The sequence below is a fragment of the Panicum virgatum genome, chromosome 1N, assembly GCF_016808335.1.
Source record: "Panicum virgatum strain AP13 chromosome 1N, P.virgatum_v5, whole genome shotgun sequence".
Taxonomy (NCBI): domain Eukaryota; kingdom Viridiplantae; phylum Streptophyta; class Magnoliopsida; order Poales; family Poaceae; genus Panicum; species Panicum virgatum.
The window spans coordinates 53,383,353-53,521,889 of NC_053145.1; the positions used below are offsets into that span (position 1 = coordinate 53,383,353).

At 47.1% G+C, this 138,537-nt stretch overlaps 11 protein-coding genes, 1 long non-coding RNA gene, 8 other non-coding genes and 3 pseudogenes across 31 annotated transcripts; 13 read left to right on the plus strand and 10 right to left on the minus strand.

Annotated features, from left to right (window-relative positions):
• Positions 1-5,634: 5,634 nt before the first annotated feature.
• Positions 5,635-15,186, minus strand: LOC120656640 (annotated as a pseudogene).
• Positions 15,187-16,684: 1,498 nt separating this feature from the next.
• On the minus strand, positions 16,685-19,538 carry LOC120654175 (probable metal-nicotianamine transporter YSL16). Its single transcript, XM_039931719.1, has 6 exons — positions 18,815-19,538; positions 18,641-18,738; positions 18,384-18,518; positions 18,099-18,288; positions 17,857-17,986; positions 16,685-17,761 (listed from the first exon to the last, which is right to left on the minus strand). Exons 1-6 carry the CDS (start codon positions 19,478-19,480, stop codon positions 16,830-16,832), a joined length of 2,151 nt encoding a protein of 716 aa, XP_039787653.1. The 5' UTR covers positions 19,481-19,538; the 3' UTR covers positions 16,685-16,829.
• Positions 19,539-37,132: 17,594 nt separating this feature from the next.
• Positions 37,133-40,726, minus strand: LOC120656643 (iron-phytosiderophore transporter yellow stripe 1). 2 transcript variants are annotated; one of them, XR_005667963.1, is made up of 8 exons: positions 40,207-40,726; positions 39,945-40,114; positions 39,615-39,712; positions 39,361-39,495; positions 39,073-39,262; positions 38,569-38,686; positions 37,477-38,458; positions 37,133-37,398 (listed from the first exon to the last, which is right to left on the minus strand). XR_005667963.1 is itself a non-coding variant. In XM_039934803.1 (7 exons), exons 1-7 carry the CDS (start codon positions 40,586-40,588, stop codon positions 37,527-37,529), a joined length of 2,025 nt encoding a protein of 674 aa, XP_039790737.1. In that variant the 5' UTR covers positions 40,589-40,725; the 3' UTR covers positions 37,229-37,526. The 2 variants fall into 2 exon arrangements, 1 of the variants encoding a protein (XP_039790737.1); XM_039934803.1 differs by having other exon boundaries at positions 37,229-38,458; positions 40,207-40,725.
• A 4,417-nt stretch (positions 40,727-45,143) lies between these two features.
• On the plus strand, positions 45,144-51,035 carry LOC120656644 (poly(U)-specific endoribonuclease-B-like). Of its 10 annotated transcripts, none has more exons than XM_039934805.1 (7): positions 45,145-45,605; positions 45,698-45,808; positions 45,891-46,182; positions 46,976-47,586; positions 47,682-47,753; positions 47,827-48,089; positions 49,731-51,035. In XM_039934805.1, the coding sequence occupies exons 1-6, from the start codon at positions 45,465-45,467 to the stop codon at positions 48,061-48,063; spliced, it is 1,464 nt and encodes a 487-aa protein (XP_039790739.1). In that variant the 5' UTR covers positions 45,145-45,464; the 3' UTR covers positions 48,064-48,089; positions 49,731-51,035. The 10 variants fall into 10 exon arrangements, with proteins under 10 accessions (XP_039790745.1, XP_039790739.1, XP_039790741.1 ...); XM_039934809.1 differs by lacking the exon at positions 49,731-51,035 and having other exon boundaries at positions 45,148-45,605; positions 45,903-46,004; positions 46,111-46,182; positions 46,966-47,586; positions 47,827-48,347; XM_039934808.1 differs by lacking the exon at positions 49,731-51,035 and having other exon boundaries at positions 45,149-45,605; positions 45,891-46,004; positions 46,111-46,182; positions 46,966-47,586; positions 47,827-48,347.
• Positions 48,655-51,925, minus strand: LOC120656646 (probable serine/threonine-protein kinase PBL19). The gene is made up of 4 exons (XM_039934815.1): positions 51,049-51,925; positions 50,323-50,583; positions 49,585-49,707; positions 48,655-49,463 (listed from the first exon to the last, which is right to left on the minus strand). Exons 1-4 carry the CDS (start codon positions 51,469-51,471, stop codon positions 48,909-48,911), a joined length of 1,362 nt encoding a protein of 453 aa, XP_039790749.1. The 5' UTR covers positions 51,472-51,925; the 3' UTR covers positions 48,655-48,908.
• Positions 51,926-56,489: 4,564 nt separating this feature from the next.
• Positions 56,490-61,818, plus strand: LOC120656647 (SNF2 domain-containing protein CLASSY 4-like). The gene is made up of 4 exons (XM_039934816.1): positions 56,490-58,758; positions 58,978-59,118; positions 59,227-61,081; positions 61,390-61,818. Exons 1-4 carry the CDS (start codon positions 56,638-56,640, stop codon positions 61,428-61,430), a joined length of 4,158 nt encoding a protein of 1,385 aa, XP_039790750.1. The 5' UTR covers positions 56,490-56,637; the 3' UTR covers positions 61,431-61,818.
• A 716-nt stretch (positions 61,819-62,534) lies between these two features.
• On the minus strand, positions 62,535-65,127 carry LOC120656650 (U6 snRNA phosphodiesterase-like). The gene is made up of 7 exons (XM_039934819.1): positions 64,991-65,127; positions 64,502-64,799; positions 64,330-64,413; positions 63,706-63,955; positions 63,452-63,548; positions 63,238-63,303; positions 62,535-62,835 (listed from the first exon to the last, which is right to left on the minus strand). Exons 2-7 carry the CDS (start codon positions 64,650-64,652, stop codon positions 62,641-62,643), a joined length of 843 nt encoding a protein of 280 aa, XP_039790753.1. The 5' UTR covers positions 64,653-64,799; positions 64,991-65,127; the 3' UTR covers positions 62,535-62,640.
• Positions 65,128-65,157: 30 nt separating this feature from the next.
• On the minus strand, positions 65,158-68,262 carry LOC120656649 (protein ORANGE, chloroplastic-like). 2 transcript variants are annotated; one of them, XM_039934818.1, is made up of 8 exons: positions 67,761-68,262; positions 67,240-67,351; positions 66,636-66,752; positions 66,466-66,552; positions 66,286-66,362; positions 66,040-66,167; positions 65,597-65,733; positions 65,158-65,518 (listed from the first exon to the last, which is right to left on the minus strand). In XM_039934818.1, the coding sequence occupies exons 1-8, from the start codon at positions 67,982-67,984 to the stop codon at positions 65,441-65,443; spliced, it is 960 nt and encodes a 319-aa protein (XP_039790752.1). In that variant the 5' UTR covers positions 67,985-68,262; the 3' UTR covers positions 65,158-65,440. The 2 variants fall into 2 exon arrangements, with proteins under 2 accessions (XP_039790752.1, XP_039790751.1); XM_039934817.1 differs by having other exon boundaries at positions 67,237-67,351; positions 67,761-68,259.
• Positions 68,263-68,902: 640 nt separating this feature from the next.
• LOC120656651 lies at positions 68,903-69,514 on the minus strand (annotated as a pseudogene).
• On the plus strand, positions 69,042-69,150 carry LOC120657889. The gene has a single exon (XR_005668421.1). It is a non-coding gene; the product is annotated as a small nucleolar RNA Z107/R87 (small nucleolar RNA).
• On the plus strand, positions 69,244-69,341 carry LOC120657902. Its single transcript, XR_005668432.1, has one exon. It is a non-coding gene; the product is annotated as a small nucleolar RNA R30/Z108 (small nucleolar RNA).
• Positions 69,418-69,515, plus strand: LOC120657894. Its single transcript, XR_005668426.1, has one exon. It is a non-coding gene; the product is annotated as a small nucleolar RNA snoR31 (small nucleolar RNA).
• Positions 69,516-69,559: 44 nt separating this feature from the next.
• On the plus strand, positions 69,560-69,661 carry LOC120657888. The gene has a single exon (XR_005668420.1). It is a non-coding gene; the product is annotated as a small nucleolar RNA snoR31/Z110/Z27 (small nucleolar RNA).
• Positions 69,662-69,790: 129 nt separating this feature from the next.
• On the plus strand, positions 69,791-69,873 carry LOC120657891. Its single transcript, XR_005668423.1, has one exon. It is a non-coding gene; the product is annotated as a small nucleolar RNA snoR77Y (small nucleolar RNA).
• Positions 69,874-69,936: 63 nt separating this feature from the next.
• Positions 69,937-70,125, plus strand: LOC120657878. Its single transcript, XR_005668411.1, has one exon. It is a non-coding gene; the product is annotated as a small nucleolar RNA Z112 (small nucleolar RNA).
• Positions 70,126-70,197: 72 nt separating this feature from the next.
• Positions 70,198-70,349, plus strand: LOC120657895. The gene has a single exon (XR_005668427.1). It is a non-coding gene; the product is annotated as a small nucleolar RNA snoR2/U65 (small nucleolar RNA).
• Positions 70,350-70,575: 226 nt separating this feature from the next.
• On the plus strand, positions 70,576-70,694 carry LOC120657869. Its single transcript, XR_005668402.1, has one exon. It is a non-coding gene; the product is annotated as a small nucleolar RNA SNORD14 (small nucleolar RNA).
• Positions 70,695-91,078: 20,384 nt separating this feature from the next.
• LOC120653667 lies at positions 91,079-92,413 on the plus strand (annotated as a pseudogene).
• A 9,577-nt stretch (positions 92,414-101,990) lies between these two features.
• Positions 101,991-103,775, plus strand: LOC120656653 (acanthoscurrin-1-like). The gene is made up of 2 exons (XM_039934821.1): positions 101,991-103,233; positions 103,596-103,775. The coding sequence occupies exon 1, from the start codon at positions 102,360-102,362 to the stop codon at positions 103,059-103,061; it is 702 nt and encodes a 233-aa protein (XP_039790755.1). The 5' UTR covers positions 101,991-102,359; the 3' UTR covers positions 103,062-103,233; positions 103,596-103,775.
• A 958-nt stretch (positions 103,776-104,733) lies between these two features.
• On the minus strand, positions 104,734-107,682 carry LOC120656652 (histone-lysine N-methyltransferase, H3 lysine-9 specific SUVH5-like). Its single transcript, XM_039934820.1, has 2 exons — positions 107,513-107,682; positions 104,734-107,409 (listed from the first exon to the last, which is right to left on the minus strand). The coding sequence occupies exon 2, from the start codon at positions 107,359-107,361 to the stop codon at positions 104,899-104,901; it is 2,463 nt and encodes an 820-aa protein (XP_039790754.1). The 5' UTR covers positions 107,362-107,409; positions 107,513-107,682; the 3' UTR covers positions 104,734-104,898.
• Positions 107,683-110,278: 2,596 nt separating this feature from the next.
• LOC120656654 (cyclin-P4-1-like) lies at positions 110,279-112,739 on the minus strand. The gene is made up of 2 exons (XM_039934822.1): positions 112,299-112,739; positions 110,279-110,762 (listed from the first exon to the last, which is right to left on the minus strand). The coding sequence occupies exons 1-2, from the start codon at positions 112,670-112,672 to the stop codon at positions 110,504-110,506; spliced, it is 633 nt and encodes a 210-aa protein (XP_039790756.1). The 5' UTR covers positions 112,673-112,739; the 3' UTR covers positions 110,279-110,503.
• An 8,901-nt stretch (positions 112,740-121,640) lies between these two features.
• Positions 121,641-123,252, plus strand: LOC120656655. The gene is made up of 2 exons (XR_005667964.1): positions 121,641-122,117; positions 122,347-123,252. It is a non-coding gene; the product is annotated as an uncharacterized LOC120656655 (long non-coding RNA).
• Positions 123,253-127,911: 4,659 nt separating this feature from the next.
• LOC120656656 (probable WRKY transcription factor 12) lies at positions 127,912-130,915 on the minus strand. The gene is made up of 4 exons (XM_039934823.1): positions 130,426-130,915; positions 130,286-130,335; positions 130,015-130,182; positions 127,912-128,292 (listed from the first exon to the last, which is right to left on the minus strand). Exons 1-4 carry the CDS (start codon positions 130,714-130,716, stop codon positions 128,124-128,126), a joined length of 678 nt encoding a protein of 225 aa, XP_039790757.1. The 5' UTR covers positions 130,717-130,915; the 3' UTR covers positions 127,912-128,123.
• Between the last annotated feature and the right edge of the window lie 7,622 nt (positions 130,916-138,537).

A 138,537-nucleotide genomic window follows, 5' to 3' on the forward strand; every position in this document is an offset into this window, starting at 1 on the left:
CATGGAGAAGCAATGTAGTGTGATATATACACATGAAGTCTTTAGTAAATTTCAGGAACAAATCGTAGTTGCAAGAGACCATTGCATTGTTCAAGGTATTGAAGAGTGTGAAGATATAAAATGTTTCACCATCAGTAGCCTATCTGGAAAAGAGCGAGTTGTTCAGATGAACAAGATAAACATGTTCGGTAGGTGCTCCTGTAAATTATATGAGGCCTATGGCATCCCGTGTCGGCATATCATACAAGTGCTTCGCGCCGAGAAGCAAAATGAGGTACCATCGAGTTATATTTTGAAGAGATGGGAGACAAGATGTAAAAGGTGTGTATTGTATTTTTTTTCCTTCTGTACAGTCCCTTTTATATTTTATACTATCAGTCTTAATGACCTCTTCAAGTTTACAGGGAACTATTCTATGATCATGAAGGTAACCTACTGGATGAAAAGCCAAAGGATCCTAGGGAGGTGGCAATGCGGAAAAAGATTTCAGAATCGCGCAACAAGTTTGAAGACCTTATCCAAATGGCCAAGAACTCTGAACAAGGGATGTACTTTTTATATTCGAGTTTATCGAACCTAGTAGAACCTCTCCAGAAGATCACGCCTGCTACGAGAGTTGATAAACAGGATGAATATGAATCTTTCCTGGGTAATAGAATTCCAACTGAAGTCGATATACATCCACCAAACGATATCAGGTCGAAATGGAGATCCAAAAGAATTAGGAAGAGCAAGGAGCCTAAGACCGGAAGTGGAAGTAAGGGTAAGAAGAAGCGCAAGTGTAGGAAATGTAAGCAAGTAGCTGATCATGATGCACGCAATTGCCCAAACAATGTGGTTGGCTGATTTTTCAGTTTCCTGTAACCGTATTGGTGCTAGGTGGATGGTTTGCCTTTCTTTTATGTGTTGCTAGGCTCTTTTTTTTTCTTCTGTTAAGCAATATACTGTTTGCCGAATGTTTTTAAACATTCATTATGACCCTTATCACTGTACTGTTGGACACCGATATACAGTTGTTCTTTTACTATTGTTCATATAGTTTGATTGGTACTGTGTCTTTTGACATGACAGGACAAAATACAAATTCATAGTTTGGTTGGTACTGTGTCTTTTGACATGACAGGACAAAATACAAATTCTGTTAGCCAATTAGCATTCTGTTATATTGTCTCCCCCCTCATGATGAGACTAATACAGAATGTTTTCACCTGTATAAAACTCTCACAACAAGCAAGAATCTGGTTTGCACTTGAGTCAATCTCATTATCAAATGACAGAACACAATTCCATTACATATTTTCAGATGATATAGTACAATTCAATCTAAATCATTTCAAATGACATAACACAATTCAATCTCATCAATTCTTTTTGGTACAAATGGACTGAACACAAAACTTGGACTTGAAATTCTTCCATGGGAACGTCTGGCTGGTAGGTTGAAGTCATCCCACTGCGGGTCGACGGTTTTGGAGAAATATTGTTCGACTGCCTCATCATGCACTTGTTCCATCCTTGGAGGCATCCACTGCAATATGAAATTATCTGAACCTTTGGACAAATTTCATTCATATTCACGAGATAGTACAAACTTCACTGTACAAATGGACTCCTAATAGCTCTGTTTTCCTTTTTGTACAAATGGACTGAATGTACAAACACCGGGACAATCATTTTAGTTCACAAGACAACTGATTCAGCAAGATTCAGTTTTTCTTCCCTCCTGCATTGCTGGACAGCAAAGCAAAAATGCTGACCATCTTCTGTTCATGGCCATGATCATGTGACAGTTCCAGCAGGCCAGTCACTGATTGAATGAGGCTGCTCAAGGTAGATACTATGATGGACTGAATGTTTCACGTGAAATTGTCATGTATTGTTTATCTTCCCACAATATCAGGCTTGTCGTGAAAATGTGATGAATTGAGAAGCCATGTTCAGTTCTTCAGTCGTTCAGTTCTTCAATTCTTCAGTCGTTCTCACTGGTAAAATGAGATTGGCAGCCTGCCTGATAGAAGAACTAGTAAACAGTTTGGAAAAACAAAGAATTCAGGGTAGTAAGACAATCTAGAGGATATGTATTTGAGATGATGTAAAGCTAAAACATGATCTGAAAAGGGAAGGAAACAGAGCAACTGAAGACTGACCCAAGTTACAGAGCCAATAATCAGTTCCATGTGGCGATGGGGGCCTTGGCACAGCGATGGGGCGAAATCCACAGCAGCAGCGGCAGCTTGGCGAAGGGGCGGCGGCGGCGCGGCGAGGGGGTGGCGGCGGCGAATCGAGACGAGGGCGCCCCATCACGACATAGGGCAGGCAGTCGCACCGGAACGGAGGCGAGGCCTGGGGGAGACGCGGTTGTGCTGGAGCTTGTACCCGAGGGAGGCGGCGTTGGAGGAGCCGCGAACGTGCTGGATGTCGTACGTGACGGCGGCGCGGCTGGAGCTCGAGGCCGGCGGCGCCTAGGGAAGGCCCTGCCTGGGGGAGACGGAACGGGTGCGGACGGAACGGCGGACGGCGCGTCGGATGGAGGGGGTGATTTGCAATAGTACCAGGCAATGGTGGCCGGTGGGGGAGAGGCGGGCGTCAAAATGCAAAATTTCCCCAACTCTTCCCATAGCCCTCAGATGGGGATCCTGTGGCCTTCGTTGGAGTTTTCATAGTTTGCACAAGAGCCTTGGTTTCCATAGGATACGGTGCCAATTATTAATTAATTAGATTTAATAGATTTGTCTCACAAACTAGTATAGGCGTTGTGCAATTAGTTTTATCATAAATTTACATTTAATACCTCTAATTAGTATCCAGATATCGGATATGATTGGGCTAAACTTTTGTACGGGAACCAAACGGCTTACTCCACCGTACCGTATAGTCAATGGAGCAACTCGGACCACACACCACCCTTTCTGTAGGTAATTGCGTTTGACGTACCCCGTTTTTTTTTTTAGATGATAAGACACCACACAGCGACCGGGGGGCAGCCGGCGCGAGGTGTTTCCACGGACGAGCGCGGCGTGGACGGCGACGGCCGCGAAGAGGGCGGCACTGTCCGCCGGCGGCGTGAGCCGCGAGCGGAGCCAGCGGCGCACGCCTGCCCCGGAACCTCCGTCCGATCGCCGGGCGCCGCCACCACGGTCACGGTCACGGCCTCGCCCTTTTTTTCCCCGAATTAAATAAAATAAGCTCTGTCACGGCCGGGAAACGCACAGGGGAAAATCTCGCGCAGCGCGAAAACCACGGGCGCAGGTTTCAACTGCACTAGTCTACTGCTTTGACGAGTCGAACCCATTCGTTGCGTGGCCAATCATGTATGTCGCGGCCACCTCCCCCGATGCTCTCACCGTAAGAAGCGTCTAATTTGAAACCATTTTAAACAAATCACCAGTCATCATCTCTAAGAAATCGTTTTAAACAAATTGCTTGACATCATCTCTAAGATGAGAGTTAGCACATGTTCGCTCAAGAGCGTGCCACGTGCTACTCCCTCTGTCCAAAGATATAAGGTGTGGTCAAACTTGACACAGTCTTCAATAATAATATTTGATTTTTAATATCTTCTATAATATAATATTTGTAGAAATAAAATCATAGTGATACAAAACTGCTTTTAAATATGAGTACAATGATATGATTGTTATAAGACAATTTTTATTATGCAAGATTAATTGTAGGGTAAATTTTTAAAGTTTGAATCTTAAATTATGTGCGCGCCTTGTATTATGGGACGGACAGACATACCTGCATACAGGAACTGTTTTGATATATGAGCTGTTTTGAAATAGCCCAGTATTGAACTAGCATGAAGAATTGTTTATGCTGCCTGTTTTTTTCCAAATACCTTGAGATCTTAAACAATAAACATGCGTCGTGAATCTCTTAAGTTCGAATCCATGTGAAAATACCAGTGACTGAGATTAAAATTGTCCACCCGAGAAAAAGGAACATCGGCTATTTTAGTTATAGAATTGAAGTGAAAGAGCTTCTACCTTGATCGCTTGCTGCAGGATTTGTAGTTGCATAGGGACATAAAAGTAGTGTTCTGCCTTTAGGGATCCCTAGAGGCATGGAAGGAGGAGATGTATTTTCTGGATGTGCTGCATAGTGCCATAGTACCGCTACTTGCACGAGAGTGCTTGTGTAGTTGTGTGTCTTGATTTGGAATAATATGCAAGTCCAAAATTACTTTTTTGCAGTGTCTGTTTCATGTGTTATGAATTTGCAGTTGCTTAAGAATTCTCGGATGAGTCTCTTCTGCAGTACTGCACCGAACGCACCAATCATCGTGTCCATCAGTTTTAAGTGATCAAATGAGCAGCCCCTTGCTGACAACAATGTGTGGCAATAGGTTGCATCAGGACTTCAGATTCAGACGTCTGAAATACGTACGGGGGCTTCTTGTGTCCATAACTCTGATTACGGTATGCATTTCCGATGATACGCCAACCTCGCGGCGTAGCCCAGCAGGCAGCAAGGAAAAAATGATCAACTAATGCGACTTAAAAAAAACTGTGGGAGACAAACGACTGCATTGCTAGCTCTGGAGACAGACGAAGACAAACAAGTGCAGAGCATCACTCGTTTTCAGGTGGTGCTCTGCTCCCTCACGATCGAAACCGAAGGCGACAAGGAACTGAAACCCCCGGGTTTCTGCATGCACGTTCCCGCGATCTGTTCGTGCAGTTATTTCCTGATGAAGCGAGGATGGGGTTCCGTTAGGGCTCTGATGAGTCCGGCCAGGTGGGATTGGATGAAAAGTCCGACACACCGATTCGGATTCCCCGAATTCCGCAATCTTAGTACCGGCAGCCGAAAATACTACGCACCGATCCGGTCTACAACGCCACTAGGGCTTCTTGTTGTGTCTCGGCAATCTTAGCACCGCACTCCGGCGCACCCACTCAGGAAAAAACCCAATCACCACAAAAGACTAGTCCGATAGATGAAAGGTGGCTCTCCCTTTTAAGGTGGTTTCCTCCTCCCAAGCTAAGCAAGATGAGATTATTTAGAGGCTCACACGGTCGCCGCGCGACTACAACTAGGCCACTTTTGACCCATTTTTTTACGTCTTTGCCAACGGGTAATAATGGATGATGTCCTCATCATTCCCACCCCTTAACATTCCCCGAATCCCGCAATCTTAGCACCAGCAGCCGAAAATACGACGCACCGATCCGGCCTACAACGCCACTAGGGCCTCTTGTTGTGCCTCGGCAATCTTAGCACCGCACTCTGGCGCATCCACTCAGGAAAAGGCCCAATCACCCCAAAAAACTAGTCCGATAGGGGAAATGTGACTCTCCCTTTTAAGGTGGCTTCCTCCTCCCAAACTAAGCAAGCTGAAATTATTTAGAGGCTCGTACGGTCGCCGCACGACTATAACTTGGCCACTTTTGACCCATTTTTGTTGCGTTTTTACCAGCGGGTAATAGTGGAGGATGTCCAGTCTCTTCGGCCGTTTTTGGACGGAGAGAATGAAAAAGACTGAATGCTACCAAATTAGCAGCGGCGGCATCGGCGCGAAATCTTCAGACGAAACGGTAGAAAGTGGAGGAGGAAGTGGACGGTTCACGAACAGCTTCAGCAGCATCGCGTTCACACTTGTATCTGGTGGTGACAGGGAAAAAACTTGCGAGCTCTAAGGTTTCTGATTCAGATGTGGTGGAATGAATTGCAAGATTGTACTACTGTGATCGAGCGTCAACCTGTAACTGCTGAAAACGGTCGGTGTCATCCAGAAAAATGAAAAAGATGCAGGCCACATTTCGTCCATCTCCAAGGTCTGCCATACTGCACAAATTGCATGCAGTGAGTGCCTCTCAAGGCCTGCCTCCGCTGAAAACACAACCATGAATCCAGCTTCATCATGCGACAAGGCCATCCATCCATCCATCCTATTTACTCATCGATTAATCCGTCCCGGGCGTGAACTTCATGCAGACCGGCGGCTTCACCTTGGCGAGGGAGAGCAGGGAGGACGGGAACGTCCACATCCCGTCTCCGCAGATGAAGCCCGACGCCACCGCCGGCACCAGCAGCGCCGCCTCCTCGCCGTCGACGCTGCGCCACGCGAACACCACCAGGCTCCCCACGCACATGTCGACGGCGAAGTTGGCGCCGACGAGGAACGGCACGGCCATCGCCGTCGGCAGGGGCACGCACGCCCCGTACCTCCGCGGCAGGAGGTCCCTCGCGATGTTGGCGAGCACCGCGAGCGCGAAGAGGCCGGCCGACAGCTCGAGGCAGTGCGCCGGCAGCGCCGAGACGCCCTCCAAGCCCAGGATGGCCATGTTCCGGAATATCAGCGCGTAGGGGGCCTTCCAGTACCCGTCCGGGTTCCCGACGTCGAACGCCCTGAAGAAGAGCGTGAAGGTGAGCGGCGAGACGACGCAGCCCATGGCCGTGCCGATCACCTGCCCCCACGAGCATGGATCGCGGCGACGTCAGCGTCAGGTGGCCCGTCTTGAAGTCGTGCATCAGCTCGGCGGAGACCTGCACCAGCTGCTTCACTATCCCGCAACCGACAAGCCCGGCGATGACGCCGTCGTCCTTGCCCCCCCAGGCTGCAAAGATGAAGAGAGCAACCTTGCCGTAGTTGTAGCTCATGTTCATGTCAGTGAGCCCGGTTCCGTAGGCGTTGGAAAATCCCAGCACTGGAGCAAGAACATAGGCTACGATCACGTAGTACCATTTCACCTGTCGGAACATTATTGGTATGGCAATTACTGCAATGATGCTTAGTAAGGCATATCCAGTATATGCAAGCCAGTTTGGGATGGAGTCCGTATTGAAGGCCTCATCGTGCTTCATCATGTCATCTGCTGCAATAGTATCATCATTTTTCACTGCAATACACCCACTCAGCATCAGATGAGGGTTTTTGCAATAAAAGGCGGAGAGATCAGGGAATGCTTGGTTTTCTCAATGCACATTTACCTTTCTTAGTATGTCCGTTCCAGGGCCGTTCGTGTAAACTATTAACAGTGATAACCATGACTTTGATGAGGTGGTAGAGACCATCTCCCATAATCAGAGCTATACACAAAAAGGACTGCACCAGGAACACAGTGAAAGTATTCTGTAAAACCTTTTTTCATTCCAAGTAGTCTGATTTGAAAGAACGGTAAATGCTCAAGCAGACCTTGTAACCAAACAAGCTTGTCATGCTGCTCTCTGGTACATTTGCTGGGTACCAATTTCCCTTTTGTTTACTGATGAGTGGCCACAATATCCCCCAAGAAAGTATAGCACCAAAAACGGTGAAACGAACATGGCACTATTTATACCATTTCGAGTGATTTTGGTGATCGAATGACAACACAACACTTGGACTAATATGATTGTTAAGATGACCATTCTCAGGCTTTTAGGTTCAAGTGATGACAAAGAGAAAGAGAAGATAGGCGTACCAAGGTCCGAAGGGCCGCCCCCACGGGGGTTCCGCTACCCGGTTAGCGGACGGGGGTCGAGGGGGAGCCGCCCCTCACGGGTCTCAGGGCAGCGCCCTGAAAGCTTTTCGGTCCAAAGGACAAGAATTGAAGAGACTGTGAAGAAATCCAAGTCAAAGAAATCAAGACAGAGATATTTCAGTAGCACCGGAAGAACCGATGCTATAGGCATCGGTGCATCCGATGGTTGTCGGATGATCCGATGGCTTGGCTTTTGATGCAAGTCTGTGAGCCACCGGTTGAACCGACGGATCCACGAAAGGCATCGGTGCATTGGGCATACCTTGTTCCAGAGACGATGTCATGCGCCCAGGAGAAGATCCTTCAGCACCGGTTGAACCGGTGATGCATCGGTGCATACCATCGGTGTAATGACGTCAGCAGAAGAGTTGAGTGCTGTGAGTGACCGGTTTAACCGACGGCTAAGCATCGGATGAACCGGTGGTCACTGTGTCAGCTGACAGAAGCTCAACGACTACTTCGGGTCTGAGAGTGACCAGATGAACCGACGCTACCCCAGGCAGAGGCATCGGTTCATCCGATGATACGCAGATTTTCTGCTAACCGTTGGAGCAACGGCTACAAGACTTGGTGGTCTATATATACGCCTCACCCCGGCCATTTGAAGATTGCTGGAGTTGCTGGACATCCCACACACACCCAAGAACATCTCCAAGCCATACAAAAAGCATCAAGATCATATCCTTAGCCCTTAGCACACTTTGAGAGTGTTGTGTAAAGATTAGCTCTTAGTGAGTGTAATTGCAAGGCCTTGAGCCTTTGTGCTGTGGTTCTCTAGTGAACCAAAACAAGAGCTTGGTGCGCCGGCACCTTGGAGCTTTGAAGCTCGCCGGCAACGTCATCGACCCTCCGACTTGGTGTGGAGCGGCGACGACACTTTGTGCGGGGGACGTGGAGACCCCCATCCTTTGTGGAGAAGCTCCTTAGTGGAACCCGGGGCCAAGGTGACCGTGATTGTGTTCACGGAAGAGACTTGGTGGCCGAGTAGCAATACTCTTAGTGAGTGCTACAACAATGTGGATGTAGGTGTGCCTTTGTGGCTAACCGAACCACGGGATAAACACCCGCGTCAAGAGTTTGCTATCTCCTATCCCGCTCATTAAGCTTCCGCATTTCTTACTAGCAATTTGTGTGCCTTTACTTTCATAGAATAGCTTCTTGATGGGAAAGGCTATAGGTTGCTAAACTCTTTTGGGATATGGGTTTCACACTAGAACAACCTAGTTGCACATCTAGAAAGTATGTTTTAGTTTAAGTTTTGTGCAAACTAGTTGGAGCCATAGGTCTAAGTTTTATTAGTGCCTAATTCACCCCCTCTCCCTCTTAGGCTAGAGCACCCGATCACTTTCAGAGGGTCGAAAGGTTCACAAGGTGTGAGCAGATCATTCCCGCACCAACGTAAGTGAGGCTGAAATCGAAGAAAAACCTGACAGCCAAAGAATTCAAAATTTAGGAGACTCTGACATGAATGATGGATTAGTATGGAGCAGCACTACAAGCAATAGAAATTAGAATAACCATTGATATACGTTTGTTTCCAAGCCTTTAGACCAAAAGTAGGGAATTGAAGAAATACACAACCCTCGCCACCTGTGTAAAACCACTGAAAGAAGCTCCATAGGAGGCTGATCCCGAAACACCACAGGAATCCACTGACTTGCTTCCTAACATGGAAGGTAAAAGAATAATACTGGTTGTGAATTCATCACTTTGTTTCAAAAAAAAAAAATTTGGCAGGAGCTCAGTCTATTCACTTAGGGAGTGAATCAACTGGTAGCTAGCACAAAGTGAGTTCTGTTCCATACTTTGCATTCTCTTCTCCTCTAGGTGTGTGGAATCCATTTATAAGAATAGCAGTTGCAGTCCCACTTGGATAAGTCAATTTGTAGTCTATGACCAGAGCCTGAAATGTTATGCAAATAATGAGATGCAACTTACAAATGAAAGAAGATAGAGGTTTATGATCATTTTGTTGAGCGAACACAGCCTGAAAGATGAGTGGGGGCTTTTTTTAATGACTCGGCCTTGGCATCTTTATGAAAAAAGGCCCAAGTTGTTTGAAAAACAGGAATTTAGGAGGGAGCATTTGCCGCCACTTGACCGTTACTCATCTGCACATGTAGGCAATGCAGCTGACAGTTGTATTCTAGGGCGCTACTTTTTTGCAAGGAAAATGCTAAGGGAGCTGCCGAACAGGCCAAAAATTAACAAACTATCAAATGAGGCTAAACAATGGTGTCGTGGGGATTCTAGGGGTACCCACAGCCGGGTGGCGGAACGCACCCGCCTATTCCCAGTGAGGGAGTACTCGGGGAAGTACTAGGCGATGGGGCTGGATCTACACTGAGAAAGGGGACTCAAGAACACACGATTTAGAGTGGTTCGGGCCGCCGGAGCGTAATACCCTACGTCCACTGGGAGATGTATTGTTCTTGGTGGTGTGTATCAACCTATCCTCTGCTGGCCTTAGTTCTTGCGCAGCCTGAGGTTTTCTAGGGGCGCTCCCTCCTTTTATAGATCAAGGGGGAGCGGATACATAGAACGTTGAAGCCCCGACAGGTGGGCCCAACGTGACTGTGGCTCAGTGGTAGCGAATCTTTCCTCTGAAAAAGCGTACTGCTGCTCCTCTGACACAGGGGGGTCTTCTCTTGTCCCGTCAGCTAGGTGCCCGTTGGAGTAGCGTAGCTTGCGGCGTGACCTGCTGAGGCTATTATGCAGCGTCATAAAGGGCGAAGCCGAGCCGTCGTATCCATCTGTTACGGCAGCCTGGCAGACGCGGCGTGGGCGGCGCCAGTGCCCCCACTACCTTGGTAATACGCGATCAATAGTGTCCCCTGGCTAGTCAAACGCCTCGGCTTCTGCTATATCAATGCGGACGTCCACCTACCGCAATGAATGCGAAGGTAGGTGGACCTCAATACGGAGACCAAGGGCCTCATACACGTGTCGGCCCCGGACCATCCTGAGGCGGGACGTCGAAACCTTCCCTTGGAGGGGGGTCCGATTGCTATGCTGGGGGTCCGGGACCCTATGAGGGGTCCGGGACCCCGCGGGGGTCCGGACTCCTCGGGGGGTCCGGAGTCCTGGCTGCTTGCGCTTGAGCGCCTGTCTCTCCCCGGACCTTCCCCGGCCGTGGAACGGGACCGGACCATTGTCGGGAGGACAGGACTTCGGACCGCAGGGGTCCGGCTGTCTAGTTGTAGTCAAGGATGACTACTAAGGCTCTTGCCTAGACACAGCAAGAGGGGGTACCCCAGTTCTGGGGTACCGACAGTGGCCCCCGGGCCCACCTCGGGAGAGGTACGAACCCGCGGGTGGGGCCACCACCGTGATGTGTTCCTACGCAACTTGATTGCGTTGGTGTGCTCTTGGAGAGTGCGGGCATCCCGGACCCCTGAGGCCGGTATGCCTGTTGCCAGGTTTAGGTACTAGAGCGCTCTCCATGGGGCGACGAAGGTGTAGGCTTAGGGTACGGAACCAAGCTAAGCGGCTACACTGACTTCGGATCGCTCAGGGAGCAAGCACCACTTCCCGGACCCGGCTTTTGTCGACCGTGGCGAGCGGTCTCCGCCGGAGCGGGCCACCGGAGTGGACTTGGAGCGACCGTGGCGAGCGGTCTCCGCCGGAGCGGGCCACCGGAGTGGACTTGGAGCGACCGTGGCGAGCGGTCTCCGCCGGAGCGGGCCACCGGAGTGGACTTGGAGCGACCGTGGCGAGCGGTCTCCGCCGGAGCGGGCCACCGGAGTGGACTTGGAGCGACCGTGGCGAGCGGTCTCCGCCGGAGCGGGCCACCGGAGTGGACTTGGAGCGACCGTTACTGACAATCCGATGAAGCATGTTACCGGACCTCATAGTAAGGTGCAAAGAAACCAAGCCTTATACTAGAAGAGAGCCCGGGACCTCTAAAGACAGCAGTCTTGGATACTAGAGTACTTGTAACAGGGTAGTGAAGTACGTAAACTTAGGGTACATTACCAGGCTAAGCCACGCGGAGCTTCTCTACCCCAGGATACAAATACCTCTTCTCTAGAGCAGGTCCTTAGGGGTCCGGACTGCCTTCCAGCTAGAAGGGGTGTCTTCACCTGACCACAAGCCAGCAACTTAACTTGGATTGTTAGCAACAAGGGAAACTCCGGTCAAGAGGAAAGAATAGTTAAACCAAGGCGAATAGATGTAATCAGGGTGGAGCCTAGGTAAAACTGAGAAAGAGAGTCTCCTTTATTATTGTGGTTGTCACGGTATACATCGGAGGTCGGGATTACGAGGTCGGACCTCCACCGCTCCGGACCGCTTTTGCCTGTTTGTGTGATAGGGCCAGAGGTCGGGTTTACAAGGTCGGACCTTGACCGCTCTGGACACACACGTAGACGCCACACTATTACAAAGGAGGAATTCTCTTAGTCTTTTCTTAGGAGTAACCTACGGCTGCATGCTATACAGCGTGTTCTTCGGAGGTGAAGGCGCCCTGGACGTGCCTGAACCGCATCATCCAGCATCACCTCGGGAGCTCGGGGGACCCCTTCTTGCCTAAGAGCTGTCACATGCTTACATGGCATGGGACTAATTCTTTGGCTTTGAATGGAAGAGGCCCCCTCCCCCTGCCGTCGCCGTTGCCGATGGAAACCAGAGCGCTTGCGCAGCAGATGGACCGGCGCGATGCGTGGAGAAGTGCGGTCGTTCGCCGGCTTGTCCTTGGTGCTAGCGCCAGGGGCCCCCGCACGAGGAGGCGGGGTCCTGTCTGCAGCAGCGCCGAGCAACGCTGAGGCGGATCTCCGGCGCTGGAGACGGCAGGACGACACGGTCCACTTCCTCCGGGATGGCCGTCGGCTCCGGGCTCCATGTTGAGAGGAAGCCTTGAGCCGACACCATGCCACCGCAGAGGAGGTGTGGCCGTTGCTTGAGAGAAAACCTTGAGTCGACGTAGGGGCAGCTGCGCCCAGCGGCGCCTCCGCTGTGCGCCGCTACGCCGGCTCCGAGGTGTCGCAGTGGCGACGCACAGCAGGCGTCGCTGTCGTGCGCCGCCGCACCGAGGGCGTTGCTGCGCCGGTGCCAAGACAGGTGGAGTGAGTGTGGCCCTGCCTTCCTTCATCTTCTCGCTCGTCGTTGCAGAGGATGAACACGGCCCAGAAGCCCGAAGATCCAGCCAACGCCTGTCCTCCCCACGGACGGCGCCAAAATGTCGTGGGGATTCTAGGGGTACCCATAGCCGGGTGGCGGAACGCACCCGCCTATTCCCAGTGAGGGAGTACTCGGGGAAGTACTAGGCGATGGGGCTGGATCTACACTGAGAAAGGGGACTCAAGAACACACGATTTAGAGTGGTTCGGGCCGCCGGAGCGTAATACCCTACGTCCACTGGGAGATGTATTGTTCTTGGTGGTGTGTATCAACCTATCCTCTGCTGGCCTTAGTTCTTGCGCAGCCTGAGGTTTTCTAGGGGCGCTCCCTCCTTTTATAGATCAAGGGGGAGCGGATACATAGAACGTTGAAGCCCCGACAGGTGGGCCCAACGTGACTGTGGCTCAGTGGTAGCGAATCTTTCCTCTGAAAAAGCGTACTGCTGCTCCTCTGACACAGGGGGGTCTTCTCTTGTCCCGTCAGCTAGGTGCCCGTTGGAGTAGCGTAGCTTGCGGCGTGACCTGCTGAGGCTATTATGCAGCGTCATAAAGGGCGAAGCCGAGCCGTCGTATCCATCTGTTACGGCAGCCTGGCAGACGCGGCGTGGGCGGCGCCAGTGCCCCCACTACCTTGGTAATACGCGATCAATAGTGTCCCCTGGCTAGTCAAACGCCTCGGCTTCTGCTATATCAATGCGGACGTCCACCTACCGCAATGAATGCGAAGGTAGGTGGACCTCAATACGGAGACCAAGGGCCTCATACACGTGTCGGCCCCGGACCATCCTGAGGCGGGACGTCGAAACCTTCCCTTGGAGGGGGGTCCGATTGCTATGCTGGGGGTCCGGGACCCTATGAGGGGTCCGGGACCCCGCGGGGGTCCGGACTCCTCGGGGGGTCCGGAGCCCTGGCTGCTTGCGCTTGAGCGCCTGTCTCTCCCCGGACCTTCCCCGGCCGTGGAACGGGACCGGACCATTGTCGGGAGGACAGGACTTCGGACCGCAGGGGTCCGGCTGTCTAGTTGTAGTCAAGGATGACTACTAAGGCTCTTGCCTAGACACAGCAAGAGGGGGTACCCCAGTTCTGGGGTACCGACAAATGGAATAAGGAAATGTCGTTGATCCTTTTATTTACAAAATATTGCAAAGTACTATGTGTAGTGTATCCTTCCAAAAATGCTAGTTATGTTTAGTATATCTTGATATCCAACAAATTGGTATGAACAGGGACACTATTCCCAAACTAAGTATCGATATTACAACATGAGTTAGCTATTCTAATAATATAAAGACACAGATCTGATTGGTATATTATCTTTGCAAAACAATGAATAATCTGTGACCAATCTCTTTGCAAAATCATTGCCAAGATTAAGCTTCGAGGAAAGCATCAGCAGCTCATCTCTGGTTGGAAAACTTCCTTAGCACCAGCTACTTCTTGTTGGCCTTTCACTATCATTTTAACTCTCTATGGAATATAAGTTCTCCCAGCCACTGGATCCTTGTCCTTGCTGTGCTCTTTTTTTTAAAATATTTTTTTAAAAAAGAAAATTATGGACAGCTAGGCTCATTGTTGCATCTTAAACCCCAGCATAGTTTCTCCTCTTGTTTTGTTCCCTTTTTCTTTTTTGTAACATATTTTCTTAACTAAATAACAGATTGCCAGCTCTTCTGGTAGCAGAACTGCAGAAAGCTAATCTGGATAGAAAAGATTGGCAATGTACCGCATGCTGTCCTAATGATCCATTTAAATCATGCAAATTTTGTGGGGGAACAACAAAGGAGGCACCTTTCTGAGCGGGAGCAAGTTGAGGAGCCCAACGAAGCTAATCGCGAGGAGGAATCCGGTCATCCACCCGACGCCAGGCTCCTTGTAGCTCCCCGGCGCGTTGCCCGGCGTGTTCACTCCGGCCAGCTCGTATGTCTTCTTGTCCAGAGCCAGCAGCGAGGATCCAAACCCACCTGCACAGCACCAAACTCCAATTTTTATATGTGAAATCAAGAAGCGACACGTGAATTTATTACTAATAAAAGACTGGATAGGGGAGGTGATTGGGAGTTTCGGACGGGAGCGCACCGCCGAAGGCCATGGTGTAGCACGCGACGGCGCAGGTCTGGACGACGGTGTTCTCCTGGCGGGTGAAGGGGCGTGGCGCGCCGGCGCCGCCGAGGCGGAGGCGGCCGAGCGCGCGCGTCCAGCCGCCGAGCGCGAGGAAGGCGAGCAGCGCGGCGGAAACGTTGAGCGTGGGGATGATGCCCGTGGTGAGCGCCAGCTTGAGGACGATCACGGTGTAGACGAACCCAATCAGCAGCGCCGCCACCAGGCCGCGCACCGTCACCTGCTCCCTCCACGGCGGCACGCGCTCCTCCTCACGCAGATCCGCCGCCGCCACGGGCTCCGACTCCACGTCCTCGGTGTCGGCGACGGACTTCTCGATCTCGGGCGCCGGCGCCCCGCCCCGCGCGCCAGCGGCTTCCATGGCTGCCGAGGAAGAAATAAGTTTCGCCCCTTTCTATAGAGGAGAGTAATGAGGAAGGCTTGCCTGGCCGAAGGCGCGCACAAGAAGTCAAGAAGCAAGCAGAGTGAGGGCAAGTAATCCAAAGAAGCCGACCCAGCTAGGCGGACAGCAGAGCTACACAAGCACACTGCACACAAGGTACAATGCCGTGCCGTGCCGTGCTACCTCAATGCGACCTGCCAATTTCAACAAAATGACAATGCATTAGCGTCGTTCTTTAAGGAAAAAATTAGCGTCGTTCTTTAAGATTAGCCCGCGGACTACTCTTCCTTTTCTGGAACACACGAGGATTGCGGTCATAGTCACTATCCACCGGTGAAATACAGTAAATCTAACTATTTTAGTAGTACTTGGAAGTTGGAATAGAACAAGTGCTTGATTGATGTAATGCAAGTTTTAGAAACAAGGAGGCAGTAGATGTCACTTTTCAGTGGATGCATCTCACAAGTCACATCCCAAGTGTTTTTGGCAACTTTTTGAGGGGAAAAATGCATATGTGCATGTGTTTAGCATTAAAGAGCATTTGGAGAGATTTTAGAAACTAGTGAGAGAGTGGATGCAATTTTTAGTGTAGCTGCCTAACATCACCGAGCATTTTGGTAATTTTTTTTAAACAAAGGTTGGTTGTCACATTCAGCGTAGATGTCAGACATCACACTGGCAAGCTTTTGGAACCAAAATAGAGAGTAGTGAGTGGATGCCGTTTCTGACATCAACAAGCTTTCCTCGAGCTCTCATAAACAAAGAAAGGAGTGTATGTTATTTTTAATGGAGGCATCAAAAGTCAGAGAGCATCAATTTAACATGAAGAAGACGAAACAATAAATATCCCACCTAGACGTGTGCTCCGAGAAACTATATAATAAAGTTGTACATTTTGAAATTCTGAGCAACTTTTGTATTGAATATTTTTTTAATTTGAAGATGTTTTGGTGTCCCTATTGTAGGTACGACAGATCACATGCAAGTATTTGTGCAAATGAATTGCAAAAGCCTTAAATTTTAAAATTTGCTCTATAATGAAGTTGTAGTTTTTAATTTTTTTATCAAATTCTATATTGAACACCTTTTGATTTAACATGTTTTGATATTCAAATTATATGTATAATGTTACTCATGTACAAGTAATGGATGGAATAGGGTGTGGTTTGATTTAATTAAATCTGAAGGGTTTTAAAAAAATATTTTGAAAGAAGATGTGGACAACGGGTTGATTTTATAAAAACCTAAGATTTTCTTTGCAAGTTTCCCTAAACCGGGAAGACTGGACTGCGGGTTGTTTTTACAAAAATTTGACTTTTTCGCAAAATTATCTGAGAGAATGTCGGACTACGGGTTGATTTATTTAAAGTTCAAGAGTTTTTTTTTTGCAAAATGAGTGGAACACATCATGTGTCTTTTGTGCATGCAGTCGTTATTATTCTGCTGCATGTCTTGTTGATAGACTGATTAATCCCTCATCTTATGATGAATATTGGATAGATGAGGGATTAATCAGTGTATTTTTACTGCCTTTATCGCAACATAAGAGGCTCATCTTACACCAGAAACACAAGTACCACGCTTTTCATGCACTTGAATCCTGCAAGAAAGTTTTTTTATTTTTCACGACCGTTTTCCCTAAAAGAAAGAAGGAAGAGAATTCAGTGCAATCAGAGCCATGGAGGAGGACAGCATCAAGTCAGCACCCGAACATCCATACATGACAAGAAGTCCATTATTTCTCTAGCTTCCAGCTGTGAATTTCATGCAGATCGGGGGTTTGATCTTGGCAAGAGAAAGCAACGACGAAGGGAACGTCCATATGCCATCCCCGCAGATCAGGCCCGACGCGACCGCTGGCACCAGCAACGCGGCCTCGTCGCCGTCAATCCGGTGCCAGGCAAAGACCACGACGGTCCCCACCACCATGTCGATGGCGAAGCTGGCGCCGACGAGGAACGGCACGGCCATCGCCGTCGGCAGCGGCACGCACCTCCCGTACCGCGGCGGCAGGACGTCCCTCGCCGCGTTGGCGAGCACGGCGAGCGCGAAGAACCCCACGGACAGCGGCAGGCAGTGCCTGGGCAGCGCCGCGAAGCCCTGGACCCCCAGGAGCGCCATGTTGCGGTAGATGAGCGCGTACGGCGCCTTCCAGTACCCGTCCGGGTCGCCGACGTCGAACGCCCGGTAGAAGAGGAGGAAGGTGAGCGGCGTGACGACGCAGCCCATGGCCGTCCCGGCGGCCTGCGCAGCGAGCATGGACCGCGGCGACGTCATGGTCAGGTGCGCCGTCTTGAAGTCGTGCATGAGGTCGGCCGAGATGAGCACCAGCTCCTTCACCAGCCCGCAGCCGACGAGGCCGGCCACGACGCCGTCGTCGCGCCCGGCCCACGCCGCGAGGACGAAGAGCGCGACCTTGCCGTAGCTGTAGCCCATGTTGATGTCCGTGAGCCCGGCGCCGTAGGCGTTGGAGAAGCCCAGCACGGGCGCCAGCGCGTACGCGGCGACCACGTAGTACCACCTCACCTGCCGGAACATCACCGGGATGGTGACCACGGCGACGACGCTCATCAGGGCGTACCCGGCGTACGCGAGCCGCGCCGGGATGGAGTCCCGGCTGAAGACCTCGTCCCGCCGCAGGTCGTCGATCGCGGCCGCGTTGTCCAAGTCGGCCACTGCATCTCGTTCAACCATCCATCAGAGTCACTTTGATTAGCACTGAAGATTCAGGTATAAAGAAGGTGGGGGTTGTTTAATTTCTTGCAGTCACCATTTCTGCTAGCTCGGTTGTTGCTGCGTTTGAGTTTCGATTGTTCATGCAAGCTCTTGGCAGTGACGCCGAGGACCTTGACGAAGTGGTAGAGGCCATCGCCCATGATCAGAGCTATGCAGAGGATGGACTGCACGGCAGAGCAACCAAAATGCTAAGATGCACTGCTACATATCAACGCTGCATATCCAGCACTCACTGGATTGAAGAATTCAGGTGAAGTATAGCACGAATCAGCAAACCTTGTAACCATACAAGCTGCTCATGCTGCTCTCCGGCACGTCTGCAGGGTACCAATCCCCCTTGCGCTTGCTGATGAGTGGCCACAGGATCCCCCAGGAGAGGATCGCGCCGAGGAGGGTGGCAAGGTTCACAAGGTGCGGGCAGATCATCCCGGATCCAACGTACGTCATGCTGAAATCGAAGAAGAACCTGATCGCAGCCACGGCCCATGAACGACAGAGTTCAGAGAGATCGCCATTTTTGTAACAGAAAAAGTAAGGTGAGCGTCACATGAGGACTATTACGATTGTTTCCAGGCCTGGAGGCCAAACGTAGGGAACTGAGCGAATCCGCAGGCACTGCCGCCGGTGTAGAACCACTGGAAGAAGCTCCACAGGAAGCTGATCCCGAAGTACTTCAGAAATGCACGGACCTGCTTCCTGCAGTCGAGTATCAGTCAAACCATTCAGAGTTTCGAATCATTTCCTCCAAAGATGCATACTGATCAGCTCCGTAACACTGATCATCTAAGCATAGAAATGGAGACAATCTCTGCACGTACTCTGCATTCTTGTCTCCTTGTGGGCTGTGGAACCCGTTTATAAGAACAGCCGTCGCGGTGCCGCTTGGGTATGTCAATTTGTAGTCGATGACCAAGGCCTGAATGCGACATAACACGGTACACTTTCAGCAGTGAATTTTCCAGAACAGGATTTCAGTCTGTGAAATGAAGCACCTTTCTCAGGGGAATCAGGGTGAGCAGGCCGCCGAAGCTACTCGCCACGAGGAACCCGGTTATCCACCCGACCCCGGGCTCCTTGACGCTCCCCGGCACGTTGCCCGGCGTGCTCACCCCGGCCGCCTCGTACGTCCTCCTGTTCAGGCCCAGCATGGACGACCCGAACCCTGCGCGCACACCAACCACCAACTCACGGGTCACGACACGCGCCACCGGCCACGCCAGAGCAGGCAAGCGACCGGCTGGCAGGTTTTGGCACGTACCGCAGAGCGCCAGGGAGTAGCACGCGACGGCGCAGGTCTGGACGACGGTGTTCTCCTGGCGCGTGAAGGGCCTGGCGGCGGCGCCGGCGGAGGGGGAGCGCGCGGCGAGGCGGGCCAGCGCGCCCGTCCAGCCGCGGAGCGCCAGGAACGCGAGCAGCGCGGCGGACACGTTCATGGTGGGCACGAACCCCGTGGTGAGGTTCAGCTTCATGACGATGACGGAGTACACGGACCCGATGAGCGCCGCGGCCACCAGGCCGCGCACCGTCAGCTGCTCGCGCCACGGCTGCTGGTGCTCGAGCGCCGCCGCGGCGGATGACGCAGCCCCGGGCTCGGGCTGCGGCCCCGTGTCGCCGCCGGCCTCGCACTTGCCGATCTCGTCCGCGTGGTCGGCCTCCATGGGAGAGCGGCGAGAGAAGAAATCTGAAGTGGTTACTGTGGTTCAGTCAGTGCCCCGGCCTGTGCCCAGCCATTATATTCTGTGGGCAATCCTTTTGGTCCTCGGCATTTGCAAACTTTTCTGTTCGAGGCGAGATGACGTAGAAGCAAAAGTTATTAAAAATACGTAGGAAATCCTGAAGAAACGAAAGGAGCTTACCCAAAATGCCCGTTTCCTCTGACGGGAGCAAGAGGCAGCCAAAATCTGTCTTGCAGATAAACGAAAGATTTGGTCCCAATCGAAAATTACTAAACAAGCAAAATTCACACACCTGTGCAAGCACCAATATCTTTCGGGGAAAAAAAACACATTAGTGGTTTGGACTGTACGTATTTATAATCTTAGTAAAATCTACTCTTCACTTATAGTAAAACTAGTTTGGTGACCCGTGCAAAGGCTAGTATTGATATTCTAAATATATCTTGCATTTTTATCTAATTATTATTCATAAACTTAAATCTTTCTCGTCACATGCTACTTGCTTCAATAATCAAAAGTGCTTCTCTGCTGCTAGTGCAGTGGTCTTCTTTTGCCTACATCTTTTTTTTGTCAGTGATGTGGCCTCATGCCTCATGGCAAGCACACAGCCCTAATCCTGTCACGACTTCCTATCTCCTCGATCTTAGCTACTACCATTCGCTGTAGTAGTAATCTGTTTCTTATCTACCAGCCCTTGCAGTAATGCTGTCCACTGCTCAATTCAACTGATTTAGTTGTTCTTTTGCTAACTTCTCTATTTTATGATCCTCTTGGTCGTCTGTTGCTACTATGTTTAATTCTGTCGTTTGTTGCATGGTGCCATGTCTCCATGGCAAAGTTTCTTGCTTTTTGGAAGCCAACAAATCTCCATAGTGCAGAGGTCAAGCCTGATAAGCTTACTATACCAATCATGGCATGATTAATATTGTCTTGGTCCCTGATCTGCTTGTGGTGTTAATTTTTTTTTGAGCTTGTGGTGTTAATTGCGATGTACGGTAGTGTCTTGTAGCAGCAACAAACTTTTGGAGGGTGGTAGTCTAATATAGTGCAAAGCCTAGAATTGTCTTATTTATTTTAACTAATAATAATATAATCGTGAAGGTGCATTTGAAATTTTGGTAATATAATAAAATATATGTGTGGTAAAATATATTAAGTGTTTGTGTAGCTAGTATTTTATAGGTATGTACGATATGTAGCTTGATATGCAAAACGATGGATAGATTTATATTTATAAATATATTTTAATGGTACTGGTGGGTAATTTATAAACTTGTTTCATGGGAGAGTTTGTACTGTTTTCGCTTTTCACAAACTATTTTTAAAAACATCCTTGTCTATCGTTGGATGGTTAATGATAATCTTAGGGAAACTTTGGTGTTTGACTGATCAAAAGTCATGGTAAACTTTCTTGCCCGTGTACTGAATGATGGGTTTGTTAGTTAAACAAAGATCTGGATGCAAGGTGGTTCTTTTAAGTTCAGTGCAGATTTGCAGCTTGTGGGACGGTGATCAAAAGTCATGGTAAACTTTCTTGCCCATATACTGAATGATGGGATTGTAAGTTAAACAAAGTTCTGGATGCAAGGTGGTTCTTTCAAGTTTAGTGCAAATTTGCAGTTTGTGGGACAGTTTCTACTTGTCCAACTTGTGAACATTTGCATGGAAGTGTGATAATAGCTTATCGAGTGATCTAACAACTAAAGGACAAACATGTAGCATTAATCAATCTTCCTACTATAAAGTTAAAACAAAAAAATATGTAGCATTACCTCTGTTGCTGCCTGCTGTAATTAATTGTAGTTAGCGTTACCTTTGTTGCTACCTGCTATAATTAATTGTAGCACTCTGGTTGATGCCACTTTGCACAAATTGTTCACTGAATATGAGAGTTTCATCAACAAAGATGCTTTGCTTTAATAAATTTTATTACTTAACCCATCCCCATATATTCATGATGACCTATGGATGAATATGCAAGCATGAGAGTACCTTTGCAGGGGGGTTTATTACACTGACGCCGCAGCGCATGGAGAGGTTGAAAGTTTCGAGTAATTTGATGTTCAATGCTTTGAAAATCTTTGGCGAGGTGTAGAGATTGCAGAGGCAAGTTCTAGGCAAGTATAGGAACTCCGGCGGCGAGTCGTAGAGATTGCAGAGGCGCTACGTTGTGGAACTCTAGCGGCGAGTTCTACAGATTGCTGTTATGAAGTCAACATGCTCTCGTATGGGTTCTGTTTGGATTTATTTTTTTTAAAAATAAATCTGGCTCATCTATGGAAACTTGACGTCAACTCTAGTTTAACTGTCACAGATCCTATAATTGTAATTTCTCATATTCTGAAAAAAATAGAGTCCACTCATGCGTTGCATACCTTCGTCTTCAGCCGATCTAGCTTCATGAGGAATCTGTTCTCGTATAGGTTCTGTTTGGATTCTTTAAAAAAAAATTTTGTCTTATCTTTGAAAACGTGACGTCAACCTATTTCCATATAGATTTTAAATTTTATTATAAGGGGTATTAAAATAAGATAATAAATTAACATGTTTGGGTTCATATGGAATCTGTTTCCATATGACGTCAACCTGTTTGGGTTCGCGTATGGAAACGTGATGAGCCTGGTTAATAAAATAAGGGTATTTTTTACTAATATTATTATAATGACAGTGGTGGGTAATTTAAATTTCTCTTATTTTTTCTGATTAACGTGGGAATTTCTAGGTCTTGAAAGCGAACGTGGAGGCTTCGTTTGTTGGCCAAATAATAAGATAATAGATACTACCTCCATCTCAAAGTGTAAGTTGTTTAGATATGCCATAAATCAAACTTATCTAATTTTAATCAGTTTATAGGAAAAATATATTATCATATACAATTTCAAATAAATGTACTTTCAGGATATATTCAATTGTCTATCTAGTGAAACTCGTTTGATATTTATATATTTATGCATTTACTAAACAATTGCTACTAAGGGTACTCCGAAAAATCTCTAGTAATCTATTTATATCTTATTGGGGTATTATGACATTTCATGTCTGCACGAGTTAGTTCTGCCCATGGGATATGCTAGAGATGATATCATCGTATCTGTATACACTGTTGTTGACCCTTTTTTTTCAACTCTAGAACTACTAATGACTAGTTTTGGGTTTTCTCAACATATCTTAAGTGTAGGTTGTAAAACTCAATCTAGGCCATCCATGAAACTTTTAGCGGTTAGGGAGGGCTTGCTGGCCTCCTTAGCTCCGGGGTTGGGTTGGTTTTGATATAGGGATGGTAGCTAGGTTGGGGAGGGTGAAGGCCCTTATCCACTTTTTAAACCATAAATAAAAATACAATTTAAATATCTAACCATACGATGTTGATTCTATAACTCGATATTTTTTGTAAAAAAAATGTTTCTAGCCCCATCGACATAGAACACAATTTTAGACTTCCAACATGTCGGAACTGAGAAAATGGAGGGCGTAAAAAAGAAACTTGCACCTTTATCTTAGTGGAATCAAGCTTATTAGGAGGCTCTGTTACTAGCAGGGTAATGGGAGAGGATTGGAGAAGAAGAAGGGGGAAGAGTAGAGAAGAGAATTCAGTTCGGAGGAATGATTAGTCATAAGAGAATATTGTCTGTTACAAAATATTATGCCTCCTCACGAGTTCTCCCCTCTGCCTATACGCGGCAGCTCGCAGGTGTGCCAAACTCACACGTTACTCCACTCTAGGCTGATGACACGGGTTGGGCTTCCTGGGCCTTGTGCTCACCCTCGGCCCACTCTTCCCTTGGATGCTGTTTGATTGGGTCGATGGTGGAATTGTAACAATCCCCGCGTTTTTTTATTTTTATATTTTTCAAAATCGTTTTTACATAAATATATTTTCGGTATCATAATTTACAGATTTATACCCTTACCGCCCGGCTGCGGGGCGGCCGGCCTCCTGCCGCCCTCCTGTCGGGCGGTAGGGACCTTAATGTAAATAAAATTTATTTTTAATCGCATTTTGGCCCCTAGGGGAGGCTGCCGCCCGCCGCCCGGTGATGGGGCGGTAGGCCTACCCGCCGCCCGGCAGCCGGGCAGCAGGTACCCGCCGCCTGGTGGTGGGGCGGTAGGCCTACCCGCCGCCCGGCAGGGGGGCGGCAGGCCCCTCCCGCAGGTTAAACCTTGACCGTTAGTGCGGTTATGCGGCATTAGATGTGGTTTTAAGTATTTTGGATAGAAATAAAAACCGTTAGTAAAGTAGATGAATATGAAAAGTATAACTTAACAATTCATACACATACGCAACTGAGAACGAAATAGGTGATGCATGAGAACGAAATAAGTATAACATGACGACATGTCCATAACAAAAATACAGAAACAACTAGAAGCACCTCCTAACCACCCCGGCCATGTCGATCTCTTTTACGCTGTGCGTGGACGTTGAAGGTTTCATTCATTACAACCAAATTCTATAGAAATACGCACTGCCAACTAATTAAACAAGACATTTAGGCATACTACATACATAATATACTTAGTTTCGTACAAACAAATACATTGGAAGGTGTGTCGTGCACAGCTACATGCGGTGAATTCTTGTAGGTGGAGCCGACCCATCCGTTGGATTCCCGGAAGGTCCAGCCTCGGCAGCAGCAGTGGGTACTGAAAGCTGTGGGCAATCCTTGTAAGTATGACCGTCCGCTCGACACAAGTTACAACATTTTTTCTTCATTCCAGCCTCGGACTCGTCCATTCCGTTCCGGATACGACGTGACTGCCGTCGGCCTATGCCCCTATTCATAGCTAGATTAGGAAAGAGCATTGGATGGGGATTTTTTTGAGTGAATGGGTCTAGAATATCGATGCCGTATATCTCATGACACCAAGTCTGTGTTGCGACTTCTTTTGTGAAATATTGAGAAACATATGACGCAGCATCTAACCCAGATACAGAACAAGCCGCGATGACATGGGAGCATGGTAAGTGATGCACCTTTGGCTTCTGGCATCGGCAGAACACCCTCCCGTCAATGGTTATCAAGACTTCTTGAATTACCCTTTGCCTGCGGACACCCTGTCCGGTCCTGTCCCTACATGATACCTCAAATCTTTGCTCCTTTGTGCCCATCGATATGACTGAGTGAAATCGAGCTTTTCAATTTTTTTCTCCATGTACTCATTGACCCTTCTGCAAAAACACACTCCTAGATCATGAAGTAAGGAAGCGGCTGATGCGTACCGCTCCCTAAAATACCTTATACATCCATACATGATGAACTCAACAATGCCAATAATAGGAAATCCACGAACACGACGCATTACCATATTGTAACACTCAGCATGGTTGGTCGTCTGGATTCCGTAACGCCTCCCATCTGTGTCATACAGAAGTGACCACTTCTCTTTAGGCGCACCATCAATCCACTGTGAAAATGGCTTAGCATGTCCAACTACTGAATCTGTAGAACGTCCCCTGCTGGATGATGAGGCCTGGCTCTTAAGCAATTCGGCGCTCATATCTCACAAAGCATCGAACTTCCTCTACTGATTCTGAGCGCACAATCGCTTGAACAAATTCATCAGATCCTTGTTCTTGAATCGCTCATAAAAATTAGCAGCCATATGCCTCACACACCACCTACTGACAACATCTGGCCATATAGGAGGTGAAAATGGACTACCTTCTTCTAGCTGCCTTATAGCTGCAAGGAGACCTGCATGTCTATCACTGATAAGGCAAACATTAGGCCTTCCAACAACAACGTGATTCTTCAGACATTCAAGAAACCAGTACCAGCTTTCTATATTCTCATTCTCAACAAAGGCAAAGGCGATGGGAACTATCTGCTTGTTGCAATCAATTCCGATTGCCGTCAATATTGTTCCCTTATATTTCCCTGTCAGGAAAGCGCCGTCAATACACAGAATAGGAAGGCAGTAAATGAATGCCCTCACACATGCTCCAATGCAGAAGAAAGCTCGTAGCAGAATGCTTGGCCCCCCTGATAAGTTTGGTACACTGTATGTATCAAAAGCACTTCCAGGATTTCTGTGCACAATTTTTTCAAGCATACGAGGTAAGTTGTCATATGATGCTTCATAAGTGCCAAACCTCATCTCAAATACTTTTTGTTTAGCCCGCCAAGCCTTTGCATAGCTGATCACATACTGGAAATTCTGTTCAATGTCTCTAATTATCAATGCAGGCTCGTAATCCATTTTGTCAAGAATCACCACATACATCTTCTTAGCCACGAAAGTTGATGTGATATTACGATGATGTCCCACAACACCTGTCAATCTACAAGTATGTGGTGTAACAATTGAACATTCCCAGTGTGTCTTGAACTTTCTCTTGTAGGCATGCACTCGCCATGTACAGTCTCTATCTGCACACCTCACCTCGTATTCTTTGCTGCTAGACTTCAGTACTCTGAATTCCTTCCTCAGAGATACAACCCAGAGCTTCACAGCATCCTTCACATCCTCGATGGTACGATACTTTGCCCCTTGTACAACCTCATTCACTCTGTATTCAAACTCCGAACTCCTAATATCTTGTACCACTGGATTCCCAAAACCCTCTTCACGCCATTCACCTAGCACTGGGAAGCGCTCATCGTCCTCATCGTCCGATGAGTCCCCACATTGCTCCATTATTCGCGCATCCTGGTCTTCTTTCTGTATGTCCTCCACAATTCTAGGTATCCGCTCGCCTTCATCTGCTAAATCTTGTGGTTCTGGTTCTGGAGCTTGCACGTTCTCTTCTTCTTTATCCTCTTCCATCTCTTCATTCCAGTCAGATGTTGTGTGTGTTGACCCTTCACCTAAATCACCGGCCTTCTGGTGAATCTGAATTACCATTGCGAGAGGCCACCCACTTTCAAGAGCTGCGTGCATGTAATGTTGTCATTCTTCCGTACTACTTATAGGTGTCAACTCCAAGAAATCCCCATTAGTTTCCCAGGAATTCAAGGTATGAACCGTAAGCAAATGGGTCTTTGGATTCACATTGAACTTCCTGTGAAGACATTTCCGTATGGTCTCAAAACTCCTCTCTAGGGGTTTATCTAGACTGCACTGTCTTCTTTTCAATGTTGATAGATTTACTCCATAGGAATCATGAGTAATTCTATAGAAGTCACCGTAATGAACTTGAAATACCACCTTGCTCAACATATCTGGCCATCCAAAAACTTTATTTTAATTAATCCAATATCTAGAAACATGGTATGGCTTCAATTATAACCACTAATCCGAACCTTAAGTGCTTGCAATAATAAAAATACTAATCATAGAATTAAACATACAAAAAAATTTCAATGAGAAAGTTGAGAAATATTGGTTACCTGCGGTTCGGATCCAAAATCCGGCAGGGCTTCGCCGGTGGAATTACCTCCCTCACCCCTCCTCTCTCCCTCTCCCTTCTCTGGATCTCGTGGGCAGGAAATGAGGGTGTAAGGGAAGGGGCTCAGCTTTTATATTTGGGGGGGAGCCTACCGCCCCCCTACCGGGCGGGGCGGGCTGTCTGCCGCCCCTCCACCGGGCGGTAGGTGCCTGCCGCCCGGCTGGGGGGCGGCAGGCTCCCGCCAGGGGCCTCCGCGCAAAAAAAAATTATATTTATTTACATATAGGTTCCTGCCGGGCGGTAGGGGTATAAAACTGTAAAATGTGAAACCGAAAATATATTTCTGTAAAAAATGTTTTTAAAAAATATAAAAATAAAAAAGCCGCAACAATACCCCCTCTATTGAGACGTCGCTTGCCCCAAGTAGGAGTTAAAGGAAATGATGCACTAGATCCTCGAAATGTTCCCATGTAGCCATAGAATCATATCCTCCATTGAGACGCCACTTGCCCCACGCTGCACCTTACGCCTCTGCAAAACCAATTCAGGGAATACAAGGAGTATCCAGATCATCTGGTAGAACTGATGATACCTGCTGAGCACCAGTGAATGCCATCTTCAGTTGGGAGACATGGAAACCAAGTGTATTTATGCAGAAAGCACGGAGATCCAGCTCTGATATCATTTATTAACAACAGGGTAACAGGGAGAGGATTGGAGAAGAAAAAAAGGGGAGGAGTAAGAAGAGAATTCAATTCGGAGGAATGATTAGTCACAAGAAAATATTGTCCATTACAAAAATGTTATGCCTCCTCACGAGTTTCTTCCCTCTCACTACTACAGAACAGGCCTTTGATCCAAGCCATCTGTCCCGGTTGTCTTTGGACCCGGGACTAAAAGTGGCTTTTGTCCCGGGTCCAATGGCTAGCCGAGCGGCCGGGGGAGACAGGGGACTTTGGTTCCGGTTGGAGTCACCAACTGGGACAAAAGGCTCTGGATATTTAGTCCCGGGTGGTAACACCAACCGGGACAAAAGGACCCCCTTTTGTCCCGGTTGGTGGCTCCAACCCAGACTAAAGGGTCCATCACGTGTTAGTTTAATAGTAATGCATTCATTCTAAAGTCACATGTGGTGTGTAGGTGGGGTGGTAAAGAAACTACACATGAGGCAAAACATCTCGGGTTCGAGTTCTGGGTTGCACAGAATATTTTTTACGTTACACATGGCCTTTAGTCCCGGTTATTTCACCCGGGACTAAAGGGTCTGGGCCTTTTGTCCCGGCTTCATTGTCCCGGTTCCAAAACCGGGATGAAAGGGGGGGTTTGGAACCGGGACAAAAGCATGTTTCTGTAGTAGTGTCTGCTTATACCCGGCAGCTCCCAGGCATGCCAAACTCACTGAGGGACCGAAGCCGGTGACCAGAGGGGGGGTGAATGGGAGCCGATCAAAATTTCTTCCGAAATTCAAACCGTCAGCCTATATCCCTAAAATCACCAAGCCCTCAAGCGTTCTGACCAAAGTTTGGAATAGCTATGAAAAAGCTAAACCAACACAAAAGGCCTCGAACGAGCGAGCAAAAACCACGAAGCAAATCGGAAGCGAATCGGGAAAACAGCAGCCCTGTCTGCCTGGACCAGTCTGACCAGTGCACTGAACTGGTCTGACCGGTCGTGTCTGTCCAAAAGCGAGAAGACCGGTCTGACCGGTCTTGCCTACCGGTCTGACTGGTCGGTACCCAGAAAACCCCGAAAATTTTGATTCAAACGAAGAATCTTGACCAAACGACCACGAAAATCGATGAAACTTGGGGGATAGCCTTGCTCCTACCCCGTGAATGTATCCCCAAGGGATCTCGCCCTAAAGATCAAAGAATCTTGAGAATTCGAGGGGAGATCAAGAAGGATTGGGGTTTTCTCAAAAACTCAAGAAATCCAATTCGGAAGAGCTCATGATTCCAGAGGGTTTGGGACAGGACTAGAAGCACGGGAATCACAACCAAGAGCTCGTAGAATCCTCGCAATCATGTGCACCAAAAACGAAATCAAGATCCGTCACACAAGGGCACAAAAATGAGGGTATTGGATTGATTCAAAAAGCCCAGAGGGCACAAGGAGGATGGGGCCTCCTTTCCCAATCAAATCCAACACAAGGTCTCAACAATCCATGGACTAATCCTATTCTAAAGAGAAGAACGGGGAGAGAGAGACTCAGGGACGGTGGCCTGGGAGAAACAGAGGAGTCCACGAACATATTACAAAAGCCGCAATAACCTAATACAAGTGAAGGGGTATTTATACCCGCGGAGACCGGTCAGACCGGTTCCATGGACCGGTCAGACCGGTTGGTCTGCAGTATCCCCCTGTACACGATCCCATCTGACGACTGCGGTTCTTTCTTCGGAATGAAGTCTTCTCCACGATGCCGTCATCTTGATGAAGATCTGGTCCGCGGTTTTGGAGAGTCCGCGAAACCCGGGTAGGTGGCCGGTTTTGAGAAAACCGCCAAAACTCCTCGCGCGGGAAGATTCCCGCCTCCACGCCGTGGCCCTAGACGCCGTTCCCGCCTCGGCCTTCTGACGGCCCTAGACGCCGCCCGACGCCCGTCACCTCCTCGCCCACAGCGAGGCCCTAGATGCCGTCGACGCCGGTCGCCTCCGTCAGTCCCGAGACCGACGCCCGTGCCTCCACGACTTGGCGTCTTCAACCGTCGTCCGCCTGCTTGGTTTTGTGGCGCAAACCAAGAAACCCGCCTTCCGTCGCCGCTTGCGCCCTCGATCCAGGAGTGGACGCCACAGTTGTCGCCCGGCCTGAGCTCCGGTCCCGGCTGCCCTTCACCGTCGTCCACCGCACGGTCCATCGGCCATAGCACCTCCACGGCAACTCTCCGTTGACACTCGACGCCCGTGTACCTGCAATCCAAAGATCAAGCGCACGATCACACCGCACGGTTGACAATTCACTCATCACAAGCAGGATAGAGTACTCTCATTCCTCAATCTCCCCCTTGATGAGTGCATTGTCAACACACCACCTGAAAGCAGAGAAGTGATAAAAAGAGAAACAAGAAAGCGAAGAACTCAAGCAAGTGACAAAAAGCTCAGAAAGGCAAGAACAGACACTTACTCAAGCATAGATCGATTCCCTAAGACAAGGGCAACGACTCGACGCAATCGATCAAAAGCCAAAACATGACTCCTCAAAGACAGAGGTAACGCTCGACGCAGTCATGCTGGAAGTGGAAGGAAAACGAAGAAAACCAGGAGCCAGAAACAAAGCAGACACTCCCAAACCAAAGTTTTTCCCTCTCACAAGTGCAACTCTCCCAAAATGATGTACTCTCAAAGCCCTGTGCACAACAAGTTTTTCAAAAATCAACCAAGTCCCCCCCTTGTTTGATCACTTCTCCCAAAATTCTCCCCCTTGTTGGCACATGCACACATCAAGTTTAAAAAGATCTAAAGCTCCCCCTGAAGTTGAAACTCCCCCTGAACAGATGCTATGCAATGAATGCAATGCAGGAGGTGTAAGTGAAAGCATTCAGGGATACAAAGATATGAGCAACATCTAGTCACAAGCACGTGTGCATCCATAAACAAGACCTGCATCTAGCTCAACAAGGTATATCAAATCAATCTAGAGCTAGGCAAGTTCAGTTTAGGAGAAATAAAAGCATCACCCATGATCTAGCACTAATAAGTAGGAAATGGAAAGCAGTGCTAATCATACTCATACAGGTGAGCCAAAACAGCCAAAGCATGTTGCAAACATTCATTTTTCAATCAAATTATATCAAGCAATTCTTAGTGCCAGGGGTTGAAAGCTTGTCATGCTTTACTTAGCAACGAGGCCAAGCCTATGCCAAAAGACAATCGGAAGCTTAAGACACTCGTTTCAGTCATGCACAGCCTTGCCCGGGTTCTCACAAGTGCAAAGTGAGCCGTCCCGAAAGCTCGATCAGTGCTACAAGCAATCCCACCTGGATCTTTTCAATCCATTTCAAGAACAGTTCAAGCAATTTTATCAGATTTAGATCATTTCAAATATGAATTGCTGAACGAAAAGCTACACTAGCATTAATGAGATAGCACAGCATATCAACACACCCTAACATGCTAGTAGCCAAGACAGGGTGATCATGTTTTCAGATTTTCAAATCAAAATAGCTTAACTCAGATGATGTCATATACACAATGGAGCAAGCTATACATGATCAAGTTTATCAACTCACACTAGCAGGCACTAGAAGATCATAGCAATGTATACAAGAATGCTAGTGCAAGTGAGGCAATGCAAAATGCAAACATGTACAATGCATATGCACAATGCAACTACCCAAGCTAAAACTAAGAGAAAGACAAAGACAAGCCAAAAACTAAGCAAATGAAGCACTCAGCAAATACATAGGCTCAAAGACACACAGGACTAGACCAAAATGGATCCAACTGAGTACCATGAAAAGGTAACAATCAGAAAACCACAAGTCTATCCTGGGAAGAAATCGTACAAGTCAAACACTTACATACCTTGATGATGATCCCGCTGGACCTAGAGCATAGCAAGCTCGAGGTCACCTCCCCTGCGTCCTCAGTGGGTCCACGTCCTGTTCGACCAAATCCATGTAGTCGAAGTAGGAAGGGGATGGAGCCTGCAGCCAGCGCAGTGACTCCAGACCATCATCAGCACCTGAGGTAGAACTCCCCCTCAACAAGTGATACCTAGCACAAGAGAAGCTAAGACACAAGAAGATAGCAAACACCAAAGGTCCAGAGCAAAACTCAAGCAAATGGTTAGGTGTTAGTCAAGCCACATGCAAGGGTATACCAAAAGACACTCTAGAACATATCAAGACAAAAGATATCCCTAGAATAATCTAAAGGCACTCAACAACATGAACCAAGGCAGCAAGACTATATGAAGAAGATACTTGAGCTAGCAACCAGAACTAAGGAGCAAAAGCTACACAAGCATGAGGGGACTGGACAAAGCACACACACTGAGCTAGCAAGAGTCATGACAAAATGAAAATCACAAAAACTAGCATATAGAGTGGCTAGTCCACCAAAGCACAAGCACAGACCTAGCAAGCAAAACAAGTAGAGATGTAGAATCTACAACATGTCATACGCAGAAAATGTACAAAGAACTCAAAAGACAAACTCAAATGTACATAGGATACAACAGCCACCATGGGCTATCCATCAGCCTTGGAGAACCATCAAGTCTTGATCAAACCTGCATAAGACCAAGATCCATGGAGCACTTGTTCTCCAGGCCTCCAACCTGCATCACCATCGAGACAAAGGAGGAGCAAATGTCTCGACACTGGGGTTAACAAGTGAGAAGCAAACCAGTGACAAGCCATTTGCTCTACAGAAGGGTAAGCAAAGTCAGGCAAAGCGTATCCCCTGTCCCGTCTACCGCGTGACTGACGAGCACTACCGCGAGGAAGGTGTGGAGCCTCAAAACCTCCTCCAAAGCCTCGGTCCCGTGGTCCATAGCCGTACTGAAAACGACTAGGAGCACGACTGGCAAAGCGACCACCCGCCGGAGCACGGTAACCACCACCGTCTCCCTGACCTCCACCTACACGGCGCGCCCTAGCATCTTGCCTACCACCACGCCGAGAAGGACCATGCACCCGAGCAGAGTACATGTCCGCGTTCCGTCTTTCCTGCTCTCGCCTCACAGCCCGCTTCCTTCTGAAGCAAAACTCCTCCAGGTGACCTTCCCTGTCACAGAACTCGCAGTGGTACCTCACCTCACGCTTGGGAGGTGGAGGCCTAACCTGCGGACGGGGAGGAGCAGCCCCCTTCTTCTAGGCAACCTGGGCTGCGGCAGTAGGGAGCGTGTCGAGGGGATTCCTCAGCTCATTGGGCTTTGGAACCCAAACCTGCTTTTGCGGAGGTGCTTTCGGTGGTTCTTTAAGCACACCATCCGCGGGGTCAACAAGCGAAGACTGCGTGCTCGTGCTAGCAGTGTTTCCAGCAGCCTTGCCAATCTTACCATACAACCTGTCAAAGTCTGACTTCGTGTATGTGTAATCGACCCCAAACCCATCACCACGCTTGAACTGCTTAATCATCATGCCCAACTGCGGCTCACTGCTTGAAACCCAACTCAGAATCGCCCTAAGATAGATATTCTCATTCTCCAAGTTGGCTTTCTCTACCGCAAGACTATCCAGATCAGCAATCAATCCAGGGCAAACAGAGCAGTCAATAGGTGGGCAAGACTCTACGATCTTAGTCTTTCCAAAAGACTTGATCAAAGCATTCTTCTCATCTAGCTCCGACCTAAGCGTGGGACAAAGCTTACAAGCACCAAGCAAAACTGGCCTAGACTTCATCTCCTCTAGCTCGCACACAATAGTAGCAAACTTGGACTGCAACGAAGCTAGATCGGACTTAAAGACAGGACACTCATCACATTCAAGCACATCGCTAACAACAGGAGCGTCCTTAACCAGTTCTAGTTCATGCTTGGCCTTAGCGAGCTCATGAGACACGTCAGCAAGCGAAGTCTTAGCAACATCTAAGTTCGCGACGTTCTCATCATGCTTGGCACGGAGAGCGATAAGATCATTCATGTGAGATATGCAGCCAGCGCACTAATCCTCACTAGATTTCTCCCTAGCACAAGCCAGCTCAGCCCTAAGCTTTCTACGCTCTCTAGCTGCTTCCTTAAGCAGCTTTTTCTGGTTGTCGAGAGTGGCGTACAACTCCCTAACCTCTGTGTCTAGCAGGTCGATCGTGGAGTTTACCTCTGAATCACTCTCGGATCCAGGAGAAGAGTCGGCGTGCATCGGTGTAGCATGTCCACCCGAAGACGCACGAGCACCATCGGCTTCACCCGCCATGGTGCAGAAGCTCTTGCGCCGACTGGCCGCTAAGCAAAGGCCGATGAAGCCGGTGGCTTCCTTGTCCCGCTTCTTCTTCTTCTTCTTGTCGTCGTCGTCGTCGGAGGTCGGTGAAGAAGAGCGGTCGGTGTCGGAGCTCTTGTCGAGGTCGCTGAGCTGCGCCAGAAAGGTCTTCTCCCGCTTCTTGGCCTTGTACTGGAAGCGCTTCTTGAGCGACTCCTTGTCGAAGCGTCCTCCCCGGTCCCGACTGCAGTGCTTGTGGCGCCGACGCTCCTTGTTGGAGCCTCCCTCGTCGCGGTCGCGGTGGCGGTAGTAGTCGAAGTGGTTGTTCTGGCCACCGCCGGACTTCTTGGGGCAATCGGCGATGAAGTGGTTCAGGTCGCCGCAGTTGTAGCACCCGGGGTTCTTCTTCCTCTGCCTGTTGTGGTAGACGCGCTGGAACTTGCTGATGAGGAGGCACAAGTCGTCGTCGGCCAGTGTCTCCAGCTACTCATCTGAAACAGAAGGTAAAGAGGCAAGAGAAAAGCCAAGAGCAGAGTTAGCGTTAGAGCTCGATCCACCAGGGCCAGTGACAAGAGCAATGCTCTTAGAGGGAGGGGCACCATTGAGCTTGGCTCGTGTCTGGTTATCCACCTCTGTGGCCTTGAGCTTGCTGAAAAGCTCGTTCACCGTCAGAGTCTCATAGCCAGCAGACTCAATGATGGTGTTCACCTTGAGATCCCACACTGAGCGATCAAGTGAGTAAAGCAACTTGAGAGCCTTCTTGTGCTCTGTGTACTCAAGGGCATCAGCAGATCTGTTCGCATTGACTTTGTTCACAATCGACTGAAAACGACTGAACATCAAGTCAATGCTCTCACCCGGCTCCTGTGTGAAGTTCTCGTATTCACGCCGGTGAGTCTCGAACAGTCTAGCCTTCACCTGAGGTGTGCCCTCGTGGTGAACCGAAGCCAGCGACCAGAGGGGGGTGAATGGGAGCCGATCAAAATTTCTTCCGAAATTCAAACCGTCAGCCTATATCCCTAAAATCACCCAAGCCCTCAAGCGTTCTGACCAAAGTTTGGAATAGCTATGAAAAAGCTAAACCAACACAAAAGGTCTCAAACGAGCGAGCAAAAACCACGAAGCAAATCGGAAGCGAATCGGGAAAATAGCAGCCCTGTCTGCCTGGACCGGTCTGACCGGTCGTGTCTGTCCAAAAGCGAGAAGACCGGTCTTGCCTACCGGTCTGACCGGTCGGTACCCAGAAAACCCCGAAAATTTTGATTCAAACGAAGAATCTCGACTAAACGACCACGAAAATCGATGAAACTTGGGGATAGCCTTGCTCCTACCCCGTGAACGTATCCCCAAGGGATCTCGCCCTAAAGATCAAAGAATCTTGAGAATTCGAGGGGAGATCAAGAAGGATTGGGGTTTTCTCAAAAACTCAAGAAATCCAATTCGGAAGAGCTCATGATTCCAGAGGGTTTGGGACAGGACTAGAAGCACGGGAATCACAACCAAGAGCTCGTAGAATCCTCGCAATCATGTGCACCAAAAACGAAATCAAGATCCATCACACAAGGGCACAAAAACGAGGGGATTGGATTGATTCAAAAATCCCAGAGGGCACAAGGAGGATGGGGCCTCCTTTCCCAATCAAATCCAACACAAGGTCTCAACAATCCATGGACTAATCCTATTCTAAAGAGAAGAACGGGGAGAGAGAGACTCAGGGGCGGCGGCCTGGGAGAAACAGAGGAGTCCACGAACATATTACAAAAGCCGCAATAACCTAATACAAGTGAAGGGGTATTTATACCCGCGGAGACCGGTCAGACCGGTTCCATGGACCGGTCAGACCGGTTGGTCTACAGTATCCCCCTGTACACGATCCCATCTGACGACTACGGTTCTTTCTTCGGAATGAAGTCTTATCCACGATGCCGCCATCTTGATGAAGATCTGGTCCGCGGTTTTGGAGGGTCCGCGAAACCCGGGTAGGTGGCCGGTTTTGAGAAAACCGCCAAAACTCCTCGCGCGGGAAGATTCTCGTCTCCACGCCGTGGCCCTAGACGCCGTTCCCGCCTCAGCCTTCTGACGGCCCTAGACGCCGCCCGACGCCCGTCACCTCCTCGCCCGCAGCGAGGCCCTAGACGCCGTCGACGCCGGTCGCCTCCGTCAGTCCCGAGACCGACGCCCGTGCCTCCATGACTTGGCGTCTTCAACCGCCGTCCGCCTGCTTGGTTTTGTGGCGCAAACCAAGAAACCCGCCTTCCGTCGCCGCTTGCGCCCTCGATCTAGGAGTGGATGCCACAGCTGTCGCCCGGCCTGAGCTCCGGTCCCGGCTGCCCTTCACCGCCGTCCACCGCACGGTCCATCGGCCATAGCACCTCCACGGCAACTCTCCGTCGACACTCGACGCCCGTGTACCTGCAATCCAAAGACCAAGCGCACGATCACACCGCATGGTTGACAATTCACTCATCACAAGCAGGATAGAGTACTCTCATTCCTCACTCACACGTTACTTCACTCTGGGCCAATGACAAGTGGGTTGGGCGTATAATGCGGCCATCCAGCCAAACGCAAGAGTATAATGGTAATAGAGCTCATAATCTGGTGAAAAAAGGTAACCAAGGAATTGAGATCAGGTTGGGTAACCAACAACAATAATGTCCCACAAGAACTGAACAATTGTTTAGGAACGAGCAACCAGTTATTAGAGGGTAATTTAACGAATAAGAGCAACTCCAAGAGCCAGGTATAGTTCTAGCTAAATTTAGAGTTTTGGAGAGCCTATAAAAAAAATAGAGAGATTCATAATCAGAGGGCAAACCAACATTCTCCAAATCTACAACCATGAGGTCCCCTGATTTTGCACTAAACATGCTAGAAAGAACTTGGGGTTTGCAATGTAGTCCCCAAGCATGGCCGTGGCGATGGAGGTGAAATTCCGCCAAGGGGAGGGCTTGCTGGCGGTGGGGAAGTGGTGGGGGAGCACGAGGGGATCACCTGTGATCGATTTGAGGCAAGAGCCGGGGTTGGAGGAGGGTCGTCGGCGTACAGGGGCTCGAGCTGTGGGGACGGAGCGAGAGCGTGGGACGGTGGCGGCTGCGCGGGTGCGACGGCATGAGGGTGGGTGGGGGGGGGAGCAGAGTGAGAGCGTGGGAGGACGGGAGAGACGCCTGCCGAGCGAGATGACGAGTCCACCCGCTCGGTGTAGATTGAGACTGGGGGATGCCGGGCGGGATACCAAATGGAGGAAGATGGAGAGACGGTTGGATTCTGACTTTTATAAAATTTATCTCTTTTTACCTATCCCATCAGAGATACAGAGACTATTCTAGATGCTCTCACGTACCACTTGCTAGCAGAAAGTCAAGTGAGAGAAACATACAATTAACAAGGACTAAACCCAGTTGTGAGAAGGGTATTTAGCCGGCATGACAGGGAGTGTGGTAGAGCAAGCAACTCACCTTCTGAAAGTCAACCGAGAGAAATGTACACTTGGTACACCAAGATTCGAGGCAAGCAGAGGCAGAATGCTAATGTGGCGAGCTATCAAAAGGAATACTAGCACGATGCCTTCTCAGCTTATGCACACAAACATGATTGCAAAAGTACAAGCGCACCGCGCACGCGCGCCCACACACCAGATCAATTAGCATGGAAGTGTTGGTTAGCCCTACTGCAACACATCACCTCTAGAAATCTTGAGTTCTGTAGCTTCTGTAAAACAACGAATAACTGTAATCAACGAGACTTGAGTTGAGAAATTTATTGCATCAATCACAAATCATCACTGACCCCTGGGCTGTATCTCCCATTCTCCATCCCTGGATCCCTGCCCAATTTCTCTAGCTTCCAGGTGTGAACTTCATGCAGATTGGTGGCTTGATCTTGGCAAGGGCAAGAAGGGAGGACGGGAACGTCCATATGCCGTCCCCACAGATCAAACCGGAGGCGACAGCAGGGGCCATGAACGCCGCTTCCTTCCTGTTTATCTTCTCCCAGACAAAGACGATCAAACTCCCGACGCACATGTCAATCGCGAAGCTCCCGCCCACAAGGAACGGCACCGCCATCGCAGTCGGGAGAGGCACCAGCCTCCCGTACCTGCGCGGCAGGACGTCCCTCGCAACACTAAGGATGAAGGCGAACGCGAAGAACCCAGCGGACAGCGTCAGGCAGTGCTTCGGCAGCGCGGAGAAGCCCTCCACGCCGAGGATCGCCATGTTCCGGTAGATGAGCCCGTAGGGGGCCTTCCAGTAGCCGTTCGGGTTCCCGATGTCGAACGCGTTGTAGAAGAGCAGGAACGTGAGCGGCGCGACGACGCAGCCCATGGCCGTCCCGACGAACTGCGCCGCGAGCAGGGACCGCGGCGAGGTCATGGTCAGGTGGCCCGTCTTGAAGTCGTGCATCAGGTCCGCGGAGGCCATCACCAGCTGCTTCACCAGCGTGCCGCCGGCGAGCCCGGCGATGACGCCGCCGTCCTTGCCGGCCCAGGCGGCGAAGATGAAGAGCGCGATCTTGCCGTAGTTGTAGGCCATGTTGATGTCCGTGAGCCCCGTCCCGTAGGAGTTGGCGAAGCCAAGAAGAGGAGCGAGGACGTAGGCCACGATAACGTAGTACCACTTGATCTGCCGGAACATGATCGGAATGGTGATCACCGCGATAACGCTGAGCCCTGCGTATCCCGAGTAAGCTGCCCAAGCGGGGAAAGGACCCTCGTTGAAGACCTCGTCGCGTTGCAGATCGTCGAGCGGGACCATCTCATCCCCATTCGCCACTGTTCGTTCGATCAAGATAACCAGCACGCAAGTCATTTTCCGAAGTGATGGTGAAATGGTGCGTGATTCAGGCTCCGTAATCGAGTTTCCAGCTTTCTTGTTTCCTCACCTCTGTTGCTAGCACGTTTCCGGGTTAGTCGCTCATGCAGGCTCCTAGCGGTGACACCAAGGACTTTGAAGAAGTGGTACAGACCGTCTCCCATGATCAGAGCTATGCAGAGGAAGGCCTGGAAATGCAAAAAATTGACATCTAGTTAGTGGCATATTACTACTATATGACTAGAACATTTTAGTGTCTATGTAAAAAGAAGCAATATGACATTGGTCTATCTGCTAATGGCTTATCCAACTTGTTTCAAGAGTACATAAAAAATACTCACACCACCATATCATGTGCCTTGGTGGACTACTAGTTGCACCCAACACACTAGCCATCTGGCCATAGGCCAACCTCCAAGTGCTTATAAAGCTAGACACTTGTATCCGTCCATATCTTTTTGGGTTCGAATATTTTTTCCACCCACATGGAAAATTGGGGAACATGATATGGCCTCCAAATATTCATTCAAAATGTAATAAACAAGCAGTAAAAAGAAGTTGAGAAGAGGGAGACCTTGTAACCATAAAGGCTTTTCATGCTGCTTTCTGGTACATTTGCAGGGTACCACTCCCCTTTCTGCTTGCTGATGAGTGGCCACAACATTCCCCATGACAAGATCGCACCAAGGAGGGTGGAGATGTTGACAAGGTGCGAGCAAATCATCCCCGCACCAACATATGTTAGGCTAAAATCAAAGAAGAATCTGACACCAGAAAAAAAATCGAGAATTAATTAGATAGTGTTACGTTCTGCAAAGCGTGGAGATATCTGACGAACATTTAGCAGAGTGTGTGTGCTTACGTTTGTTTCCAAGCCTTCAGACCAAATGTAGGGAACTGAACAAAACCGCAAACATCGCCACCTGTATAGAACCATTGGAAAAAACTCCATACGAAGCTGAGCCCGAAATACTTCAGAAACCCACGGACTTGCATCCTGTCATTTGGGAAGAAAACTAGTTCATTTGGATCGGTCACTCATCAAGGGATGATTGAGCCAACGGCAGCCTGAAGATGAACATAAGAGAAGAGAGGTGGGGGTGATGAAATCCATACTTTGCGTTCTTGTCTCCTTGCTTGCTGTGGAAACCGTTTATGAGAATAGCAGTTGCGGTTCCGCTCGGGTAGGTTAACTTGTAGTCGATGACTAAAACCTGAAGACGCCATGTAAAATTGAGTGACACTACTGATGAACAGAACTCACCCAAAAGCCCAAAAAAGAATTCTGTCAGATTTGTAAACATTGTAACTACCACTATAAAAATTGAGAACCTTGATCCATTAGTTCATTTCCACAGTTGTCTAAAGAAGGCTTTTCCACACGTTGGTCAAATCGCGATGGAGACGAATGGGGAATACAGAGAGGAATTGAGTGAGCATTGGCACCTTTCTGAGGGGGATCAAGCTCAGGAGGCCCGAGAAGCTGATTGCCGCCATGAATCCGGCCATCCAGCCGAACCCAGGGTCCTTGTAGCTCCCCGGCACGTTGGCCGGCGAGTTCCCGGCCAGCTCGTACGTCTTCTTGTCCAGGCCCAGCAGCGTGGAGCCGAACCCACCTGCAATCGCACGCTCGAGTCAGTCAGCGATGCACCCCGGTCGGAGAGGACGCGCCGCCGCAAGCTGAGCTGAGCTGAGCAGAGCAGCTGACCGCCGAACGCGATGGTGTAGCACGCGACGGCGCAGGTCTCGACGACGCAGTTCTCCTGGCGCGTGAAGGGGCGGTGCGCGACGCCGAGGCGCCGCAGCACGCGCGTCCACCCGCGGAGCGCGAGGAAGGCGATGAGCGCCGCGGAGACGTTCAGCGTGGGCACCAGCCCCGTGGTGAGCGCGATCTTCATGACGATCACCGTGTACATGAATCCGATCAGCAGCGCCGCCACCATGCCGCGGAGGGTCACCTGCTCGCGCCACGGCATCACCTGCTCCTTCTCGGCCGCCGCCGCCGCGGGGTCGGACTCCATGTCCTCGGGCGCCGGCTCGTGCTTCTCGATCTCGCCGCCGCCCCGCGCGCGGTCCACGACGCCGTCCATGGCGGCGCTGCTGCCTGCCTGCCTGCCTGCCTACCTCCTGGGCAGCGAAGCCACTAACCGAGTGAGGAGCAGAGGCTGTTGTCAATAGTAAGGGGGTTTTAGGCTTTTAGCCCCAATGCGAATTGCAGTATTGCAGTAAGCCAGTAACAGACGGTGAGGTTGCGATGCCAACAGTGACGGGGCTCATTATATAGAGAAGAAACCTTTGCTAAAATGTCAACTCCTTTGAGAAAATTATCCCGAAATCATTTTTCTTATGTCGAAGTAGTTTTTTTTACCTTTGATGAATGGTGCAAGCGAATGTTATCACTAGTCCAAACCCTGGAGTTTGTTCGTCGTCGCTTGCTAATAAGAAATTTTCAAGTCGTCGCAGAATTCGCTGTCGACGGAGTTGTTAGGGGAAGAGTGAAAGCAACATGAGCGAGTTGATCGATCAGTGGCAGCATTTTTCTCGCCGTCTTATACTCTTATCTGCATAATTCATCTGTGAGGAGAGACATTGACGGATCTGGATCGTGGCATATTTTGGACGTGGTGATGATGATATTTATCGGGGACGGAATAATGTCCAATTCCCGGTAGACGTAGACCAGCAAAGAGGTTTGCCTGCTTAGCCTTGCTGCAACTGGAAACCTGCTTCAGAATCAGCAACAAGGGACATCCTGATTTGATAAAAAACAAATATATATCACAGAATTGCAGAAAGTGAACCAGAGGCAGACGTGTTGCTTCTCTTGGTAAGGTGAATCTTATCAGATCATCTATCAAAGCACAGCTTGGGAAGTTGGTGCAGTTTTTTTTTTTTCAGGGATAAAATAGACTAGAGGAACGGGCCTACTTCATGCCGTTTTGCTACCAGGATCGCTGACTTTTGAATGCCAATGTTGCAACAAGCCAATCAGTGCTCTGCTCCTTTGACTTCGCCTCACTAACGATAAATTAAAGAAACAGTATCTTTCCGGCTTAAGCCATTGGAGGGAATTCATGTGCCACTGTTGCCACAGAAATACCGGCGAGGGAGCATACAAAATGGGAATAATTCACGATCAATTTGTATCATTGTTTGATGCTAGGGAAGTGGTCATGTCTCCATGTTCGGGCCACCTGCCAAGTCCAAGATTAGCGGCACTGTTTGTGTTGTCCTTGAGAAAGCTATAATCCTTCAGTTGACTTCCAGCAAAAAGAAAAAAGAAAAAAGAAAAAAAGAAGACGATTATTTTCTTTATGGAATCAGATCCTGAGGAAGGAAACATCGATATCGTTTTTTATTGGCCATAGTCTCATGTATTCAGAAGTAGAAAATTTAATAATAGACAACCAATATTTTCTTGTGCAAAATAGACAGCCCATATAATCTATCTATTATATTATTAAGGGAGTGTTAAAAGAAGCCACCACGTTCGCCGAGAGGGTCTAGAAATTTCCATGTTAATCTAAAAAAGAGAAGGATTTGCATCGTTGGATTTTATGAAGATCTAACGGTTCAAACTAACTCAAGAGTTCATATCAAATATGATTAATAAATAGCTAATTTCGTATTTAAAAAATTAAGGAAAATTAGGACATGATAAAGAGTCCATGCCGAATACGATTAGTAAATAGCTTAATTCAAAATTAAAAAAATTAAGAAAATATTATTAAGGGAGTGTTAAAAGAATCCACCACGTTCACTGAGAGGGTCTAGAAATTCCCACGTTAATCTAAAAAAGAAAATAATTTGCTTCGTTGGATTTTATGAAGATCTAACGGTTCAAACTAACTCAAGAGTTCATATCAAATACGATTAATAAATAGCTAATTTCGGATTTAAAAAATTAAAAAAATTAGGACATGATAAAGAGTCCATGCCGAATACGATTAGTAAATAGCTTAATTCGGAACTAAAAAATAAAGAAATTAGGGTTTAACCAAAGAGTTCAGGTTGAATATAATTACTAAATACACAAATTCGGAATTATAAATTTAAGAAAATTACATTAGCACTCAACAAAAAATAATATTAGCCGAATAGCTAAATTAAAATTAAAAATACAAAATTATATTATATTATATTATTAATGGAGTGTTAAAAGAAGCCATCATGTTTGTTGAGAGGCTCTAGAAATTTCTATGTTAATCTAAAAAAAGAAAGATTGGCACCGTTGAATTTTATCAAGATGATTCAAACTACTCAAAAGTCCATATCAAATACGATTAATAAATATATAATTTCGAATGTAAAAAATAAAAAAAAATAGGACATGACAAATAGTCCATGCCATGGATTATCGTCATAAATGTTGCATATTTCTGAACAAATTTAGTTATACAAACTAATCTGATGGTGGTCAATAAAGATTCATGATTCTGTGGGCATAGAAATAGTTCTATATAAGTAATAATTGCGGGGATAAAGAGTAAAGCACTGAAAGCTACAAATAATGACTATTATTAGCTCAATCTAAATAGATGCATGGGGAAAAATCAGGGATTTAGTTGTGTGAGGAATCAAATAGCATAAATAATTCTTAACATTATTATCCTTGCCTAATCTTCTATAAGTACATGAAAAATACTAGGCACCAAACACAAATGTGATCTATACCACTAAAGAAGTATAGAGAAAGAGAATAGAAAAGGATAAAGAAGCAGCAAGGTTGAATGGGTAAGGAAATTAGAAAAAGGAGAATAGAAAAGGAAGGCAGGCATAAATGTTGCATATTTCTGAACAACTTCAGTTATACAAACTAATCTGACGGTGGTCAACGAAGATTCACAATTCTATGGGCATACAAATAGTTCCATACAAGTAACAATCACTGGGATAAAGAGTAAAGCACCAAAATCTACAAATAAAATGGAAAAAATCAGGGACTTAGTCGTGTGAGGAATCAAATAGCATAAATAATTCTTAACATTATTATCCCCATCTAACATCTAATCTTCTATAAGTACATGAAAAAAAATATTAGGTATGGAACACAAATGTGATCTATACCTCTAAAGAAGTATAGAGAAAAGGATAAAGAAGCAGCAAGGTTGAATGGGTAAGGAAATTAGAAAAAAGAGAATAGAAAAAGAAAACTAAATTTATTGATTTAGTCAATAAATAATATCATTAGTCACTACTATGTTATTTCATATGAAGTTATGTTATTACGAAATCATATATAGATTATGAGAAAAATATTAAATTATAGCCATGGCATGTTGTACATTTGACATCTTCCATATATTCGTGAAAAAAATTGGAGAAACGCTTCTACCAATTTCAAAACGGTTCTATATCCATAAAAGAAGCTACTCCATCCAAAAAGCCACCACCGGAGTTATTTTAGCCACAGCTACAGGCCTGGAGCCCCGCTAAACCAAAGTTGATTGCCTACAGTACAAAACAAATGATTCAAACAAATGTATGTTGTTGCTACTGCTCCTCTTCGCTCAGAGAAGCACAATACTAAACAGGGAACTTCTCCATTAGATGCATCAGACGTGATACACACTAATCAATTTCAAATATATGGAGGAACAAAATGGAAGATAGAGAAATCAATAGAAATAGTTAGAGAAAATGGAAGATAAAGAAAAGAGTTAGAAACAACAACAAAGATATATATAGAACTATATATTACCGAGATGACAAAACTCTAAAGTAGGCCAATTATGCAGCCATATGGGCTAAAAACTAATAAATTGTGCAGTAACCAAAGTGTAAAAAATAATAGGTTTGATTAAATAAAAAATTTACAACATATATGCATTAATATAGCGCATATATATATAAGTTTTGCATAACATTTATTTACCAAAGTTAGCAGGAGGCCCCAACTTATTTTCTAACATAATCTTTTTTGTCTAATTCATGAATATTTTTATTTTTCTCCCATGATGAGTCAGATCTAGATCTGCTAGATGCTACTTAAGTGCTCTAACAACTACACTAGATATATTTTTGATAAATAATAATCAAAATATTACAAGATACAAATCGAACTCTAACATCTAAGTTACAGATTGTTGACAAACATAACTAACACATACATATAAATATATTTCATAACTACTTATAAAAACTTTATAGAAATACAAATATGTACAGTAGGCAGCCGTATTCATGGTAACCCAAAATTAAATTGAATCCTCAAATTTAGATTTTCCAGGTTAAAGTACTAAAATATACAACTATAATATAGAACAAAACAACATAAAATTTAATGATTGATATGAACTCCTATGTATAGAATGCTGCAGGTAGTATTTTTTTTTAGAGCAATGCAGCAGGTAGTATTAAAAAAGAGTAAACGAGAGGTAAATAAATTATGAAATACGTCTCTGCTGCCAATTTAATTTTTTTTAAAATTAAATAAAAAACTAGCTATCCGCGCTATTAGCGCGGGCCACCTTGCTAGTTTTTTATATTTGAGATCAGACAGCTCACATAATTATTTATAATCGTCTTGCGCGATGCATATTGGAAAAGCTCAGAAGAACTGAGGTCATCCAGCCAATAAAGCAGTGGGAACATAACAGCCCAATCGGAATATCCAGCGACCAGCCTAATATGACTGGGGCCCAAAACACACGTGACCTCAAGTGCGCAGGCCCACGGTGGCGGTTGACCAGGAGACCGCCCTGGTGTTCGCGCCTTCGGCTTGCTTCTCCTTCTCAATCTCACATCTCAGGCCAATCGCCCCCACCGACCAACTCGAATTGTCAACTCAACTCCGAATCCCGCACGCCACCACATGGATCCACCGCCCGCCGGCCGACCGCTCCCCGGGTCGCAGATCCCGAGCAACCATCGGATCTCCCGTCGGCCGCGTCATTTCCCGTTTAAATCCGCGGGGCCAACCGAGGAAGAACGGGGAGGAGCAGAACCAGACTCAGACTCGGCGCCATGGAAGGACTCGTCAAGGGACTGGAGGGTGTCGCGCTAGGCGACGCGGTGGAGGGGGCTGAGTCGAGGAGGGACCGGCGTGCGGGTGCGGCTCCGGTGGATTGGGACCGGGAGGGTCCGGCACGATCGACGTGGGCCGAGGTGCTCGTCACCTGTTCGATACTACGCCGGAGTGCAGGAATGTGAGGTTTAGAGAGTGGGTCTCAGCGGACTAAAGGGTGTTTGCTCTGCAGGTTGCCTCCGAGGAGAAACGGGGGGCTCAAGAGCGGGGGTGGGAGAGCGTGGAGCATGACAGGAAGCAGCAGCAGCAGCATATTCCCGCACCCACTCAGTGGCACAACCAGGTACAGGGATTTGGGACTTCTTATTTCTCGCAACCTTGTTTATGAATCCATTGTCTATCTGATTGCATTGTATGTAGCCCAGTCATTACTGCAGGATGAGGGAGGTGAAATGATGGGTGGGGGATCAGATGGCGCCACTGGCATTGGCCACAGTGGGCAGCGACTACAGACTTCGCAGTGCGGAACAGAGCGACAGGTTCATATATGCTCTGTTTCTGCTCTCATGGTTATTTTCGCTCACTATCACTTGGCCCGTATTATTGTCATGAATTTAGTAATGGCTCCATGGTTTGAGATGTTAGGATGCACAAGAGCGAAACTGTGGAGGTTGGGTGACCGTGGGAGAAAGGAAGAATCACAAAAGATCACATCAGGTTAGCCTTCAATTTTTGTGAAGAACAGCTTCATGCCATTGGCAGTTCCTTTCTCTCTTTTTTTTTCTCCTCCAAACATAAAATTACTGTAACTAATTGTTCGTAAGTATATACTATATTTGAAAATTTGCATCTAAGTAGTATAATTTTTCCTATTTTTCTATATTGGTTTTTTGTTGGTACAGCTTATCACATGCTGTTTGATTTTAGTAAAGTACATATCGTATGTGCTCATAACATCCTCAGACCAATGCTACAGAGTTTTTCCTTCAATCTCATATACCTTTTCGTATAGAATATGTGTGGTTCTCTATGCAGTCAAACATTATTACTTTGATTGACTACCAGTATCTCTATGAAGAATTATATCCACATGAAAAAATTATAGTTAACTTATCCAAAGAAATACTAACACAATAATAAAATTCAATTTTTATTTTTAGGCAATAGCAACTGCTAATCAAATTTGTATTTTGTAATCTGTTGTCAATGCGTGAAACGCCACTCATTTGTAACCGGATGGATTAGTGTTTTAAATATTTACGTTTCAACCACATGTATGTATTTTCATTCTGAAGTTCTCATAATAGTGGTATAGCAGGAACTGAAAGTTGCATCCTATATGAGAGTCTAATTATTATAGTTTTATTAAATTCTCACAGATATATTACAACATGGCCTGAAACTTGCATCCTGTGTTGAGAAATCTCAGTATGTGGTGGTTATAGTAATAGTTTCTAAACATTATTATCTTTTGTTAACTCTGAACTATTAACTGTGAAGCACTCTGAAGAATGGAAGAGATATAAAAGACTACCATCCGAACAAGAATATTCTGAGGATGTCAGTCATATCCACCATGGCCTAAATGTTGAGCCCACCAGGGAAGAACTCGACCATTTATCAAAAACGTGCGCTCGGCTATGGGAACTTGATCTAAACCGCCTCACTCCTGGCAAGGACTACACAATAGAGTGTGGTGAAGGGAAGAAGGTTTATCATAAGGGTGATAAGGCATCTGAAAATCTGTTCAGCTGGCTGGAAGACAGTGTACTGAGGAGGCCTACATACTCCCGTTTCTGTGCACTTCTTGACAACTACAACCCCCACCAAGGATACAAAGAACCAGTCACCCAGCAGGACAAGCATGAAGAAGCTGCTTTTATCGAGGAGATTTCTAGGAGTGCTCCCATCAAGTACTTGCACCGGTATTTGGTGATGAAGGAAGCTATGTCTCAGGACTATGAGGACTTCAAGAAAGTGCTAACATCCCCGTGGTTTGATTTGTGTGGAAGAGGGGGCTGCTCTAGTAGCTCTTCTGCCTTTGAACATGTGTTTGTGGGAGAGATCAAGGGGCAGAAGCAAGCTGAGAATGAAGTGTCAGGCTTTCACAACTGGATTCAGGCAAGTCCTTGACTTCTCTTAGTGCTGCAGCATCATAATTTTGTTTGTTTCCATATTTGAAAGTGATTATGATGGTCTTGTTGACTAATATGTAGTTTTACCTTGAAGAATCCAATGGTAATGTTGACTACAAAGGGTACATATTCCCAAGGAGGCGTGGGGAGCTGGTGAGTATCATCCGAACATATTTGTGGTATGCATATATTATAAAGGAGCTAAACTTTTTAGTTTATTCTGCAGCCAGACTCTGAAACACAGCTGCTCACCATTCAATTTGACTGGCGTGGTGTGTTAAAATCTGTGTCCAGCACATTGATTGGTGTCAGTCCCGAGTTTGAAATTGCACTCTACACTCTCTGCTTCTTTGCTGGAGGGGGAGATAATCATGTAGATATTGGCCCATATTCGGTGAATATCAAGTGTTACAGGTTGGGGGATAATAAGATTGGTTCAGCTTTCCCAATTGCAGCAAACTGATTGTTCTGGTGGCCATGTACGGAAAGGTCAGTTAGGTTTCAAGTCTGTTTCTATCAGCAAAAATAAATTGTATTGTATTGCCCAAGAATTTGTGGATTTATTACAACCACATCATGCAGTATAGTGCTTGCAAGGTCACTAGAGACCAAATAATATTGCTCACTCCATAGCAGCTCAAGCTAGAAACTGGAATCACTCTGTAACTTGGCCTTTATCTTGTTCAAATGTTACCCATTCCAACAGCTGCCCATTAATTTTCGGCAGTGCATTTTCCTTTTTTGGCACAAGGTTTTACCAGAGCAACACATTTTTCCTTTGTTTTTATTTACATGTCGTATTATGTTTGTTCTAAGTCAAACTTGGCTAACTTTGACCAAATTTATAGAAAAATAATAAACATTTACAATATCAAATTTGTTTAATTGAATCCACCATAAGATTGATATACCTAAAATAGAGGGACTTAAAAGTAAAGTTAGCGACTATAGAATTTTTAGTCAGTAACAAGAAGTGAAGTCGAGTATGAACAGGAACAATTTGGCAACTTTATCACTACACCTACTTTATCACTACAAAAAGTGAAGTCGAGTATGAACAGGAACAAAAAGTGAAGTCGAGTATGAACAGAAACAGGAACAAAAAGTTGCAGTCAAACATAGAGAATCCCTAAGGGGAAGAAAGCTTTACAATAGAAAACCTATAGAAAGTACTGATCGGAAGAAAAAAAAAAGAATGTTTGATCATCTAATAGATGTACACTGACAAAGGGAAAACGTCACCAACGAGCCTATCTTCATAACCACATAAGAAAGTACAGAGTCAAAAGAAAAGATCACAACTGAAGATTATGTAGTAGTTGGAGGAGCGGCGGCCCTCATGAGCATGAATCTCGCCTTCGCAATGCTGTTTGCATTCTCACCTAGGGCAGCCAGATGAAGCATCCGCCGCCTTGCTGATGCCACGGCAACATCCTCTGTTGTTGGTTTCCCCGATACCTCATCAGGTGGTGAAGTCTCACCTGAAGCCCCTGCATCGCCATCTAACTCCTTGTGCTGCATTGCTTGCTTCAGGCTCTTGACCACTTCTCTCATTGTTGGACGGTCCCTTCTGTGCTTTGCAAGACAACTATTGGCCAACTTGGCGACTTTTCTAGCGCCCTGCTTAGAGTAATGGCCTTCAAGCCTTGTATCTATAATCTTGCTGAACTGCTTACTTTCGACAGGATACTGCCTCACCCATTCAAGAAGTTTCTGCTCATTCTTAGGACGATTCCTCTCCATTGAGCGCCGTCCAGTGAGGATCTCATATAGAACTACCCCAAAGCTCCAAACGTCACTCTTTGTAGTGAGATGGCCGGTCTCAATATAATCTGGAGCTGCATAGCCCAACGTCCCCATAACCTGATTGCGAATTGTTTTCAATGAGATATAGAATCAAAGTTCAATGGGGAAAATTCTGTAAGATGGACATGCATGAGGGAAGTTAAATCATCTTGATCTATGGAGTAAAATCAACACGTACCGCTGTCGAGACGTGAGTATGATCAGCAGATGGCCCTTCCCTTGCCAATCCGAAATCTGAAAGTTTTCCTCTGAACTCCTCATCAAGCAGGACATTGGAAGCTTTGAAGTCACGATATATGACCTGCAATTTTTCTTGATTTTCAGTGCCCAAACACAAGACATCTCATTCTTTTTCCAGCAATGGAATTGAATCATACAGACAAATCAGTACACATGGGAAGATGCACACTCCTTGTGAACACATCTGTGAGTAAGAAATGGTATTTACAACACACATTGTTCCTCCTAACCATTGTCCATTCAACCAACATGATCACTCATCCAAGAATACGGACAACAACATAGTCCTAGGTTTCAGAATATGAAAAACAGATAGCTGCACAGATATTTCAGTTTTCAAGAGTAATTGGAGAAACAAAGACTGAGTAATGTTTTCAGACCTGATTGATGCTAGATATATTGTAAATCTTCAGTGATTCAGTTCGGATTACCTCAATCAGCATGTTCAGAAATGATTCAGTATGGATTACAACACTTCAGCATTTTGGATAGGATATGATACTACAAGAAATTGAGCATATAAAACTTGCTGTGACTTGCAAATCAATTATTAGTTCATTTTATACTACAACATGGTTTCCTGTGACCCAATCCAACACTCTTATAGAAATATTGTTTGGTATGGTTCACAAAATAACTGTATTTATTTGTGGAGTGCCAACTGTCAAGCTGATACCTGAACTTCCAATCCCTCGTGGAGGTACATCAGTCCCTCAGCTGCATCGAGTGCTATTTCCAACCTGATGTCCCAAGGGAGGACAGGGTATGCTTTATTGAACAGATGATCGTCCAAGGTCTTGTTCGCCATGAACTCATAGACCAGCAGCCTCTGAGGGCCTCTTTCACTTTGCGCGGCGCAGTACCCGATGAGCTTGACGAGATTTGGGTGCTCAACAACCCCCAGAAAATGAACTTCTGCCAACCATTGCTTGTGGCCCTGATCAAGTTAGGAGGAGGAAACAAAATAATTTACTCAAATGCTGAAACTCTGAAACAATCCTAGCAATGCACAAGTCAATCCACTGATGTAAATTAGTCGTTTGGAGAACATGTGACTACTTGCTTCGTTACAGAGTGCAGATGATTATGCAAAATGGAAAATGATTTTGAAGTTCTGAAATGAAATACTACATTACTATGCTTATCATACATGTTAGTATGCTGTTTTAGTGGATAGCATGGCACCGTAAGGCTTGCAGCCATTAGTGAAATAGTGTAAACTACAGAATCATTTAACCTGTGTTTCGATTCAGGAACCAGAAACAGAGTCTCACTTGTAATTCTAGGTAACCACAGTATCACAGAGAGATTTATGCAAATGGCAAGCACCAAGCATTAGACTGTAAATTAAATGCTGATGATTGATAGATTCATGATGAGCCAAGAAAACACAGATGGGCACCTGATGGCCTTTGGGATTGAGCTTCTTGATGGCGACCACCATGCCACCCGCAGGCCCGCCAGGGAGCCGGATGACGCCCTTGTAGACGCTCCCGAAGCCGCCCTCGCCGAGCTTCAGCAACCGGCTGAAGTCGCTGGTGGCGGCCCGGAGCTCCCGGAACCTGAACTCGAGGAGGCTGTTGGCGCCCCTCTCCTCGTACAGCTCCGGGATGCTCCGCGCCGACGAGACCGACACCGAGCCCGACGACTTGCTCGTGCCGACGGCTGACGACGCCGTGGAGAAGGACAAGTTGGAGCGCGCTCCCGTGGAGGGGAACGAGGCGGGCGCCGGGGACGCCGGCGCCGCGGGCCGCTCCCGCCTCTTCCCGCCCTTGCCCTTCTTGACCTCGCTGCTTAAGCAGCAGCGGAAGCGGAAGCAGGCCATCGCTTGGAGCAAAAGGAGGCGGCGGGGCTCAGCTCACGGTGACTTCTCGCCTCGTCTTCCCCATCGCCTCGACAGAGCTCAAAATCGAGACGGGAACAAGCAAAGCAACACAAACTCCTGAAATCAAAGCCGATCAGAGGCAAACAAGCTTTTGAGACACAAAGCTTTCCCGGTTCACGGCCTGACGGCGCAGCGAGTGAAGAACTGCGTCTGCGTCGGGTGTCAGCACGAGGCCGGGGAAGAAGACGTCAAAAGATTGGTGCAGAATTGTTTGACGCCAGCTAGTCCAAGATGAACAGGATTCAGGAAGCTGCGAAACACAGAGGAATTCACCCACGCTTCTTTGTTGTCCAAGGCGGCTAGGCACAAGCAGCAATGAAGCCGAGAGGGACGGAGGTGGTTGGAACTTGGAAGTATCGATCACGCGCGTAGGCTTGTGCCGAAAATGATAAAGAAAACCGACGAGTCAAACCGAAGGTACTCTGAGAGCGACGGCAGGTAGAGGTGATTCGTGGGGATGCAACTGCAAACCTTTTGATCTCTTCTATAGTCAACGTAGTAAACGGTCGTCTTGTCTTATCCAATCTCAGTATCAGTTACAGAAGTGTTTCTGCAAGGTTATCAAATTGCTCAGTTATTACTCCCAACTCTGGTGTGTTCTGTGTTCAACTACGAACTGTGCCTGTCCTGTGGGCACGCTGCGCAAACTCAAGCTGATCCGGTTGATTGCCATTTCGGTCGCCGTATTCACCAGGCACTTCCGGCGGCCGGAAGTCCCGGGCCCCCCGTTCTTTTTTAGTGCTTTCCTTTCTTGTAAATAATGAACGACTCACCTAGTGAATTTCTGCTGAGTACTTTTAACCAATCTCAATAAAGTGTCATGAGCATTAAATTTGCTAATATATGATAAAAAAGAGAGAAGAGAAAGTATCATGGGATATGAGAGAAGTATCTATCATCATGATGCTTCTCTAGATTGGTTAGTCTCGAGGGTTGTGCGGTGATATTCCCCACTGAGACTGGCCTTAGAGCAAGGCTTATGGTGCATCCGGCAGCTGGCTGAATGAAAACCAACGTGGAGAGTATTTAATGCAGTAGTGGGCAGCAGAAACGCAGCAGTAGCCCAGCGAATAGAAGTTGCACGCGTTTGCATCCGCCCGCTTCAGCCGGCGTTTGGTGAGCCACCCGCTCCAAACTCTCTCTTTTTTTCTCTCTCCGCCAACAGTAATTTTTCTTATGTGGCTGTGCTCCCTGCCAGCTTTGCTGCCCACTATAATACTTCTCCTACGGGAGAGAAGTTGTAGATGTCTGGGAAGAGGCAAGCTGCAATAACACAACCAATCATCATCCCTGTAAAAGCATTCAATGGGTAAGATCTTTTTTATTTAAGCAACCGGCAGAAGTTTTTCTTCGCATGTATTTATTGAGAAGGAAAACGGTGAGAAATTTGAGTATTTTGCAAATAAATTTCACAAAATAGTATGAAACCACTCTTCAATATTTGAGCCCTCTTGACTCACAGCTCGCTCATTTTGGCACTTTACATGTTGAGGTTTCGTAATACATGTACTCTCTCCTTCCAGATTTATAAGTCATAGTATAATATGACACGGTCTTCTAAATAACATTTTGGTCATTCATTTATCATGTATTATATCACTTATGGTATAAATTTATAATCATAGTAAAATATATTTGAATACGAATGTAATCATATAAAGTTTGCATTATAAAAATAAAAAATAATAGTCAAATTATTAGTCAAAAAATGTAAGTTTTAAATCTTGGTAGGAGCCGGTGCATCTTTTCCATCATCAGAGAACCTGCATGCTCTCCTCCGTCCTGCTGCTCCCTAGCGGCTCGATCAAGGCGCGGCACCGGCGACCTTTTGACCCACATGGCCAGGCCAGATCAGTCTCCGTCGTCTTGTCGACCTGCCTAGCTGGTGTGGTGACCGAAGGCACATCCTGTCTGACACGACAATCTGAGATCATGGCCCCACCGTCTTGGCCTGCACCCCATGGTCATTTAACACCAATCGACGCCTCATCTTCTATATATGGTCCGGGACACGAGCGATCGAGTTTCGGTCTTGGACTAGTAGCACTGGCACGTCTGCGTCATCATAGGAATCACAAGCAGAAAACGCATTTGCATTTGCAAATTGCGAGGGCACGAGATGATACCGGGGCAGCAACGAGATGTTTCTGAATATAATCGTCATCCCACTTTACGGACCGGAAAGATGGATCGAAAAGCTAACCATTCATCAATCCGTATGCCAGCCATACGATATACAGTATAGAAATAAAAAGAAAAACCGTGTAGGATGAAACATAAGTCAGGTCCCCTCCTATACACGCAGCACAGGATCCGGATCTCGGAACCAGACGGCCAGGGTTCCCTGCGCTAGAAATAAACTCTTCATTCTCGGGACGTACAGCAAATGATGTCTCACGGTCACGGAGTACGTAACGTCTGGTTGGGGAGATGAAAGATCCATCCCCCGCCATTGGCCGATCGCCACCAATGGAATACGCCCCGGCTCCACACCACGAGCCTAGAAAAGCGACGCTAGCAAAAGACCTGCGCCTCGCCTGCTTCCTCCTCCCTACGGCGCGGCGCGGGGCCCGGGAGAATAGGAGATCCACTGACATCTGATGCCGATGCGCGACGCCCAGAGTCTGGCCGACCCAAACTCCCAAAGACTCGACTGCTGCAGAGTACTACCGCTCGTAGAGTCCAGCTTCTGCTTTTCCGCGGACCAAAAGAGAGCCTCTGTCCCAGCCCCTGATGACCACACAACGAACTACTGGCCACCACGGAACCACACAAGGAGGGTACATGGGCGGTTTGGGCAGCTGGGTGACCGATCTTTCCAGTTCCGATCATGGACAAACATCTTGACCTCTACTACTAGTACTTCCCATCCGCGGCCATCTGTATGTCCTCATGACTTGTGTATAAAGGGAGACTGGGAGAGGTGCCACCGGAAATTCCAACCCAAGCTTGAGTTCGTGATGAAAATTTCTTTTGTAAGAAATACTACCAGCAACAGGTAAGATGGTTCGTTTCATGCCGTATCAATCCTCTGGTGAGCCGTTTCCATCCAGAAGAAATAAAGTAGGAGTATCCCTTTGGCAAGCAATAAATTTAGTTGGTGGCGCGGAACCAAAGACTCCAAGCGTGGTCGTCGAGTTTTTATGTGATAGTAAATGATGGGAGGCTCACCAGCAAAACCGAATTGGCCTTTGTCCTTTTAAAAAAACGGATGGGATGGGATGGGATGGGATGGGCTGACATTTGTGTAAATTCAGTCCAAAGGGCCCGTTTGATACACATGGTTAACTGCCACATGCTAAAAGTTAGCCACAGCTGATCTATGTAGGAGAGCTAATTGTTAGCCAAGGTTCAAGTTAACTACTATTAACCCGTTAACTGACCAAACTCGGCTAATTTAGGCTGAAATGAGCTGATAGTTTGCATGCAAAAGATCACTTTTACCTACCTATCCATCCCTACCTTCCACCCACCAATACCGTGTTCGGCTGGTCCGTTGGCTGCTGCTGTGGGCTGCATCCAGCTACTGGGCTCCGGCTGTGCAATCAAGCCGTTCGGCTGGAGGGTCTAGAGCAGCCGCCCCAACGGCTACTGCACATGAAAATGTGACACATGAAAACAGCAGCCGTGCTGCTGGGCGGCCGCAAAAAGCAGCCGGCTACTGCACAGCTGCTTCTGGATGCAGCAGGAGCAGCCACGAGCAGCCGCAAGCAGCCGCCAATGCACCAGTAGAACACAGTGCAAGTGTAAAATGAACTTTTACCATGACTCCATCTAACTATTAACTCATGTATTATTCAAACAACATATGGTTAATTTTAACAAACGAACTGTTCCTGTCCAAATAAGCCCTAACATTCGAGGAGGAGTGGAGGACCTAGTTCATTTTCTCTCTCTTCCTGCATGCCCAATATGTGTGGCCGGTAAATGGACCCCGCGACAAATAGTGTGAAGTCTCTCTTCCTATTCAAACTTCAATTGATCTCTGCTTCTTGTGTTCATATATTCCTGCTTGGTTTATCAACTCTAGGCGGCGATTCTAGGTTGAGAGATCAATCAATGCTCATCGTATCTGGCAGAGCACTGTAAGACAGATATATCACATTTTCAGAAAATGCCAACAATTAACCAGTTAGCATGTAGATCCAAATCATTAGTAACAAACTTCACGTGAAACTCAATGTGCAGCTAAACCTTTTCATAAATCATAACAGAGTGTTTTTGTTTGGGTTGGTGGTGTTCCATTGAAAGCCTCGGATGTACTCCGTAGTTCACATTTCTATGCTTTCCATAGAAATAGTACCATTCACTCACAAACTTGGGGGGCGTTTAGTTCCCAGACATGAAAATTTTTGAGTGTCGCGTCAATATTTGACCAAATGTCGGGAGGGATTTTCGAACACTAATTAAAAAATTAATTTCAGAACTCACTTAGAAACCGCGAGACGAATCTTTTGAGGCCTTTGACCGCATCATTAGCACATGTGGGTTACTGTAGCACTTATGGCTAATCATGCACTAATTAGCCTCAAAAGATTCGTCTCGTCGTGTACATCCAAACTGTGTAATTAGTTTTGTTATTTAATTACATTTAGTGCTTCATACATGTGTTCAAAGGGGAGTTGAAAATTTTTGGTAACTAAACGGGCTATTGCTAACCTGCGGGTTTACCACCACCACTACCAGTTCTACAGATGCCATTTTGAGGCCAGCCTACCAGGAGTAAAAGCTGTGTGGCCCTGTCCTCATACACACTACTCACACTGGCAATCTAGGCCCACGCATCGAATCAGCAACTCGGGCCCGCAGTCTACAATCTACAGCAGCACGCTCCTCCAGCAAGCCTCGTGATGATCTCCGCCAGCCCACCACACGCCGTAACGCCGATGACAGGTGGGCCCAGAGCGCACGAGAAACCTTTCCTTTCCCTGCTCCCGTTGCCTTCCAACTCTACGCGCGCGCACAGACAGCCAGAGCCAGCCCCCCCTTCGGGCCGAGAGCAAAAACCCTCTTTCTCCCCTCCCCTCCCCTCCCCTCGCCGCGCCGCTCCGTCTTCCCACCGCCGGCGACGTCCGCGCCGCCGTCCGCAGGGTGGCCCCACGAAGCATGCCGCGCGTGATCATCTTCATCGAGAGCGACGACGAAGAAGAAGGCGGCGGCGCCGCCGCCGGCCAAGCAGGGCGCGCGCTCGGGAAGGGAGCCGCGACCGCGGGCGGCGGCGAGGCCCTGAAGCTCGTAAAGCCGGAGCCCGTCGACGATGTGGCCTTCAGACCGCTGGGTCTGGCGGCGCTGGGGCCCGCGGTGGTGCCGATCCCGCCGCGGACAGAAAACCCCCGCGCGCTGTCGTCGCCGCGGGCACAGAGCCCGCGCGCGCCGTCCCCGGCGCCGCCGGGCGCTGCGGCACGCCCGGCCGGCCCGCCTCAGCCCGAGATCGTCGACATCTCCGAAGAACGCGAGGAAGATTCCGGGTTCCGTGGCGCCGTGCCGCGCCCGATTATCAAGGGGAGCGGCAGTGCCGTCAGGCGCGTCAAGGACGAGCCTTTCGACGATTTCGGCAGCGATTGGGTTCCGTCCCCGGCGGCGAAGCGCGCGTCGGTGCCCGGTACCTCCAGCGCGAAGAGGAGACGGAAGAGTGAGCGCCCCAGCACCAGCAGAGCCAAGCGTGATGCGCGCGGCGACAATCACGCGTTGGACGGGAGCTCGAGCGCATCAGGGGCTGGGCGTCGCGCGGTGGGGAGGCCTGATGAGGCCAGGACCTCAAAGAAGAGGGACGATGTGAAGAACAGAGAAACAGGCAGCAGAAGCGCGGGTGGCCGGTCGCTTTCGACCAAGAAGGCCCTCGTGCCCAGCGAGGAATCCAGGGGTGCCCCCGGGAAGGCGAGGCGTGGAGGGAGCACGAGAAGTGGCCGGAAGAGCAGTGGTGCATTGCCGCCGAGCTGGAGCGGGACCACGGTGGGGTCCAGGATCCGGTCAAGGTCGCGTCAGCAGGGGAGAGTGCAGCATGCTACGTATCCTGCTCGAGTGTCATCCGAGGAAACAGTGGAGGAGGACGTTGAAGAGGAGGTGCAGAAGCAGGAGCAGATAAGAGGGGAAGATGTGGTGGCGATGGAGGTGGATGACGATGAGAGCATTGGGGTTGCCAATGAAGTAGCCCAAGAGCGTGATCAGGAAGAGGATGTGGAGGGAAGAAGCAGCCAGGACGGCCGTGGCGATAGTGAGGATGAATACAAAGAAGGCAAAGATTCTGCTGCTGTTGATGATAGTGAGGAGGAGGCGGGGGTAAAGGAATTGTTGGAGGACGAAGGTGACGATCAAGAAGACAGCCATAGAATCTTCGACGACCAAGAAGAAGATGAAGATGACGAATCTGACGATGAGCAGGAATTGGATGAAGCAGAGGGGATGCAGCCATTCACGCCTAGCAACGCTTCGGCAGGTGGCAGTGTCAGGTCAGGAGCCGATGGCCCCCGAGTCTTCAGGAGAAGGATTTTTGAGGGGATACATTTGCTTGAAAACCCCCACAAGACTGTTGGCAAGGGTATTGAAGGGAGGACACGATCAAAGCGAAAATGCAAGGACAAGAAACTGCTCAGACGGGGAACTTTCAGTAAACCTTACAATATTGATATTCCAGACTCAACATCAGGTTCTGAAGAGGATATAGTTGTACCACCAGAGCCGCAGCCAGTGCTAATGTCATCAAGTGACGAAGGCACCAGGATTTTTGGCAAAAGAAAGCGCAGAAGGGCAAGAAACAAGGGACGGCATAAAAGACTGAGTACCAGTAGTGATGAGTCTATGGAGTACAGAGCATATGCAAGGGATGCTAGGCAGCCTTTTCAGAGGCTGAAGAAGGGCAAGGATGGTTCAAATCCTGAATGTGCCAAATACAATGGCCCAAATGGTCGGAATCCGACGGGCATGACCAATACACAGAATGATATTTCCTTCAAAAGAAAGGCACATATGATTAGGATGAAGAAGCGCGGTCGAGCAGCAAGAGCTGCTTATGATGAACTACTCAATTCCTTGTTTGCCGAATGGGAGAATCATATAGATGTTCCTGATCATGCAGAAACTGGAAATAGTTTGCCTTTGGTGTTCTCATTCGGAGATGAGGTTGAACCATACGAAAAAACAGAAAATGACAAGTATCTGGAAGATCTGTGGAGGGAATGTGACATTGCTTTTGAATCCATAAATATTGGTTCTCACGCTTGTCAAGAGGTATTTAACATCTGTTATGTCATTCGGTCTATATTTTGTTTATAATAAACGTGTTTCTGAGTTCACAGATATTGCATTTAGTTTGGAGTAGTTATATTGTGTTTGAGTTCCCCTCAGAAAAATGCTCACATTGATGGATTCTGTGGAGTACGCAATTTCATTTACACCAATTGATTTACAATCCCAATAAAAGGCTAATGCTTACCTTATTGTGCTCAGGATGGGAAAGAAGTTCCTCCAGTGGAACAAACTTCATGCAAAAACGGGAAGCATGAATTCATTATCGATGAACAAATAGGAGTTTGGTGCAAGCATTGTCATGCTGTCGATCTTGAGATCAGACATGTACTGCCTGCTATGGTAAGGAAAATGTTCAATACTAGTATACAACATGTTTCACATGATTATGCTTCTCTAGGTAGCACCAATTTCCTTATCAAGATTAAATTTACTTTCCTTGTCCAACAGGGGAAATTTTCTGCAGAAAGGGAATCGGCAATTGAACCTGAGTTGGACTGGATGTGTAAGGAAATGCTCAATCTTTTTGAAGAAAATGATGTGCTGCTATCAAATGGACGTGAAGTACCATGCAATTTTGGTGGTCATAAAGCTGGTTCAGTCTGGGATCTCATTCCTGGAGTCAAGGAAGACATGTTTCCACACCAGCAGGATGCATTTGAGTTCATGTGGACCAAGCTGGCAGGACGTACTACAATTGAACAGTTAAAGCACACCGCGAACACTGATGGAGGTGGTGGCTGTGTTATTTCTCATGCCCCTGGAACGGGAAAGACCCGACTAGCAATCACATTTGTTCAATCCTACCTTGAGGTTTTCCCGCACTGTAGCCCCGTGATCATTGCTCCAAGGGGGATGTTAGCTACATGGGAGAAGGAGTTCAGGAAATGGAAGGTGAAGCTCCCTTTTCATGTACTGAATTCCACTGAGATCAACTGGAGTGAAGATAAGACCATCCAAGAACAGGCTGCAAAGAATGGAGCTTTTCATCGGAGGTTATTGACAGAAAAAATGGATCAACATTATAGGAGATTGGTGAAGCTAGGGTCCTGGATGAATGGTACCAGCATAATTGGTGTGAGCTACTCGCTTTTCAGGAAGCTAGTGAATGGTGAAGGCATGGATGGGGATAAGGTGACAAAGCTCCTTCTTGAGAAACCTGACCTGCTTGTCCTTGATGAAGGGCACACGCCAAGGAACAAGAAAAGCCTTATCTGGAAGGTTCTTAGCGAAGTCCGCACTGAAAAGCGAATAATTCTGTCGGGGACTCCATTCCAAAACAACTTTGAGGAGCTTTATAACACCTTGTGTCTTGTCAGGCCAAAGGATGCAATTCTTTTGGAGAAGGATGAGGGCAAAGATTTCTGGGCTTCATTGAGATTGAGTGACATCACAAAGGCAAACATAGATCAAGTAAGGAAAAAACTCGACCCTGTTGTGCACATCCATAGTGGTAAATTTCTTCAAAAGTCTCTGCCAGGACTGAGAGAATCCGTTGTGATTCTGAACCCTCTTCCTTATCAGAAAGAAGTGATTGCAAGTATGGAGAAGACTATGGCAATAGGTCTTGAGGCAGAATATAAGATCTCACTTGCATCAATACATCCATCCCTCGTTGCCAGAGCAAAATTGTCTGAGAAGGAGGAGTCTATGGTGGACAAGTCCAAGCTAGAGAGTTTACGGTCCTGTCCATCTGAAGGGGTTAAGACGAGGTTTGTTTTGGAGATTGTTAATCTTTGTGAAGCGTTAAATGAGAGGGTGCTCGTATTCAGTCAATATCTTGATCCACTGTCCTTGATCCTGGAGCAGCTGAAGGCAAGGTTCAATTGGGCTGAAGGCAAAGAGATCCTGTTAATGAGTGGAAATGTCCGGGTTAAAAATCGCCAAACCATGATGGAGGCTTTCAATAACATGAAAAGCAAGGCCAAGGTAATGCTTGCATCAACTAAGGCATGCTGTGAAGGCATTACACTTATTGGGGCATCACGTGTGGTTCTACTTGATGTCGTGTGGAACCCTTCAGTTGGAAGGCAAGCTATCGGTCGAGCTTACCGAATTGGTCAGGAGAAGATCGTGTACACGTACAATCTGATTGCAGAAGGCACAGCAGAGAAGAGCAAATATAACAGACAAGCTAAGAAAGAACACATGTCTAAATTGCTCTTTTCAAAAGAAGCAGAGCACGGAGACTTGCCACCAGAACTAACATTCAGTGATAGGATTTTGGAAGAAATGACTGGCCGTGAAGACCTCAAAAAATTGTTTGTAAAGATTTATGTTGATAATCAAACAGATGGGTCACCTGGTAAGTGAAGATTCTGATATTTCCAATCTTATTATTTGCGCAGTAGATTCTGTCTTTTTTTTGTGTGTTACTTGTTATTTGTCTTACATTTTGATAATGTTTTATGTTTATATGCTACCCATTCCTGCTTTATTATTCTTTTTATTGAAACTTGTAAGTTTAGAAGAAGATGTGTGTCCTTGATAAGTACGTGTAGTACAGATGACTACGAACCATCTGTACATCATGCCGTGCTAGTAATGTGGAATTTTTCATTTTAATTGTTTGAAGTACCTGTCATGATGTTGTCTTCTTTTCTGTGGATGCAGAAGAGATGGAGAAGAACACTACATGTCCAGATACCTCATAATATGAAACAGAACGCAAGAAATCGATGATGATGAACCCTAAAACAGATGACAGACTATCGAGATGTTGTTGCTGCCAGGGAAATTTGATGGATTTTTTGTGCTCTAAGGCCTCAGATCCATTAGCATTCCAAGCTAGAGTCAAACAGGATGGCCTCTAGAAGTTCATCATGACACAACACCATTAGATGATCTGTGGCTAAACCTGCGAAGTGGATTATGATGATTGTGTCATGCTTGTACTGTATTGATTGCAATTGCTTTCTTTCTAATTTTCCATTCTGGTGCATTGATGAATATGATATGCATAGAACACAGCTATTTATTCTAGCTGGTATTTTCAATGTCTTTATTAACAAGCAGTACCCTCCGCAGTTTCAACACTTCTTGCATTTCTGTTACATGATTTGGAATTTTTATGATGATAACAATGTTCATTTGTTTTTGTGTTTCGTATGCAACGAAACTGTACAATCTAGTGCCATTTACATGAGCAGGTGAAAAAGTTTACCGTACCAAGCATAGAGCTAAGGTGAACAAGATCAATGTCCTCATAAACAAAGCTGCACTCACTGATTACCCTTTTTATTGATATATTGGCATCAGTATGCCTTTCATTTAACTAAGAATTAGAGTACACAAAGTGCCTGGCCAAATATCTTCAGTAAATTGTGAGTGGGCAGGTAACTGCTAATTCAGCATCCGACAGTAAGAATTAGCCGTCTCCTCTGCATGTTCCACTTGCCAAATTTCTGTCTAATATGCTCTTTCCAGGATATCAACCTGTTGAGCATTTGACATTTGTAACTACTGAATGTCAATAATTCACACGATGCAACAGGCACATGCATGGTCATCGCCAGAAACAGTCAAGGAAGCAGATTCAGAGGGCTGTGTTGATCAGGTATAACCATTTGTATTTGCTCAGTTCAACTCAGCAGAAGTGGGTGTTACATAAGAAATTCTAGTTGGGGAGAGCTAAAAACGGTTGCAGAATCAGAGTTTGCTCTTTTTTGTACCATAGCTATTACCGTATTTCAATAGAGCTCTTTATCATTGCGATCAATGTGTGAATTGCATGGGAAAATTTAACAGTAATGGCAATGTGCTGAAGAACATAACTTTGTATTTCACTGTTCCAGTCACGAGAATTGACCCAAACTAACAGATGTCAGTACCTCAAAGCTTCATAAATTGTAATTCATGTGTGTTTCAATCTGCAACTTCACAGATATCATGCACCTTCTTACCTACTTTACAAACTACACGACTGAACTCGCATCGAACATTACATTTTTGTAATGAGCTCATACTGCTCTGATATTTTTCAATGTCCTTTATTGCCTGCTTCAGTTTGCCGCTGATATCACCCAATGCCCACACCAACGAAATATGTGGCCGTGGATTCTGCCAAATGATCAGATGATAGTTAAATAATTTTGATTAAATTTGGTGACAATATTAGAAGTATTTTTATGAAGTTCTAGTCATTTTAGTCTCACAGAGATTCCTGATTATTTCTTCACGTAGTATGTACTGATATTCAAACCCAACTACTATTAGATATACATAAAAAAAACATCAGCTTCCTTTTTGCATCCCATTGGCCTTAGGTAAATGTCAGACAATTCCACCGTGAGGAACTATGGATGAATTGACAATTGAAGCTCCTTGCTTTTGTTTACGAACAAGGTGCTGGATTTATCTGTTCATATTAAGTTATGTGAAATCAAGGAAAGCTACATGTCCCATATTATCCTATCACTCATCCAAAACACTCAAAGAATGCATAACTTGAATATCAATTACCTTGTAAAACTCAGGAAGACCATGCAATCGATATACTTCATCTACCATAAGTATCTGCTTACTTATCTGCAAAGAAAATTGGGGTAATGAACAAAGAGTGCAGCGCATAAGGTTCTGGTCTCATGAAAATTCAATATGAGACAAGACACTAGGCAGACAAATTGAGCCATAATGCATATAAACACAAGAATGTACAGACATATACTGTAAATACCTCCGGCAAACCAGTTCTTGTAACTTCTAGTGAAAGAAACGATCGTGTACATTCGTCATTGACAAAGTGCTCCCACTTATTGAAGTCCATCCAGTACCTTCATTCCACATGTATAAAGCATCACCATCAGTGACAACAAGACAAATAAGTACAATAAAGTATACTGGGCAACTAGAATCCTGTACAGGATAATGCATCCACAGAGGGGACAAACTATAAGTCACTAAGCAGCTAAGTTCAAAGAGATGACTGACCGTTGTTGTGACTGGAACTTTTGGCGAAGCATTGCAATGAACGAGTCAATTTGATGCACCTGAACTGCAACAGGTCTTCCTAAGCTTACATGAAACTCCCTGCTCAGAAGCACTTTCTCAAGCTTATGTTCATCTTTGCACAACTCAGAAAGTGCATAGTCTGCATCAACAGCATAAAGATCTGGCACAAGAGATGCAGCTCTTTTCATAGCAAAGGCCAGCTGTTTCTTTGCATCAGAAGGTATAACAACTGCATAAGACAGCTACATATAAGTGAGGAGCAGTTCTAGATGTTTTTTTTAAGAAAAAGGTCGCAATTCTAGTTCTACAAGTGAGTTCAGTAAACATTGCGGCAGTAGCATCATACGCTGAGTGCAATTTGAAGCCAAACTGGGCGGCTAATAGCAGACCTCCCTGTTGTAGTTTTAGTGTAGTCGTAGAAGTCTATGTTGCTAAATTTTTATTGCCAAGTTCTTCCTAATCCGTTTCATTGAACCTGAACAACCAGGTTGAGCTAGGATCCAACCTATAAATTTGATCCTAGATATCTCAGTCATTGCACATGCACATCGCAGGACGACAACATCAACATGTTTAGCGCGGCCAACAAGGAAAAGCACAGACCAGGGATATAGACATGTAGCGCGTAGTTGCCTTCCACATGTGGGAAGCTCCGGACGCGACTCCCTTGCGCCATCGCTGAGTAATCTGCAACAACAGGTGGCCATAGTCCCCATATACCCGTCAGCACATCAGCAGCGAATGCTCGAAGAGAAGGGGGAGCGAGGAATCATGCCTACGAAGTTGGGGGGCTGGAGGAGTTCGGGGGGAGGCGGAGGGAGCAGGGCCGAAGGTTCCGGAACCTCCGGGGCGCCGGCGGGGACGGCCGCCGGCTCGCCGCCGTCGGAGTCGGAGTCGGACGCGTAGTTCGCCATGAGCGCGTCCATCGTTGCCTTGAACCCAGCAGCGGCTGCCTGGATCGGATCGGCTCCGGCTGGACTCGCCGGCCGAGTCGGTGGGGTCGGCGGCGCGCACGGGACGGAGGTCGCGGAGCGCCGCGCTCAACGGCTCAAGTGCAGTGCAGGTCCGGCCTGCTGCGATTTGGATTTGGAGAACCGGGAACTATTTGAGCCAGACCGAGCTCTTAATTTTTTTTTTGCCTGGTTCTTAATTTTTTATCTACATAATCTAAGAACGGGATCTTAAAAGATCGAACTCTAATCTTATACAATTTTAATCTAAAAATATTAAATATCAAGTAAGATTGTGAAAAAAGTATTATTACCATTGCTCATTACCACCCCTAGCTCGAGTTGAATGGCCAAGCAGAAACGGCTCAGGAGTGAAGAGAGCATCAATGACGCACCAGCTCAAGGAGAGCATCAATGGCATCGACCACCACATTTTTTTTTCGTTCAGGATGTAAGAACACGTACTGCATGAGTAACCGAATTCATTCATGAAGTTTGATATTGAATCATTAGCATTGGATAAACCATACGAATTAATGTACTAAGTGCAATGCAAAATACAGTTTATTCCTTCGGACAATGTACACCTCTCTGCATTCTTCAGTTCATCCTATTCGTACCGTACAAGGATCGAATATGGCGTGGTGCTGTGCTACACACGCCAGCAGTCGATTCAGGTTCGGCCTATCCGTGATTCGTTTGCCGATGCTATTATCTACAAGCAGCTTCCACAGGGTACAAGAGTTTCTGGACTAGGGCATGCCTCAAATAAAGGGATCGATCCGGGGGTCATGCTCGCTTGCCATTGCCATCCCAGTGCAGAGGCATGTTGGGCACATCACCTGAAATTTACACAATTGATTGATGTGTGATCAGAGTCTGCATTGAGAACTGGATCACCGTGTAAGAAGCCAACTTACCTTTCCCGCGCCTGAGCAATTTGGGCATCTCTCTGTCCTTGGTGCGGACAAAGGCTGATCATCATCACTGAACGTCGAAACTGGCTCTGTGAGCACAAGGGCGCCCGTGCTTGAACAGCGGGCACAGGCCAGGTATCCTACAGCCATGGACATGGAACTCTTAATGTCCAAACAAACAGTAAATTCAGCTTACAGACAACATATAGCTATGCATTAAAATTCATCCTAATATTATAATCCAAGTGTCAACATCTTCCAACTGCACTAAAACTGAGAAAGCAACGCACTAAAAACAATCCATTTCAGACTTCAACGAGTGCTTCAGGCCAGGACAGATAATCTAACTGGACCATATAGCTGCAGAAAGATCAGTGACGTACGCAATCCTCCCTAGAAACCATGTTCATTACCAGCAAGAAAAAGTTTTGGTGAGGAAAACTTACCAGTTCCTAAACAATATTTGCACCGTTTATGCTCCTGCTGCTTCACATTGTTTATCTCAACAACCATTAGGGCAGAGATAACTCCAACCGCACCGCCTGAGAACGATGCCACAATGGGATCTACCTGACTGCAGTGCAGGTAGACAAATGAAGAGAGAAACAAAGTAGTTGTGGTATATCAGTCTTAATTTCCTCAGATAGATATTTCTTATAATAGTTTAGTGGGCAACGGAACAGTGGTCCTACCTCAACTGCATGGGCAGATGAACGCTGCGGATGAAGTCTTCATAAGATGTGCCCCCTATACCGAGTTTAAGTTCCAGCTGCACAGAGCACGTCAAGTTGTTAAGAACCTATGCATTTTGTATGACAATATAACCATTGGTGGCAACATCGGTAATTACAAAATTGAGAATTGTGACTTACTATTGGTGCAAGAAAACCACCAAACACCATTATCCCAGCAATGAGGGTGAAACATGTAGCATAGTAGACCTTTAGATTAGCTGCACTCTGTTCACACGAAGTAAAATTTTGGTACCTCAGTAAACAACATGCATCATAGTGTCAAATGTAGAAAAGGAACAAATATGTACCAGCGGAGGCAAGAATGGAATAAATGATGGAAAATCTGGAAGCTCCCGATCAGGTTCTTCAACTGAAATTCCGAGTTCTGCATTTTTTATTCTTTGTTGTATTCTCAGCCGGCGAATCTATGAACAAGACAAATGAAAACTAAAGATATAAGAGGCCAAAAAAAAAAAAGATTGTGATACAGCCTTTGGCACCAGCACCACTACAACCAGAATTCACTAGAAGATGTAACTAGGAGAACTCAATCTGAGGTACATAGTGCAATAAGATCCACAAGACATGCACATGCAAAGATCAGTGGATGTCTCCAGTTCAGCTCACTATAACATGGATGCCTAGAAGAAAGATTCTCTATCAAACAGCAACCATATACCCAATTTACACTACACTTGAGTCTAATTTGAAATAAAGCGCGACTAGTTTGTCCTAGCTCTGGATCACTGGATCTGACCATTCAACCTTAATTGTGTGGCACTAACATATGATGGTACCATTTTATTCAGTATTAGCTCTTTTGACAAACAATTCCATACATGCCAAGCTTCCAAAGCTACAGTTTAAGACAGTAATATGTATATGACAAAGAAATCAAAGTTAACACACCTCCTCCATGTGCAAGAAAATCTTGTTTCGGCGGCTCCTAATGTTATCCTGAATCTCCTGCAAATCCAGCTTTGCAAAATCCTGTACTGTCTCAGGTCCCTCAATGATGCAAAACCTGCAAGCCAAGCCAAGCAGGGTTCAATGTTATTGCTCCTTCACAAAAGTAGCTCCTTCCAACAGAAAACCACACCAGAATGCTACTGCTACATGTACAAGACTACAACGTATTCATCAAGAGTTCAAGGACAGCATTTCATCAGTTAGATCCAACAGAAAGTCCTAATTTGACCCGACATATTCAATTTGTACTTGATCGATACATCAGAAGCTGCGTAAGCAACAAGGCCATGACTAATCGAGACTCAAAGCCTACTCCTGAGTCTAAATCGGTAAATCTGCAAAAAGATAGCCGTGCTCGCGGGCAGCAGCACACCCACGGAAAACAGCATGGTTCACTCACAGCTCACAAGCAAGCAACAGCCGAGAAGCGAAACTACCAACTCCTCGCAAGATAGCACTTTTACCCTGGCGACAAAGCGGCCTGGTCGTCTCCGCCCCCGAACGGTGGTGTAGGGGACGACGACGACGACGGCAGGTCGGGGGAGCCACCGGACGCCGCTGCGGAGGCCGCCACGCGCCACCTGCGGGCGGGCGGCAGCGGGCGCAGCCGCTCGGCGTGGGCGCGCGGCGGCCGGAGCCGCCCGGGACCGAGGCCACTGCAGGCCAGCATGCGGCCGGAGCAGAGCATCGCCGGCGACGCGCTCCTCGCTCGAAATCAGATTTTGCTAGTTGTTTTGCCTATGGATAGAGGAGCCGGCACCTCGACGGCGACGGATCGGGCGTGAGACGGGTTGTCTAGCAGGTTGGGGTTGTCGGCAACGGCGGAATCGGAGGGCGGAGGCGGTGGCTCGAGGCCTGATCGGTGGAGCGGGGAAGATGAGCGTGGCGGCAGCAAGTAGTGGAGCTCGTGTTTTCTTTTTTCTAGACGAATTTTCTGCTCTCGGAAAAAATGGCGAGTGGGATTGGTGAAAAAAAAATATATCCGGGATTGATTAGTGGATTCTGATGGCGGGGCACTTAAGCTCGAGGACACGCCTCGTGGCCTCCAAAGTAGTCCAAGCGCCGCCCAGCACTGGGAGGTGACCACCGCAGCAACCAAGAAGGATGGCATCATTCATCTTTCCACTCTTATTTTTCAAGTTTACTATGGTATATCTCATTATATTCTACTTGGTAATTTCGAATTCAACGATTTAACTTGCTAAGCTCAAACTACTACTCTGTCGTTTGAAAAAAATGTTACAATACAAATCATTAACCGAACCAAATCTAAAACACAGCATTATTTCGCTAGACATGTGCATATGATCATATAGTCAGCGTAATATCTTTATTCTTCTCTTTTTCCAAAATACAATATCTCGTTATCATTGTTTTGTGGGCAAATTACGCCGATCCGTCAATCTAATGATAGAGCCCCGTACGGGAAACGCAGCCCACACCCTTCTTCTGGTGACCTACGGAAAACACGGCCCATGGCCCAGCCCACCAAGCCGCCACGGCCCACGGCCGAAACGTCCGCTCATCCACACACACCCGGCCCCGGCGGCTCGAACCCTAAACCCTAACTCACCAATCCCCTCCATATAAACGCCGCCTCCACAGATATCCCCTCCATCGCCGTCAAGCTCTAGGTTTAGAACACCGCGCCTCCATCCTCCGCCCGCCAATCCAGATCTGGCGACTCGTTGCTTCTTTCGTTTTGCGATTCCTTTTCATCTCGATTGGTTCTCCATCAACGGTGTGATGGCAGTGACGACTCGGTAATATTCAAGCTCAACAGACCAAATCACAGGTCTCTCTCTGTACATGAGATTGATCTGTATGCCGATTACCCCGCTGAACTGAGCCATCTGATTTCTCTTCGTTCTCGGGTTTATTTGCCTCTTTTTTTTTGCTCTAATCTTCTCGTCTAGAGATTTCTTTTTCGTTTCCTCTGGTGGAGGAGGTTGTTGCGATGAGGATAACAAGCTCCCTCTTCTGAAAGCATTGAGGACACTCGCTGGCAGAATCGAACCAATAAACCTATTGCCACCACTGAGTAACTGCAGACCCCTCCACTTTCTTTTTTCTTTTGCTATTCCTCGATTTTATTTTGGACTGAGGATTTTTTCTGAAAGCTGGATAGTGAAGATCAATTGACGCATAATCCAACACTTGATCCGAGGCCGGCTTGTGCCGTGCGAATGATGCACAAACATCTTTGCATCTGAATCCATCAGATCTTTTTTTTCACTTTTATTTGATTTGTTTTCTTTGTCTTTGTATCATATGATGAAACCTCGAAACAATCTTAGGACACCTTCTGACACAGTGCTATTACCCTGTGCTGTGAGTGAGAAGGCAATTCTTATCTGATGGTACTACAATTTGTCCTTTTTATTGACATCTGGATTTCTTTGGGTCTTTATTTTAAGCAGGAATCTACGCATGCTTGTTGCATTTGGCAGGTAACGCGACAACCTTAGTTTCATGGTTTCTGTGACCTGATGTTACGCCAATGATGATTAGCTATACATCTGGAATTACCGTCAGATTTACTTGTGACGAAAATTGTCTGGCTTGCTGAGGCTTATTCAAGTGTTACAGTTCTTTTGTTTGGTATTGAGTCTAGTAATGTACAGGTTGTTCTGTTACTTAGTCCCAGGGAGGATCTCAAGACCTACCGATAGGAAGTGCCGTTTGACACTGTAAACAGCAGCTGCTTCTCTCTGCTGCAGGTGTCCATCCTTAGACCATAACCTTTGTGGTTTGGTCTATGATGGAGCTCCCATCTGCAGTTGTTTGATTCAGGTGTGGTGTGTGATTTAAATCGGGTCTCTGAGGGATTATACAGAACTGTCTTTTAATTCTTTCCTAGACTTTTTTTAGTCTTTGTACTGTTGGATTGGATGAAATTTGGGCCTGATGCCACGTCTCCGGTAGCCGAAGTGCATTGACCGGAGATGCTTTGATTAGGCCAAAACAAAGTTGTTTCAACATTTCACATGTTGATAGGAACCTGGGGACTGCATTTCTATCTGTCCACAGAGCCGGTTTCTGTGATAACATTTACTTCATGTACCTTCTGTTTTTGGTTGAATTATTCAGATTAACTTTTATATCTGTTTTTGGTTAAATTAGTTAGATTAACTTTTATATCGTGATGTTGATGAGGGCTAGTTCTGTTAATTCCTTCCTTCGATGTCTGAGCCTACTTATTTCCCTGTAAACTTTTTTCATGTTCAAGGTTAAGTCGTATATGTGTTTGCTTGCTAGTTTTTCCTTGCTAATGTGCATTGCATATGATGATAATATCAAGGCTTGTTTCTCTACATTCGCAGTTGCCGCCTAAGAGCTTTCGCCCTGCCAGGCTTGAGAGCTGATGCTGCTTAATCCTTCCTTGGATGTCTGAGGGTATATTGCATTTTCTCTTGATGTCAAAACTGTTTTGTTGCTTCTCTTAGTCATTTTTCAGGGCAGTCAGGTTTTGTGATATCTCCAAGTTGTGAAGGCAGTGGGAGTTGCTTACTGTATGAGGAATCTACCCCATAGATTCAGTTTTCATATGCTTTTTATCGCAGGGATCAATTTGTAGTTTGTAATTTATTGATTCACGCTTGTGGCTTAAAATTCTGTACTATTTAAAGCATGCTCTGAGTTTTATCAATTCCTGTTGTCAGTCTAATTTGTATCGAAGCAAACTGTTCTCACATCCCATGAAATTTCATCTTTCTTTCTCTTTGCTAGGTTAGCAAAAGTGATATTTAATACCATAAAACACTCTCATTGAAACGGGTCTCAAAGCATACGAGGTTGTGAGGTTTGGTCGTGCTTATCGTTATGAAATTTTGTTCTCCAATCTAAAATTGCTATGAGGTTCTTTGATAATTCGGTGCCCCGCGTACAGAAGGAAGAATTAGGCCCTGCTGCCCATGCGAAGTCGACCAGCACCAGAAAATAGCCGTGCTAAGCGATCTGCGTTTGGAAAAGCTTTTTTTTTATTTTTGAATAAATCAAGCTTTGTATTTTCGGCCCCATTGGCCCATTGTGATCAGTGAATGTTGCCACTCGCCGTCTACGTTCGTGGCGGATGTGGCTGGCTGGCCGAGCCATGCGTTCTCTCGGAGTCTTACTTTTATACTATTAAAAAATGGTGCTTATTGTAGCATTAAAAAATTTGTCAGTATTTGTGTACCATCACGTGAACTTTTTTGCCCTGTATACCATTTTGGACGGATAAATAGGCTTATTGTAGCATTAAAAAATTTGTCAGCATTTGTGTACTATCACGTGAACTTTTTTTTTGCCCTGTATACCAATTTGGACGGATAAACAGCTAACAGAGGCTAACGGAAGTGTAAAAAGATCATTATATCCTTCAGCGTCTAAAATTAATTTGCCCTCCATACCATTTTGTTGTGTGCTTCCAGATGCAGTTTACTGCTCTGCATGTGAACCAAATATAGTAGAATAGTGATATTTTCTTTAAAAATCGTACACATAAATCATGGGACGACTTTTATTTTCTTTCAATCATAGTAAAGATTCTGAAAAGATAAAATTCGTAAAACAATATAGATTCCTCGCATGACGCAGCAAAATTCGTAAAACAATATAGATTCCTCCCGAGACGCAGCGTTTTCCGTAGTCCTAAGGGCCTCTCCAGTGGTTGAATCGACTTTTCGGCACCGTGTGCGTGATTGGATTTCAAAAACGTTTCTTTCTTGCTTGCGCTGCTCACCATCACATGTGGGGGACCCAATCAAACTGAAAAAATATCATATGCAGAGAGAGACAGGCATGCCTTGCATTTGCTTCTCACCAGAGCCGCCGTCCTTCCTACGCGGCCAGTGCAATCAACCTAACGTCGGCCCTTAGGACAGTCAAAGGCTTGCACGGCACGACACAATCGAGACGGAGGGGAGTATAAAAAAAAGGGTTTGGATCGGATCGGAGCGTCTCGTTTAGATCGGATCAATACGAGCAGCACAGTCCATTACCTGCCTTGTTTAGATGTATAAAAGTGAATTTGTAAAGCACTGTAGCACTTTCGTTTGTATTTGGTAATGATTGTCCACTATGGGTTAATAACCAGGCTCAAAAAAATCGTCTCGTAAATTATAGACAAACTATATAATAGTTATTTTATTTAGATACATTTAATACTTCATGCATACGTTCAAAGGTTCGATGTGATGTGGAATTTTGTAAAATTTTGGAATTTTGAAAGGAACTAAACAAGGCAGAGGCGCAGAGCAGAGAGCATAGGCTGGCCGTGCTTCCAAACGTATCCTTACCTGATGTGGATCGCTTTTCGCAGGAGGTTCCTAATCTCCCATGGACTGGCCGATTTGTTGCTCCACAAATCGGCTCCCCGGTGACCGCCTTCTTGTTGCCTATCCTCTTTTTACTCACAACCGACCCCTTGCCTTTTATAGAGGGGCGGAAGCCCTACTTATAGGGGTTCGGTTTATGGGCTGGACACGGGATCCGATAATCCATACCTGCTAGTCTTGAGCTTTTACCCTCTTTGGCTGGCCTTCGCCTCACTTACCAGCGCTACCGCTTCTGTAAACAACGCCACTCCCAGTAAAGCTTTTTGTTCTCAGGGAGAAAGCGTGTTGCTTTTAAGTAAACTTCTGCCGATGTTACCTAGTTTATGACAGGTACGAGTTGCGACTGTACAAGTTTTCACTCGTTTTACCATCGTCGCCTGGGTCGGATAAGCTTGAACCAACTCGTAGGCTGGCCGTGCTTCCAAACGTATCCTTACCTGATGTGGATCTCCCCAAAAACAAGTTTTTTGTGCGTGGAGGGAGCCTGACCGAGGACCACTTCCGTCCGGGTCCGGCTGGACAAAACAAAGCGCCTAGAGGGGGAACAAAGGCCGTTACTTGTTGTGGAGAGAGACGAGAGGAGAAGAGATGGTGTGCGGCCCTCCCTGCAGATAATAAGTAGCAGAGAAACAAGAAGCAAACAGGGGGGGCTAGGGGGATTAAGCCCCCCTATCTCCCTAAAATCTAGGAAAAAGTCTATTTAACCCCCTGAACTATCAGTGGTAGTCTACTTCACTTCTAACTTTAAAACCGTCTACTTTACCCCCCAAACTATCCAAAACCGGTTAAATAACCCCCTCAGGCGGTTTCGGACGGCGGTTTTGCTACAGCAACACAATTTTATCTTTTTTCATTTATTTCCACTAAATCTTTGAAAAATCATAGTAAATCACAGAAAAATTATAAAATAAAAAATCTAATTTTGTTGGACTCTACATGAGTAGATCTACACAGTGAGCATATAATATGATATAGTTTTGTACAAAACTTTTGATGTAGCTTTAGATATATACTTTTCTATAATTAATTGGAATAATTCATATGTGCAGCTTCTATGGTCCAATTGGGGTGAAATTTTTATGGTAAGAAAATTATTGTATGCTTAAACTGTAATAAAAAATCATACTCATTGGACCATATATAATCTAGTTATAGATTTATTTAGTTTTATGCTCGTTAAATCTATGCTCCAAATCTATTAAATCTATAACTAATTTATAATTGATCCAATGAGTATGAAATTTTTACTACAGTTCAAGTATACAATAATTTTTCTACCATAAAAATTTCACCCCAATTGGACCATAGAAGCTGCACATATGAATTATTCCAATTAATTACAGAAAAGTATAGATCTAAAGCTATATCAAAAATTTTGTACAAAACTATACCCTATTATATGCTCACTGTGTAGATCTACTCGAGTCCAACAAAATTAGATTTTTTATTTTATATTTTTTAGTGATTTACTATGATTTTTCAAAGATTTAGTGGAAATAAATAAAAAAGAAAAAGATAAAATCGTGTTACTGTAGCAAAACCGCCGTCCGAAGCCGCCTGAGGGGGTTATTTGACCGGTTTTGGATAGTTTGGGGGGTAAAGTAGACGGTTTTGAAATTGGGGGTTGAAGTAGACTACCACTGATAGTTCAGGGGGTTAAGTAGACTTTTTCCCTAAAACCTATGAATACCTCCCTAAGTCCCTCCTTTATTTTTGGGATGAAACATTGAAGAAGAAGAGTGGAGGAAGAAGAAGAGAAAGGGGAGGAAGAAGAAAAGAATGGACATTAGCCCCTCTACAGTTTTTGGCTAGATTCGCCACTGGAGGCAAACCAAACTAAATTAATTCCCCTTCCCTGCCGCTTATCACTAGCTTATACATAGGCATATACAAGTTAAAAAATCCATGAGAAACTAGATAGTCTCTCCTTCAAGGCACACCTCACAAAGGCTGTCTATATTGATTTGATTTCAGATTTATTTTGTTGCTGGCATCACAATCTTTATTTAACAAACTAGAAGAGCAAACAATGAGGAAACTAAAATAGCTTCTTGGCTAGTATACATGTAGAAAGCAGGTAATGGAGAGCGTAGCACTAGAGAATACAGTGGTTGGGCGGTACGAATTATGCTGCTATATGTGGGTAGTAGGTGAAAGAGAAGTCCATGTCCTCAGTTGGGAGGCGCAGACTTACTACATGGGTTCTACCAATACCCAAACAAATTTTGCTCTACTAGGTTAGGGAGGTCACAATTAGTACTAGCACCACCATCCAACATCCATCACAATGATGAAGGTGCATGCATGCTTTCGTGGTGGCTGGTTTGTGGTTTGGGGAATTCAGGGTAGTACTCCACCTTGTTTCTTGGATGAGTAAACTTTGTGCAAACCACATCCAAGGATGCCGTGAAGTCATATAACAACAAAAAGCCCATGATTTGAACGAAAGAAACAGTAATGGTGTCGTACCCATTAGTAGAATTGAGTGTAGAGGGTGAGTCGTTAGGCGACAGCGTTTCGAGCTTCGACGTATCTACAATTGCAAGCAGGGGCGGAGCCATTGCCCCTACCAACAGGAACTCAATTGGAGCCCCCACAAACCCCTCCTACAAATTTGAGGAGCAAGAAAGAGGGAAGGGGAGGTGGGAGGAGGAGGAAGAAGACGAGAGTCCCCCTAGAGCCCAATCCTGCATCCGCCACTGATTGCAGGGCCAATCTCATTGCTGCTCACCACAGCGGCATCCTCCTCAACCCACTCGCCTCCCGCCCGCGCCCTCACGTGATCCATACTCGCGACCACCTCCTCTGCCTCCTCGTCTCGCCTCTTCTCGCAACACAACTATATCAAACACCAAACACACCCAACTCCTCCCTTAGCCGGCGTCTTCGTCACCCCTGCGGAGGGAGATGGTCGAGGCGGTGACCGTGGTGGTGGCGCGGGAGTACCACGGCGACCGTGATCGCCGCGGCGTCGAAGCGGAGTTCAAGCATACAATAATTTTTCTACCATAAAAATTTCACCCCAATTGGACCATAGAAGCTGCACATATGAATTATTCCAATTAATTACAGAAAAGTATAGATCTAAAGCTATATCAAAAATTTTGTACAAAACTATACCCTATTATATGCTCACTGTGTAGATCTACTCGAGTCCAACAAAATTAGATTTTTCATTTTATATTTTTTTGTGATTTACTATGATTTTTCAAAGATTTAGTGGAAATAAATAAAAAAGATAAAGATAAAATCGTGTTACTGTAGCAAAACCGCCGTCCGAAGCCGACTGAGGGGGTTATTTGACCGGTTTTGGATAGTTTGGGGGGTAAAGTAGACGGTTTTGAAATTGGGGGTTGAAGTAGATTACCACTGATAGTTCAGGGGGTTAAGTAGACTTTTTCCCTAAAACCTATGAATACCTCCCTAAGTCCCTCCTTTATTTTTGGGATGAAACATTGAAGAAGAAGAGTGGAGGAAGAAGAAGAGAAAGGGGAGGAAGAAGAAAAGAGTGGACATTAGCCCCTCTACAGTTTTTGGCTAGATTCGCCACTGGAGGCAAACCAAACTAAATTAATTCCCCTTCCCTGCCGCTTATCACTAGCTTATACATAGGCATATACAAGTTAAAAAATCCATGAGAAACTAGATAGTCTCTCCTTCAAGGCACACCTCACAAAGGCTGTCTATATTGATTTGATTTCAGATTTATTTTGTTGCTGGCATCACAATCTTTATTTAACAAACTAGAAGAGCAAACAATGAGGAAACTAAAATAGCTTCTTGGCTAGTATACATGTAGAAAGCAGGTAATGGAGAGCGTAGCACTAGAGAATACAGTGGTTGGGCGGTACGAATTATGCTGCTATATGTGGGTAGTAGGTGAAAGAGAAGTCCATGTCCTCAGTTGGGAGGCGCAGACTTACTACATGGGTTCTACCAATACCCAAACAAATTTTGCTCTACTAGGTTAGGGAGGTCACAATTAGTACTAGCACCACCATCCAACATCCATCACAATGATGAAGGTGCATGCATGCTTTCGTGGTGGCTGGTTTGTGGTTTGGGGAATTCAGGGTAGTACTCCACCTTGTTTCTTGGATGAGTAAACTTTGTGCAAACCACATCCAAGGATGCCGTGAAGTCATATAACAACAAAAAGCCCATGATTTGAACGAAAGAAACAGTAATGGTGTCGTACCCATTAGTAGAATTGAGTGTAGAGGGTGAGTCGTTAGGCGACAGCGTTTCGAGCTTCGACGTATCTACAATTGCAAGCAGGGGCGGAGCCATTGCCCCTACCAACAGGAACTCAATTGGAGCCCCCACAAACCCCTCCTACAAATTTGAGGAGCAAGAAAGAGGGAAGGGGAGGTGGGAGGAGGAGGAAGAAGACGAGAGTCCCCCTAGAGCCCAATCCTGCATCCGCCACTGATTGCAGGGCCAATCTCATTGCTGCTCACCACAGCGGCATCCTCCTCAACCCACTCGCCTCCCGCCCGCGCCCTCACGTGATCCATACTCGCGACCACCTCCTCTGCCTCCTCGTCTCGCCTCTTCTCGCAACACAACTATATCAAACACCAAACACACCCAACTCCTCCCTTAGCCGGCGTCTTCGTCACCCCTGCGGAGGGAGATGGTCGAGGCGGTGACCGTGGTGGTGGCGCGGGAGTACCACGGCGACCGTGATCGCCGCGGCGTCGAAGCGGAGTTCAAGCATACAATAATTTTTCTACCATAAAAATTTCACCCCAATTGGACCATAGAAGCTGCACATATGAATTATTCCAATTAATTACAGAAAAGTATAGATCTAAAGCTATATCAAAAATTTTGTACAAAACTATACCCTATTATATGCTCACTGTGTAGATCTACTCGAGTCCAACAAAATTAGATTTTTCATTTTATATTTTTTTGTGATTTACTATGATTTTTCAAAGATTTAGTGGAAATAAATAAAAAAGAAAAAGATAAAATCGTGTTACTGTAGCAAAACCGCCGTCCGAAGCCGCCTGAGGGGGTTATTTGACCGGTTTTGGATAGTTTGGGGGGTAAAGTAGACGGTTTTGAAATTGGGGGTTGAAGTAGACTACCACTGATAGTTCAGGGGGTTAAGTAGACTTTTTCCCTAAAACCTATGAATACCTCCCTAAGTCCCTCCTTTATTTTTGGGATGAAACATTGAAGAAGAAGAGTGGAGGAAGAAGAAGAGAAAGGGGAGGAAGAAGAAAAGAGTGGACATTAGCCCCTCTACAGTTTTGGGCTAGATTCGCCACTGGAGGCAAACCAAACTAAATTAATTCCCCTTCCCTGCCGCTTATCACTAGCTTATACATAGGCATATACAAGTTAAAAAATCCATGAGAAACTAGATAGTCTCTCCTTCAAGGCACACCTCACAAAGGCTGTCTATATTGATTTGATTTCAGATTTATTTTGTTGCTGGCATCACAATCTTTATTTAACAAACTAGAAGAGCAAACAATGAGGAAACTAAAATAGCTTCTTGGCTAGTATACATGTAGAAAGCAGGTAATGGAGAGCGTAGCACTAGAGAATACAGTGGTTGGGCGGTACGAATTATGCTGCTATATGTGGGTAGTAGGTGAAAGAGAAGTCCATGTCCTCAGTTGGGAGGCGCAGACTTACTACATGGGTTCTACCAATACCCAAACAAATTTTGCTCTACTAGGTTAGGGAGGTCACAATTAGTACTAGCACCACCATCCAACATCCATCACAATGATGAAGGTGCATGCATGCTTTCGTGGTGGCTGGTTTGTGGTTTGGGGAATTCAGGGTAGTACTCCACCTTGTTTCTTGGATGAGTAAACTTTGTGCAAACCACATCCAAGGATGCCGTGAAGTCATATAACAACAAAAAGCCCATGATTTGAACGAAAGAAACAGTAATGGTGTCGTACCCATTAGTAGAATTGAGTGTAGAGGGTGAGTCGTTAGGCGACAGCGTTTCGAGCTTCGACGTATCTACAATTGCAAGCAGGGGCGGAGCCATTGCCCCTACCAACAGGAACTCAATTGGAGCCCCCACAAACCCCTCCTACAAATTTGAGGAGCAAGAAAGAGGGAAGGGGAGGTGGGAGGAGGAGGAAGAAGACGAGAGTCCCCCTAGAGCCCAATCCTGCATCCGCCACTGATTGCAGGGCCAATCTCATTGCTGCTCACCACAGCGGCATCCTCCTCAACCCACTCGCCTCCCGCCCGCGCCCTCACGTGATCCATACTCGCGACCACCTCCTCTGCCTCCTCGTCTCGCCTCTTCTCGCAACACAACTATATCAAACACCAAACACACCCAACTCCTCCCTTAGCCGGCGTCTTCGTCACCCCTGCGGAGGGAGATGGTCGAGGCGGTGACCGTGGTGGTGGCGCGGGAGTACCACGGCGACCGTGATCGCCGCGGCGTCGAAGCGGAGTTCAAGCATACAATAATTTTTCTACCATAAAAATTTCACCCCAATTGGACCATAGAAGCTGCACATATGAATTATTCCAATTAATTACAGAAAAGTATAGATCTAAAGCTATATCAAAAATTTTGTACAAAACTATACCCTATTATATGCTCACTGTGTAGATCTACTCGAGTCCAACAAAATTAGATTTTTCATTTTATATTTTTTTGTGATTTACTATGATTTTTCAAAGATTTAGTGGAAATAAATAAAAAAGAAAAAAATAAAATTGTGTTACTGTAGCAAAACCGCCGTCCGAAGCCGCCTGAGGGGGTTATTTGACCGGTTTTGGATAGTTTGGGGGGTAAAGTAGACGGTTTTGAAATTGGGGGTTGAAGTAGACTACCACTGATAGTTCAGGGGGTTAAGTAGACTTTTTCCCTAAAACCTATGAATACCTCCCTAAGTCCCTCCTTTATTTTTGGGATGAAACATTGAAGAAGAAGAGTGGAGGAAGAAGAAGAGAAAGGGGAGGAAGAAGAAAAGAGTGGACATTAGCCCCTCTACAATTTTGGGCTAGATTCGCCACTGGAGGCAAACCAAACTAAATTAATTCCCCTTCCCTGCCGCTTATCACTAGCTTATACATAGGCATATACAAGTTAAAAAATCCATGAGAAACTAGATAGTCTCTCCTTCAAGGCACACCTCACAAAGGCTGTCTATATTGATTTGATTTCAGATTTATTTTGTTGCTGGCATCACAATCTTTATTTAACAAACTAGAAGAGCAAACAATGAGGAAACTAAAATAGCTTCTTGGCTAGTATACATGTAGAAAGCAGGTAATGGAGAGCGTAGCACTAGAGAATACAGTGGTTGGGCGGTACGAATTATGCTGCTATATGTGGGTAGTAGGTGAAAGAGAAGTCCATGTCCTCAGTTGGGAGGCGCAGACTTACTACATGGGTTCTACCAATACCCAAACAAATTTTGCTCTACTAGGTTAGGGAGGTCACAATTAGTACTAGCACCACCATCCAACATCCATCACAATGATGAAGGTGCATGCATGCTTTCGTGGTGGCTGGTTTGTGGTTTGGGGAATTCAGGGTAGTACTCCACCTTGTTTCTTGGATGAGTAAACTTTGTGCAAACCACATCCAAGGATGCCGTGAAGTCATATAACAACAAAAAGCCCATGATTTGAACGAAAGAAACAGTAATGGTGTCGTACCCATTAGTAGAATTGAGTGTAGAGGGTGAGTCGTTAGGCGACAGCGTTTCGAGCTTCGACGTATCTACAATTGCAAGCAGGGGCGGAGCCATTGCCCCTACCAACAGGAACTCAATTGGAGCCCCCACAAACCCCTCCTACAAATTTGAGGAGCAAGAAAGAGGGAAGGGGAGGTGGGAGGAGGAGGAAGAAGACGAGAGTCCCCCTAGAGCCCAATCCTGCATCCGCCACTGATTGCAGGGCCAATCTCATTGCTGCTCACCACAGCGGCATCCTCCTCAACCCACTCGCCTCCCGCCCGCGCCCTCACGTGATCCATACTCGCGACCACCTCCTCTGCCTCCTCGTCTCGCCTCTTCTCGCAACACAACTATATCAAACACCAAACACACCCAACTCCTCCCTTAGCCGGCGTCTTCGTCACCCCTGCGGAGGGAGATGGTCGAGGCGGTGACCGTGGTGGTGGCGCGGGAGTACCACGGCGACCGTGATCGCCGCGGCGTCGAAGCGGAGTTCAAGCATACAATAATTTTTCTACCATAAAAATTTCACCCCAATTGGACCATAGAAGCTGCACATATGAATTATTCCAATTAATTACAGAAAAGTATAGATCTAAAGCTATATCAAAAATTTTGTACAAAACTATACCCTATTATATGCTCACTGTGTAGATCTACTCGAGTCCAACAAAATTAGATTTTTCATTTTATATTTTTTTGTGATTTACTATGATTTTTCAAAAATTTAGTGGAAATAAATAAAAAAGAAAAAGATAAAATCGTGTTACTGTAGCAAAACCGCCGTCCGAAGCCGCCTGAGGGGGTTATTTGACCGGTTTTGGATAGTTTGGGGGATAAAGTAGACGGTTTTGAAATTGGGGGTTGAAGTAGACTACCACTGATAGTTCAGGGGGTTAAGTAGACTTTTTCCCTAAAACCTATGAATACCTCCCTAAGTCCCTCCTTTATTTTTGGGATGAAACATTGAAGAAGAAGAGTGGAGGAAGAAGAAGAGAAAGGGGAGGAAGAAGAAAAGAGTGGACATTAGCCCCTCTACAGTTTTGGGCTAGATTCGCCACTGGAGGCAAACCAAACTAAATTAATTCCCCTTCCCTGCCGCTTATCACTAGCTTATACATAGGCATATACAAGTTAAAAAATCCATGAGAAACTAGATAGTCTCTCCTTCAAGGCACACCTCACAAAGGCTGTCTATATTGATTTGATTTCAGATTTATTTTGTTGCTGGCATCACAATCTTTATTTAACAAACTAGAAGAGCAAACAATGAGGAAACTAAAATAGCTTCTTGGCTAGTATACATGTAGAAAGCAGGTAATGGAGAGCGTAGCACTAGAGAATACAGTGGTTGGGCGGTACGAATTATGCTGCTATATGTGGGTAGTAGGTGAAAGAGAAGTCCATGTCCTCAGTTCGGAGGCGCAGACTTACTACATGGGTTCTACCAATACCCAAACAAATTTTGCTCTACTAGGTTAGGGAGGTCACAATTAGTACTAGCACCACCATCCAACATCCATCACAATGATGAAGGTGCATGCATGCTTTCGTGGTGGCTGGTTTGTGGTTTGGGGAATTCAGGGTAGTACTCCACCTTGTTTCTTGGATGAGTAAACTTTGTGCAAACCACATCCAAGGATGCCGTGAAGTCATATAACAACAAAAAGCCCATGATTTGAACGAAAGAAACAGTAATGGTGTCGTACCCATTAGTAGAATTGAGTGTAGAGGGTGAGTCGTTAGGCGACAGCGTTTCGAGCTTCGACGTATCTACAATTGCAAGCAGGGGCGGAGCCATTGCCCCTACCAACAGGAACTCAATTGGAGCCCCCACAAACCCCTCCTACAAATTTGAGGAGCAAGAAAGAGGGAAGGGGAGGTGGGAGGAGGAGGAAGAAGACGAGAGTCCCCCTAGAGCCCAATCCTGCATCCGCCACTGATTGCAGGGCCAATCTCATTGCTGCTCACCACAGCGGCATCCTCCTCAACCCACTCGCCTCCCGCCCGCGCCCTCACGTGATCCATACTCGCGACCACCTCCTCTGCCTCCTCGTCTCGCCTCTTCTCGCAACACAACTATATCAAACACCAAACACACCCAACTCCTCCCTTAGCCGGCGTCTTCGTCACCCCTGCGGAGGGAGATGGTCGAGGCGGTGACCGTGGTGGTGGCGCGGGAGTACCACGGCGACCGTGATCGCCGCGGCGTCGAAGCGGTGGATCGCGTGTGCGAGGTCAGGTCCAGCGACGGCGACAAGATGTGCCTCTTCGCCGACCTCCTCGGCGATCCGCTCTACCGCATTCGCCACTCGCCGGCCTTCCTCATGAGGCTCTCCTGCTTACGTAGTGGCTGCGGCGAGGCTAGGCAGCTGGCCCAGCTAGATGCAGGAGGCCGGCCGCACCCCCCCCCCCAGCCTTGGCCGCCTCAGCTCCTGACCTCTCGTCTCGTCTCGTTTCCTCTCGGCAAAGCATGGTCCGGATGGAGAAGAGAAACCAAACTAATTAATGGACTGCCCGAAACGCATGTTTGAACTGTGCCGAAACACAGCAAGGGTTTTCATTAGAGCTGTCAGTGCAGACCAGTCAGACCGGTTCCTTAGACTGGTCTGGCTTGAAACTAGCCATTATGCCCAGGGACCGGTCAGACCGGTCAGGGCCAGAGAACTCCAAACCCCTGTTAAAAGTCTCTTCTTGGTCCATCAAGTCAAGACTTGATCATCCAAAAATTACTAAGTTAGTTCTTAGAGGTTTTCTCTCAGGATTCTCACGTGGATGACCTATGAGCACTTTTGACCGAGTCAAATAATAAATGTTGCATCTCTCTTTATAGTACGGCATACATATACTCAAGATCAAATATAAAACACACTTCTACCACTTGAGTTTTGAATCACTTCAGTCTTACCATACTTTGACTTTGTCAATCTTGGGATTTCAACATTGCATTCTCTTTTCTTGAGCAAATCCATACTTGAGCTAGTGACTTAGGAATTCCATCTCTTAGGAAAATATGTCCTTGAATCCAAGTCACTCCATAATATATTTGATGCATTTCATTGCTTCTCCCAACAAGGCTTAGATATGATACTTCAAAAACCCCACGGATACTAGCAACTTCACCCTAATAATTCGCACATGGTAAGCTGTCACTTCACCAAAACTTGCTTAGTCCCTCGCACTAGTCATCTTGGTTGGTTTCTTCACCACTTACCCTTGCCACATTGAGTTAAGTTTTGCACATCAACAATGAATTCCATTGAACTTTCTCTTTGATTGCATGAACTTGATCTCATAAGTAATATTCCATATCTCAAGTTTCCACCAAGCGTCAATGACTTGAATAAGAAATAAGCTCATACACATGTCTTGCTTTGTAATCATTCTTCTCAATCTATGCCAAGCCATATATAGAAACCACTTGTTGTCATTGCATGAATACTTGTTTCTTGTTTATCTTCTCAACATGCTTGACTTTCAACTATATTTGCCTTTTGTTTGATTCTATATCACATGAATCAATAACAATAATTGATTTGCAAATAAATCCCTGCTCATGACAACCTCAATAAAATTGTTAGTCCTTTAATCATATTGTCAATCAACTCACCAAAACCCATCATGGCCTAGATGCACTTACAATTTCGCCACGCCACGCCACGCCCGGTGAGGCGAGCGAGCGCGCGTGTGGAGATCCCCTTCTCTCCCCACACACATAGCTTGGAGAGGTGAATACAACCTCCATATTTAAGTTGGTCATACTCCACTTCAACTAGCAAGGTGGGACTAAAGGATTGCACACTAGCTCACTTCCTCATGCACTACATGGGCCTTTGAGATTTATTTGGAATTTCTGAAATTGCTCAGGGGTCAAGCCCAAATTCCATCAATCCCCTACCAGATCTCAAATACCCATCAGAGATTTTGTCTATTTCTCACTACTGTTTATATACCAGTATTTCACCAAGGGATGTTAAGTTGAACTCTCGCTTAGAGCTTCATGCTACACTCATTCACAACTTGAACAATGGACTAAGCCTTGAGTTGCAAGTTTTGTGCGAACAAGATCCACTCAAAGCCCGAACCAGTACATGACAGCCTTGCCTGCTCCGCGGGTGGAGCATATACGTTGTACTCCCTGGTTTCTTCATGAGTTTACTAGAGATCACCCAAATCTCACAGACTGCGACGTTAGACAGTCAGACACATATAGGTGTGTTCTTTCAAGAATGCTCTGTAGGATAGCATCTTTGCTCATCAGAGCCAACAGAAACACATTAAGGCAAATAGCCAACCTGCCTTACAGCAACTGAGATCGAGTATTGCATCTTCACTCAGAGAGGGTATAATCATTACTCTCCTCAGTTCATCGACAGCTTGTTCTTCCCAAATCCTAATTCACGGGATATCCGATCACATAGGTTGGGTTACCACTCTGGCAACTTATACGGGTTTCATACCCATCTCACTTGATGCACTATCTATCACATTCCATGGTAATTCTTTTGTAGAGGGATTTGCCAGGTTTTTGTCTGTTTAAATATAAGTCACACTTATCACTCTGAAGTTTTTCAACTTCCTGACAGACATTAGTCGTCTCTTAACATGTCTTGATGACTTTGCTTTATCCTTACCATTGTTCACTTTGACTATCACTGTTTGATTGTCACAGTTCATAACGATAGCCGGCACTGATTTCTCAACCACAGACAAGTCCATCAAGAGCTCACGCAACCACTCTACCTCAACAGTGGTTGTGTCCAGAGCAGTAAGTTATGCTTCCATGGTTGACCGCGTCAAAATGGTCTATTTGCAAGATCCATGATATCGCACCACCTCTAAGGGTAAACACATACCCACTCGTAGCATATAGATCATCAGCGTCAGAAATCCAGTTCAAATCACTATATCCCTCAAGCACAGCAGGGTGCCCAGAATAGTGAATCCCATAACTCATAGTACCTACTAGATAGCGCATAACCCTTTCAAGTACATGCCAATGATCAGTACCCGGGTTTGGCATGAACCTGCTCAATTTGCTCACAGCAAAAGATATGTCGGGTCTCGTTGCGCTAGCTAAGTATATGAGTGAACTAATAATCTGTGAATATCTCAGTTGATCTTTGGCAATTTTCCTATTCTTTCTCAGCATCACACTGGGGTCATAAGATGTTGGAGAAGGTTTACTGTCAATATAGCCAAAGCGGCTCAAGACCTTTTCCACATAATGGGATTGTGAAAGAGTAATCCCATTCTCAACCTTAATAAGTTTAATGTTCAGAATAACATCAGCTTCTCCCAGATCCTTCATATCAAAGCTCTTTGATAAAAAGGACTTGACCTCATTGATCACATCAATGTTTGTGCCAAAGATCAGTATGTCGTCCACATACAGGCATAATATAACTCCTCCACCCCAACCATAGCGATAGTACACGCATCGATCTGCCTCATTAATGACAAAGTCCGCAGAAGTTGAAGTTCTGTAGAACTTCTCATGCCATTGCTTAGGTGCTTATTTCAAGCCATACAAAGACATCAAGAGCTTACACACCTTGTTCTCTTGACCCTTCACTACAAATCCATCATGCTGATCCATGTAGATCTCCTCATTCAACTCTCCATTTAGAAAAGCTGTCTTAACATCCATCTGATAAATGATAAGACCATATGAGGCAGCCAAGCAAAGTAGTGCTCGAATAGTGGTCAATCTAGCGACAGGTGAGTAAGTATCGAAGAAGTCTTCGCCTTCCTTTTGTGTGTACCCTTTAGCAACAAGCCGAGTCTTGTACTTGTCAATAGTGCCATCAGACTTAAGTTTCTTCTTGAATATCCACTTACAACCCACTAGTTTGCAACCATAGGATCGTTCAGTGAGCTCCCATGTACCATTAGAAAGAATTGAGTCCATCTCACTTTGGACAACTTTTTTCCAATCATCTACATCTAGAGATGCATACACCTCGACAATAAACATGGGAGTATTGTCCACAAGGTACACAGTGAAATCGTCACCAAAGGATGTCACAATCCTTTGTTTCTTGCTCCTTATAGGAGCTTCACTGTCATCCTTCTCTAGGACATTCTCATGCTCATCAGATTGTTCAGAAGACTCGATAGGTGCAGCTGGTTGAGGAGTTATCTCTGTAAAAAATCTAGAATTGATATGCATATCTTTCAAAGGAAAAATATTCTAAAAAAATATTGCATTACGAGATTCCATAATAGTATCAACATGCACAACAGGGACCTCAGATTTAACAACTAAAAATCTATAAGCAACGCTCCTCTAAGCATATCCTAGGAAGACACAATCCATTGTCTTAGGCCCCAACTTGCGCTTCTTTGGAATAGGCACATTAACTTTCGCTAAGCACCCCCAAATGCGCAGATAGGAAAGTGATGGTTTTCTCCCATTCCACATCTTATATGGAGTTTGATCTTGATTCTTGCTTGGAACTTTATTCAGGAGATGACACGAAGTCAATACGGCCTCCCCCCACCATGCCTTAGAAAGACTAGCCGTGTCTAGCATGGAGTTAACCAAGTCAGTCACCGTGTGATTTTTCCTCTCGGTAATCCCTTTTGATCCGGGAGAATAGGGAGGCATCCTCTCATGAATAATTCCATGCTCCTCACAGAATTCATCAGATATTTAGGAAAATACACGCCACCACGATCTGACCTTAGACGCTTGATCTTTTTCTTAAGTTGATTCTCAACTTCGGCTTTATAAATTTTAAAGTAGTCTAATGCTTCATCTTTAGTTCGCAACAAATAAACATAGCAAAATCTAGTCGCATCGTCAATCAACATCATGAAGTATCTCTTTCCACCCTTCGTCAAAACACCATTCATCTCACATAGATCAGAATGTATGAGTTCTAGAGGTGCCAAGTGTCTCTCCTCAGCTGCTTTGTGAGGCTTCCGAGGTTGCTTTGATTACACACAGCTATGGCACTTACCTTTGGCAATGGTGGATTTCAGAATTAAACACATGCTGGAAAGCCGAGATATCAAACCAAAATTAACATGACACAAACGTGAATGCCAAACACTCGCATCGTTGCTAACGTTGCCACAAATATGGTTCACAGACTTATTACAGAATTCAGCAAGAGAGAAGCGGAACAAGCCTCCGCAATCATAGCCTTTACCAATGAATTGTCCATGTTTCGACATGACAAATTTATTGGACTCTAACACTACCTTAAACACGTTCTTGCATAGGACTGACCCGCTGACAAGATTCTTGTTGATAGTAAGCACATGCTACATGTTTCTCAGATGCACGATCTTTCCCGAAGTAAACTTCAGATCTACCGTGTCAACACCATGAACAGAAGCATGTGACCCGTTTTCCATCAGCACGGAGGAGTCCCGGACAGTTGGTAAGAAGAAAATATGGTGCTGTCAGTACACACATGAACATTAGCATCCATATCAAGCCACCAACTCGTGGATTGAAAAACTGAAAGAACTGTAGGTAAATTACCATATCCATCTCTGGTGCTGCCCATGGTCACCATGTTGACATTTTTGGACTTATTTGCTTTCTTGGCCCTACGATCTGCCCGATCTGGGCACTCCTTGGAGAAGTGTCTAAGCTTAACACAAGCATAACATTTTTTTCAAATCCTTGTTCTTCTTCTTCTTGAAGGTAATGGTCTTTTTAGGCTTGTTGTTGTTCCCTTTGTTCTTATCATGTGAGAACTTCTGAACCATGTTGGCGCTGGACTGACCTTGATCTCCTTTCTCAGGTACGTCCTTCTTCCGAGCCTTCTCCTTAACATCAAGAGTTGCTATCTCCTATCTCTTGTGTTTCAGAATTGTGGCGAAGTTCCTCCACATAGAAGGCAACTTTGCATTGATGCAACCAGCCACAAACTTGTCGGGAATAAGACACTTAAGGAGGTCAAGATTCTTCACAATGAACTGCACCTCATGTGCCTATTCCACCAAAGAACGGTTGTTCACCATCCTATAGTCATGGAAACTCTCCATGAGGTATAGTTCATTTCCTGCATCTGTTGCATCACACTTAGCAACCCACAGCGCCTTCGCCTCTGTCTCATCAATGCACACACTGACCAAGCCGCTGATGGATTGCTAATGATACATCCCACAAAGAGATTAATGGCATCGCCGTACTTCTTCTGTCTTCAGCAGTAAGTACGCCCACATACTTGCCAAGTCTCATGTCCCAGATGTGCATAGTAGTAAACCAGAGGCGAATGTTTGATTTCCAGATCTTAAAGTTCACACCAGTAAACTTTTCTGGCCTTAGTGACTCAGCGAAACCAGCCATTGTTAAATCAACAGATTGCCTATAGTCAGGTTTTTGGATTATTGGAAAAATAAACAACTGTAAGTTTAAATTCTGAACTAGATTAAACATGACAAGAATAAAATCTAGCATGCAATAACATACTAGATAGAACGAACATCATAAACATGATCTCAGAAAACATGATTATAAACTGGATCCTTTGAACAGAGCTCAATAACCGGCGGTACAGACGATGGTACGGCGCAACAGCTGACTTGGACGGAGGATGAGCCGTGGCGAAGAAGATGAGCAATTGCACTTGGCGCTTCTCAAAAACCTGATTCGTCCTCTCCCAGTGCAGAATCAGCAGAGCGAACGTTCTAGAGACCTGCTCTCCGTGTCAGACCATTCACGCGGACGTGATGCAGCCGTGTATTTGGCCACATCCACGACTACTTCGCCGAAGTCCTTCGCCCCAACACCGGCCACGAACCCTTCATCGGCGCGCGCCACCACCGTGGTGCCCACACCATACGCGCCGACTCCACCCACCACCGTGGTCGCCATCTCAGTTCGGCTTCCGCTGCCGCCGTCCCTCGCTGCGAAGAAGAAGATCACCAAGATGACCATGAGGGAGCACCGTGTCCGCACGACCGTCTTCGGGGCTGCGGGTGCCACACGGGAGGCTCGTACCGCTGTCGCAGCCAGGCAGGTTCGCGCGCAAGTTCGAGCAGCATCTATCGCGGCCAGCTGACCAGGTGCGACACTACATCGACTTCGCCACCGGAACCACTGCGCTCGCATTCATCCACGACGACGAGGATCGGGAGCACCTCGGCCTCTAGTCCGACCGAGACGTGCTCGTCTCCATTGGCATCGCTGGAGGGAGCGACGCGACAACACGACCGTCTTCCTCCGCCATGACTTCTTCGGCCTCGCCTCCATTGCGTCCTCGCCGCTCGTCACCAAGAACCATGGTGGTGTGCTCCTCTCTCTCGCCGTCGGCATGGAGGCTTCGCTCTTCCACCCAGAGCAGCTCATCTCGAGGAAAGATGAGGTCACCAGCATCTCGCCCACAACATGTTCGATGCAATGCCTCAACCACGACATCACTCCGGTTTTGTGTGCTCAGCTGTTTTCCCACTCGACGTTCATAAGGGTTGCATACTCAAGTGCGGGAAAATAAGGTACATCAGCAGCTGCTATCCTCCCCACTCGATTGGCGCTGTTATGGTTAGTGTTGCCATCGATGTTCTTAAGGACTACAAGGGGCTTGCGGTAATGACTGAGCCCAATAATCCAGCAGTTCCTTGGCCTTTTCCTCGTCAGGGTAGCAACACTTTAATTTCTGAAACAATCCTGCTGTGCTTCACTTTCTGTGCTATCATTGTTCGTGAGGACTATATGATGCTTGAAATAATGACTGATCCCAATTCAGCAATGCCTTGGCCGCCTGCTAGTCAGGACCGTTTGCTTTTTGACACAATTCAAGTATGCTTTATTTTCTGGTCGCCATTCAGTTGTGGCTGGGCTCGGGTGCAGCAAAGGCCACCATGGCCACCTCTTGTGCAGTTGGAAAAATTACTGTCATTGGTGTTTTGTTGTTCAGAGAGGGAGTGCAAGATGAGGTCCCTCCATTATCAGCTCAATAATGATTGCGGGACACATTGCATTGAGTTGCTTGGGAGTTATCATAAGTACATTCAGTCGCTGTCTTTTGCGCTACGAAAAACAGATTCTATCTTGAGTGCTGAACTGCAATTTCTGTTTCTATGGCCATCACCTCAAATCAGAATGGTAGTTCTGCATTTTGATGCTGTAGAAAAGGCTATTGACGAACTGCAATTGAGAAGCAACATTTGGGATTTCACTGAAGATCAGCAAGTTGATTGCATAGACCTACAATTCATTGAAGCGAAATATAACACACGGCTGATAATTGTACTGCTGAATGACTATGCAGTTGCATGTGGCCTTAGTAGACATTCAGAACAAGTTGAGAGCATATTGATCCACACAAAATTGAGAAATGCTTGTAGTTGTTTCCTTCATGGTCGGAATGAGGTTGATAACACCAAGTTGTGCAGAAAAGAAGTTTTCCATGTGCAAGACATATCACAGTTGCTTTTGAGGAGTGGATCCAAATGGGTTTCTTTTCAGCTCAGAAGTGCAATAATTCTCACAAAACTGTGCAGGCTTCCGTTCAGTGTAGAAATGCCCCACATTGTGCAGTGTGCATATCAAATTATGCAGCCTTGGGATCCAGGTGGTGTAAAGCATAACTCCTCGAATTACTTCACATCGGTTTGGAGGCAACCTGTGCAGTGTGAGATTCCAGAGCCATGTCAACGCCAAGAAGATAATAGTGATCTTCAGTTTAGTGCAAACTTGGCCTGCAAGTGGCTGATCATTTTTGTGGCTATGGACTGGCATCATGATATATACCTTCTCAACCTGATTGCTGTGAAGCTACAGTGCATGACAATGAATTTAAACAGCAGTAGCTCCGTTCATCGGCAATGGTGCAACCACTCAATGATGGAGATGGTAAGGTCTCTTGGGAGTTGTCAAGGATCAGTGCAGGTGGTCATCTCCACTTGAGCCAATTGTTTGCTGAATCATGTCAAGATCACTCAGCCAAAGACGAAGCACTACTTCAAATTTCAATGGGAGCCCGGTGGTTGCGGCATGAGGGCAAGCCGCATTTCAAGCGGTGGGGAATGTCACAGACAGGGACTCTCAGGAGTGGTTGCCAGGTATGGCCAGGTATGGGAATGGCAAAAGCTACAAAAGCAGAGGATCAGGACTCGAATGGCATCGAACAAGAAGTGAACCTGTCGTCTCCTTCCTTCCGTGAAGAACTCTGTCTCTGTCTCTTGTTGTTCTTGCTGTTCTTGCTACCCATTCTCAGATCCTTGCTATTCCCAGTCTGAACTCCCTCTAATTCTCTGGATATTGTATCAGTTACTTTGTAATCGTTATCCAGTAGTCAAGGATCATAACAGTCAAGTTCTTCCCTGCCGACATCGACGCCATGCTGTCCAACGATCTATCGCTCCGCACGTTCCTGGTCGTGCCGGCGGGGAGCGCTGGGAGGGCGTGGAGGCGTTCCTGGCTGCGCCGCCGCTGTCGTGGGTTGTGCTCAGCGTGTCAAACTGCATGGACGCCTTCCGCCTCGAGGTGCGCGGGGCACCGCGCCTGATGCGCGCCGTGGCGGGCGCCACGCGCTTGGTGGACCGCGCGGCGCCGTGGCTCGGGATCCCCTCCATCCCCAACCTGTTCGCGCCGTTCGGGCTCTACTTCCTCTACGGCCTTGGTGGCGCCGGCGCCGGCGCCGACGCCCCCCGGCTCGCCCGCGCGCTGTGCCGCCACGCGCACAACATGGCACGCGACGGCGGCTGCGGCGTCGTGGCCACCGAGGTCAGCGCCTGCGAGCCCGTCCGCGCCGGGGTGCCGCACTGGGCGCGGCTTGGCGCCGAGGACCTCTGGTGCATCAAGCTGCTCGCGGACGGCTACAGCACCGGGCCGCTCGGCGACTGGACCGAGGCGCCGGCCGGGCACTCCATACTCATCGACCCGAGGGAGGTTTAGGCAGATATAAATCATATGCTTAGGTCCAATTCCAGCTCAACATTTTGCGTGTTCAAACATGTGCTGGTACGTTTAGGCGTAATTTCTGCTAGAACTATTAGCTAGTTAACGTTTCCTTTGTTTAGATGTGAATACAGCTGCTGTTCCATCTACTGGGAGCAGCTGCCTATAGTTGTAACCGGTTCTTGTGGGGCCAGAGTGGGGCCCAGTGTAATCCAACTATATTAAGTGGGTCGAGCTTGATTACATATTAACATATTAGAGGTGTGGTGAAGTCTAGAGTCTAGAAATTGGAATAAGGATATCTTCTGTTGGACTTGGCATGCCCTTCCTCCCCCATCTTTGGTTCTCGCTCTTTACTACGACAGCCACCTGCGCCTTTCACTTGCACCGTTGTAGGGGCAGCACACAACTGGGAAAAGGAAAAGAAGTAGCAGTGGGCGCTCGTGCCTAGGGGTGCAAATGGATAAGCCTTAGTTGCGTCTCCAACCTTCTTTAGTTCAAAATTTTGTACTAGTTTTCTAAATTGAGATATGATTTTGAAAAATTAGTATAAAATTTTGAACTAGAGAGGATTGGAAAGGCACCTAATGGTTACCCATTGACAGCTCTACTCGTGCCAAAGGCCATAAGCCGCATCCGCCACTGGCAATACGCGTTGGCATACTACTGCTGAAGCTTCTCATCGAGCACAGAGACCATTGTTTGGAGACGACTGGTGCCATGCGTAAACGCCGCAAAGATGCCCCATGCCGAGCGAGTGCGACCACGCGACTGCATGCTGTGGCCAACAGCTAGTGCACCCCAGGCCGTTTGGGGCTGCCGCCGCAGCGTCCACGGCCACCCAACATTTGGCGGCGGACTCCATGCGAGCACCAGCAGTCGCCACGCCTCGGCACTGGCATCTTGCGGTGGCATAAGAATGGAGATGACTCGTGGTATGGACGGACAGGGTGGGGTAAATAGCTAGCTGCGCCTGTGCGTGTGATTTGTTTCAAACAGAAACAGATTTGTTTCAAAAAGAAACAGGCCACAATCTGATGATAAATCTGGTCTACTGTGTCAAAGTTGGATCAAATTGAGCTAGAAACCGAACTGAACAGAATGGATTTTAATATGATGATTTGGTCCGGTTTGAAATTTGTATCTGGAAAGAATATAGTGGTGTGCGACGGGAGTAGGACTGTAGGAGAAAAAGCTGCGGACCGGATGGTGCTGGGCGGCGTCCTTGTCGGAGGACACGACACACGAGAGGAAAGCGAAAAAGCAGTTGGACTGGGAGTGCATGCATGCATGCAGATGCAGTTCAGTTCCGATGTTTCCTTCCTTGTACCGGTCAGCCTGGGCATAATTACCCGACAACGGAAAACCGAACCGAATTAACCAAAACAGATAAAATCAGTTATTAGTTCGGTTCTAACATCTAACTAACTGAAATAATTTCGGTAATTTCGGTTTTGGGCCTCGGTTAACCGATCTAACCAAATGGCCGAAATAAACAAAGCCCCAACACAGCCTACTAATTTCAGCCCAGCAGCCCACCTTCTCAAGCCGGCCCAAGAGCCCACCTACCGCCTCCCCAAACTCGGCCGAGACCCAAAACGCGCCGCCACCGCTGCCTCCAGCCGCTCGCTCGCTCGCTACCCTGCTCGACTCGAGCAACGCGCGACGGCGGCGGCCGCTCCCCGGCGACCCCTCCCCTGCAGGTTTCTTCCGCAGCAGGCAAGCGCGCGCAGTTGCAGGTGTCCTCCGCCCCGGCATTCCCTGGAAGCTGAAGCCCTCCCTGTAGAAGCACGTGCTCCCTGCAGGAGCGCCGGCTGCAGGACCTCCTCAGCTCCAGGATTTTTTTCGTGGCTCTTACTTCTCGTGTTGCACATCGGGGCTGATTGGATTTTGGAAACTGTGCTTTGTTGTCGTTATTGAGTCTGCCCATGTTTTATTGTATGCTCTAGACGATTTTTGCCACATCCATGTCGATCTGTATTTGTTGTACCAATACACCGAATTTGCTGGGTTCCCAATTTTGTTAGGAACCGATCGGTTCCAATTTTGAGAGGGGAGAGGAGGAGGAACCTTCCTTCTTTGTATGGCCAGACCGGAGAGGGGAGAGGAGGAATCTTACTGCAAGCGGAGGGGTCTGATATCCGTTCCGATCCGATCTGTTTCTCTTATCTTTCTGATGCTAGGAAGGAAGGAACAGGATGGTCTCGGTGTTACCGTCACGCGATCGAGACGACGGATCTCCTCGGTGAAACTAACACGCGTGTTTGCATGCAAGCAACACTAGCATAAAAAAGCCTTCTAGCATACTATTTATTATCGGAAACAACATGGTCATAATTTGAATTAACATCGGATTATAGCAACTGACCTCGCGGTAACCAGTGCCGGAAGACGATGGCGCTATATAACTCCTTAGATCAGCGCCGGAAGACGATGGCACGCTGTAACTCCTCACGAGCCGCACGCCGGTGCAAACAGCGACAAGAGGTCAGAACCCTAACTCAGAAACTGCCTTTAGGTTTCCCAAACCGAGAGGCCTCCTATATACAAAGAGTCTATGGTGCGACTTTTTTTATTAGGGGACAGTTTATATTAGTATGGAGGAAAACCATTACGTTCTCGTCCATGAGCAATATGGACTAATAGATGGTGACTACGCCTCCGACGCTAAAGGGCCTCGACTTTTTTATTAGGGACAGTTTATATTTGTATGGAGGAAAACCATTACGTTCTCGTCCATGAGCAATACGAGACTAATAGATGGTGACTACCCCTCCGGGCTGCTAATGGGCCTTTCTAGTGCCGCCTATAGGGGTAGGCCACCATGTGCGACAGCCGAGAGCCCAAGCTAGGAAGGGGCCCAAGCTCATGTATATATTATGTACGTATAATACGGCTATTGACCCGTCTATATGATCGCAGTCTAAGAGGTCAAGAGCTAAGCATTAAAGGTGCTACAAGTAACTTTGCTAGATTCTTTGATGTCAGCGCTTGAGATTCTGAAATTTATTATTGCTGCAGATTGCTATCCAAATATTTTGGTTGTTTATCTAATCCTCTTAACTGTATTTATGACTGTAGCTTCAGCTTAAAGAAGTTTCTTAAAACTAAAGTTGTTGAACAACTATTTGAGATGAACTATGTCACAAGAAAAATTAGATGTGTTTTGCAATGTGCAACATCGAGAATGCTATATTGGACACTATTAATCTCAATACCGTCTTGCATCAAGAAACGTCAGAAGAAGTATCTTTTTGTGAGTCAATGGATATTATGGAATGTAAATATATGGTAATCAAATTAATTTCTAGAAGTACAAATAAGCTATTGTTTTAGTGTAAATTATAGACGTACAAATAAACTATTGTTTTAGTGTAACACCCAAAATTAATTTTTGATTTTGTTTGAATTCAAAATAAATCATTCAAATGGTGTTGTGTTTGAAAAAAAAAACTTTCTTTCCTCTCCAACCGGCCCAGCTTCCTTCTTTCTCTCCTGCTCAGCCCGCTTGGCCCATCTCCCTGCCGGCCCATTCCCACCTCCCCTCTCCACCCCTCTCTGTGTCTGGCTGACAAGCGGGCCCCGCCGTCAGCACCTCCTTCAACCTCCCGCCTCTTCCTCCCCCCATGCCCGAGCGCCGCCCGGCCGCTCCCCTTCCCGCGCCCGCTCACCGCCCTCTCCACCACCGCCGCCTTCAATGCCCGGGAAATGCCGCCGCAGCCCCCTCGCTTCGCTTTCCTCCCTCAGCCGGTAACGGCCGCACCTTCATGGCCTTAATGGCCGGCCACCACCGAGCTCCGCCGCTCTTCCCCTCCCGGCCGCTCCGCTCCATCCCTCGCCCTTTAAAACCTGCACCCTAGTGCCGTTGCGCCCCTCTTCTCGTTTCCGCACCTCTCCCTCGCCCTTCTCCGTTCTTGCAGCGCCGCCGCAAGGGTTGTCGGTGCGCCGCCACCGTCGATCCGCCGCCTCGCTGCTGATCCTCGAAGGAAAACCACCGAAGGAGCTGCGCGCCGTGGTGAGGAAGCCTCGCCCCCATTTCCCCTCTTTCCATTGCCTTCTCGCGACGGCAATTGCTCGCCGGAGTTGCCTCGCCGCCCGTCATCGCCGAGAGCTCCTCTCCGGCCACCGCAGCGCTACCAGGGCCCCTCCATCTTCTTATCCGTCGTCTCCTCTCCCTCCTAGACCTTTCCCTGTGCCGAACTGAGTCCCGGACGGCCGATCCCGGCCATCCGCCGCCGCGCCGCTCGCTGCCGGCGATTTGCGCCGCCGACCGAGCCGCCGGCTCCATCCAGAGCCGCCAGCTGTCTAAGCCGAGCCCGGCCGCAGAGCCGAACCGACGCCCGCGTGAGCCTAGCCGAGCCCCACCCAGCCTATCCAACCGCCTGGAGCCGCAGCTGAGCCGCCCTTTCCATCCTCATCCGTCCGATCTAGATCGGATGGCCTTGATCCGCCCTGGACCCGAGTCAATCATCAACATACCGGTCAACCCTTGGAACTTTTGCAAAATGGCCCCTGTATTTTCGGATAATCAACCAGCCGTCCTACTCAGTTCATAAATAATTTCAACAAGGGCCTTGATTTTCTGTTTTACCCCCATTCTTTTACAAATTTGTACCCGCCGTCCATATCCTCTCTGTTTTCAATCTAACCCTTTCATCCAATGTTTAATTATGTTCAGTCTTTGGTTTCTTTCAATCTAGCCCCTAGAAGTTTTGTTCCGTTGTAAACTACACGTCGTTTGAGGGGAATCAAGAACAAGTATACGAGGAAGAGAATAGAAGTTTGGCAAGGAAGGCAAGTGGACTTCTCCCCCTGCATATTCCATTTTGTCTCAATAATAACATGATAATTCACTTTACTTTATTGTTGAATTGCATAAATTTGATGGGACACCTATTATGGACTTTACCTAGTCTTTTACCCCAAAACCTTGAACACCGAGTTTAATATATCTGTTGGGTAGAAATGCTTAGTTGCTTAACCTTGGGAATGGTGATATCATAATCTTTTGAGAAATGTTAATCATGATTTATATATGCTGTTATGTTGTGGTTAATTGCAAAATCATATAATTTTAATTGGAACATGGAGAACCACCCAGAAAACAGTACAACCACAAGGACCACATGGCTCTGGTCTTGGCTGATTAATTAGAAACCCTAGCTTGTGATAGTCTTACCGAAAGGGCAAGAGCGGAAGCATCGATGGAGTATAGTCCGGTCCTTTTGGGGTAGCAGCCTTTGCTAAGGTGCTGACCATTAGGGAGGTTTATGCTCTGCTTTGACTTGAACCCTTAGTAGGTTGTCACTTATTAGGGAATCTTTGTAGGCGTCGTAGCATTCCTATGCAACCACACCTCGGTAGTGTGGTATTGTGCCTGATCAGCACAGCGTGGTTGGGTCCAAAGTTCTTTTGAACTTTTATGCGACTTGTGGGTAAAGTGTACAACCTCTGCAGAGTGTTTAAAACTGATATATCAGCCGTGCTAACGGTCATGGGCCTGGACCCTCACACGATAATTAAACTTGAAGAGTAATTTAATCTGTGGTGCTTTGGCTACGTAATGTGGATCCTTTATTATCTTATGCTTAAGTGGGATGGTATAAACTTATATATAGTAAATAGGTGCTTACTAATAAAATTTGACCAACTAAAATGCTAACTGCTATAAACCTTACCCTTTCCTTGATAGCCTTGCATCTTCCCCCACTTGCTGAGTACCAACCGTAAGTGTACTCACCCTTGCCTAATTGCTGCTCAGAAGAGAACATTGAGGTGGAGAACTACAACAACTTTAAGGAGTTCTAGGTTTGCGTTCACTAGTCAATTGCCTGTGGGATTTGATGAAGCTTTGTTGAGGATCTCGTATAGAATATCGGTGGAACGTCTAAAGACCTTCGTGTCTATTTATCGGAGTGTAATAGTATTATGTACTCTCTCTTGCTTACGTTTTGGACATTGTCTTTGATATATTTCACTTATGGTGTCTATCATATGTGTGTAAACTTGATCCTGGTGTACATATGAGATGCATCTGATTTCTTTCTGAATTCGAATGGGACATTTATTCTACAATGTTCCCCGATAATTATCAGACATGTTAAATGTTGGAAGAATACAAATCAACCTTATAGAGTATTCTCTACAAGGCAATGCGAAGATATTTTCATGGAATATTCTTGAATTAATAATAAAAAATTAGAAAATTTTATAATATTTAGGAATCCTCTAGAAGGGGGACACATGTCACCATCCTATGATCCGCCTTGGCCTATAAATAAAGGACCCCCTCCTCACAATGTCATCTATCCAAGAGCATGTTAGATGAGAAAGGTGAGTGCTAGGATAGCCATAAAAAGAGGGTGTGTTGTGTACTCTTGTATAATACTATTGTGTTGTAATAAAGCAAGTGTTTTGTAAGTGTTAGTCTCTTATTTTCTAAGTACTTAGTGTATAAATTATGATATATCGTAGGCTGGCTCTGCCACCCGGGATCTCTAAGGGTCTGGATTTCATCGTATGAAGGCTCTGCCTCCCGAAAGCCACCTTCATCTGTTGGTAGACTATGCCCCATCTGTCCTCGAAAAAACTAACCGACTCAAGAAGAGTTGGTGTGTCTTAGGTGTATGTCCTCAGCTTAGTAGGTATTAGGGTCACCTCAGTTCCGAACATTAAATTAAAAAGATATCAATATATTTGTTTTCGTTTTATAAGAAAATAATATATATATTATAATATTGTATATAAAGTCTAGAATTTAGAAGGGGCATCACGATGAGTTTGCCAGAGGGCCTTCAAAATCTTAGGGCCGACACTGGGCCTTTCGATGTTTATTATTGGGAATTATATATATAATATCATGTCCATCCCGCGCCGTGTCGGTCGTATCCGTAGATGTCCGGGGAACGGAGAGGTGCTGAGCCTTTATAGCCCAGGAGTGTGCGAGAAGTGCGGTGAGTACCGAGTAGGACTTTTACAAACAGAGAGACAAGCAGCCCGGCAACCGTGTTGGCCTCGCCAGCCCGAGAAGATCCTGATATAAGAACGAATTCATACGGAGCTGAATTCATACGCACCGAAAATTATATCCGCCACCGAATACTTTATATATCCCCTAATCGCGCCGAATACAATACTCCTTAATCAAGCCGAATAAAGAATCCGTCCAAATATAATATCCGAATACAATATAAATCGCGCTTGATTAGTGCTAATCGCCAAATACAATAAAGAATTCTGTTTATTATTTTGGTTTATCTGGTATATATATATATACACACATATATATATACACATATACACACACATATATATAACAGAAAGATTCGATGGTGGACTTACAAATCTCTCTATTCTGTTTAGTGTGTTTTTTCTAATCTAATATTACATCCGTCCTGAAAAGAATGATATTCTTGGTGTACTCCAAATCAAACTATATTAAGTTGAATCTATAGAAAATGTTATAAGCATCTATGGCTTCGATTAGATGTAATATATGCAGGATGGACTAAATCCCACCTGCTAATGACACAAGCAAACCAAACTAAAAAATTTAGGTGGATCAAACAAAAACTTTTGGTGAAGATTTTACATGATTTAGAAATAGATATATATGTACGTGTAACACCGTACAGGACAAAGAGCCACTTGGATCCGTGTGTCAGTAGAGCACGTCGAGCGTCGGCCAGTGGTGTCGACTGTCGTACGTTACGTGGAGACCAGTGGGGCGATCGTGCAGGCAGCAGGCCCGGACGGATGCATGCATTGCGATCCGAGGACAGACGACAGGTGCGGCCGGCGGCCCTATGCTAAAGCTCGCCCCTGGACGTGTTTGAAACGGGGAATCGAATGACACAGGAAAGCAGGCCCGGACGTGGGGGAAATGTATTTGTCGCGCGAGCGGCCGGGAGGCGACGCGTCGCATAGGCGTTGTTCATCTTCAACCTTGCGATACGGGGCGACAGGGGGAGGCGGAGCAGCGGCGGCGAGCTAGGGGAGGGAGAGGGGTGGCCGGGAGGGGTGGTGGGTGGGCGGAGCGGCCGGCGGCGAGGTCGTCGCCGGCCGGGGTGGCTGTGGAGGCGGCGGATCTTTAGGGTTCGGGGGAGCTCCATGATCACCGGACCTAGAGGAGGGGGCTGGGCGGCGGAGGCGGTTTGGCCGGCGGAGGGCGCGGCGGCGATCCGCGCCGCCGGCCGGGCGGGGCCGGACCTCCAGTGGGCGGTGCCGGTGGCGGGGGCGAAGAGAAGACGACGCGGCGGTGGCTAGGCGGCGTGGTGGCGGGCTCGGTTAGCGAGACGGCGGTGGAGGGCGGCGGCGGCGGCGGCGGAGGCCGCTGGAGGCGGGTGCGGCGGAGGCGGTGCTCGCTTCTGCGATTGGACGCCTTCCATTCCAATCGCAGAAGGCGATGAATAGGCCCCCCGGGTGTTGAATGTGGAGCACGTACGAGCCCCCGATGGACACCAAGGTCAAACTTATCGGCTGCCTGCCCTTTTTAGAGCTTACCACTAGCTTGATGCCCGTGATCATGGCCGTGCATGTCATCATGTCGGGGCTACTCGATTACGACCTTCGGACACGCCACATTGGTTACGACCGCTGTTAGTGTTAGTATTACTAGTAATATTGGTTTTTTTATCTCGGTATATGAGTTTTTTGTGTGACTTTCTCGGTATATGAGTTAGGACTGATACATACTCACTACTACAGAAATCTTAACGAAACAGTTAAAAAACTATTAACCGAGACATGCAAACCCAACCGCCTTGGAGCACAGGTCACGATTAATCGGACCTTTTCCGAGACTGTTTTGTTGCCCGCCTCGGTTAATCAAATAAAAAAATTAGAAAAAAAAGAAAAACCCGTGACGAGCCCGTTAAACCCATCACGGGCGCGCCAAAGCCCATCTGAGCTGTTGTGCTGAGCCCCGCGGCGTCCTGCCACCCGCCGCGCCGAGATGGCCGGGGTGAGGGCTCGCCTGCGCCAGATCCGGCCGCCGTAGCAGCTCCGCAGCGGCGGATCTTAATTTTTCTTCTTTGATTATTATGAAATTTGCAAAAAGAAAAAAACTTCCGAAGTTATACAGTTCAAGTTTTACTATGCTTTTCCCCTTCGTATGCTTATTTTCTATAGCAACTATTATCACGTTTTCTATTGTGCTGAGTGCAATAGTTTTATATTTTGCAAAACAAAAAACAAGTACAAACACCAAATATCTAAAAGTGATGCTGCCTCTTACCCTCACATTTCTCTATTTTGTGTTATATATCAATCCTTCGGCACACCCTGTTGTTTCCATATTCAGTTCTTCCTTGCCAATGCCCCTCGCCGGCAGCAACGAGCGAGATCGGCCACCTCTCCTGCCTAGCAAACCGAATCGATCTCGGAGGTGGCACTCGCTGATTGGGACTTCACCCATTTGCGGGCCACCGAGCACTAGTCTAGACTCTCCGCTCCAGGAATGGCAATGGATGTGTCTCTACTTCCATAGTGATATCGCCACAAAATGGTGGGCGCGTGACGCTAAACGATACCGGCCGGTACCCTGTACGTGTTCACGGGGCACGATAGATGTAGACGCTTTCAGCGCCACCGCCAATTCTCGGAGGACGAACGCAGCCGAGCCACCTGCACAAAATCTTCTCTGCAACTTTGGGAAAGCATGTCGACACTAGCCAACGGACAACAGCTACCGGATTCTTCAGGTCACGGGCTCACGGGACTCGGAGCAGCAGGGAGTGGGAGCGCTCGGCATCGGCGACCGGCGCCAGCACGCACACCGAAACAAAAACAAGTACTCCGAGCAACGGATAAACGAGCAAGCTTTCCCTTTCATGCAATTCCAGTGCGGTCACGGAGGAGATAAGCCTGAAAGCTACCTTTGTGAGAGATCTTCAGTGTTTACGCCGGCCGGCGCATGAGCACAGGGAGCACGAACGATCGCGGCAAAGCGGATGCCAAAAGCAGCAGCGGCGGCAGATCGCTCCTGAATGGGCCGGTGGTGCGCGATCTCGTGCACAGATTTTTCTTTTTCTTTTTTCTTCTTCTTCCCCTCTCCCAGTCTCCCCATCCCAGCGCTATAAATTAGCCGCGGGGCATCCATTCCACGGTAACAAAGCACAAGCCGAGTGCTGGAAGCTTTCGAGCAACACCACACACACACCACAACGAGGCCAAGAAAGAAGGCCGGGAGGCCGGGAGCGGCGAGCGATGGGGAGAAACCGTGAGCAATGGCGGGATCGGGCGCTGGTGCTTGCTCTTGCCCTCCTCGTGTTCACGTTCGCGCTCGTGCCGTGCGCAGGCGCCGTCGCCGGGGAGGAGGAGGGAGGCGGCCCGGCGGAGGCGAACCCCGCGACGGGGCAGACGGGGCCGCCGTTGCCGCCCGGGTGGACCGGGGACTCTGGGTCCGGCCACGGGTCCAGCCCTGGCGGCGGTTCTTGGGAGTATGGCTGGAGCTGGGCTGCGGGGCCTGATGGAAAGGGTGGCGGGTTCGGGTTTGGTTATGGAGGCAGCGGCGGCGAAGGCGGCGGCGGAGGTGGAGGCGGCGGCGGCGGCGGCGGAGGTGGTGGTGGAGCGGGAAGTGGAAAGGCGTTTGGTTTCGGCATTGGCGGGTACAAAGATCACCATGGCGGCTTTGGAGGTGGTGGCGGCGGTTCTGGAGGCTACAGGGGTGGCGACGCTGGTGGCTTCGGGGGTGGCGGCGATGGTGGCGGTCAGCATGGAGAAGCTGGCAACGGCGGTGGAGGATATGGCGGCTACGCTGGCGGTTTCGGCGGTGGCAGCGCTGGTGGATACGGCAGCTCTGGTGCCGGAGACGGAGATGGGGCTGGATCCGAGGGACACTTCAGCGGCGGAGGCTGGAGCAAGCGCGGCGGAAGGTCAGCGCAGAACGACGGTGGCGGCAACAACTGAAGCCGCCCGTCGTTGTCTCCAACCACAAGAAGATGATAACCAGCGATGGCAGAAAATGTGTTTGGTCTAGCAATCGCAGAAAATATGTAGCTACGCGCGATGTAGTATAGTGCCTCTGGTGTTATCAGCCCTGCTTCTCGTTACGACTCATAAGCGTCCTCATGCGAAGTGTTGAGGCGCTGTTTAGATCTTTACCCGTAAACCCCGTAAACGCAAAAAAAGAAAACATCACATCAAATGTTGGAACACATGCATAGAGTACTAAATGAAATCTATTTACAAAATTTTTTGCATGATGAGCTTTAAATCGCGAGACGAATCTAATGAGTCTGCTTAATCTATGATTTGTAACAGTGATGCTACAGTACTATTCACTAATTATGAATTAATCATAGATTAATTAACATCATTAGATTCGTCTCGCGATTTACAACCCATCTATGCAAAAAAAATTTGTAAATAGACTTCATTTAGTACTTCAAATTAAAAAGATTCCAACACAAAATTTTTACATATAAAGAACTAAATACGGCCTGAATACTAGAGTTGTAAGGAGCTTCAGTTTGCGCAGCAGAGGCTGCACAGCTATATGATGCTTCAGGGGGCTATGCAACTGATGTTTACCTTTCCCTGGCTGCTGCCAGTGCAAATCACTCCGGTGCCTGATGTACAATAAACCAGCAGAAGGTATTGCCAATTTGCTATACTGCAAAATATCTCCCCTACTGGCATCACTTTCACCAATTATGATTCTTCATCAGACATCAGTAAAATTGTTGAACGAATGCAAAATAACTGGATCCCTGAAGGAGGTTCTAAAATCAAATGTAAGCTTAGGACCAACCAAAAGCAGACAACTCTGAAGGTAATGCTTACTCCCTCCGTACCGGTATACAAGTTATCCTAAAAATTCTAGGACAAATTAACAGGAAGATAAAATGACCATGTTTGCCCCTATTTATTATCCATATTTAGTAATAATTGATTCTTACATGTACATGCACTTTCTAAATAGAGTAAGATGACTTGTTTTTTGGGACAAATTTTGAATCCTAGAATGGCTTGTTTTTTCGAACTGTTTAAGTTCAGGAACTTCAGACTTTGCACATAGACATAGGGGCAACTTAATATAGACATCCCAATGTTCAAGAAACACCCAAGACGCTAATCAATATTCCATCCAAGATGACCAAGGTAGCAATAGGCAGCATTTCCTTTATATACCCTCCTCCAGGAGACTGTGCCCATAAAGGTATTAACATATATTCCAAAGAAGCATCCAGAGGACAACAGCTAGTTTGAATTGATTCTTTATTCAGGGTATTAGCTCGTGCAGTACTAGTTAAAACTATGAGCAGTGTACCAGGTTGGATTTAGGTTCTGACATGTGCTTTTCAGATCCAGAAGACACTCCACACTAAGCAACATATAATTTGAACAAAAGGAAGCAGCAATCAAAGATGAGCATCATGGATAGATCATAGGACGCACAATGATAATCTTGGATCATTGCTGGTAGTGGGTCAACATGATCCCCCTTGATTCCCTTTGATTTAATACTAGACACATTAAAATGTAATTAACCAATGTGGAAGTGTTACACAGACGGGCACTAAATAAGGTATTTGTTAATGTGGATCACATGGATTGAGGTTAGCAAAAACAGTAAATCTGCATGATACCAGTTATTCCGATGCTTAAAGAAAGAACTGTTTGCAAACTAAATAGTAAAATTACAAGACAAGTAACATGCAGAAAAAAGTCTCCATCTAGACAAAAAAGGTACAGTACATTAATTAGATAGACAAAAAAAACAAAGGTTTCCAAGGGACTAAATTTAATACAACCGTCCAGTGCATTCAGTAGATCCACAAAAACATGGTTTCATCTTGATGTTACCATCAGAATCATAAACCTTGTCTATTTCATAATTGTAATCATATGATAGCTCTTTAAGGGGAGGAATATCCTCATGAGCAAAAAACATGATATGAGGCATACTTATGTTCTCATGATCATGGAGGACATTCTGTGGGTAAAGGTTGGGGGTGCAACTATGGTTGATGAACCTTACGAAATTGCCCTGATTCAGTGCATCAACAGCAAAGCCATTTTCATCATCTTCACTAGGGCCATTCTGAAGGGAGGGAATAGTCTTGATCTGGGCCTTCCAACGAGGTACATCATGATACTTGTTTCCAATAGCAAAAAGATATTCATCATTCTTCCTTTTTTGTGCCTCTTCATCCTTCAGTAGCTCTCCTATGTATTCACATACAAAACTTCCAAATGGTATGAAGTCAAGAGTTCTTACTCCCCATCCCATTGAGTTGGTTTTGAAGACCTGGAGGCGAAACTTCATTCCATGCTGGCTAACTCTATTGCGACAAGTAGGAGGGCACTTGCACGATGGCCCACATTCATAAATAAGAGGCTTTTCTTCTATATTTCCACCAATATCATTGTAAGGGAATTCCCCTCCATTTTTCACTAGGCATGCACATTTTTGAGAGACTGAACATCCACCAACACAATCACAACCTAATGGAGGATCTGGCCTACAGTTTAGGGGATACTGTATTTGTGAAATGTAGCGAAATGCCATCAGGCACTCGTTTGATATAGAGTTAATAGCAGAAATAGGAACCTTCTCAAGACCTCCAGATATGTCTACAGTGAAAGTGCCATAAAATGATTCTGGCTTTTTAGTTTTCAGAACTTGTATGTCGATTTGTTTCTGCCCTGCCATTCTTCTTAGATGAAAGGTATTAACATACTGACCTCCTGCTGCTTTTTCTCTGTGGAATTTCTCAACCAAGTATAAACCACCATATACATAAGTAGTAAGCTGTTTAGGTCGGCAGTCATCACCTAACTCATCAGTTACTAATGCATGAATGACGCGGACAGGCGTATCAGTGTCCATACTCTCCTGTAGTGCCATGTCAGCACCTTCTAGCTTCTGATCACACGTGGCAGCCACGGATCCAACATGTAAGAGGAAATCCAAACTATCAAAGGCAGAAGGTTGTGCATACGACACGACGCTGACAGCTAGACACGTCCCGTCTTTCTTTTTGATGTGATCAACTAGCAACGATTGTGCACGGTGTATACCAACAACGGAAAGTTCCATGACAGAATTGAACACATCACCAATACGAACTCCTGGAATGCTTCCATCATACCTCATGTCATCATTATCAGCAGAGAACCTCTCCCTGAAAATATCGAAAGCAGCAATATCAGGCCTCACACCATGCCATTTTCCCCTACACTTGAACTTTTCTTCCTCCAGGAGCTTCTTGTAAATTATCCGAAACTCCCGCAACTTAGTCAACACATTTTCCCTGACCAAGGAAATTCTGTGATCATCCTTGTCAACTTTCCTCTTCTTCGGTGCTGGACCAGTTCCTTTCTGAACTTCCAAAGAACGCTGTCCACCAGAAGCCGAACCACCTTTGAGATGAGGGCGATTGCTTGCCATGACAGGAGAATGCTTGCTCGATCCAGCTCTGACCGTGAATGCTGGCTCTTCAGCTTCTCCTGATCTATTCCCTGATAACAAATATTGTGCCCCTTTGGGCTTGTACCCAGTCTGGAACCTCCATGGGGCCACTGCCTTGCGCCCCTTCCTTAAACCTGGTACACCAGTCACGAAATCCACCAAATTGCAATCTTTCCCCACAAAATTGCTCTGAGCATCGTCACCAGTCCTGGAACCCTCCAAATTGCAATCTTTCCCCACGAAATTGCTCTCCTCAGCATCGGCATTGCAGTTTAAACCCGGCAGGTTGCTAGGTTTAGCCCCATGTGGCTCTGCGGTGATTCCATTGTTCTCCAGACCCTCATGAATTTCGCAATCTTTGGGCAGCGAACCTCCCTCTTTGGCGTTGTCAAGTTCCTCGTGAATTTCGCACTCTTTGGGCAGCGAATCTCCCTCTTTGGCAGGTGAATTACCCTCTTTGGCAACTAAATCGCCGTCGACGCCATCCAAGCCGCAATCCCCTCCGACCCCGCCGCCTCCTCCTCTGGGGACCTCATTATCCCCGTCGCATGCGGGGACCTCCAACTCCCGATCCACGCCGCCTCCGCGGCCCAGCGAGTCGGAGATCCCGCCGCCCGCCGCCGTTTCGCAGCTCATCTGGAGCGTCTCCGAGCCGCGGAGATCCCCATCGAAGACAACGCCCGGGTTCGTCTCCCGCCGCACGAAGGCGCTCTGGAAGCGCCACGGCGCGAGCGCCTTGTGCCTCCGGGCGCCGCACGCCATAGGCGACACCCGCGCGCCCCCGCCCTCCATCCCGGTGGACGCCTCACGCCGTAAGACTCAGCAAGCGGCCCGCGGTTCCTGCATGCGCTAACCGTCAGACAAAACCTAGGTAGTGGGGAGTGGGCAATGGGGAGGGGCGGAGAGGGCCGTTCGGCGGGCGGTGCCGGTGGCGGCAGCATACCTGGCGTGGCGCCGCGGGGGGACGAGGGATGGGCGCTTCGGAGCTCATGGCAATGGCATGGGGGTTCGGTGCGGTGCGGTGCCGTGCGGTGAGGCCACGGAATTTGGAGGTTTCGGAACTCGCGGGTAGCGCGGCAGCGGCTGTGCGAGTGCAAGTGCGACTGCGCCGTCGTGCCTGGTCGGCGAAGAAGATCCCACCCCTTCCTAGGAACCGGGGGAGCGAACAAATCTATCCGCAAGATCGCAGATGGACGGTGATGGTGGGGCGTGTTGGCCAGACCTGGGTGGGCCTGACGAGCATTTTGGACTGGGCCTAAGCAATGGTCGAGTTGCCAGAAAGGCGTGGTTTTTTTTCGTTTTTTACAAAAATATATTTTCGTTTTTGAAATTTATAGGAATGTACCCCGGCCGCCCCGCTGTCGGGCGGCCGGGACCTGGTCGCCCCGCTGCTGGGCGGCATGGGCTTTTCTGTAAAAGTTTCGCGAAAATTTTTGTAGAAAAGCCCCTGGAGGACCGGTCGCCCGGCAGCGGGGCGGCCGGCCCCCCCAGGCCGCCCAGCAGCGGGGCGGCCGGCCCCGGTCGTCCGGCAGCAGGGCGACCGGCTCCCCCGCCCTTATATAAGGGTTGGCTGGTCCCCCCACTCCTCATTTGCATCACTAAAATTCCAGAAACCAAGAAAAGAGAGGGAGGGAGGGAGAGAGGCGAAGCCCTACCGGATTTTCGAGCCGGCGACTGCAGTTAACCAAAATTCTTCTACGCTTTACAAATAGATTATGTTGTAATTATTTTTGTTGATATAGTAGATTAGCAATCAGTTTGTGATACAGTACATTAGCAATCAGTTTGTGATATAGTACATTAGCAATCTGATTGCGCACTTGTGATTGCCAGAGCTCAACACCATGGCCTCCTCAGGATCCACCTACATTCCACGGAGTAAGGTGAGGGAAACAGTCCCCCAAGGAGTCCAGGTGCCTATGTGCTTTTGCGGATCCTTGTGCAAGCTAATGAAATCTAGGGTTTTGGGGGGACGATTTTGGCATGAGGTTCTTCATGTGCGAGAATTAGGAGTATGATCCGCCCAAGTATTACGGCAAGGATCGAGCAAAGGTACTACAAAACACTATCAGAGTTTGCCACTTTCGGATCTGGTAATGACTTCTACCATGATTTGGGGAAAGACTCCACCGCATGTGATTTCGTGCAGTGGTTAGACACCGAGCAATCTCAGCAGGATAAGGACCATGTTGAGCGTCAAGCAAGGTGGGCTGCACAAAGGTGGCAACGAATGCTGCATGAAGAACAGATGGAGGAGAAGCGCAAGAAAGATCAGGAAGAGATTCAGAAGAGGATTGCAGAAGTGGAACGTCAGAAGGCAGAGGAACGTGAAGCTGACAGGGAGAGGAAGCGAGAGAGGGCCCGCCGTGCTAAGGAAGTAGGGCCTGAAGCTATTGTACTATATCACAAACTGATTGCTAGTCTACCGTGTCAATAAAAATAATTACAACATAATCTATTTGTAAAGCGTAGAAGAATTTTGGTTACCTGCAGTCGCCGGCTCGAAAATCCGGCAGGGCTTCGCCTCTCTCCCTCCCTCCCTCTCTTTTATTGGTTTCTGGAATTTTAGTGATGCAAATGAGGGGTAGGGGGACCAGCCAACCCTTATATAAGGGTGGGGGAGCCGATCGCCCTGCTGCCGGGCGACCGGTCCTCCAGGGGCTTTTCTGTAAAAATTTTCTTAAAATTTTTGCAGAAAAGCCCCTGTCGCCCCGCAGCGGGACGACTAGGGTCCCGGCCGCCCGGCAGCGGGGCGGGTGGGGTATATTCCTGTAAATTTCGAAAACGAAAATATATTTTTGTAAAAAACAAAAATAAAAACAAAAAAATAAAAAAACCACCCTGAAAAGGCCCTTTTCAAATTGGGCCAAGGCCAATCGTGGCCTAGTCCGTTTGCATCTGAATTGTAGCAGGAAATGAATAATTTCTCTGATCAATTTTTCAGATTGCCTTGCCATATAAAGACTTTTTTAGATTACACTCCATTCAAATTTGAAACAAATTTCTCTGATCAATTTTTCAGATTGCCTTGCCATATAAAGACTTTTTAGATTACACTCCATTCAAATTTGAAACAAACTACTTTTAGCGCCCGGGCGAGGAGCCAAGTGCCCAAGAAGGGTCACACCACTACACGGTTAAGCCTGATACCTGGTAGTGTTTGGTTCCAGATTTGTAACGCAGACGGTAATTAACAGGTAGCTACGTTTGAAATTCGAGCAAGTGATTACACATTTTCTTTGGTTTATCTCCGTAACGGCTTCTGATACAATTTCCTTTGATAGGCCATACGCTTGGCTAATTGTTGCAATTTTCATTATTCAAGATCTGGTAGCTCAGTCTCTCTCCCCAAGACATCCAAATATAGGGTGTTCATTGTTTGTACAGTATATACGTTTAACGTTTTGTAGAAAAAAGAGGTGGAGAAATTATGATCGCAGCAAGTAAAATGTTGCTAAGATCCTTTTTATCGGGCGTGCAGTGTCCCTGTACCAAAGATTTGGATGCTTGCACGTAATTATTGCCATACGGATCGGATCTTTGGTGTGAGCCCTACTGCCCCTCCTTGCTATACAATACTCGGTCCTCACCTTTCAAGTAGTGGTTGGCGCATCGCTGCATCCAACGGAGACACGGCATAGCGCCAGTAGCACGTCGTAGTGGTACGGTCTCTGCCCGTAGGCCCACCTCAGTGCTTGTTAAAGTTACCTTTGCCATCAGACTACGCACAAGATTCAGAAGTCACCACCACTATATATACAAAATCTACTGCTGGTACAGTTAATCAAGACTGTATGTCGTGCTTGATTCACCTACACCACCACCACCACCACTACACCAAACAAAAATGGAGGAAGAGTGCACATCAAGAACACACACAGCTGCCACTAGCTGCTGGCCACGCACGGCGCCACCTGCTACCGGTCGATCGGTTTCATGCGGCGAGCTGCTGCTGGGCGCTGCATCCGGCGCCGGCGTCGTCGTCGGAGAGGCAGCAGTGCTGCAGCCTCAGCGGCGGCGGGGGCGCCTCCGCGCACAGCAGCTCGGACTGCAGCACGGCGCAGTAGTCGGCGAACGTCTCCGGCGCCACGTTCAGGTCGAAGCCGACGCCGAACAGGAAGTCCACCTCCAGGTAGTTCATCTCCACCAGGCTGATGCCCCCGACCTTGGCGAAGTAGGCGTTGTTGTAGCATCTGCACAGATGCAGACCGACTCACACGTCAACTCTGACTCTCTCTCTCTCTCTCTCTCTCTCTCTCTCTCTCTCTCTCTCTCTCTCTCTCTCATTCAGAGTTTCAGTCCGCAACTGTTACTTCTCAGCCTAACTTTTACAGAGAAATACTGCATCGATCCCTACATTGTCAATTTGCAACCGAACAAAACACGACCAGAATTTTTCCTATGATTGAGTTTGGCCAATGATTGACGGCACAATCACAGTAACAGCGTCAGAATGATAATCATGCAACCGAACAAAACACAACCAGATTTTTACCGGACCAAACAGGCACCGAACCGAATCTGTTAAGAATGGCAAGTTGCCCAGTAAGCCGGGTGCTCCTGGGACCCTGCCATGAGTAAGTGAGCTAGCGGCAAACATCAGCAGCAGATGGCCGTGGCAAGTTGGCAGTCCCAATCCCCTACAACTGGCGCCGGATTAAATTCCAAGCTGCAGAAAAAAAGCAAGGTGATGGGGGCAATTCTTGTTTACATCTTCGGGTCCACGGTGGATGTGTGTGGTTGGATGGATGGACGCAAATCAACTGTGGAACCACCGGCACCGGGGGCCGGGGTCGCTTTGCTGGACAGGCATAACTTTGTCGTCCGTGGACGACGCCTTTGTTTGCAAGGGGCGACAAGCGCCTGGATCGCCCAATGCATGGCCTTGTTTCACTGCTTAGTTGACTGTAGATGTGAGAGCCTACTCCTTTACCTTTTTCTTGGCTTGGTGATCATTGCTTCATTAGCACTGTAGTGTTTGTGTACGGCAATGATTGCCGGGAGTTTTGAATTTATGCGTGTTTTCCACATTTTTTTGTTTTGCTACACACTCAAGGAAAAGGTCTTGTATAGGTGTTATTAGAGCACCGACACTTTGACGCTTGATAGTGTTTGTTACTTTGTTATCATGAAGTAACCTTTTTTTTTTGAATCCTATGAGAAGTAACCTCATTGGACACTTACACACAACAAAGAAAAAAAAAAGAGACGCAATTCTGCTAGGGGTGGAAATGATGCTTGAGTTACTTGGACGGCACTCTCAAACTATTCTTGGCTACTCTGAACTTGGGAAGCTTGGAAGAGATGGGGACAGCAGAAGATGCCTATTATGTCGAAGGGTGATAAAGCACTTTGTCACACAGCCACTCTTTGCATAAGAATCCAAAGCGTTTGAATTTTCTATGGTAATTCTGAACCCCAGATGAAGAGAAGTTCAGGTGGCCCAATTGATTTCTTCCTTGCATTTCAGCATCAAGGTGTATAGATACAGCTATTCTTTGGCTCTTCGCAACGCATGGAAAAATCAGAATCAAGAACGTCCGAACAAACCAAGAACAGAGTGAACTAACCGCGCCTAGTTAATTGACTCATGTGTTCCCAATTATAGTCCGAGACCAACCAAAAAAAAAACTAATCAAGAAGATGGTCATGCGCAAGTACGCCACAAATCCAGCTATGTTTTCGGTTAACTTGATCAGGGTACGATAGGCATGGAGAGAGTGACTCACATGTCGTCCATGAACTTGACGGCGGCGAGCACGGCAGTGATGAGGAGGCGGTGCACGCTGTACGAGTCGACGGCGAGGGCCAGGCGCCGGCCGCGGCGCAGGAGGCGGTCGAGGTAGACGTAGGCGACGACGTAGCACGCGGGGCTGCACCCGGCGAACCGCGCGATGCGCGCCATGTACGCGCGCACCGAGATGCCCGGCTTGGTCGTCGCCCGGAACGCCGACGCCGCCGGCGCCGCCACGGCCGAGAGCTCCGCGGCCGCCGCGGCGTCGTTGCGCTCCGCGACGCGCTCCAGGATGCCGGCGAGGGCCGCCACCACGCGGGGCACCTCCTCGGCGCCGCCGCTCTCCACCAGCTCCTCGCACTCGGCCATGGCGACCCTGGCCTCTGGGTGTGGTGTGCACGCGTTGAGCTCCGGGGCTGGTGGAGAGCAGGTGGGGGAATTCTTCAGAGCCTGTCTTTATAGAGCGTACACGAGAACAGTTTAATTTCGTTTTCGCCGTTTTTTTTCTTTGTGCTGGTTTTGGGGATTTTAACCTAAAATCATTAGTTCGGCATCTTGGGTAAGAAAGTTAGTCTAGCTAGCAGCGGTAGGTTAGAAGTTGGGTTAAGTCAACGTGATTGTATTACTCGTTTCTTGTGTACGTATTGTTAGGAATACATACACTCCAATTTCCCTTTCCATCGAGCACACACTAGAAGGACAACAAACAAGACGCGTGGATGTATGGTAGAGTTAGTTATCTTTAAACTAACGAAGGTGCACCCTTCGAAGGCAGAAAAAGGTAAATGAGCCAAATCAACACCCTAATTGAAAATTCTAAACATGCGAGAAAATAAAGTCTGACTTTTCAAGTGAGACAAGACAAGATGCAGATACACCGCACCATGCATTTCTTCTAACGAAAATAGTATTGTTTAGCAACATATGGAAAATTTTACTATACAATAAATAACTAGAAGTAAAATTTAAACCTTTGAAACGAACATGGCACCATTTATGCCATTTCGAGTGATTTTGATGATCGAATGACAACACAACACTTGGACTAATATGATTGTTAAGATGACCATTCTCAGGCTTTTAGGTTCAAGTGATGACAAAGAGAAAGAGAAGATAGGCGTACCAAGACCCGACGGGCCGCCCCCACAGGGGTTCCGCTACCCGGTTAGCGGACGGGGGTCGAGGGGAAACCGCCCCTCGCGGGTCTCAGGGCAGCGCCCTGAAAGCTCTTCGGTCCAAAGGACAAGAATTGAAGAGATCGTGAAGAAATTCAAGTCAAAGAAATCAAGACAGACATACTTCAGTAGCACCGGAAGAACCGATGCTATAGGCATCGGTGCATCTGATGGTTGACGGATGATCCTATAGCCTGGTTTTTTATGCAAGTCTGTGAGGCACCGGTTGAACCGACGGATCCACAAAAGGCATCGGTGCATTGGGCATACCTTGTTCCAGAGACGATGTCAAACGCCCAGGAGAAGATCCTTCAGCACCGGTTGAACCGGTGATGCATCGGTGCATACCATCGGTGTAATGACGTCAGCAGAAGAGTTGAGTGCTGTGAGTGACCGGTTTAACCGACGGCTAAGCATCGGTTCAACCGGTGGTCACTAAGTCAGCTGTCAGGAGTTCAACGGCTACTTCGGGTATTAGAGTGACCGGATGAACCGACGCTACCCCATGTAGAGGCATCGGTTCATCCGATGATACACAGATTTTCAGCTGACCGTTGGAGCAACGGCTACAAGACTTGGTGGCCTATATATACGCCTCACCTCGGCCATTTGAAAATTGCTGGAGTCCAAGGAAGTCACACACACACCCAAGAACCACTCCAAGCCATCCAAGAGCTTAGTGTTCATATCCTTAGCCCTTAGCACACTTTTGAGAGTGTTGTGTAAAGGATTAGCTCTTAGTGAGTGAGATTGCAAGGCTTCCAGCCTTTGTGCTGTGGTTCATTAGCGAACCAAAACAAGAGCTTGGTGCGCCGGCACCTTGGAGCGTGAAGCTCGCCGGCAACGTCATCGACCCTCCGACTTGATGTGGAGCGGCGACGACATCTTGTGCGGGGGACGTGGAGACCTCCATCCTTTGTGGAGAAGCTCCTTAGTGGAACCCGGGGCCAAGGTGACCGTGATTGTGTTCACAGAAAAGACTTGGTGGCCGAGTAGCAATACTCTTAGTGAGTGCTACAACAACGTGGATGTAGGTGTGCCTTTGTGGCTAACCGAACCACGGGATAAACACCCGCGTCAAGAGTTTGCTATCTCCTATCCCGCTCTTTAAGCTTCCGCATTTCATACTAGCAATTTGTATGTCTTTACTTTCATAGAGTAGTTTCTTGATAGGAAAGGCTATAGGTTGCTAAACTCTTTTGGGATAGGGATTTCACACTAGAACAATCATAGTTGCACATCTAGATAGCCTGTTTTAGTTTATATTTTGTGCAAACTAGTTGGAGACATAGGTCTAAGTTTTTAGAGTGCCTAATTCACCCCCTCACTCTATTAGGCTAGAGCACCCGATCACTTTCAACCTTCTCTATCAGGGGTCATCTCCGACAGGTTAGGCTCATGTATTTGGAGATTCGAGGATGGATATTGGCTCGGTGTGAACGACGGTGAAGCGGTGAGGGCAATACCAGCTAGGGTAGCAAAGTATGGCTACTAGGAATGGTCCAAGCGAGTGGGGGAGGTGGTGGAGAAGCTCGTCGATAAGGAGGAAAAATTATAGTAATGAGAAGACCAGATAAAAAAATTTGATAACCATGTTCATATTTCAGTATTTCATAATATTTCTATGATAAAATTAATTTTGTGGCTACATAAATGATTTATTGTGTAAGGAAACAATACTAAAAGTCTGACTTTACACTAGAGCAAAACAAAATACACCATGTTTTTTTTAATCCATGTTTAAAAAATATCGAAATTTTGACCTGCAATAAAATAGCTATAAGTCAAATTTAAACGTGGTGTCCATAATATCCTACTCGCCTTTTTCCATTGAAACAAGAGGAGGAGGTCCTACACACCTGGCACATGGATTTGTTTGACAATCCCTTTTGTTTATCGCAGTGCATGCAGCACGCTCGCCACACGTTAGAAGCAGTATGCAGCCCAAGCTGCTTTTGCATGTAGGATGCAACCTTACCTGCCGATTCGTGCAACGTTACAGGATTACATCCCGCTCAGCAACAGCAGACCTTTTCCCCGAAAACAAACGTGTGCACCGCTAGGCGCTAGCTGCAAGGAGAAAGCGAGCAAGAGCCGCACTTGACTTTCATCTGGCCGGTGAACGGTTGCAGTCTGTCAGTGTAACTGCTGTGCTGCCGGTGCCGCATGGTCCTTGTTCCAGACGTGCTCATGTGCATGTACGTAATCAGGGAGAGAGAGGGTTGAGGCTGTCATCGTAACCACTTTCAATTTGTAGTCTCTCTCGTTTCCTTTCCCGTTTCCCCATGTTTTTTTCTTTAATTTTGCAGTAGTACTGTCATCGGCATGCTGATAAATTAGCTGCTTTCGAGAGAAAGAGATTGCTCAGCAAAACAATCAGCTACTGTTTAGTAAGAGCGGATGAATGGAGAGCCGGCGAGCAGCGGTCCCTGTCAAAACCGCTAACCGACGGTTCACCTGCCATTCTCACGATGGGATATTTCTCCTCTGGCGCGCAAGGATTAGGATGCAAGTTTTGGAGCTGCTTTTTGCAGTGCAGGCGATCGATCGCCGCGCAGTTGTCTTCGGAATCTGCACAAGAACCGCACTCCAACCAGCGCAGATCGATCGTAGAAGCTCCGGATGTGCTAGTGATTATGCAGAACGCGAGAAGATGCCAAGCGAAAACTGCGGGAACAGCGGATTTTGACTTGGGGGACGGGCTGCCAAGTGAAAACTGCGGGAACAGCTTTGGGCGATTTCGGTACCCCTCCCCGGTACGGCCCAGCAAGTAGGAGCTCTCTGGGCGGAGCAGGCATCTCGATCGGATCGATATGTTTCGAAGCCGGAGCCCAAAAGAATGTGAGCAAGACTGTCGAGACCAGCCCACGCGCAGCTCAGTGAATCCACGAGCCCATGTTGCATCTCCTCTCTTCCCCGTGCCGGCCGCGGCCGGGAGTCCGCAATGACCATGTATCACGGGCACTGCAATTGCAGGATGTATCAACTGAAGGCAATTTGCAGACCGGCGAGATTAATTTTAGTCTAATAACACTTTTCGTCGTTCCACACTGCGGTTGTTTATGTTGATTTTTTTGGATTGTATTTTTTTATTAACCGATCTTGCTACTACATGTAAACGTTGATCCACACTATTTCACGTTGCATTTTTTCTATTTTTTTGTTTTTTATTTTCTATTTCCCTATACTGTTATCTTTTCTAATAAATTACACACCTCTGTCATTATGAAAATAGACTAAAGTAACCCCATAAACATGTATCTAAATTACCCACCTTCACCACTATAAAATAAAATCTAAAGTAACCCCCTAATCTTCATGTAAATTACCTATCTATACCATTATGAAAATAATACAAACAACCCCCTAAATTTGTATATAAATTATCCAATTATTATATAATTATAATAAAATATTAAAATGCGCCACTATAAAATTCTAAATTACTATATTATTTATGTTTTTACTTATATAAAGATATTTTTCCATGATATTTGTCACCATGTAGTCATGTATGATGGAAAAGATAAGATAAAAATTTACAAATAAATGGTTTAGTTAAATGTATACTAAACACATATGGAGGTGTGATGTAGAATAAAATCCATTGCAACTAGGTAATGATAAATATATATTTTATAGTATGTGTTAGAATATTTAATAGATGAAAAAGTGTGTGAGATAGATAATTATAATTATTAGCTATAAGCTTTGTTTTTGTATTATTTCTAATTAGCCAGTGGGCCAGCACGGGTTGATAGGCTAGTAAACCAAAAGATAATACATATCATAGTAATAACCCAATCAATCCAAACTAAAAGTCATGTCATGGTAATCGTCCAAACTTTAAAGAACAGAAATTACCATAATGATATCAGCAAAGCTGAATTCCAATAATGAGCAGCAAATGAACATGTAAAAACCTATCAAAGACGGATAAAAAAAACGGACTACATTGCATTTTCCGATTCAGCTTGTGCCACTTGCTTCCAAGAACGCGCGACAGTCTGAAACAACAGGGGCGATACATTCTTGTGCCACTTGCTTCCAAGAACTTGTTTCCAGTGGTTCGGTAACAACATGACTTCATTCTTTGCCTCCCTATTTCAAGTTTTACACACAATTTATAGTATGCACATGGGAGATCGGGCAATAAGTATCACGAACTCCTCATAGCCTGAGGGCAAACAACGCTTACCTAGAGAAATACAACTTGATCCTACCAAGAAATAGCACACTGCTTATGACTACCATCTTCTAGCTTGATCAAGCAGAAACCAGGAAAAATGATTGTAATCAGTCTTTTCCTGAGAATGCAATCCAAGCAAAGCAGTGAGACTACCAACAATATATTCATCAAATGATTTAATGTAATAATGTGCCCATTCACGCTCAAGCAAATAAAAAACACAAATTTTCTTGTCATGCTTCATGAATAAACCTATTTGACTTTGCCATCTTGGACCTTGGAATAGATGTCATGTTTCTCAAGATTCTTGCAACATAGATTCAATGCTGGTCCTAAAGAGATATGCACCATTAAAAAAAAACAGTTATACACAGGTGGTACTCAAACAAGAAGCCAAAGGATGATATATTCTTCTAAACGAGATAGATTTATTTTAGCCATCTTCTTGCCGTTTATTCTTCTAAACGGGAGGGGGACGGGCCAAAAGTATTACGGTACGGGCACACTCCCAACATCGCAACGAAAGGATCAAACCATATAATACACAGACACATACAACATACAATGAGTGTTGTTAGCTACTGAATTCATCAACCGCTACAAAGATTGGCTGCCTACTGTTACAAAGACTGACTCATAAACATATACAGGTGATCCTATTCAACCGATCAGTTTTGCGCAACCTAGCATGAGAAACCAATACTAAACTTGTCAATCTACAGCTATGACCCAGAGTATAGGCCTGCTAATGGGTTGGGTTGAAATGGGTTTTATGGGTGGGTTTTGAAATGAAGTGTGTTTGGATGAGTTAAAATGGGTTGTATTAGTTAATGGGGTGGGTCGGGGCGGGTTCTATATAAATGCGGGTTGAGGCGGGTTGGGGTGGGTTGAAATGGATACATTTTACAAAATAGTATAACTATATATAAATATGGGTCCCACGTGAGAGCTGGACTCTGAAATTAAAACCACGTGTTTATATCAGAATTTTTTATCAAAATTGACTGAATTTTGTTGGAGATGATTCAGTACGACTGGCAGCTATTTTGTGCAAAGCAGTGTGGCTAGAACTACCTGTGGGCCCCACATGAAGAGACGGACTCTGGAATTAAAACCTCGTGTTCACACTATAAAATTTTATCGAAATTGACTGAATTTTGTTGGAGATGACTCAGTATGACTGGCAGCTACTCTGTGCAAAGCAGCGTGGCTAGAACTACACATGGGCTCCACATCAAGAGCCGGACCCTAGAATTAAAATCTCGCGTTCACACTATAAAATTTTATCGAAATTGACTGAAATTTTTAGAGATGAGTCAATATGACTGACAGATGCTCTGTGCAAAGTAGTGTGGCTAGACATATATGTGGTCCCCACATTAAGTGTAGAACCACTAAATTCCTTTGCATAACCCATGTGTTTTTATGGGTTACCCGTTTATAATGGGGTGGGTTGGTTAGAATTGAGAAATTAACTAATTGGGTTGGGTGGGGTTGGGTATCTAAATATGTTAATTTTGGGTGGGGTTGGGTATGGTGCGGGTTCCAACCCATTAGCAGGGCTACTCGTGGATTCGCTGCGCCGCGCGTGGGCTGGCCTCGAAAGTCTGCTCACAAGTTTTTGGGCTCGGCTTGGACAACATATCGATCCGGAAGAAGTCCTTTTTATCTCCTAGTATGCGCCGCCGCCGCATCTGGCTGGGATGATAGGTATGAGAGCATATGGGGCGATGCAAGCGTGGAGAGTGGAGAGGATCGAGAGGTGCTCTAGGCGAGCGGCATCGTAGGAAGGAGATGGTGGTGATTGACTATAGCTGGCCATGCTGCACGAGGCACGGTGGCCCGGGCCGTGGCACGGTAAATTGGCACGGCACAAGCACGGGCCGACACGAACACGCCTGCAAAGCGTGCCTGGGCCGTACATTCAGCACGGTGGGCGGGCTGACCTGGCACAACACAGTTTGGGCTCGGCCCATTAGGCACGCGAAGCGGCCTGCGAATACATTTGACCCGCCAGCCTGCCAGGCACGGCCCCCACCCCCGTCACAACGCCCCGACGGCTCCCCCCGTCACAACGCCCCAACGGCTCCCCCCTCCCCCCTCCCAACAGCTCTATCCCCCTGGCCATATAAAATGGGCGGAGGCGGACGGGGGAGGCCGATGCAAACCCTAGCCTCCGCCCTCCGCTCGCTCAACTCGCTGCCAGGCGCGCCGCCTCCGCTCTCCCAGTTCTGGACCTTGCCACCGAGATGCGACCGGCCGCCGCGCACGATCTACGCCATCCTCTCTCTGATCTCGACTCTCCCTCTCCGTGCTACGGACCTCCGGCCTCTCCCCTCTCGGCCTCTCCGGCTCTCTCTCTCTCAGATCACACCATGTTGGTGTAATCCTTGTGGATCTGGAAATTTGAAGCTTGAACCGGGAGTTGATGCAGCACCATTGCACCAATTCATTTTGGTGATCGAAGAGCAGATGTAGCTGGTGGACATTTTGATCTTGTTCAGGAAAATCTGGTCTATTGGGTGCTGATCCACTCATCCTATGCGATGCATTTGCAACCAAGGCGAGGTTCCAGGTTAGATCATAAGTGAAATATCAGGCGAAAGTTGGTAGCCAGGCACTCAACGACCAGCATACTCGGCCCACGAGCCCACGCTGCATCTCCTCTCTCCCCCCGCCTCCCGTACGTGCCGACCGCGGGCGTCCTCTCCCCTCCCTCCCTCCGGCTCGACGACGACGAGTCTACCACGCGCGGTTGCGGGTGCCGGAGTCGCCGTTCTGCGAGCCGTACGTGCCCTCCCAGCGCGCGCGACAGGCCACCACGGGGTGGCAGCCTGTACTACTACGGCGTTGTTTGGTTTGAGGGATTTTTTTTAAGTCCTTGAGACTTTTTAGTATTTAGAAGTATTAAATAAATATTAATTATAAAACTAATTGCAGAATCCTGGGGCTAAACTGCAAGACGAATCTAATGATGTATCTTAATCTATGATTAGCGAATGGTTACTGTAGCATCAATGTAGCAAATTATGAATTAATTAGGCTCATTAAATTCGTCTCGCGAAAAAGCACTCAGCTGTCAAAAAACATTTATAAACAGATTTTATTTAATACTATAAAATAGTAAGATTCCTTTTGATGTGATAGGGACTTCTGAAAAAAAGTCCTGGAGCCAAACAAGGCCTACAGAATATGATTTTGTTCCAAGTCATTTATCCCAGTTACTTTTGGACCCGGGACAAAAGGTGGCTTTTCTCCCGGATCCACAAAAACGGGGGAACATGGGCCTTTTGTCCCAGGTGGAGCCACCAACCGGGACAAAAGGCCCCCCTTTTACCCCGGTTGGTGGCTCCACCCGGGACAAAAGGTCCAACCCTTTTATCCCGGTTGGTAACACCAACCCGGACAAAAGACCCTTTTTATCCCGGTTGGTGTTACCAACCGGGACAAAAGTCCCCTCCACGTGATAGTTCAAAAGGGAGTTATTATTTACTGAGTCACATGTACTACTTAGGTGAGTTGGCAAGCAGGCCATGCGCTAGCCAATAGGTCTTGGATTCCAATCCCGCAGGGCGCAAAGATTTTTTAGCGCGAGGGACATTTTGTCCCGGTTCTACCACCTGGGACTCCGGCGGCCGAATCCCGGTTCCAAAACCAGGACAAATAACCCTTTAAAACCGGAACAAATAACCCTATTTGTAGTAGTACTGGCAGCAGCAGGAGGAGGCGCGCGGCCCGGACGCTAGAGCTGCCGAGGCTCTCGTATCCATCCATGATCCATTCGAAGTTGACCTCGCACCTTCGGACAGATCGTCGCGCGGGACCACCAGGCCGGCCGGCTCCCATGTCCGTCGGCCATGCATGTGGTCGAGCTCAGAGGCTCGCGCGCACGGCCATTATCGTGTGGCCTGTGGGCCTTGCTTATTAATTAGTGCGTTTTCAGTTGAGCGCCTACTGTATATATCTTCTGCGATCAGCTTCGTCAGATTCGCTAATTTGTTGACCCCCTGGGATCGCCGATCAAAGGTCGAGACGATTATAGCCTAAAATGTAGTGTCTACTCTAGTGGAGTGACCAAATGATAGCCCTAAATCAATCTGACTAGTGGGACCTAGCTGTCAGCTAAACAAACTCTCCCCCGCACGAACGCTCGCTCTGCTCGCGCTACGCCGCCGTCCTTCCTCTGCGCCGGCGACCTCGCGCCTCGTCGCCATCCTCCCTGTCTCCCTCCCGCACCCGCGGCGAGTTCGTGCCGGGGGTGCCGGCGAGTTCCTCCCGCACCCGTGCTCATCGACGCGCTCTCGGCGCTCGAGATCTCGCCTCCTTCTCCGTCGGCATCGACCTCGCCAAGTGCCGCGAGCGCGGGATCCGGGTCACCAACACCCCTGACGTCCTCACCGACGACGTCGCAGACCTCGCCGTCGGCCTCGCCATCGCCGTGCTCCGCAGGGTTCGTCGGTTTGTTTCCTCTTCTCAAAACCAAATTTTTTCTTGCTTCCTGCAAATATAATAAAGGGGTCATGATCCGGGACACAATTTTTAAGAGAATCAAGGATTATTGTTTCATATCATTTGTTGTCTTTCTTCTGGGGAAGTATTGATTAGAGGGTATGAATAATTATTCTTCGATACCTTGAGGAAAACCGTCCTTTGAACTTGACTTCCTTGGTTTCCATTAGACAGAGGTAGTTTCTTCTTCCAGCAATGTCCATCCTGATCAAACACTGCAGCAGCACAGAAGCAATCGGTCAGGCATAAGTTTTTGCAAGTAGTCTTGTTCATGGAGAAGTACTGCTCGTAGGCACGAAGAGGCCAATCAATGTTATTCACTGGAATCTTTTGAAACTGCTCTAGTACTTGTGCCTCCCTCAAGTCACAGCTTTGCAATGCAAAGTCTGATTTGCACCCTTTGCATTTTCTTTCTGGATCAAAGAACGAATAGTTTGGAGCACAAGCACATTCTGTGTCTGTCTGGTTCCAGTTGAACGTGCAATAGCTGTTGTATCCACACACTCCACTGCCAAAATTTGAGTACATAATGGTGCAGATATTTGCCGGCACTGCTTGCACTACTGTCAATGCTGCAGGCAACCCACTGCTTACTACTCCTTTTTTTGGCTGTAGAATCTGGATTCTATGTGACTGAAAGCTCAGACTTTGTTGAGGAGGTCTTGACCTTCTTAATTAATAGCCAGAAATGTAGCTTCCGCTTCTGTATAACTGAAGATAATATCATCAAAGTCAGTTCAAAACAGTTCAATATTGTTGAAGATAATATCATCAAGTGTACCCAACCTTGTCATTTCTTGTATGCTAATTCAGTGTTGCATTTTGTTGGTGCGGCAGATGTCGAGGTCCGAGAGGCTTCAGCGGTGGCGGGAGGAAGAGGAGGAATCCGATGAAGATGATGTCGTCTTCCTTGGTGCTATGCTTGCGGCATTGAAGAGGAAGAAGAACAAGATCGTCTGTTTAATGTAATAACTTGTATTAATGCAATAACCTGGTGGCATAACCATCTTTGGATTTTGGAGATCAAAATGTTCATTTGAATGAATAACATCCTGTTCATATTCCTGCTATTTCAATCCAGTGGTCGAAACAGAAATTGTTATCATCCAGACATCTATTGCAGTAACAAGGAAAACATGACCGGATACATGGCTCCAGAATAATTAGATAAAAGTGGGAAAAGATTATGGAGACACTCTCCCAGGTCTATTGTGTTACAGGAAAGCTGTGTGTACTGTAATAAGCTGTAGATACATGGCTCCAGAACAAACTAAGCAACATTGAACTGAACAAGCCTTGATACAGTGAACTGAACAAAGCAGTGAAATCAACTCATGTTCTGCAGTGTTGATCCCATCACAAGAGCTTCAGTACTGCCATCCATGCTCCAGTGCCGGAATATACAGAGAAACAAACAGAAAAAAAGACAGCTAGCTTAGTTATAATCTTAAAATACAGTGTTGATTATTCCCACTTGCCCATGGGCATCAGAAAAATGTACCAGCTGTTATAATCTGAAGCTGACAGCCCAGATAGCTTCACAACACATCATAATTCAGAGGCATAGGAAATGATAAATCTTGCTCAGAGTTACATAATTCAGAGGCACAGCACAGCATCACAGCACAGCACAGCATAATTCAGCATCACAACACAGCATAATTCAGAGGCATCACAGTTACATATGGTAATTATTAGTGGTTCATTAACCTTAATATCAGCAGCTAGCTTAGTTAACCCCCAGCACAATACAGTAACAGTAAATTCCATGATCTTCAAATTAGAGACTCAGCTTCCTCAGCATCCCCTTCGCTGCCCTGCTCACTTGTGGAACCTCCCCCCGATGCCTTGAGTAATGCTTCCTTGGCTGTTGCTATTTGTTGCCTCATTGCCTTGACATATGCTCTTTGGCTTTCATCCATGTTGGAGGTGTTGCAGAACATGATCTTTTGTTCTTGATCCCACAGCAACTTCCGTTCTTCGAGGTCCTTCTCAGCTTTCCATCTTTCTTCGCGTTTCTGATGTTCTTCTGACTTCATTTGTATAAAAGTTGCAAGTTGCACGGCATATTCATCTTCTCCATCGTTCCTCTTTTGTTTCTGTTTTGATTGTTTGCGACCTGGAGGTCGCTTGAAAGGTTCACAATCATCTTCTTGTGCTTCTTGCGATGGGGTCATAGACGCTTTGCCTCTTTCCTTGGGCTTGTTTCATTGCTTCATATACTGATTGAAACTTCTCGGTATGGCGGACCTCCATCCAGCAGTGAAAGTAAGTAAAACCTTTGGTCTCATCATAGGATTTTTGCGCTAAATTGATCTGCAACAAAGACGAAATCAACAATTAGAGAATGAGAAGTATTTGATGAAGTCATGAATTTACGAACTTACATATCCTGTATGGGGAACACCACTTGGACGGAGACGTTCTATCTTCTCGATACATTCTTGAAACCGAATGCATTCCCTTTGGATGCCATTCCACCTTTTTTCAAGGAAGGTAACATTTCTATCAGAGACAAAAGTCTTGTTCTCATGATAGTGTTGTGCTATCCGATTCCAATATGTGCCTTTTGGTTGATCACTTCCTATTCTTGGGTCAAATGTTATGGCCATCCAAGACCAACACAACTGGATGTCTTCATTGTGATTGTAGTTTCCTCCCCGCCCTCTGCTACTGCCACTATCTGGGATTGGTGCTTGTGTGAGAACCTCCAGATCGGCTTCAGAGTCTTGTGTCAGCATGTCAACCAATGGCTGAGAGCTGTCCATTGTGTCCTATAATGGAAACATAATACATGGAATAGGTTACTACTTACTGAGAACTGTCCATTGGGTACATGACATTAGGTTTATAGTAGCAGTGAGTCAAACATGATTATTAGATCAAGGAATAACTTTTCAGTCAAATGTTTTTTGAGTAAATGAGACTTTCCTCCCTTCATTTTGCAACACTGATTTAGGGTATAATAAAAAAGAAACTTAATACTAGGTGGAGCCTGTTGAGTAGTAACCCACTATGAATACACTTTACATTATCTTTTCTATATTCTGGTATCACTATGAGTGTCTAAAAGGTTAGTTTAATTTTCTGTTTTTCTGTTTTCAACTCTTTACAGGTAATTACTTATGTTTTGACAAGGCCTGGAAGGGAGTTGTTATTTACAGTTGTCTCGCTGGATGAAAAGTACAAAGCCAAGGTAAAATTTATGCTCCTTTTCCTAATTTGACCTTGATGATCAATGGCAAATGGGAGCACCATGACTTGGCACTCCATAGAAAACGTTCTGTATCTCATTTACGTTGTTCTGAGTTCCTTTTGGAGAGGTTAGATATTATTATTTGAAGTAAAATGGTAATGACATTTTGCATACAGAGCCATATCTCTTGAAAAATGAAGTTTCTAAACGAAAGCTAATTCAAGGATCTAACATTTGCAGTTAAAAGATCCAGGGCATTCTAAAACATGAGAACTAAATGATATATCACCAATCAATGCGTGTCTGGTTAAAGCAAACAATATCAAAGAACTAGGTGGAGTTGCTACTACCTGCATGGTGTTGTCGGCAGTCAGGGTAGGGCTCCAGTCATACAATGGCATCGAGGAGGAGCTGAAGTAGTCGCCGTCGTCCTGGAGTGAAGTCCTTGAGGCGGCTCTTCGGGTGTCCGAGGCAGTGGCGGCGACTTCCCTTGACGTCTTCTGGACTTGGTGCGACGGAAGTTGTGTCGGCTCGGAGAAGCTCGACGTTTGGGCCTTCCTGCCGGCGCCGGTGAAGACAGAGCCGCGATATGGTTCATGGCGCAGGGGAGCGGGCAGGAAGGGGCCGGGTGGAAGCGATTGGAAGGGCGCGCGAGGCAGCAAGGCGCCGGGTGCGTCGGGGACCTGGCGTGGCCGGACGCCGCCGGGATCGACCCCGGCGTCGTGGTTCTGGCGAGGTAGGATGCCGCCGGGATGAGGACCTGCCGCCGTGTGGGTGCCACGAATGTCGACCAGCATTTTTTGGATGCCGAGGTAGGCGCGGCCGGCCGGGGAGGGCGCCCGTCGCCGGAGATGCCGCGAGGCAGCGGCGCCCCGTCCAGGCGCGGCGGCGGCCTGGTCCGGCTCGGCCCGTCGCCGTCGGTGCCCTAAGCCGGCCGTCGGTCCCCAGAAGGGCGGATCCGGTCATGGCGGGGAGTCTACCGGCGGCGGGCGAGGATCTTCGGCTACGGCGAGGCTGGATGGTGGCGTCGGCGGCCGGCCCGCGAGGGGCGGATCGAGCGAGCGAGAGCGAGCGTCGCTGCGTCGCAGGAGAAAGACGAAAAAAAATAGATGTGGGACCCACGTGTCGGGTGAAAATAGAGGGCCTTCAATTCTAGGGGCCCTGAACCAAAATTTAGTGGCCTCCACAAAATAGTAGCCCATTTAAGGGCCCGGCTAGAACTGTTTTTTTCACTTGGGAGATTAAAACAAGGGATAGAAGCCCATATAAGGGCCCGGCTGGAGATGCTCTAACCCCACACGCTCGATCCCGCAATGATATGATTATTCCGCTCCGGCGACCACGTCTGGGAACCTGGTCCAGGCCGGCCAGGTTGCACTTCGCACCTATGCATCATGACGACCCTGCAAGCTGCAAAGCCACCAGCCATGTCCCCCCCCCCCCCTTCTCGCTGGTCTCTCTGAACGAAACCACATCCGAATTAATGGCGGTTTTTGTTCGGGAGCCCGTGTTCGTTTTCGGCCGTCAGGGCAACAGGCCTGTTCAGCAATCATTATTAGCCAGCGTTGCAACAATGTACATGCATGTACACAAGTATATATAGAAAGTGTTCCTCGCGCTAGCTAGCTCCTCTTGCCGCACGTACGTTAACGTTAGGTGGCAGTATAGATGGCCAAATAGGCCGTGTCAGATGGGCGTCACGAAAAGCGGCACTAAAAAATACGATACGAACACGGCACGACACGATAGATTTAGTGTCAGTGCCAACACGACACAAGTGTAGTGTAGTGTGCGGGTCGAAACCCCAGCACGTAGTGTCGGGCTGCCGGCACGGGCACGATACGGGTATAGGCCAGTACAGTCCTAGCACGGTACTAGACTGCTGGCTGTTATATAGTAGCCATTAGGCCTACTAGCTGTTAGCCCGTTAGTGGCCTAGCGGCCCACTAAAAGCCCACCATGGTGGCTCCCTACATAAATCGATTCTACCCTCACAAACCCTAACTCTCTTCATTCCCCTCGCCTAGCCGCCTCTCCGCCTCTTTCACCTATGGCGCCGCCCTCCCCACGCGTGCAGCACACCTGGCCCTACCCGCTTCGGTCGTCGCTCACCATCGCCGCCACGAGCAGCAGCCTCCCCGCGCCGCTCGCCGTCGCCGCCATGGGACCCCACTGCCAGGGTGGCCCGCAGCCTCCCCACGCCGCTCACCGTCGCCGCCGCGGGCTGTAGCCTCCCTGCGCCTCTAGGCCCTGGTCGGCACAAGCACGCCAGGCCGCCGAGCCCATCGTGCCGATACGGCATGACCACGCGCGCGTCGTGCCGTGCCCTGGGCCGCGGCGGCGGCCCGGGCACGGCATGCCACGATTAGCCAACGGTGTCTTGGCGTGTCGTGCTCAATCGTGATGTGCCGAGCCGTGCTCGTGCCGTTGCCGTGCGGCACGTTTGGACATCTATACCTATACGCGGCAGGTAGTACGATCTCATCACAGGAACGCAAATACAGGCCAACCCCCGGATCGCCAGGGAACACCGTACACGTATACGTAGATCGTCAGCATCTCCATTATTATATTCCAGTTTCAGCCAAGCTAGCACACGCACTTGCTTGTTTTTATATCTTTCTGTTCCGTCCTTCAGCGTGGTTCACAACTACTAACTAGTAACTACTATCCTTCAGCCAAGCATGCAATGCGCTCGATCTGGCTGCTTCTGATCGACTTTTGACTGCCGGCGGCGGATGGTGTATAGGTTCAGAAGGAGCTGAAGCAGTCGGTGTGGTCGCCGGAGGAGGCGTCGTCGCTGCAGGGGGAGTGCGTGTGGCGGCCCTCGTACGTGGTCATCACCATGCGGCAGTCCGTCGACAGCCGCTCCACCCGCTTCTTCACGCGGCAGTTGCTGTGCGTGCACCGGAAGTAGCTCCTGTCATGCCATGCAGGCAGCATATTTAACTTTCAGTCTGCTGTCTCTATGGATCTACTGAGTTTAATGCATACTATATCTCCATCTAAATTTACTGTACATGCATGTTTTATATATATCATGGTCATCTATCTTAAATTCACAATTTCCTCACAAAAAGTTTTGCGAAGATATATTCTCCATATTAATACACTGTTTAATTAATATGGTCAACTAGCGAGACAGCTGATTGATTGTTTATTTTGCTAACTGACCCCATTTAACTAGGATATGTGGAATTTACCTTTGCTTCCAGGTAAATATATTTGCCTTCCAGTTAAATATATTTGATCTTTACTAATAAATAAATGGGTCATTACATTTTTCTTTATCTAAACTGAGATAATACTCATAATTTATCCAAAAGATCGAATGTAACTCTTCAAATGTGATATCTTCTATATATGGTTTAGTTGTGGACTCAATTTGTCATCGTTAAGCACTATTAGATGATGATGATGATTCAATTAACACATACAGTAAAGCCCAATTATTTAATGGTAGTATTAATAACATATAATCTAATATTGTTATAGGATCCCCCTTTTGGAATAGTCAAGATTTTTATTCAAACCATGTATATTTGCAGGAAAACGATAGGATTCGTGCATTGTCTCCTAAACCTAGGCTGCTAGCAGCTATCTCTAGCCAAGTACCATACTTTTGGGCACTAGCTATAGCATGCGTGTGCATCTGATCTTTGCAGAAACACAAGCTGTCTCTGCATGTGCACGCACGCATGTACCTGTTTGTCATAGCTGATAGCTTGTAGCTAGACCACAACTACGATCTAGATATATATGAACTTCTGATCGACTAAGTTCCTACTATACTACCTCCTCATGTACGATTCCTGCCCTTTGTGTAATGCAGGAGCAGCTAGATGTAATGCGGCATCATTAATCTTTCCTGCCCTTTGTGTTTCTTCTCTTCTACTTATATATGCTTGCAATAAGTTCACTCTTTAATCCGTTTTATACTTAATTAAAAAGTCTGGGATCGGACAAGACAAAGTCACAAACTAGTACTAGCACGCAGGAACAAAAAAAAAACCCGTACTGGTAGGTTGATTAAAGTGATTAGCATAAATACATATTATATGCCCATTGTATTTATTGATCTAGCATTGGAATAGATACTAGTTAGAGATCATTGGACCTATATACATAGTACGATTTTGTATAAGATCAAATCGAAAATAGAACTTGAATGTTAGCACATATGGAGTGCAAAAAAGACATGCATATATGCTTCCCATTTATATATATTTTGACTGTCATATGTATGCTTTCATGGAGGCTTTGCTTATAGACACATAAACTGAAAGCATTTGCAAACTCAGCTAGCTTCCTAGCTAGCACACAGCTTCACTATCAGCTTACATATTGTATCAGATAAGAGATTTGTTTATGGGACATCTGCTGCTAATCGATCGCATCATCAACTATCTACAACGACAGACCTGCTTCTATATATCATCAAGAATCTTCCAAGAGGCAAGGTACGTACTACTTAATTAGATCCCCCACCACATAAAATTTACCATCTGAGATCGCTTGTTAATTTGCTAGCAAATTAAAGGCGCCAGGGCATGCATGGAGTAATAGAGCCATCGACGACAACTTCTATATGCAAGTAGTTCAAAAAATATGATGTATATTATTGGTACAAAATTGCAGATACCTCGGATGGAGGCTGTTCTTGACAACCTTCTGCCCGTACTTCCTCCACTTGTAGCCATCATCCAGCACATCCACGCCGCTTCTAGTCTGGAAACAGAACCTCGGCTCCCTCATCTTCCTCCTCACCTTCATCTTCCCTCTCTCCGCCATGGTAGCCGAGCCCTTCCACCTGGACACTCACACATGGACACCACATGCACCATCAATCAAACCCTAAAACACGGACAAATATCTCAGGACGAAACATCGCAAGCAAGAGAGAGCATATATACCATGTGCTGGTACTGATCTGGTTGCAACCTTTCGTCAGCGAGGTGCAGACCTGTAGAATGAATTGAAGAAACAAAGAAAAGTGTGGCGTCATATATGTGCCTGTGTATATATCCACAAAAATCCTGAAAGATCACCTCACCTCATCAGCGCTAATAGTACTAGGCATGAAACCCGCCGTAGGCTTCCCACCGCAGGCGGCTGAGGCGGCGCCAGAGCAGCCCAACGGCAGTGCCGGCAGCTGGTATAGCCCACAATGGTCGGAGGAGAGCATCACGCCATGGTTCTCAGCCTCTTCCTGGTCAAACGGCATCTGGAGAAGTTTGTTTGGTTGGCTCGGTAGTTGAAGTGGAAGAGGAAGAGGGAAGGCGTAGGCGTAGTGATCCGGCACGAGGAAGCTAGGAAGGCAAGCACCCAGCTGGCCTCCCTCCATATATGCCTGCTTATGTGCTAGTGATCGATCGATGGATCAAAAGTGGTTCTTGAGGCAGAAAAATCACAGGATAGATCTCCCTTTTGGTGTCGACTGAGATAAGGTTGACGATGACGATGATGCTTTGAGGTTAAGTGGTGGTGTGGGATCTATGGCCCTCCGGACGGCTGGAGGATGGGGTAGTACTATGGGGCATGGACACTGGAGCAGCCTAGGCACTGCCCTTTAAAGGGCCTCGAGCTCAAATTGTGCCGTGTGTACAGTACTTGCTTCAGTACTGGCTGTTGCCCTGTCCCAGCTAGTGCGTGCTAATTCAGCAGCAGCTTTCATATGGTGTCAGAGATCTGCCTTTCCCTAGCTCATCTATCATAGATGCGTTTGCTGCATGTAAAGGTCTAAAGGAAAACTAATTGTAATTGATCACGTTTGATTCCTGCCAGAAGCACGGGGGAAATCCGCTTTTGTTGTGTTAACCGGCCCTGTGATTCCCCTGAATCCCTGATCAGTCGTGTTGCATATGCTTCTAGCACTGCAGCTTTTGCTTTCCGAGCTAATTGCGCCATCAATGGCGCTTCAACCGCGGCAGAGTCTTTGAGGCGGGGCATGTATATTATTGCAGCGATTGTTCGGCGAACAGAGGAGGGGGGGATAGCTAGCACTGACTGTACCTTTTGTCCCCTGCGATCGATTGCCCAATCGACCGATCTGCATGTCCTTTCAGGGATGCTCGGCCTCCTCGCAAAAAGAGCACTGGTTCACTCGTTTTCAGTATTTCTGTAGCGCGCACATTTGACTCCGGTCTCTCCCGGAATCATCACCGTCTTGGGTACGTGTATGTTCAGTGGAGGATGGGTCGTCGGGGCAGGTTTTGCTTTTCCACAACCCTCCCGAAAATAAAAAAAGAATCGACCATCCACTTGGCGCCATTGATTTGAAGGGAAAATATCTAGCCATGCGCACTATTTCTTCAGTACAACGCATTTACCTACTTTTCAAGATAATATTTACAGCCGTCGATCTGATGTTACATGGGTGCATCAATGGCCTTATATCCTCCCCTACCCATATTGCATCAGACGGGGTTCGAATTGTTGAAAAGGGTAAACGAGAAATAGAAACAAAACATATAGAAATTATTATTTATTATTATTGGACCATGTAGTGCTGAGGAAGTGGGGCTGCAAAAGATGTTGGCAAACCAAACACATTGCTGCCGGCAGCTGCTGCCTGCAGGCACGCACATTGATGTTTCCAGATTGAGCCACGGTTCTGCAGCAGGGCAGGGTGAATTCCTATCATTGCGAGCTGGTGCAAAAGCCTCTTCTTCAGGTCCCCCGCGGGGCACTGCTCCCGTGCAATAGGCGATTTCAAATATTGCTATCATTTGATCCCCAGATCAAACACACGTCTGAATAACTTTCCAATGCTAACTGCATGGCCCTGCAATTGCAAATCACGTACTCCCTTCGTTCCAAAATATAAGTCGTTTTGGTTTTTTTAAATATATTATATTTGCTATGTATCTAGACATAATGGTGAAGTTCCTCTGTATATACTTCCAAAGAAAATTGTCCATGAAGGAGCAGAGAGATATATCATGCATGCGACATGCGAGAGCTAGCTAGCGTGGCTGTACGTACTTGCACAGAATCCCCGAGGAGTCGCATCGCATGGCGTGCCCTAGAAAGGGGGAGCCGGCGAGGCCCAAGGATTTGCTGGCAACCGTGAACAGGGTACAGGAGCGCGTACACGTATACCCTGCCGCGTACTGCCCAGACAATCAGCGGCGGCAGCGGCAAGAAAAGAATAGAAACCCTAAAGTGGCGGCGGTGTCGTCGTCGTAGCTTACGCACTGCGCGCGTTGTGACAACGGCCGGCGCAGGGAGATGATAGCATGCGAGCATGGAGAAGGGGCGAAAACGCAAGGCGACACGAGGAAAACGAAACGAGAAATACGCACGTACGAATGATGGCTGCCGCTGTCGTTGTACATGCGTCTCTTGTGTGTGTGTGCACAGCACACTGATCCTTTGGCTCCTTGTTTTTCTCTCTCGCTTTTGCCGCCTGCCCTGGATCGCTGCTAGCTGCTTGTTGCTTTCGGTGTCATTTGCATTTTTGCAAGTTGCGAAACAAAGGAACAAACCCTCACTGTGTCTTGATGAAAAGAAAACAGTTAGTTACATGACCGCCTTCTCCAGGTAGCTAGTAGTAGGTCTAGAATCGTCACTTTTCTGCTAGATCTAGGATATAGTTGGCCATTTGACCCGAAGCCCATCATGGGACACGAGGCCCGGTCCAATTTAGCCCGGCCCTAGCCTGAGGATTTTTGTGCTCAAGGCGGCACGTGCCCGATTGCCAGGCCGTGCCTGGGCCTCATTGTCGGCCTGCTGGATATGTCCAGGCACGGCCCGAAATAGGCAGCTTGATCGGTCCGATGGGTGGCACGACAGACCCATTTAAATATCAGCCCACCCTATTATCGAATTCTAGTTATCAAATCACTCAACCCCCACTCCCCATTCCTTCAAAATGGCAGACAGCCGCTGCCAGCTCCCTTCTCCCTCCATGCTTGTGTCGTGCCGGCCGCGGAGGGCTCCCTTCACCATGGCGGCGGCGAGCCGCGGCCGAGCGAGCGGAGGACGGGGCCGGGAGGTGCGGCCACGTGGGCGGAGGATGGCGTCGGGAGGTGTGGCCACGCGAGAGGAGGACGGCGCCGGGGAGGTGGGGCCGCACGGGCAGAGGACGGCGCCAGGGAGGTGGGGCCGCGCGGGCGGAGGACGGCACCGGGGAGGTGCGGCCCCGCGAGCGGAGGACGGCGCCGGGGATGCGGCCGCGTGGACGGAGGATGGCGGCGGCGAGGAGGGAGCGGCGGCCGCCGACGGGAACATTTGCAGCACGACCGGGCTGTCAAGCTAAACGGGCCGATCCGACACGCTTAAAGCACCTTCAGACCGTGTCTGGGCTGGCAGTTCAGTCCATTGACAGACACGGCATGGCCCGTTTATTAACTCGTGTCTCAGCAGGCTCGTGCCGGGCCGCCCGTTTGGCCATCTATAATCTAGGGCGGGACGGGAAGAAGGCATGCATGCGGAAGCACGGCATGGCTTCTTCCGTTCTATGCTCATGCATATCAGCATATGTTTTCCCATACCCATAGCCATGCTTATAGATGATGCATATGGTCATCAGCTATTTCTTCTTTCCTCTTTCTTTTTGCTACCCTCAGGAAATCACTGACATGAGGTCACCTGTATATTTGGATTCTCGAGCTTGCAAGCAAATGCCCTATTTGTAGCACAAAGAATTTTGGTCAAACACACTATTTGTAAGCTGAATGGCCCTGGTTTATTTGGTTCTTAATTTAATACCAAAGGCTACTAGCTCTACTAATAATGAATAAAGGAAGACTGAAGGTATATCAAAAATATTTGAAGCTAAGGATAAAGGAAAATAAACTGGACTTATCCCGTGAATTTGAATTGTTCTGATAATATATGGTGACATGTTGTGACTTCATCCACCTCAAGATATGCAGACCTATCGTTTTTACAGAATATGAGACGTCCATACGTTCGTAGCTCTGAGTCGATGTGTGTTGTATGCCTAAAAAAATATTAAATACCTATAAATGAAATAGAGTTTCAATGATCTTTTAACAAAAGTGCAGTAGAATTTGGGTGGATGCACAGTACTGAGCCGCTGACGCGGGTGCCATTGGCATTGGCAAGCCCGCTGCCAGGCTTTCGGCGCCCCCCCCCCCCCCCCCCCCCCCCCATATGGCTTCCTCAGGAACCGCATCATTTCGGCGACAAAACCAACGAGCGCGCACGAAAAAAAGAAAGAAAGAAAAAACTCGAGACCAAGAGCGGCACACCACCGCTCCAACGCGCTGCATCTGCCGACCTGCAGCTGCGTGCCTATCCCCACAGCCCGCGGTCCCGGCCACAGCCAGCACGCTGCCGCCGCCTCACCTCGCCGCCTCTGAATCTGATCTCCCTGCCACCGCCCGCTCCGTCGTCGTCCCGTTCGCATCGTCAAATCACGCGGGTCTCCCGGCGGCATAATGCCCCCGGCCCGCCCCCGTCCCTGCCCGCTACGCGCGCGCGGACACGGGCAGGCAGCAGCATCCCCGACCGCGTGCGCGCGGGCATGCATGCGGCTGCTGGTCCGGACCAGGTCGGGCCTCTTGTTCGTGTCTCCTCTCCTGGTGGACCCCTCCCGGCTTCCGACTTGGAGCACTCAGCTCAGCTGTGGATCGGAAGATATTGATGTGATGATGTGTAGGGTTCTCTTGGGAAAACTATCCGTTACTCACTTGCGTTGGGAATTCTAAATTCTTGGAATGATGTACTCCCTCCGTATCAAAATCAAAATAGATGATACCGTTGACTTTTGATCTCAAGTTTGAGATTTCGTCTTATTCAATTTTTTTTAAAAAATCTTATGTATGACTCATTTCATCATCTAAAGTATTTAATCATGATTTTGCTAAAAAAATATTTTAATCATGATACAAAAGTCAACAGTGTCATCTATTTTGATTACGAGGGAGTATCATGTACTAGTTGGGTGGTGGGTAGGGCTGTAGGGCCCTACTGATCTTTTCGACGTTTGTATGTCGGGGTCCATTTGGTTTCGTCGCGCTACTTGCGCTACAAAAAGGATCTTATATGCATGGAATACTAAGCGAAGTTTATTTGCAAAATTTTTTCACATATGAGTGAAATTTTTTGGGATGAATCTAATAACGGGAATTAATCGATGATTCGTTACAGTAATGCTACAGTAACCATTCTCTAATTTTGTGGTCAAAAACCTCATTAGATTTGTCTCGCGAAGTAGCGCATGGGTTATGAAGTTAATTTGTAAACTGACTTTATTTATTATCTTTAATTAATGATCAAAATTTATTACACTAGCTTGTACTACAAAGCCCGGAGTACGGGCACAGTTAGGGTCGGTAAAACACGGAAGACCTTCTCTGTCTCATGTCTCCTTTGCATGTCTCCGTCCGTGTCCCTGTGCACGTGGAGGCCATCCGTTGGCTAGCTTTCCAAGCTCTTAATTTTTCCATCCACGCCACAAGAAACGGAGAGAAAACGGAACCGTCAGTTGCACACTTGTTTTTTTTTTGGCCCCACCGAACGGTTAGGTGAAATTAATGGAGGGAAAAGCTGCCTGATTCTAAAAAAAATGGCGCCAGTTACAACCAGCGTCGGGAGGATAATTATTAGGGCGCTGTTTAGTTGAAAGGCAAAACTTTTTTCGAAAGAATTTTGCTAATTTGAAGTACTAAATAAAGTCTATTTATAAAACTTTTTTCACAGATGAGTTGTAAATCGTGAGACGAATCTAACGATGCTAATTAATCTATAATTAGCGGACGGTTACTGTAGCATCACTGTTGCAAATCATAGATTAAGTAGGCTCATTAGATTCGTCTCGCGATTTACAGCCCATCCATGTAAAAAGTTTTATAAATATACTTCACTTAGTACTCCATGCATGTGTCGAAACATTCGATGTGATGTTTTTTTTGTGTTTACGGGTTTATGGGGTGGGAACTAAACAAGACCAAGATTTACAACTTTCCTCTTCCATACAACAGCAATGGCATCTCAGCCAGACCATCACACGTTTACCAATGAAGCCAGCTACATGGATCTGTCACCGCAATGTAACATCCCGGGGTGAAAACTTCTAAAACCGGAACCTCCAGGTTCCAAAAACCGGAACTTCTGGTTTTACTCTGCTTCGTGGGCAGAGCACGAATCGCGGCGCGCCGCGCGTCGCCACCGCCGCCGGCCATCCTCGCTACACGCGCCGGCCATCCTCGGCTGTCGTGCCGCCCCCTCAATCCTCTCCTCGCCTTAAGGCCCAACCGACCCTTCCCCTCAAACCCTAACCCTATCCCTAGTCCCAACCCGCCATTGCCGTTGCCGTCCGAGCTCCGCCCTCACCGTCGATTCGTCATCTCCGGTGAGCCGTGGCTCGATTCCTCGCATGGGGAGCTTCCTTGCGTCGTCCTCCTCCGATTTCCATCCTTACCCGGCCCCTTCCCTCGCCGTGCAGAGCCGCCGGCGTCGCCCTCCGCCGCCATTCGTCGTCGCGCCGCCCCGCCGTTGCTCCCCTCCGCTCGTGCCGCCGTCGGTGAGACTCGCCGCCGCCTGGGACACGCCGTGCGTGCGCGCCCTGCCCCTCTCCAGCCTTGCCTCGCCGCTCCGCCTCGCGTCACCGTCGTCGTGCGCGACGCGCGCGCGCGACGTGGCCGCGTCCACGCCGTGCCGCGCACGCCTTGGCAAAATATGGCTGAACCCGGAACTGCCGGTTTTAGAAACCAGAACATCCGGTTTTGTCAGGCCGGAACCTCCGGTTTTGTCAGGGTTGCATATCCAAATTGTTATCTCGTGTACATCTTTTCGCACATATCATTTCATGCATTTTATTTTATGCATAAGCGTATCATCGCACTAATGCATGCATCGCATTCATGCATTATAGTGACCGAATCGTCGGATAACGAACCCGTGGAGCCCGCCGAGTCCGTCGAGCATGAACCCGGAGTCCAGTTCGCGGTCGAGCCCGAAGCTAACCGAGGCAAGCAGCTAAGCATGATTCCTTGCTCCTATTTACTCTGAGTTAGATAGTTATCTCACCGGGTTATGTTGGGGTTATATGTATATTATGTATGTATTGCATCCTTGTACATATTTGCGTGCATTATCCTTCCTTGATTTGTTATCCTTGTTCTTGGCACTAGTTAGTTAGACAATTACTTAACCTGACTAGATGCTTAGCTCTGCTTAGAGTACTTCTTCTCCTCACTAGACAGGAATAATTTGGAGGATCACATTTACCGGTTATCCTTGTTGCACTGGTTCGGCTTGGTGGTAAGAGTTTGGTAGTATCGAGATTCGAGCGGAATAGTAGGGCCTAGAGAATGAAGTCACATGGGCATAGTCCGCTTGGATTGATTAAGGACCGAGTGGATGACATCGGTTTTGAGCACCTTTCCGTGCTACCACATATCCAATATAATGGTACGGATGAGCCAACTACCTTCTTTGACTTGATCATTGGGGCCCGGTCCCAGATACGTGGCCAAGGGCTATGCGGGGAGGCTTAGTGGGTCCCCGAGTAGAACTATGTATAGGAAAAATTTAGAGATGTCCTCGGTGGAACTAAGTCTCCACGCGCAAGTTGGGCGTACCCTCAACGGTTGAGCATTGTTGGGAACGGTTGACGCGAGTACCCCCTTATCCAACTTTTGCGGGTTGGGTGAGTCGCATGGTCCTTGCGTCGTGTGGGTAAAGTAGTACACCCTTGCAAGGTTTGAATCAATTCGAATTGCCGCGCTCTCGGTTATGAGCACACTCTTTATCCCATGAACTCCTCGTAGAAGTGCGGACATGTGGAAGTGGGTTTTAGTAACTCGGGAATAACTATGTTATTCTTATTATGTTCTACTAAAATTTAATGGGGTTCGGGCAACATTAATTAATTTTGCTAGGTGTTGGTTTAGAGAGCTCATGCTTATGTAATAATTACTTAACCTTAAAGCTTTTACTTGAGCCTTTGCATGATCCTTGTTTATTTAATCGCGTAAGTCTTGTGAGTACCTTTGTACTCAGGGTGCTTCTAACCCGAGTTGCAGGTGAACCGGAAGTGGTGTTCGGCCACTTCTACCCCGCCGATTCAAGCGTGGGGGAGGAGTAGGTCGTTGAGGCTGGGATGGTGTCCTTGAGCAAGACATCATCATCGTAGTAGGTTTTATCGTAATCGAGCTCCGTGAGAGCATGTAAATATAATAATCTTTAAGTT

Excerpts from the sequence above, each read along its gene's own strand:
- LOC120656643 (XM_039934803.1), bottom strand. The coding sequence starts at position 40,588 with ATGGACGGCGTCGTGGACCGCGCGCGGGGCGGCGGCGAGATCGAGAAG. Across the intron at positions 39,713-39,944 it reads GCTTGATCCCCCTCAGAAAG|GTTTTAGTCATCGACTACAA; the intron begins GTGCCAATGCTC and ends TGGCGTCTTCAG. Across the intron at positions 38,459-38,568 it reads GAAACGTGCTAGCAACAGAG|TGGCGAATGGGGATGAGATG; the intron begins GTGAGGAAACAA and ends TCGAACGAACAG.
- LOC120656652 (XM_039934820.1), bottom strand. The coding sequence starts at position 107,361 with ATGGAGGGCGGGGGCGCGCGGGTGTCGCCTATGGCGTGCGGCGCCCGG.
- LOC120656644 (XM_039934805.1), top strand. The coding sequence starts at position 45,465 with ATGGAAGGACTCGTCAAGGGACTGGAGGGTGTCGCGCTAGGCGACGCG. Across the intron at positions 47,587-47,681 it reads GCTTTCACAACTGGATTCAG|TTTTACCTTGAAGAATCCAA; the intron begins GCAAGTCCTTGA and ends ACTAATATGTAG. Across the intron at positions 47,754-47,826 it reads CAAGGAGGCGTGGGGAGCTG|CCAGACTCTGAAACACAGCT; the intron begins GTGAGTATCATC and ends TTTATTCTGCAG.
- LOC120656653 (XM_039934821.1), top strand. The coding sequence starts at position 102,360 with ATGGGGAGAAACCGTGAGCAATGGCGGGATCGGGCGCTGGTGCTTGCT.
- LOC120654175 (XM_039931719.1), bottom strand. The coding sequence starts at position 19,480 with ATGGAGGCCGACCACGCGGACGAGATCGGCAAGTGCGAGGCCGGCGGC. Across the intron at positions 18,739-18,814 it reads CCCTGATTCCCCTGAGAAAG|GCCTTGGTCATCGACTACAA; the intron begins GTGCTTCATTTC and ends TGTCGCATTCAG. Across the intron at positions 17,987-18,098 it reads GCAGCTTGTATGGTTACAAG|TCCATCCTCTGCATAGCTCT; the intron begins GTTTGCTGATTC and ends TCTGCCGTGCAG.
- LOC120656646 (XM_039934815.1), bottom strand. The coding sequence starts at position 51,471 with ATGGCCTGCTTCCGCTTCCGCTGCTGCTTAAGCAGCGAGGTCAAGAAG. Across the intron at positions 49,708-50,322 it reads ACGAGGGATTGGAAGTTCAG|GTCATATATCGTGACTTCAA; the intron begins GTATCAGCTTGA and ends GAAAAATTGCAG. Across the intron at positions 49,464-49,584 it reads ATACTCACGTCTCGACAGCG|GTTATGGGGACGTTGGGCTA; the intron begins GTACGTGTTGAT and ends ATTCGCAATCAG.
- LOC120656647 (XM_039934816.1), top strand. The coding sequence starts at position 56,638 with ATGCCGCGCGTGATCATCTTCATCGAGAGCGACGACGAAGAAGAAGGC. Across the intron at positions 59,119-59,226 it reads GACATGTACTGCCTGCTATG|GGGAAATTTTCTGCAGAAAG; the intron begins GTAAGGAAAATG and ends CTTGTCCAACAG. Across the intron at positions 61,082-61,389 it reads TCAAACAGATGGGTCACCTG|AAGAGATGGAGAAGAACACT; the intron begins GTAAGTGAAGAT and ends CTGTGGATGCAG.
- LOC120656649 (XM_039934817.1), bottom strand. The coding sequence starts at position 67,984 with ATGCTCTGCTCCGGCCGCATGCTGGCCTGCAGTGGCCTCGGTCCCGGG. Across the intron at positions 66,553-66,635 it reads TTCCATTCTTGCCTCCGCTG|AGTGCAGCTAATCTAAAGGT; the intron begins GTACATATTTGT and ends TCGTGTGAACAG. Across the intron at positions 65,519-65,596 it reads ATTGCTCAGGCGCGGGAAAG|GTGATGTGCCCAACATGCCT; the intron begins GTAAGTTGGCTT and ends TGTAAATTTCAG.
- LOC120656656 (XM_039934823.1), bottom strand. The coding sequence starts at position 130,716 with ATGGAGGGAGGCCAGCTGGGTGCTTGCCTTCCTAGCTTCCTCGTGCCG. Across the intron at positions 130,336-130,425 it reads GTACTATTAGCGCTGATGAG|GTCTGCACCTCGCTGACGAA; the intron begins GTGAGGTGATCT and ends TTCATTCTACAG. Across the intron at positions 130,183-130,285 it reads CAGATCAGTACCAGCACATG|GTGGAAGGGCTCGGCTACCA; the intron begins GTATATATGCTC and ends GTGAGTGTCCAG.
- LOC120656654 (XM_039934822.1), bottom strand. The coding sequence starts at position 112,672 with ATGGCCGAGTGCGAGGAGCTGGTGGAGAGCGGCGGCGCCGAGGAGGTG. Across the intron at positions 110,763-112,298 it reads GTCAAGTTCATGGACGACAT|ATGCTACAACAACGCCTACT; the intron begins GTGAGTCACTCT and ends GCATCTGTGCAG.
- LOC120656650 (XM_039934819.1), bottom strand. The coding sequence starts at position 64,652 with ATGGACGCGCTCATGGCGAACTACGCGTCCGACTCCGACTCCGACGGC. Across the intron at positions 64,414-64,501 it reads CCAGCCCCCCAACTTCGTAG|ATTACTCAGCGATGGCGCAA; the intron begins GCATGATTCCTC and ends CTGTTGTTGCAG. Across the intron at positions 62,836-63,237 it reads GTCTTCCTGAGTTTTACAAG|AATCCACGGCCACATATTTC; the intron begins GTAATTGATATT and ends ATCATTTGGCAG.